Source organism: Schistocerca americana, chromosome 5 (genome assembly GCF_021461395.2).
Source record: "Schistocerca americana isolate TAMUIC-IGC-003095 chromosome 5, iqSchAmer2.1, whole genome shotgun sequence".
Lineage (NCBI taxonomy): Eukaryota > Metazoa > Arthropoda > Insecta > Orthoptera > Acrididae > Schistocerca > Schistocerca americana.
The window spans coordinates 84,975,075-85,119,253 of record NC_060123.1 but is presented as its reverse complement, the minus strand read 5'-3'; the positions used below and the strand labels follow the sequence as shown (position 1 = coordinate 85,119,253).

The 144,179-nt window shown below is 41.2% G+C and overlaps 1 protein-coding gene across 2 annotated transcripts; it reads right to left on the bottom strand.

Annotated features, from left to right (window-relative positions):
* Positions 1-30,841: 30,841 nt before the first annotated feature.
* On the bottom strand, positions 30,842-108,211 carry LOC124615468 (zinc finger protein 532-like). Of its 2 annotated transcripts, XM_047143380.1 has the most exons (5): positions 108,043-108,211; positions 69,202-69,277; positions 68,299-68,379; positions 37,788-37,963; positions 30,842-34,895 (listed from the first exon to the last, which is right to left on the bottom strand). In XM_047143380.1, exons 3-5 carry the CDS (start codon positions 68,305-68,307, stop codon positions 32,138-32,140), a joined length of 2,943 nt encoding a protein of 980 aa, XP_046999336.1. In that variant the 5' UTR covers positions 68,308-68,379; positions 69,202-69,277; positions 108,043-108,211; the 3' UTR covers positions 30,842-32,137. The 2 variants fall into 2 exon arrangements, with proteins under 2 accessions (XP_046999336.1, XP_046999335.1); XM_047143379.1 differs by lacking the exon at positions 69,202-69,277.
* Positions 108,212-144,179: the final 35,968 nt, after the last annotated feature.

Sequence of the window (144,179 nt, the reverse complement as noted above, 5' to 3'; positions counted from 1 at the left end):
ATGGAATAGTAGACAGCAAAATTTCATCCTCGCTATGTATGATGTGAAAAAGACCGTAATGATGAAATCAAGATTTTATTTCACCATGGAACTAACTGGGCATAAAAATAAAAAATTGGAGTTTACTAGTTCGCACAAACTGAGAAGACTGTTGCGGACAGATAACAGAATATTTCTAAACCACACAAGGAGCTGTGTTCTTATGAGAGTTACAGGTGCTGTTCCTCGTCACACCAACGGGGACAAACATTGTTACGAGTCACATCTCTTCCCGGCAAGTGAAGGAGGAGGGAAGGGATGTCACAATTGGTAGTTCCCAACAAATTTCCATTCAATAATAATCATTTTGTCTTGTGTAAGAATCCATCTCTCATACATTTTGTGATAATCAGTCCCACATAACATCTTGTCTATGACTTTACAGTTGACATTCAGCTGTGCACACAACCCGTTCTTTGTAATTTGCTACTCCTGATGGATGAGTTAACAGAGATTTCAGTATGGCAGACCAAGATGGACATTACAAATTGTGTGCTATCTGCCATTAACAACTGTTGTGATACAAGAGTTACATATTTCCGAAATTTTAATAACATGATTCCTTTCTCTAAAATACACTAGTCAGCCAAAATGTTGTGACCACTGCCCACCGCGCCGTTGGATGCCACCTGGTGACGTTGCGAGCGTGTGACGCGGTAACAGAAGTATGTAAATGGAGCAGACACAGATGGGGGACATCCTACTAAAGATACACGCTGCAAATGGGGAAATTCACTGATATAAGCAACTTTGACAAAGGGCAGATTATTATTATTATGCCTGCGAACGAATATCTCGAAAATGGTGAAGCTGGTTGAATGTTCAAGTGTAATGTCTATGGAAAGAGGTAGAAAAAAGTGAAACTCCCACTAGGTGCTAAATGGTTGGATGTCCATGATTCTTCACAGCATATGGGGTTCGGAGATACGTCTGCTCTGGAAAGAAGGAAGATGATGATTTGTGGCATCTCTGCCGAAAGAGCACAATGCTGGTGCACACATAAGTGCTTTGGAGCACACCTTCATCATGCATAGTTGAACATGGAGACTACCCCTACACGTTCTTACATTGACCCAATGACATCATGTTATGATTGCAGTGAGAATAGATCCATCAGGATTCGATTGTCGGTCAATGGAAATGTGTTGGCTATTTGGGAGAATCGAATTTTTGCTACAATAGATTGATGGTCGTCTCCACAAATGCCGTCACTAAGACGAATGGTGGCTTGAAACATGCAGTGCACCATGGACACAGGCTGGTGAAAGCAGTATTATGTTCTTGGAGACATTCTCCTGCAGTTGTGTGGGATATGTGGTAGGAATTGCAGACATGCTGACAGCTGCGAACCACTTGTCTTCCCTGACGGATTTCAACAGTGTAATTGTCTGCATCTCAGTGCCAGAACCATGCTACAGTGGTTTGAGGAGCATTATAGTGACCTCAAGTTGATGTCTTGGTGACCAAATTCTCCTGATGTAAATCCTATGGAAACCATGTAGGTCACTATCAGGCGCTATCACTGCATCCACAAACCAGCCACCCAATATTTACACGAATTTTATTATCTGTGTATAGACATCTAATGTCACATACCTCCACAAACCTACCAACACACTGTCAGATCTCTGATATGCAGAATCAGTAAAGAATTTTGTCAGTGTATATTGCTCAATATGAAAATTTGAATAGTGACAAACAAGTAGTATGATTCATTGGAATAATAAATTTTGAAAATGCCAAGGTACACAGACACCTATTTTTATGTTTCCTTTAATCTCTAATTTTTCTAATGAAAACTAACTTCACAACTGAGATCCATATGGGGTAAAAAAAAAATTTGGAAACACCAAAAACACAATGCATTACCATGCCTAATATAGCGCAGGAAAACATTTGCCATTCCCAACAGCTTCCAGTCATCGTGGAATGGAAATGAAGTCCCATGTTTCTTGGTAGAGTGCAGGGGAACGATGCGGGAGATCCGCTCCACCATACTAGGCAAGGTCCTAACGGAGGTGGTTTGCCGTTGCCTTCCTCTGACCGTAATGGGGATGAATGATGATGATGATGATGATGACACAACAACACCCAGTCATCTCGAGGGAGGTGAAAATCCTTGACCCTGTCGGAAATCGAACCCGGGACCCCATGCTTGGAAAGTGAGAATGCTACTGCAACACCACGAGCTGCGGACTCCAGTCATCATGGAGTAGATAAATACAGATTCTGTATGGTTTCAAAGGGAAAGCATTCTCCTTGCAGGATACTGGTAAGTTCAGCTAATGGTGATGGAGATAGATAGCAATTATGCACCCTTCTCTCCAAAGTAGACCTTGGGCTCAATGACATTGAGATCTGGTGACTGGCACCCAGGAGAGACGTGACAATTCATCCTTGTGTGCACAAAACTAGAATGCAATGATGCGAGCTGTGTGAGCAGGAGCCTTCTCACCTGGGAACACAGCATCATCTCTGGGGAAGAAATAATATGCCATGGAATGGACCTCATCAGCAAAAATAGTCACATAAACCTTGCCCAAATAGTCACTGAACCCCAGCCATGTTTCACTCTTGGTATCAAGCAGTCTGCATTGTAGGTTTCAGGTGGCATATGCCAGACATTACATGTGCATCTACATCATACTCCACAAGCTACCTAATGGTGTGTGGCGGAGGGTACTTTCAGTAACACTATCTGATCCCTCCAACCCTGTTCCACTCACTCACAAATAGTGAATGGGAAGAATGATTGTCAGTCCTGAAAAGTGTTGCCCAACATTTCAATAGTAAATCCCTCTACAATGCACAATGCCCCTCTTGTAATGTGTGCCAGTGGAGTTTGTTTACCATCTCCATAACGCTCTCTCGCCAGCTAAATGATCCCACAATGAATCACACCATTCTTCATTGGATCTTTTCTATCTCCTCTATCCGTCCTACCTGGTAGGGATCCCAAACAGATTAACAATACTCAAGAATCGGGCAAACAAGTGCTCTATAAGCCACTTCTTTCATGGATGAGTTGCATTTCCTTAAAATTCTTCCAACGAATCTGAGTTTGGTATCTGCTTTTACACTATCTATTTTATGTGGTCATTCCACTGAAGGTCACTTTGTATAGTTACACCTAGATATTTTACAGCAGTCATTGTCTCCAGCTGTTTGTCATCAATAGTGTAGCTGCACAGTAGTAAATTTCTTTTCCTATGTAAGTGCAATATCTTACATTTGTTTACGTTCAGGGTCAACTGCCAGAGCCTGCACTATTCATCGATTCTCTCCAGGTCATTCTGCAAATTCTTACTATCATTTGGCATTACTACTTTGGTATAGACAACTGCATCATCTGCGAATAGCCTTAAAGAGCATCTGACACTTTCTATTAGATCATTTATATATATTGTAAACAGCAACGGTCCTATCACACTCCCTGTGGCACTTCGGACATTATCTTTACATCAGTCGATTTTGTTCTGTTAAGAGTGACGTGCTTCAGTTCTATCTGCAAAAAAGTCTTGAATCCAAACGCATGTCTGCTCCAATACTCCATAAGCTCATATTTTTTTCATTTAACAGTACTGAGGGACAGTACCAAATACCCTGCTGAACTCAAGGGACACGGCATCAACCAGAGTGACATTGTCCACTGCGCTGTGGATCTCATGGAGGAACAGAGTGAACTGAGTTTTGCAGGACCTCTGTTTGTGAAATCCATGTTGATTTTTATAGAGGAGAAGTTAATTTTCCAAAAACATGATAATTCATGAACATAAAACATGTTCTACAGTTCTACAACATATTGACGTCAATGATATAGGTGTATAAGTGTGTGGATCTGTCTTACGGCCTTTCTTAAAAACGGGATTGACTTGCACTTTTTTCCAGATATTAGGTACCTTTCATTGCTCAAGTGATCTACGATAAACTACTGCTACAAGGGGAGCAAGTTCTTTCACATAATCTTTATAGAATCTTATAGGTATCTCATCTGGTCCAGACATCTTTCCACTACTAAGCGATTGTAGCTGCTTTTCAGTTCTGAGATTAGTGACCTCAATATATGTCATTTTGATGTTCGTATGACGATTGAAAAAGAGGGACAGTGTTACAATCTTCTGCGGTGAAACACCTTTGGAAGACCGAATTCAGTATTTCAACTTTCTCTCTGTAATTTTCCGTTTCGGTGCTGGTGTGGTTGTTGAGAGAATGAATAGATGATTTTGCCCCACTTACTGGTTTTACATACGACCAAAATCTCTTAGGGCTTTTACGCAGGTCAGTTGACAACCTCTTACTTTCAAAATCGTTGAATGCTTCTCTCATTGCTCTCCTTACACTCATTTTTGCTTCGTTCAGCTTCTGTTTGTCAGCTAGGTTTTTACTTCTCTTGAATCTGAGATGAAGTGCTCTTTGTTTATGTAGTGCTTTTCTGACACTGGTGTCTATTAAGCCACGGTGGATCTTTCCCATCCCTTAAAACCTTGCTCAGAACATACTTGTTTAGGGCATACTGAATGACGCATTTGAATTTTTTTCCATTTGATGGCACTTTGGGCTACAGCATGTATAAGAAGAAGATGCACACCGATTTGTACCTACATGCAGATAGCTGCCACCACCCGGCACAAAAGAATGGCGTGCTCAAAACTCTTGTACACAGAGCTCACGCCATCTCCGACAGGGACAGTCTCCAACAAGAATTGGACCATCTGAAGACCGTGTTTCGGAGGAACGGTTACAGGGAAGGGCAAATTCAGAAGACTCTACATCCCACATCTGCAGCACTGGCGGAAACTGAGGATGAACCTCAGGAGGCGGCGGCCTTGGCTATTATTCCGTTTTGTGGGGCCTTATCCGGAAAAATTGGACGCATTTTACGTAAACACCAAGTGAAAACCATCTTCCATCCTCCAAGTAAAACAAAGAGCCTTCTTGGTAGTGTCAAGGACAACCTTGGTCTACATAAATCAGGGGTTTATCAGATACCTTGCCAATGTGGTAGTGTATACATAGGGCAGACCATTCGTACCATTGAGGACCGATACTGAGAACATTAACGGCACACTAGACTGCAAAAGCCCAGTAAGTCTGCAATCGCTGAGCATTGCCTGTCGGAACTCCACAGCATGGATTATGACCAAACCTAAGTCCTGACACAGACTTCCAAATACTGGGACTGTGTTATCAAAGAAGCCATAGAGATCAGAGTAAGGGAGCCACAACTAAATCATGACAGCGGTTACATCCTTCGCAAGGTGGGAACCCACGATCACCCAGATTAGGAAGAAAAAGGATATTTCCCAGAAGGTACTGACTTCAGGAGAGGTGGGAAGAATAACAAGAATGGTGCCGGCAGAGCCTCCTGAACGAGAAGACCTAGGACGCAGCGCCCAGACAGTGAGAGAACGGACGCTGTACCTGGAACGCGCGAGAGGTGCGGACCACACCGACTCATAGGAAGGGCCTGAGTGAGGAGCGGGAGTGGGACTGTCCTTTATATACGTGGCGCTGGTCCATCGCTAGTCAGTACATCAGCGCACCTGATGATGGCAACGTGGTCGATTGCCAAAATTTTGTGTCCTATGCACACTCATACTAGGCTGTTCACCCAAGATTTATTTCGTCATAAAATACGGCTGGAGAAATTGAAGAATTACAACTCTGGGCACGATGCTACAAATAGACAGCTTAGCCTGCACCCCACATGCATTGCTAGTTGTCTTCACCAAATCTGCCAGTCGACAAAAGGAGCCGAGGATGGCCTCAGAACCCAAGCAGAAGGCATCATTTGTGCCGACATGTGCCACTACCTGCAGCCGGTTACACCCAGTGTTCTCGATTGCTGCTGGCAAGGCCTCCTCCACATCACAGATGAGACCTCCTGGCAAACATACTGAATGGACACTGGAATTCTTCCCCGCCTTGCCTGCTATCTCCCTAGGGGTCTCCAACACCAGCCTAACATTAAGGCTTCCAATGACAAGCATACCTCCCCTCTGTACTTGTCTGGACTGGACAGGAAAATCAACGACTGGATGAACAAGAGAAGCATCCCGTGCTGGCTCAATCATCAACACTGGGTAACACCTCGTACCTGTTGCTAACATGTAGGGAGCCAGCGACCTGGCCTGCTCCCTCTTTCGCCTTCTGTCCAATGACACACAAAACCACCACTATCTGCCACCCACTCTGGACTAAGGACAGACTGGTCAGATGTTGCATGTCAGAAGCTACAGCAATGTCCGGATCATCACGGGATTCCAGTGGCACTAAAGGTGTCACAGGTTTGGCACTGGTGCTCTGATGTCACTGAAACTTTGAGCATTAGCTAGAAGCTTGTTGACAGTAGCCAACGCAGCTTCCAGCTGTTTACGGGCAGCAGGGAACTCTCCTTGTGTCCATTCACAATAGCACAGTCCCTAGCCATATCCTACTGTGTATAAAATAGATATATGGTCTCAGATGGTGCTATTAAGTTTGTATAATTTCAAACTACGGCAGAGGATAATAAAGTAACACTACAAATTTCTGTGCAGGTTTCTCACTGTACTATGAGACTGCAAGGTATTAAACAGAAATTAATTTCTCTACTGAAGTTGATGTATTTACAGATACCTTTCATTAGAAACCATGTGAGCTGTGCGTGGCTCATGTTCCTGCCATCATGTATTTCACACCCTCTTTTTAACGTACTTCCAGCTCATTACGTTAATTTAAATAACTACTGTCACTGAGTTGCTGCTTTGCCTGGCCGTGAGCGGCATTGGCAGCGCATATTGATATATCCCCTCTCGTAGTATCTTTGCTCGACTGCTATTACTTCCCGCTCATTGTCTGTTGTAAGTTAATTGGTCGCAATTCTTGTTGAGAGTTCGGGCCTGCCAGTCAGCTGGAATGTGTCTGCAGCGCAGTCTGGACCTGCCAGATGGGAAGTCGCAATGTGCCACTAGTGCAGTCAGGTTAGAGCAGCAGTGAGGTCTGTGCCAACATGGCACCATTTCCGCCACGCATCACTTGAGCCAGGCCATGGTCTTGGAGGATCATCGGTCAGTTGTCCTACTGGACGACATGTTTTGGCTCGCTAATCGTTCATGAGTGTGTGTGTGTGTGTGTGTGTAGTTGGCATTATGTACACTGACGACTGTTTTAGATGTTGTTGGCATTGTGAAAGGAGTCGGTCGGTTGTTGCGGGCAAGTGAAGTTATCTCCACGCGGTGCAGTCAGCTGGGGCTGCTGACAGCCCCTGTGCAGTGTCGGAGTGTGTGTGGAGCTGTCCGATCGCTATGAGCTTCATGCTTCACCGACCCAGGATGTCAAGGTTGAGTAGTGGATTCAACTACCCAGACCATGTCCATTCATGTTGTGGTGGTTCGTTTCGTTTGTTTGCTGTTGGGGAGGCTTTCCTGTGAGCAACACCGAGTGTTTCTACTGCTGAAATTTAGCCACCATATGGTGCAATTATTTTGGTCGACTACAATTTGGGTGCACCAGTGCAATTTTCTGCCTTGTGGCCTTCAGTGTTCTGGTTACCTGCCCTGGCCACTGACGTAAATTCAGGCAGTGTTCTTTTGGGTGAAGTTAACTATATTATCGTATTTCAAATTCAAGTGTACCAGCGGAATTTTCTGCCTAGTGGCTGTTAGTGTTCCGGTTACCTGCCCTGGCCACTTGCGCAATTTCAGGCAGCGTCCTTTCCTCACCTGTTGTCGCTGTCCCACATGGTGTGTAATTTTGACAGCTAATACATACTCCATTGTGGATTATCACGTCTGTAACCTTTCCGGTTTGAGTTCTCATGTACTGATTGATGGGAAGCAAGTCATCGTGTCAGTCGGTCCGTGGCTGTCCCCTGGTTGGGTTCCGCCAGTTCAAGTATAGTTGGGTTCACCACCTGGCTCGCCTAAGTAAATGAGGGCAGACCGACCTCCCTGGAGGCTTCTGAGTGCCACTGGTGTTTAATTATCTGTTGTCAGCTACTTTAAATTCAAGGCTTATGGTTTTTTTTCTTAAAAATTGGCAAAATTAATTTTAAATTTATCTTTCAAGCTTGAACATTGCGGCCCTCTGCCTTTAAAAGATTATAGTAATATATCTGAAAATTTTCAAACTTAATTGTGGCCTTCAGGCACTGGTATTGCACCTTGCATATGTATGTTCTATCTGCTTAGCCATGTAGCCGTGATATGTTTCTTTATTTATATGATTTGCCTCTGTAATTGCATTTTAATCTTGTTGATTTTTAAGATTTCTTGTTGTTAAACATTCTGGCCTTCTGCCTTTGAAAGTCTATGGTAATATATTACACAAATTTTGAAACTCAATTGTGGCCCTCAGCCATTTATATTGCACTTTGCATATGTTTGCTGGTTTATTTTTAAATTATTTTATTTCTATCTTAATTGGATTTTTATCTTGTTGATTTGTTAAGATTTCTTGTTGGAGACCTTCAGCCATGAAAGAGTTGCATTCGGTAAAGGTCCAGCTATGTGCCGCTTTGGTTGAAAGGTTATTAAATTACAATAAATGACAATTAGATGGAGAAACTGACCTCAACCTTTGGCCCTTTATACAATCTTATTACCTGTTCTGCCCAGTGGGTTTAGTGGGCGTATCACCCTGTTTACCGAAAAGTTACTGCACGAGATAAATATTCAAACTAGAATGCATTAATATAAACTGTATGCTGTCTACTAGCACAAAATTAAAACTTAGTGGTATGACAGTTCCTGGCGACAGGAAAATTTACACTAGGAAGTCAGCCTGCACAAGGATATTCACAAGACATACACAAAAACAAAAGCTACTTTAATGTGGCCACAAGTTGGAAATATTGTGAAACAAGATTGATTGGACCAAATGACTTTCTTCCAATGTTCCATACTCTAGGTTTTATGGTTTCAGCACAACATTTTCCTGTTACCAGCATTTGCATCACTGATAAGCGGCTTTGGAATTCCAGTATGTCCTGCATTTCCCAGCTTATGGGGCTCCTTTCATGCTGTTTTGGTTCTGACAGGACTTGTGAGTGTGACATTCAGTTCTGCAGTGACTTTTTGCAGCAGTTGTCCTCTTAATTTTTCAATCACAATCCTCTTCAATGACAATCTGTCACAACCACTCAACACAAATTTTCGTCTGTGTTGTGACTCAGCAGATGAAGTTATTCTGTTTTCCTTGTACGCATTATATATCTCCACTATGGTGTCTTTTAGATTGGTTCAGGTAGCACCCACTGTATGAGCACCAACACATTGACCACATTTGAACTCCGGTAGCTCCGAAATTATTTATTTAACCTGATCTGATTAGGGTCATAAGGCCCTTTCTTACACTGGACCAGGGTTTTACACGTACAGTACCTTTTCCACATTATAGTTACCTAAGAGATAACAATTTTAATATGACAAATAGTATTAAAATGATTTGAGTGTCTGTAGTGACAATGTGAGTACATAATACTGACTATGAACTAATAAAGTTAATATTGGCAGTAGTTTTATTACTGCAGATGCTACCACTGATAATAATAGCAGTAGCAGCAGCAGCAGAAGCAGCACCAGCAGTAGTAGTAGTAACAATAACAATGATGGTAGTGGCAGATATAAAAAGAATTTGTAGGTGTACAAATAGATGTTTTCTGATACAGCAAGTTCTGGGGAAAATGAAATTTAAGGAGACTGCACCAGCTAACAATAATGGGAAGATCTGGTTGGAAAGAAGGATGTAAAAGGTTAACGACTGCGTGCAGGGCCAATGATAAAGTACAAATAGATGTTTTCTGATACAGCAAGTTCTGGGAAAAATGAAATTTAAGGAGACTGCACCAGCTAACAATAATGGGAAGATCAGGTTGGAAAGAAGGATGTAAAAGGTTAACGACTGTGTGCAGGGCCAATGATAAACATTGTTGCTTTAGTATATATGTCATTAACCGCCTATTGAAGCTGATAAGTGCATTAAGGTCAAGGAGAGGTATGGGGACAGTGTACATTGCCAAGACACTAGAGAAGACTGAGGGTATGGATATCTCTGCACGCAGTGACGATAGCTGTGCATATGGTGGTGAAATATGATCAAAAGAGTTGAACATCATAGGTGTAAGAAAGACAGGCATTCATAACCAGTTCCACATGCCATGACCTTTCCTGAGAAAGGCCTTGTAGGATAATTTGGTTTTTAACATTAATTGGGAGTGTAGGTGTTTGTACTGTTTTTCAGGTTAAGAGGAAACAGCTTTTGATATTTTTGTTGGGCACAGAGAAAAGTTGATGCCTTCTTGCATATTGCAGTTATGTGCTCAGTCTAATTTGGATTTTCATATATTATTAGTCCTATGCTCTTTGCTGCAGGAGAGAAGTTGATATTTGTCCCACTTAGGGTTAAAGATAGTAGGAATTACCAATAATTTGGGCTAATGAGCCTAGAATGATCAACCAGTACTGCTTGGGTTTTGAATGGGTTGCAATCACGACTATAATGGGCGTTCAAAAAGAAACGAGCTGGAGGCATAATAACAGAAACCAGTACCTGTATGTTAGAAGTATTGACCCTGGCTGTTGAGACACTTGTCCCATTGTGACACAAGGTGGTGAATGGCTGCCTCATAAAATTCCCGGGGCTGCGATGTTAACCAGTTCCGCACGTACAGCTGGATGTCATCATCGAAAGTGAATCGTTTGCCCCTCAGAGCATTTTTAAGGGGACCAAAAATGGCATAATCACAGGGAGAGAGGTTCGGGCTGTATGGAGGGCAGCTGAGAACATCCCATTTCAATTTCTGCAGCGGTGCCGTGACTGTGTTGGCCATATGAGGCTTTGCATTGTCGTGTAACAGAATAACCCCACAGGTGAAATTGCCTGGTTGTTTTGATTTGATCACTTGGTGAAGGGTGATCAAGATTCGTGAGTAATGCTGGGCATTCTCTGTTGTCTCATGCTGCAGCGAGTGAATCAGGAGGAGGCCATCTTGGTCAAAGAAGAACATCAGCATAACCTTTCCTGCACTCGTGAGGACGACGACTTCCAGCTGCACATGTAGAACTAGTTAGCATTGCAGCCCTGCAGATTTTATGAGACAGCCATTCACTGCCTTGTGTCACAGTGGGACAAGTGTCTCAACAGCCAGGGTCAATACTTCTAACATACAGGTACGGGTTTCTGTAATCATTTCTTTTTAAACACCCCTTATACACAGAACACTGTCTGGCCATGTGAGACACTTGCTATTTATCAAGGGCATTGCACAGTTGCTGTTAGTGGTCAAATACAACAATATCACCAGCATGCTTTGCTAGCATCTGTATTTATGCTCAAGTGTGCATTTTTTGTGATGTTCCATATTTTTGTCGAACCCCTGAACTTTAGATCAGAAAACCATGTATTGCTAGAAATAAAAACCATACTGTAATTAAAATAATTGTGACCTTTTTATTTCTTATATTGTTAAATGACTCATAAAATCAATTTTGGATGTGAAAACTAGCATTTCATATAAGGAAAATGATGTACTAATTTGATAATGTATACGTAATCAAGTGATATATGCATAAAGTAATGGAAATTATATATTTCTAACAGTAAATTAACTCTGAAAAGTGGCGGCCATTGGAGCCCTGGTGAAGCTATGATAGGCCCAGGAAGCCAGTAGTAGACAACCTATTTCCTTTCACCAGTCAAATGAGCCTTGGATTGAAACCAGTACCAAAAGTGACAAAGCTTCTGAGCAGATCTGCTAGGTATGACAGTCCATATGGTCCCAATGAAAGACGGATTTGGCTGAAGAAATATATAATAATTGGGGCTATTAATGTTGTATCCTGAGAAAATATGCTCCAATCCAAGAAATCACAAAGATAATGACAGAAAGGAACATACCAATAATGAGAATAAGCAAGGTAAAAAAGAGAGAGAATCGTAGTAAGGTGTTGGAAAAGTATATAAGATGTGGTGGTCAAGAACAGACAAAATAAGAAATGGTGTTGCAGCTAAAGAACTGGTTAACAAAGTGCTTTATGTGGAAAAAAGAAGTGACAGAATAATTCAAATGACATTTGAAGTATTTTATTTGTGCTTCCTTCTGTTACCTAATGTTGTTGTTGTTGTGGTCTTCAGTCCTGAGACTGGTTTGATGCAGCTCTCCATGATACTCTATCCTGTGCAAGCTTCTTCATCTCCCAGTACCTACTGCAACCTACATCCTTCTGAATCTGCTTGGTGTATTCATCTCTTTGTCTCCCTCTACGATTTTTACCCTCCACGCTGCCCTCCAATACTAAATTGGTGATCCCTTGATGCCTCAGAACATGTCCTACCAACCGAGCCCTTCTTCTGGTCAAGTTGTGCCACAAACTTCTCTTCTCCCCAATCCTAATCAATACTTCCTCATTAGTTACGTGATCTACCCATCTAATCTTCAGCATTCTTCTGTAGCACCACATTTCGAAAGCTTCTATTCTCTTCTTGTACAAACTATTTATCGTCCATGTTTCACTTCCATACATGGCTACACTCCATACAAATACTTTCAGAAACGACTTCCTGACACTTAAATCTATACTCGATGTTAACAAATTTCTCTTCTTCAGAAACGCTTTCCTTGTCATTGCCAGTCTACCTTTTATATCCTTTTACATCCTCTCTACTTCGACCATCATCAGTTATTTTGCTGCTTACCTAATATGCAGTGTAATATCTTGTTGTCATGCTTAAAATTCTGTACTATTTATTTTGTAAATTTTTGTGAAGACATCTTCTTAGCCAATGGAATCATTTTCCATGCTGCTCGGCTTAGTCATTTCCATTTGTCTCAGTTATGTTCTGTTCTGCTCTTGAGCCACGCTCTCCATACATTATTCTTCTTCTTGACTGCTTCTGCAATTATCTCATTGTACACAAGATGCTGTTTGTTATGAGGGATGGCAGCTGAGCAGTTCCTCTTCCAGACTCTTATGCCAACTAACAGGTCCATACCCCTCAAATTAGCTCCCTCCCCACAACACACATCTGCTTCCTTCTCACAACCCTATTCCAACCATCTGTTTTACATAGTGTTAGCTTGTGGCCTGTTGTGTATATCCTTTGATCACTACTGAAAAGCAGTATCCATTGGCTCACATTACAACTTCTGTATTGTCTCCATACACTTTTAGCAAACATTAATGGATTTCAACTGGGGCAGTTTGTTCAGCAGTGAGTAATTCAATGACACATTTCTGTCTTACATGTACCTCAATATCATATGCAATTTTCAAATGCTCCCCTGCCACTACTATGTTTTATGGAACTAGGAAATCAACGTGACATTTGATTACTCAAAGTCAACACGAAAGATTTGTGGCACTAATTCTGAAATGACCCACATACAACAAATACATGACTCGGGCAAATCATTAACAACATAAAAAGCCAGAAACAGAGTTCAAACAAAGGTAATGGAAATTAATACAAAAATTTTTTGGAAAGAAACTGAAACAAATAGCTGAAATTGGCGTAGCCAGAAGGCATTATAGCTAAGAACACAAGGAAACACATGACTGTAAAAAGACGTACCATTTAATGCATCATGGAATGATATCCACAAGAATAAAATGAAAGTAGTTGATGTGTCTTTTAACACATTTAACAACTGAGGGCACAGAGGCCCATGCTAGCCCACATAAAGATGCTATCCACGTTAGGTGTCATTGGTATGGTGCTACGTATGCGCAAAGGACCTGGTGATGGCAGCCGGTGAGTGGGTTGCTTCTGGTGGCCACCTCAGTTAGTTGCGGGTGTGCTCTCTGAATGTCTGTGTGTACTAAACTTGCCATAGTGTCTAGTGTGAAACCTTGATATCGCTCAGTCAGGTACTGTTTCGAATGACCTCATTGTCAACAGAACATTAAACTCTAATCTTTCTTTTTTCTTTTTATACATGAAGTAGCTGCATCTCAATTTCCCACATTAAAAATAAATGGGATGAATAATACACTGCACATCTAAAGGAAGAATGGGAAGTGTTACAAAAATATAGAACAATGTCAATGACATTAATTGCCTTAATCTTAAGAAAACACAAGCCAGAGTAAAATAATAATAATTATACTGGAACAGAACCATGTTGTTGTTGTTGTGGTCTTCAGTCCTGAGACTGGTTTGATGCAGCTCTCCATGCTACTCTATCCTGTGCAAGCTTTTTCATCTCCCAGTACCTACTGCAACCTACATCCTTCTGAATCTGCTTAGTGTATTCATCTCTTGGTCTCCCCCTACGATTTTTACCCTCCACGCTGCCCTCCAATACTAAATTGGTGATCCCTTGATGCCTCAGAACATGTCCTACCAACCGATCCCTTCTTCTGGTCAAGTTGTGCCACAAACTTCTCTTCTCCCCAATCCTATTCAATACTTCCTCATTAGTTATGTAATCTACCCATCTAATCTTCAGCATTCTTCTGTAGCACCACATTTCGAAAGCTTCTATTCTATTCTTGTCCAAACTATTTATTGTCCATGTTTCACTTCCATACATGGCTACACTCCATACGAATACTTTCAGAAATGACTTCCTGACACTTAAATCAATACTGGATGTTAACAAATTTCTCTTCTTCAGAAACGCTTTCCTCGCCATTACCAGCCTACATTTTATATCCTCTCTACTTCGACCATCATCAGTTATTTTGCTCCCCAAATAGCAAAACTCCTTTACTACTTTAAGTGCCTCATTTCCTAATCTAATTCCCTCAGCATCACCCGACTTAATTAGACTACATTCCATTATCCTTGTTTTGCTTTTGTTGATGTTCATCTTATATCCTCCTTTCAAGACACTGTCCATTCCATTCAACTGCTCTTCCAAGTCCTTTGCCGTCTCTGACAGAATTACAATGTCATCGGCGAACCTCAAAGTTTTTATTTCTTCTCCATGAATTTTAATACCTACTCCGAATTTTTCTTTTGTTTCCTTTACTGCTTGCTCAATATACAGATTGAACAACATCGGGGACAGGCTACAACCCTGTCTTACTCCCTTCCCAACCACTGCTTCCCTTTCATGTCCCTCGAGTCTTATAACTGCCATCTGGTTTCTGTACAAATTGTAAATAGCCTTTCGCTCCCTGTATTTTACCCCTGCCACCTTTAGAATTTGAAAGAGAGTATTCCAGTCAACATTGTCAAAAGCTTTCTCTAAGTCTACAAATGCTAGAAACGTAGGTTTGCCTTTCCTTAATCTTTCTTCTAAGATAAGTCATAAGGTCAGTATTGCCTCACGTGTTCCAGTGTTTCTACGGAATCCAAACTGATCTTCCCCGAGGTTGGCTTCTACTAGAATGAGATTTTCACTCTGCAGCGGAGTGTGCGCTGATATGAAACTTCCTGGCAGATTAAAACTGTGTGCCCGACCGAGACTCGAACTCGGGACCTTTGCCTTTCGCGGGCAAGTGCTCTACCAACTGAGCTACCGAAGCACGACTCACGCCCGGTACTCACAGCTTTACTTCTGCCAGTACCTCGTCTCCTACCTTCCAAACTTTACAGAAGCTGCAGAGTGAAAATCTCATTCTGGAAACATCCCCCAGGCTGTGGCTAAGCCATGTCTCCGCAATATCCTTTCTTTCAGGAGTGCTAGTTCTGCAAGGTTCGCAGGAGAGCTTCTGTAAAGTTTGGAAGGTAGGAGACGAGGTACTGGCAGAAGTAAAGCTGTGAGTACCGGGCGTGAGTCGTGCTTCGGTAGCTCAGTTGGTAGAGCACTTGCCCGCGAAAGGCAAAGGTCCCGAGTTCGAGTCTCGGTCGGGCACACAGTTTTAATCTGCCAGGAAGTTTCATATCAGCGCACACTCCGCTGCAGAGTGAAAATCTCATTCTGGAAACATCCCCCAGGCTGTGGCTAAGCCATGTCTCCGCAATATCCTTTCTTTCAGGAGTGCTAGTTCTGCAAGGTTCGCAGGAGAGCTTCTGTAAAGTTTGGAAGGTAGGAGACGAGGTACTGGCAGAAGTAAAGCTGTGAGTACCGGGCGTGAGTCGTGCTTCGGTAGCTCAGTTGGTAGAGCACTTGCCCGCGAAAGGCAAAGGTCCCGAGTTCGAGTCTCGGTCGGGCACACAGTTTTAATCTGCCAGGAAGTTTCATTTTGGCTTCTACTAGTTTTTCCATTCGTCTGTAAAGAATTCGTGTTAGTATTTTGCAGCTGTGACTTATTAAGCTGATAGTTCGGTAATTTTCACATCTGTCAACACCTGCTTTCTTTGGGATTGGAATTATTATATTCTTCTTGAAGTCTGAGGGTATTTCGCCTGTTTCATACATCTTGCTCACCAGATGGTAGAGTTTTGTCAGGACTGGCTCTCCCACGGCCGTCAGTAGTTCCAATGGAATATTGTCTACTCCGGGGGCCTTGTTTCGACTCAGGTCTTTCAGTGCTCTGTCAAACTCTTCACGCAGTATCGTATCTCCCATTTCATCTTCATCTACATCCTCTTCCATTTCCATAATATTGTCCTCAAGTACATCGCCCTTGTATAGACCCTCTATATACTCCTTCCACCTTTCTGCTTTCCCTTCTTTGCTTAGAACTGGGTTTCCATCTGAGCTCTTGATATTCATACAATTCGTTCTCTTATCTCCAAAGGTCTCTCTAATTTTCCTGTAGGCGGTATCTATCTTACCCCTAGTGAGATAGACCTCTACATCCTTACATTTGTCCTCTAGACATCCCTGCTTAGCCATTTTGCACTTCCTGTCGATATCATTTTTGAGACGTTTGTATTCCTTTTTGCCTGTTTCACTTACTGCATTTTTATATTTTCTCCTTTCATCAATTAAATTCAATATTTCTTCTGTTACCCAAGGATTTCTACTAGCCCTCGTCTTTTTACCTACTTGATCCTCTGCTGCCGTCACTACTTCATCCCTCAGAGCTATCCATTCTTCTTCTACTGTATTTATTTCCCCCATTCCTGTCAATTGCTCCCTTATGCTCTCCCTGAATCTCTGTACAACCTCTGGTTCTTTTAGTTCATCCAGGTCCCATCTCCTTAAATTCCCACCTTTTTGCAGTTTCTTCAGTTTTAATCTACAGGTCATAACCAATAGATTGTGGTCAAAGTCCACATCTGCCCCTGGAAATGTCTTACAATTTAAAACCTGGTTCCTAAATCTCTGTCTTACCATTATATAATCTATCTGATACCTTTTAGTATCTCCAGGGTTCTTCCATGTATACAACCTTCTTTCATGATTCTTAAACCAAGTGTTAGTTATGATTATGTTGTGCTCTGTGCAAAATTCTACCATGCGGCTTCCTCTTTCATTTCTGTCCCCCAATCCATATTCACCTACTATGTTTCCTTCTCTCCCTTTTCCTACACTCGAATTCCAGTCACCCATGACTATTAAATTTTCGTCTCCCTTCACAATCTGAATAATTTCTTTTATTTCATCATACATTTCTTCAATTTCTTCGTCATCTGCAGAGCTAGTTGGCATATAAACTTGTACTACTGTAGTAGGTGTGGGCTTCGTATCTATCTTGGCCACAATAATGCGTTCACTATGCTGTTTGTAGTAGCTTACCCGCATTCCTATTTTCCTATTCATTATTAAACCTACTCCTCCATTACCCCTATTTGATTTTGTGTTTATAACCCTGTAGTCACCTGACCAGAAGTCTTCTTCCTCCTGCCACCGAACTTCACTAATTCCCACTATATCTAACTTCAACCTATCCATTTCCCTTTTTAAATTTTCTAACCTACCTGCCCGATTAAGGGATCTGACATTCCACGCTCCGATCCGTAGAACGCCAGTTTTCTTTCTCCTGATAACGACATCCTCTTGAGTAGTCCCCGCCCGGAGATCCGAATGGGGGACTATTTTACCTCCGGAATATTTTACCCAAGAGGACGCCAAACCATTATAACAGATAAAACAACACCACATAACAAACCTGACATCATACTCACCAATAAAAAGAAGAAATTAACAGAACTAATCGAAATATCCATACCCAATACAACAAATATACAAAAGAAAACAGGAGAAAAAATTGAAAAATACATGTAACTGGCTGAGGAAGTCAAGGACATGTGGCATCAGGATAAAGTTGACATTATACCAATTATACTATCAACTACAGGAGTCATACCACACAATATCCACCAATACATCAATGCAATACAGCTACATCCAAACTTATATATACAACTACAGAAATCTGTAATTATTGATACATGTTCAATTACCCGAAAGTTCCTAAATGCAATATAACATACCGTACAGTTAAAAGGAAGTGACGCTTGATCAAGGTCCGCGTCACTTTCCATTTTTAACCATACTTAACGTCTGAGGAAAAAAATAATAATAATAATAATTGAAGAACAGAAGAAATAATAATATTACTAATAAACTACTGTACCTCTAAATCTACAGTTGTGTGTGGACTGCCATGTCATGCCCATGCGAACCATTCATTGACAACTTCCTGAGGAACAGAAAAGTAATCATTCCACAAAAAGGGACTTCAGTGGAGCACAGGGAAATTAGTGAAGGACTTCCAAAGCAATCAGTCTTGGCTCCTGTTCCATTCAGTCTACATATCACAGACCTCTGGGACTATTTTCACATCAATATCCAAATACTATAATGCACAAATTACATGTGTTTATATGATGAAGATAAATATTTAAAGTTGCCAACTAAAGGTGAATGTAACCATTAGTTGCTTGCATGTATAGTGCATAGATAGTAGACTTGAAATATCTACTAGTACGTCCATTCTGATGAAAATCACTAGACTGTGAATTCCAGCAATGCAACTGACACAATACAACTTCCCAATACCAAAACCAATAATATAGTTAGTTGCGGGTGTGCTGTCTGAATGTCTGCGTGCACTAAACTCGCCATAGTGTCTAGTGCGAAACCTTGATACTGCTTGACTGATTATAAATGAAAATCTAAAATTGAAACACTGTATTACAAATGTTATTAGAAGATTTGAAGAAGCATGTAGTATTATAAGAGTACAACTGGAGTATGGTGGGGTTCTGATCAGTGAACAACCACGACTTTATATACCAGAGCCTAATAAGGACACATTTGGTTATGTTCACTTGTGCTATGGATCAGTGCCAAAGAGCATATTCAAGATGTTTTATACTATGCAGTGTTTAGTTACAGGGGCTATTACATCAGTGCCAATCACCACATTGCTACTTGAAGGACACAAGCCATCTTTAAAACACTGAAGAAATTTGTTGAGAAGATATATTTTGACAAATATATGTCAGTGTAATATATGGGAACTGATGACTGACTGTACATCTGAAAAATACTGAGTAAATAAGTAAATTTTACCAAGATAGCAAAACACAAACAGATAGAAAAACTAAGAAACAGAGTACACAAAGCTTCAACAATACCAACAAAAATGGGTCATATGAAACAATAATTCTGTAAACTGATGTTAGTATGAGCTTAAAATTTCAAGATCAAAACAAATTGCAAAATGATTTAGAAAAGATATCTGAATGGTGCAAAAATTGGCAGTTGACCCTAAATAACAAAAAGTGTGAGGTTATCCACATGAGTGCTAAAAGGAATTAATTAAACTTCGATTACACAATAAATCAGTCAAATCTAAAGGCTGTAAATTCAACTAAATACCTAGGAATTACAATTATGAACAATTTAAATTTGAAGGAACACAGAAAATGTTGTGGGGAAGGCTAACCAAAGAATGTATTTTATTGACAGGACACTCAGAAAATGTAACAGATCTACTAAAGAGACTGCCAACACTATGCTTGTCTGTCTTCTTTTAGAATACTGCTGCACAGTGTTGGATCCTTACCAGACAGGACCGATGGAGTACATACACTACTGGCCATTAAAATTGCTACACCAAGAAGAAATGCAGATGATAAACGGGTATTCATTGGACAAATATATTATACTAGAACTGACATGTGATTACATTTTCACGCAATCTGGGTGCGTAGATCCTGAGAAATCAGTACCCAGAACAACCATAATAACGGCCTTGATAGGCCTGGGCATTGAGTCAAACAGAGCTTGGATGGCGTGTAGAGGTACAGCTGCCCATGCAGCTTCAGCATGATACCACAGTTCATCAAGAGTAGTGACTGGCGTATTGTGACGAGCCAGTTGCTCGGCCACCATTGACCAGACGTTTTCAATTGGTGAGAGATCTGGAGAATTGCTGGCCACGACAGCAGTCGAACATTTTCTGTATCCAGAAAGGCCCGTACAGGACCTGCAACACGTGGTTGTGCATTGTCCTGCTGAAATGTAGGGTTTCGCAGAGAGTGCCGTCAATGCAAACAAGAGGTGACCGAGACGTGTAACCAATGGCACCCCATACCATCATGCTGGGTGATACGCCAGTATGGCGATGACGAATACAGGCTTCCAATGTGTGTTCACCGTGATGTTGCCAAACACGGATGCGACCATCATGATGCTGTAAACAGAACCTGGATTCATCCGAAAAAATGACGTTTTGCCATTCGTGCACCCAGATTAGTCATTGAGTACACCATCACAGGCACTCCTGCCTGTGATGCAACGTCAAGGGTAACCGCAGCCATGGTCTCCAAGCTGATAGTCCATGCTGCTGCAAACGTCGTCGAACTGTTCATGCGGATGGCTGTTATCTTGCAAACGTTCCCATCTGTTGACTCAGGGATCGAGACGTGGCTGCATGATCCGTAACAGCCATGCGGATAAGATGCCTGTCATCTCGACTGCTAGTGATACGAGGCCGTTGGGATCCAGCACGGCATTCTGTATTACCCTCCTGAACCCACCGATTCCATATTCTGCTAACAGTAATTGGATCTCGACCAACGCGAGCAGCAATGTCGCGATATGATAAACCGCAATCGCGATAGTCTACAATCCGACCTTTATCAAAGTCGGAAACGTGATGGTACGCATTTCTCCTCCTTACACGGGGCATCACAACAACGTTTCACCTGGCAACACCGGTTAACTGCTATTTGTGTATGAGAAATCGGTTGGAAACTTTCCTCACGTCAGCAGTTGTAAGTGTCGCCAATTGTGCCAACCTTGTGTGAATGCTCTGGAAAGCTAATCATTTGCATATCACAGCATCTTCTACCTGTCGGTTAAATTTCGCTTCTGTAGCACGTCATCTTCGTGGTGTAGCAATTTTAATGGCCAGTAGTGTAGAAAAAGTTCAAAGAAGAGCAGCACATTTTATATTATCGCAAAATATGGGAGAGAGTGTCACTGAAATGATACAGGATTTGGGCTGGACATCATTAAAAGACAGGCATTTTCCCTTGCGATGGAATCTTCCATGAAATTCTAATCACCAACTTTCTCCTCCGAATGCAAAAATATTTTGTTGATACTGACCTACATAGGGAGAAATTATCACCACGATAAAATAAGGGAAATCAGAACTCGTACAGAAAGTTATAGGTGTTTGTTCTTTGTGTGCTGTACGAGATTGGATTGGTTGGTTTGTGGGATTAAAGGGACCAGACTGCTACGGCCATCGGTCCCTTTTTCCAAAAACTTTAAACACCCACAAAGAATAAAAACGAACAATGGAGTTGACAAGAGATGATACAGGACAAGAAAGACTCAGACAGAGACCAGATAAAAGAAATTAAAATCACACAGATCGTGACAGTGGTTGGCCGACCATAGAGACAAAAAGGAAAAGCCAACCACCTAGAAACACACTAAAAATCCGCAGGCCAAAGGCCAGACTCAACACAAAAAAAATGACAAACACATAGATCAAGTGATAAAAGCCCCATGCCCGAATAAGATGCAAAACTAAGCCTGCCATGGCAGTGTCATCTGTTAAAAGGGCTGGGAGTGTATCAGGAAGCGCAAACGCTGCCTGAGCACAGTTAAAAGGGGACAAGCCAACAAAATGTGGACCACTGTCAAAGCCGACCCACAGCGACATATAGGTGGGTCCTCACGGTGCAGTAAATAGCTGTGCGTCATCTGGATCTGGCCAATGCGGAGCCAACAAAGGACAACTGATTCCCTGCGAGTGGCTCACATGGATCACCGCAACACATTTGTCGTCTCCTGGATAGCACGGAGTTTATTTGGTGTGGTCAGGTTGTGCCATTCAGTGTCCCAAATCGCAAAAACTTTGCGGCGGAAGACTGCTTGCAAATCGGTCTCCAGGAGGCCAAAGAGGAGAGATGGTTTACTGGTGGCCTGTTTGGCCAGGCGGTCAACATGTTCATTGTCTGGTATCCCAACATGGCCTGGGGTCCAAATGAAGGTCATTGAGCGTCCACTCCGGTAGAGGGCATAAAGAGACTCCTGGATTAGCCATAACAAAGGATGCCTAGGGAAGCACTGATCAAGGACTTGTAGGCTGCTGAAGGAGTCACTACAAATGACATAGGACTCACCAGAGCAGGAGCGGATATGTTCAAGAGCGCGATAGATGGCAACAAGCTCGGCAGTGAATACATTGCAGCCAGCTAGCAAGGAGCATTGTTCTGTATGGTCAAAGTGAGCGTAAGCAAAGCCAACAAGACCGTCGACCAGTGAGCCATCAGTGTAGATGATGTCTGAGCCCCCAAACTCGCCAAGAACAGAGAGAAAATTCCGGCGGAGGAACTCAGGTGGGACTGAGCCTTCGGGGCCAAGAAATAGGTCAGCCGAAGCTGCGGCTGAGGTATTGACTATGGAGGGGTACAGAAACGAGTCTGCAGGAAAGGTGGTAGGGGGGAAGCATCAAGGTCATGAAGAAGTGACCGGACACGGACAGCGAAGGGATTCCCAATTCTGGGCCGCCGTTGCGGGAGATGGACCACCGTGTTGGGGAAAAGAAGACGGTAATTTAGGTGACGAGGTGAACTATGGATGTGTGCAGTATAGTTTGTGAACAATAGTTGCTGCCGGAGCCGCAATGGATAAACGCCCACTTCTACAAGGAGACTGTTCACAGGGCTAGATCGAAAGGCTTCCGTAGTGAGGCGAACTCCACAGTGGTGGACAGGGTCTAGTAGATGTAGTACAGAAGGGGTGGCTGAACCATACACCACGCTTCTGTAATCAACACGGGACTGTACAATGGCGTGGTACAGCTGCAGTAGAGTACGACGATCAGCACCCCAGTTGGTGTGGCTCAGGCATTGAAGTAGATTGAGATGTCGCCAGCACTTGTCCTTAAGCTGACGAATATGGGGAAGCCAACTTAAGTGGGCATCGAAGACCAGTTCCAGGAAGCGGTAAGTCTCCACTATGTCTAGTAGTTGGTCATCGGGGTAAAGTGCGGGATGTGGATGGACGGTATGAAGGCAACAGAAGTGCATCACACAAGTTTTGGTGGCCAAAAACTGGAAGCCGTGATTGAGGGCCCGTGACTGCACCTTCCGTATAGCTCCCTGCAGATGGCGTTCAGCTACAGCAGTAGAAGAGGAGCAGAAAGAAATACAAAAATCATCAGCATAGATGAGGGGAGAGACTGACGGTCCTACTGCTAGTGCAAGATCATTGACGGCTATTAGAAAGAGGGGGATGCTCAGGACAGAGCCTTGGGGGACCCCATTCTCCTGTGTATGGGGTGCACTATGGGAAGCACCAACGCGAACTCTGAAAGTGCGGTAGGATAAAAAGTTCTGTCTAAAAACCGGGAATGGGCCACGAAGACCCCACTCACGCAGAGTAACGGGGATGTGGTGTCACCAAGTCGTATTGTAGGCCTTCATGAGATTGAAAAAGACGGCGATGAGGTGGTGTTGCCGGAAAAAGGCTGACCGAATGGCAGACTCCAGGTACACCAAGTTGTCGATGGTGAAGCGTCCTTGGCGAAAACCACTCTGGGACAGAGCCAGAAGGTCCTGAGACTCAAGGAGCCAACTCAACTGCCAGCTCACCATGCATTCAAGTAACTTGCAAGGAACGTTGATGAGGCTAACGTTTTTTTTTATGGTTTTAGGGTGCAAAACTGCTACGGTCATTAGCGCCCAGTCTGTGACTTAGGAAAAGCTAAAAAAAAACGAAACTGGAAACCAGCAGCAATGGGAGCAAAACTCAAGAAAGTGGGGAAATCAAAAACAGAAGGAAAGCCTAAAAAACACACCTTTGGAGAGGGAGGGATGTTTGTCCCCAAAAAGAGCTTCAAATTACTCATCTCACTGGCACTAATGAACTCGAGAACGCGATCGGCTGATCGTGTGTCATCTGCTAAAACAGAAGATATATCAGGCGACAGCTGTAGATGGGCGCGTAATGGAGTAAAATAGGGGCACTCAAGTAAAAGGTGTCTCACTGTCCACAGTTGAGAGCAGTGGGGACAGTGTGGGGGAGGATCGCCGCTTAAAAGATGTCGATGGCTAAAAAGACAGTGCCCTATCCAGAGTCTAGTTAAAATTACCTCCTCCCGACGACAAGGTCGGGAGGAAGAGGTCCAAGCACAGGGAAGAGCTTTCATGTCCCGCAATTTATTATTGGGAAGTGTCGACCAATTTGCGTGCCATAAAAGAGCAACATGACGACATAAAACACTCCGTAGATCGTCGAAGGAAATCATGCGAATAGCTGGCCGAAGAAGAGAGACTGCAGGCTTGGCCGCTATATCGGCCACCACATTTCCACAGATACCACCATGTCCTGGGATCTAGAGGAATGCCACAGAGACGCCCACCAAGTGGAGCAAGTGGAGGCAGCCCTGAATCCGGTGGACCAGAGGGTGGACAGGGTAGAGAGCTTGGAGACAGAGGAGAGAGCTGATAGTGTCTGAGCAGATAACATACTGTATCCGCTGATGGCGACAGATGTATTGGACAGCCTGGAGAACAGCGTAAAGCTCCACAGTATAAACCGAACACTGGTCAGGAAGCCGAAATCGATTTGGGGTGTCGCCAACAATATAGGCACTCCCAACACCAAGCGATGTTTTTGAGCCATCAGTGTAAATAAATGTGGCATCCTTCATTTGTGGGCAGAGAGCAGCAAATGCCCGACGATAAACAAGAGAAGAGGTACCATCCTTGGGAAACTGACAAAGGTCACGGAGTAGGCAGGTCTGCGGCCGGAGCCAAGGCGGTGCTGTACCCCAAGTTTCCAAGAAAGTTTTAGGAAAGTAGAAGGAAAGAGAATGGAGCAGCTGACGGAAGCAGACTCCCGGATGAAACTGTGGCAACGATGGAAGAACTGTCCGTGGCTGAGACTCATTGAACTTACGCTTGTGAGCAGACACAGTAGATGATGAGGAAACCATTGCGGAAGTACCCCCACGATTACCGGCGTCTCCGATGGTGTGCTCCTTCCTTGTGGGGACCCTCTCTGAGGGCACTCCCGCCTTAGGTGATTGTTCACACCTCCCGAGAAATGGACGGAGGGTCCAATCGGCACTTTCGGAAGGTATCAGCTCGGGTAATCACTCCTCCCTGGGCCTGGCCGATACCAGGGGGTACGTATGTGTCCTACCTGTCTACCCGAGGCGGGGAATTACGGGTTACCCCGTCACCAGCTACGCATGGGAATGCGAGGGTCAGCCTTCAGACATGCACAGGGAGGAAGAAAGAGAAAGGGAGGAACAAGGAAAAGGAAAGGAAAGAAGAGAGGTCTCAAACGCCGCAGTGGAGAAAAGGGTAAAGAGTAGACGTCAGGAAAAAAGAAGGGCAAAGGAAGGACTATAACTGCCAACAGAGAAAGCATTGGAGAGAGACCGATTTACAGTTTCAAGCATCCGTCTACGGACGTAGGCACTAAACGTACCCCCAGAGGGGGAGAAAGGGGAGGGAGGAGGCGGAGGTGAGGCGGAGGGGCAAGATGGGGGATGGGGAAGGATGCGGAAAAGGAAGGTATGCAGCCCGGAAAGGAAGGAGGGCCACACTAGCTCGGGGTCCTGTGCTCACTATGTACGTATCCACAAAAGAGTTGTGGGCCCCACGGGGAGTTTGGGGGGGGGGGGGGGGGGGGGGGGAGCTAGGGTGGTAGCTGTCTACCTCCAGTGGGTTTTTGCCAGGTTTCATAACGGGGATTATGATGCTTTCCCGCCATTGCGACGGGAACTCACCCGCAACCCAGATACGGTTGTAAAGGTAGAGGAGGCGTCACTGGCAGTCCACTGAGAGGTGTTTGAGCATCTGACAGTGGATGCGATCGGGCCTGGGAGCTGTATCAGGGCAAGCGGCTAGGGCACTGTGGAATTCCCACTCACTGAATGGAACATTGTACAATTCAGGATGGCGTGTGTGAAATGAAAGGCTCCAACCACTCTTTCAGGGAGCGGAAGGCCAGTGGGTAATTCACAGAAGCAAAACTCTGAGCAAATTGCTCTGCTAAGTGGTTTGCAATTGTGTCGGAGTCAGTACAGACCGCAACATTCAGTGAAAGCGCAGGGACGCTGATGGGGGTCCGAGAGCCATAGAGGTGCCTGATCTTGGCCCAAACTTGTGATGGAGAGGTATGGAGGCCAATGGTGGAGAAATATCTTCCCCAGCACTCCTGCTTGCGATGGCGAATAAGGCGGTGGGCTCGCACATGGAGCCGTTGAAAGGTAATGAGGTGTTCTAATGAGGGATGCCGCTTCTGACGCTGGAGTGCCCGCCTGAAATCTTTAATCCCCTCAGCGATCTCGGGCGACCACCAAGGCACAGTCCTCCGCCAAGGGGACCCAGAAGAACAGGAAATAGCAGAGTCTGCGGCAGTAACGATGCTGGTGGTGATCGAGTGAACCACCGCATCAATGGCATCATTGGAAAGAGGCTCAATAGTGGCAATGGAGGAGAACAAGTCCCAGTCAGCCTTATTCATAGCCTATCTGCAGTGGCGCCCAGAAGAGTGATGCTGTGGCAGTGACAGGAAGATCGGAAAGTGGTCACTACCGCACAAGTCGTTATGCACACTCCATTGGACAGACGGTAAGAGGCTAGGGCTGCAGATCGAAAGGTCGATGGCTGAGTACGTGCCATGCACCACACTGAAACGTGTGAAGGCACCATCATTTAAAAGGGAAAGGTTGAGCTGTGCCAATACGTGCTCAATAGTGCTGCCTCGGCCTGTTGCCACTGATTCACCCCACAGAGGGTTATGGACACTGAAGTCGCCCAGTAACAGAAGAGGTGGCGGCAATTGGGCTATCAGTGCAGCCAGGACATGCCGCGGGACATCACCATCCGGTGAAAGATACAGGCTGCAGACAGTAACAGCCTAAGGTGTCCACACCCAAACAGCGACAGCCTCTAAAGGCGTTTGTAAAGGGACAGACTCGCTGTGAAGGACATAGATGCAGACGCCACCAGATACCCTTTCGTTAAGCTGCCTGGTTCATATAATAACCCCGATAGCAACGAAGGGCGGGGATTCACATTGCTGGAAACCAAGTTTCTTGAAGAGCAATGCAGAGGAGAGGGTGAAGGCTGAGAAGTTGTCGGAACTCAGCAAGATGGTGGAAAAAACCGCTGCAGTTCCACTGGAGGATGACATTGTCCATGGCCGAGAAAGGCGTGAAGAGACTGGGGAGGCAGATTAGGCCACTGGGTCACCTGCTGCCACCGATTGAGTACCCGTGCAAGTGCTATCCATTGTGTCTGAGGGACCGGCGAGATCTAGGTCGTCAGCAGACACCAGAATCTCCACCTCATCTTCAGATGCAGAGCTTGAAGGTTGTGGTGGGGTGGGTGCCACTGCAAGTTCCATGGCCTTAGAGGTCTTCCTCTTGGACCTCTCTCACTGCTCCTTGGGTTTCACTGGCTGGGAGGGCTTCACCGATTCAGTCTCTGGGACGGAGGAGGATCGCGAAGCCCTATGACCAGCTGCTTGTGGGCACTTATGCCACTGTCAGGCGTCATCCTTCCTGCTTCTGGAAACCTGAGAAGGGAGGGACCCAAGGGACCCCTTGCGAGCGAGGGGCGCCGAAGAAGTTGGAAACGGGGACAGACGTCCCCGATGGGTGGGGGCTTGCTGCTCCCGAGGTAGGTGGTGCAGGAGCAACAGGGTGGGTAGTGGCCCCCCATTGGCAAGGGGGCATGTGGAGTTGTATGGCTTGGCAATCCGGCTGGAATTCGCTGAACTGATGGGGCTAGCACGATTGTTGTAGCGGCGGCATATGAAGAAGTCATTCGCACAGGATGTAGTCGGTCATATTTCCTCTTAGCCTCAGTATAGGTCATTCGGTCCACGGTCTTATATTCCATGATTTTTTGCTCTTTCTGTAAGATCCTGCAGTCTGGCGAGCAAGGTGAATGATGCTCTCCGCAGTTGACACAGATGGGAGGCGGGGCACATGGAGTATTGGGATGTGATGGATGTCCGCAATCTCGACATGTGAGGCTGGAAGTACAGAGGGAAGACATATGGCCGAAATTCCAGCACTTAAAGCACCGCATCGGGAGAGGGATATAGGGCTTGACATCACAGCGGTAGACCATCACCTTGACCTCCTTCAGTAATGTATCACCCTCGAAGGCCAAGATGAAGGCACCAGCAGCAATCTGATTATCCTTCGGACCCGGATGAACGCGCCGAATGAAATGAACAACTCGATGCTCTAAATTGGTGCGCAGCTCGTCATCAGACTGCAAAAGAAGGTGCCTATGGAAAATAATACCCTGGACCATATTTAAACTATTATGGGGTGTGATGGTAACGGAAACATCCCCCAACTTGTCACAAGCAAGTAACCTTCGTGACTGGGCAGAGGATGCCATTTTTATCAATACTGACCCAGAGCGCAGTTTGCACAAGCCCTCCACCTCCCCAAACTTGTCCTCTAAATGCTCTACAAAGAAATGAGGCTTTGTTGACATGAAAGACTCCCCATCAGCTCTCGTACAAACTAGGAACCGGGGCGAATAACTGTCACTGCCATCCTGAAACTTACACTCCTTCCTCGGTGTGGCCAGGGAGGGGAACGTTTTGGGATCATATTTCTGAGTGTTAAATTGAGCCCAAGAGTGCTTAGAGACTGTTGGCGGCTGGCCACCTGTGAGAGATGATGTACCATACTTCATTGCGGGTCATCTGCCCTGAAGCCACCCACTCCGACCAAGGGGCCTCCCCACGGGCACCACCCAGCCTCAGCAAGGGCCACCTGGCAGGATGGCCATTGCTGGGAGTCCCGATGCCTCAGGGAGATAGGCATCTACTCCTTGATGCCGTGGGGAGTTAACGGCACAGGCATCAGCAGAGCGGTCCCTGTGTTGTCAGGGGGTTACAACCAACAGGGTACATGGCAGCCCCACCACAACGGGCTGGCTCCCGTGCTGGATATTAGGTGCAAGGAAGTCCATGGTTGCCGTCTCCACAAAAACTAACACTGCACAGTGCATTGTGGAAATCGCACCCAGGAAGGTATCCCCGCCCAAGAGATGGAGAATGAGCGGGACAGCAATGCGACGACGAGAAATCTGGCTAAAGGTCTCAATGCACGATAGACACCACAATGCACCATGTAATGCACCCTTCCTCAATTGGCTCGCTCTTCGGAAGAATTTGGAAATATGGAGGTCAAATCCGACAGGGGACCATCACATATAGGCCGAAACGTTTGAGACTCCTTTTAGTTGCCTCTTACGACAGGCAGGAATATAGCGGGCCTATTCTTACCCCCGAACCTGCGGGGGGAGTACGAGATTGGAGTAATAGAGAATTGTGAAGGTGGTTCGATGAACCCTCTGCCCAGCATTTGCATGTGATTTGCAGAGTACCCATGTAGATGTAGATGAAAACTGTGATCTTAGCAAAACAAATGCAATGGAATTCCTCCGCCAGCACATAGCAGTGTGCATAATATACAGAGATGGATTCAAGTGGTGGGCCCTAAAAAATGAATGACGAGGGTTATACAAGCCGGTCCCAGACTCTACCACAACAATAGCTGTGTTGATTATCGTACTGGGATCCTAACTATTTGTGCAGACAACCACTGAAGGAACAACAGTCACTAATATCTGATAGCATTAGAAACCTCACAACCATTTTACAAATATAATAGCTAACAAAAAGTTGATATCATATTCCAGATGAAGAGGAAACATAAAAAAATTATAATGGCTTGGACAAAAACGGCATTCTAGAATCCATGAAAATGAAAATGTAGATGCTCTTGCTATGGAAGCATCTGCAAAGGGGAATCTTTTAGTATGAGAAAATTCCAGAAACAGAAATAATTTACACATTCAGAAAGGAGTTGTCAAGGAACTGGCAAGACAAATGATTAAGAACATTTATTAACAAAGGCAGCCAATACGCATTAATTTGTCCAATAATTCAAGTAATGCCAGGTTTCATAAGATGAAAGCCTCAAGAAGTTTCACAACAGATACTGCAAGATTGAAGATCAATCATTGCAGTTACAAGAAACACCTAAATAGGGTCAACCTTGGTGTCACATTCCTGGTTGTCCGTGGCAAGGAACAAGATCCAAGCCTTTTTTTCCCCTCAGTGTGTCAGGAATATAGGGAGCATAAATTGATTGAAATTAACCTTAGAGAACTTGTCCAATAGTTTCCAGTTCCAAACCTCATCAGCTTCTAACAATATAGCTGTACATAAACTATTTAAACATGTCACAGAAACAGAACTATAGAACTTGTGCACTGTCTTCAACATTTGCAACAAAGTACCAAAACATTTGTTCCTGTAATTTAAGGTAGGCTTATACCCTATGTTTAATGTCTCTGTGTCAATAGAAAGAACATATGCAATATAAAAGAGAATTTATCAGTTTATAGTGCACTGTTAAGACAGACAATTTAATTTGTTCTATATACTATTCTTCATCTTATCCAGTTTCAAACATTGTAAGTGAAAATTTGTACCTTTAAATTTACCATAACTGTATGTACCTTGATTCCTGAAAGTCCATTTTGATACTGCATAATTTAGAAATGTTGGAATCTAAAGCATACAAAATCAACAGTAAGATGGCTGTGTGGGCAAATTCTAAAATCCAGCTTACATAAAAAAGTGCCTATCTCTCATCTTGGCCTGAGATGAGGGCTACCATTCCCTATCCTCTTCATCCAAAATAATATTCTGTTAATAAATGAAAAGCAACAGTTTGCTTTTGTTCTACAATATTACTTTTATTTTACAAAATAAAAGTAATATTGTAGAACAAAAGCATTTTCATTTATTATAATGTTGTTTTACCAAGAACTGACACAAGATTCTGTTAACATAATATTCTGTTGCCCATCAAGCCCAATCCCCAAGCTGCCCATGCTTGCAAGCAATCATGCACGTCCTTGGAGCATTCCCCTGTGGACAACATAGGCTGAAGTCCTATCCTTGCACCAGCTCTTCTGAGCCCTACAGCGAGGAGCTGTTTCTCCAATATATTTTTAATTTCCACAATCTCCCATCACTAAATATCCACTAGCCTTCTTCCCATTCCCTTACCATCTCTTGTTTTCCTATATTCTCATTTCCCTTACTGAATGAGCTTTCCAGGTCAGAGGAAAGCAAATTATGCCCAGTTAAACTGTATTCCATGAAGTCTGCTGCTTGGCGACTGATTTACCTTATTATTTGTCTACTAAAAGCTCATATTGCCTTGTAATGATGTAGGTGCTTGAAACACTAACGAGAAATTGATACAAGCTTGTAAAATTTAATAGATAATCTGGTATGGGTGATGTATATATATATATATCTATTATATAAAACATTAAATTCTTTTGAACATTGTTCAGACATAAAATCTCTAGTGTAACAAATGATGAAAGTTTTATACAAAAATAATAGTTGTCCAGCAATGAGTTTACTACAGTTACAGAAAACTTATTTTAAAGTGAAATTAAAAGAAAAGAAGGGATATGACAGCTATAAAAGGAACAAACATTTGACACATACTTTTATACTGCAGTGATTGAATTGCACTATTCTACTTGTCACATAAGATAAAGCAAATAAAATTGCAACCTACCCCATGGGAGCATAAGATTTTTACATCATTTTAAGACAGAACTTCACATAGCGAAGAAATTAACAGTCATTTGATGAATCTGAGTAACATGTTATAAAACTTTGCTTTTAGACATATTAGCTAATAGCACACATTGAAATAACATTTATTAATGACATACATTGCTATGAAATGTGAGAAAAACTTTTACACAAACAATGGATGTCCACACATTATGCTGTTATTATTTGTCTAAGTTCTCGTTGTTTCTTGAGAAGAAATGCCATCCCATGCACACGGAAATGCTTATCTAATTCTTCCGATGTTTCAAAACTATCATGGCACACACTACATTTGTTTTCATCAGCTTCGTCATCTGATGATACAGTCACTGGGGAGAATCCATTGTAAGGGTCATAACTATCTTGTTTACAATTAAGATTTTCAGTTACATATTTTTCAACATCTCTTATGCCATGGCAGACTAAAAGGTGCTTCTCAAATGATGGTTGGACAATAAAACACATTCCACATTCCATGCATTGGAAAGAACTAGAATCTGTCTTATGAAGGACAATGTGCGATTCAAATTCACCTTTATCAATGTGGGTAAACTGACATTTGAAACATTCATACTTATTGTCTTCTTTTTTTACAACTGGGAATATAAGCTTTCCTGAACTGAAGGGTGTAACAGGTGCAGGTGGTTTGTCTTTGGATCCTAATTTTGACTTCTTTTTCTTTTTAGGTGGTTCAGGAGTTTCAGATTTTTCTCCAGAGGAAGTGTTTAGTGGAGGCTCAAGACTTTCACTGTCTTCTGGTTCCATTTTGATGATAGTACCTAACTCTTTCCCTTTCTGTGAATGTTCAATATTAATTTTTTTCAGAAGTGGAGTAAGTTTATGGATCTCTATGTTTTTGTGCTCTTTGCTAAAATGATCCTGAATATCACTGGACTGTATATTAATTAGCTTTTTGCAAATGTGGCACTTGAACTGCCCAGGAGGAGCTTTGGAATCAGTACTACTATGAGGGCCATTAAATGCAAAACGAGCACTTTCTTTAGTTTCTTCCAATTTTTCTGTCACTATGCTGCCAAGAGGTTTCAATTGCCTGGTAGTAGGTATCACTGTTGTGGGATGTGTGGCTGTAACTGTACTTGAAACCGGAGTTGCCATCAGTTTTGGAGCAGAAACAACAGCTAAAGTTTTATTAGGGCTATTTGCCTTCTGCAGGTGCACAATTGTTTTAGTTCCTGAAGTAAAAATACTTCCTGAACCTGAGAGAGCATTGTGTTTTTTTAAGCAGTTGTAACATTTGGAAGGAAGCATGGAGTATTGTTCCAATGAAGGAGAATGGAACACAATTTCTCTTTTGCATGAACTACAATTACGAATAACTCTACGGACTTTTAATACACCTCCATCTGTGCTTCTCACAGTTGCTTGTGCAGGCAAAATATTTGCTATTAGAGTATTCTTTTTTAAATCCTGCGTAAGTGTAATGTGTTTTGTTGGAATAAATCTGTTTCCATTTGTCTTCACAGTTACATTGCTGAGCCTGTTGTTGCCGTACTGTCTAATAGGTGGTTTTTCAGCCTGTGAAACCGGTTTCGGTTGTATAGTTTTTGGAGAAGACAGCTTCTTCACCGGGAAGCTCCGGGTTAAAATTTTTATTGGAAGACACTTTGGGATATCAGACCTTTGGCTGCTTGTAGAAGTAGTATTATTCCAGTTATTATCATCAATATTATCAACAGATGTCTCTAGGTTGTTGGTGCTAACAGAATTATCACTGCTGTTCATATTATCAGTGGTACTGCTAACAGAGGTATTTTTACCCCCATCTCTGCATGCATTGTCAGTACTACAGTCAGATGCTATCATACTGTCTCCTTGTGAGTTAGTCCCCTGAGCACGATCTGCACACGCTGGTGATCCACTGCACTGGTGTGCTCCAAATACAGCCTTCTGCTGGAAGAAGTTTTTGCATCCAGTACACTCAAACCCAAACGCCAGGCACTTTTTACTGCGGGTATGTTCCAAAACATGACCAGCAATTTGTTCTTTTGGGGTGAGGCGATCTGGGCATATCTGGCACTGCTGAAATTGGAGAGTCTTTACATCCTTTTTCACATGGGCAATTGCCTTGTGTTGATCAACAGAAATAGTATCAAAGCATGCTATGGGGCACAAGTCACATTTAAACACTGTCTTGATGTGATCAGAAAAGTAGTGCATTTCAAGCAATTCAACAGAATAAAAAAGTGTTGCACATTTTGGGCATCTGAATCGAATACACCGAGACAAATGAAAACATGAATAATTGAGGTGAACCAGGAATGATGCCCAAAGAGAGAAGATACGTCCACACTCAGGGCATGTGTGGGGTCTCAATTTTTGATGATACCTCTTATGAGCACGAAGACTACATATTGATGGTAAAATTAATTTGCATTGCTGACATTCTAACCCAGGGTCAACATAACAGCTTGGCCTCAGTAAGTGATTCCTTAAGTCAATAAGAAGTTTCATGCCACATTCCTTGCACACCTCTGGCATTGTTAGGTTTTTGGAGACTTTAATATTACTCATAGCAGTTGTGTAAAGGGCATCTTCTACAGCTGTTCTTTGCTGAGCCTGTTCCTCTGTATGCACTGCAACTGCTGCATTTGTAGTTATCTCAGATGGAGCACCATTTTTGTTGAGTCCAACTGTTGCAGTAGATGAGGGTTTCACAAAAATGTTTTGGGTATAATCTTTGTTTTCGAATGTCTGTTGGTCTGTCCTAAGCTGGTCTTCAGCAAGAGGCGTCACTGTGACATGGAGTGTGTCAGTCAGATATCCTCCAGAGTCTGAGTGTTGTTGTAGGTGGTTCAGAAAGCTGCATCTATTGTAATCAGTGATAAAACGATTGCAGTTTTGACAATGATATTTTATTTGCAAGCTTCGCCTCTTCATGTGGAAATCCAAGCTGGATTGCAGCAGATACCTAGAAAGAAAAATCAGGCTGTAGCTTACACAACATTCAATTGGCAGCTAATTACAGGTTTATATTTCTCACTGTAAGCTGTTCTTCAGAGGACAGTGTATGGTATAGTGTAGTTACTTCCATGTTCTATGGATAAATCATAATTGCAATCTCTGACTATGATAAGGAATGAGATGGTTTCACAAATGCAGTACCCCCCCCCCCCCCCCTCTCTCTCTCTCTCTCTCTCTCTCTCTCTCTCTCTCTCTCTCTCTCTCTCTCTCTCTCTCTCTCTGTGTGTGTGTGTGTGTGTGTGTGTGTGTGTGTGTGTGTGTGTTTCGATTTTCCAGAAGCTCAGCACCAATAGCAATCTTGCTTATATGCCTGTCAACCACCAAGCCTTAACTACACTGCGAGTGGTTGACCTTTACTTTTTGTATTCTACCCATAGCTTACAGTGTAGTATTAAGTTATCAGTAACTCAAACACGTACACAGGTAAAATGGACAATAGAAAAAGCTACTCGTTCATTCTGTACCTGCTCCTGTACCTGAGGTCATTAACACATGGTTGTGGGGTGGCTCTGAACTTCAAAGTGGTGGAAGACATTTTCACCTTTAATATTTGAATAGCATGAGTAGGTGAGGTGGTGGTGTACAATTCCTGATCAGCAGACTTTGCACTGGTGTCTTGGATTAAATTCTAGACCTCTCTGCAGTGCCTCATGGAGTGAGGGCACGCTACACTGCTCATGGCGATAGAGCTTGACAGCTCCTTTGGTCTGATTTGGTCACATGAGCATCCTACATAAACAAACCAGCTGAGATGGTTTGAGAATTTGCTAAAAATACTTGACCTTTAAGGTTGCTATTTCATGCTCAGTGTATCTAACCCCACATACATCCATCACATTACCTTATAAAGAGTGAACCTGAACTCCACCACCAAAGTTTTGGAGGTGGTTCAGGGACACTTTCTGAGTATTTTGGTGCAAGGAACCTGTGGTCTCTGGTGGCTCATTACACAGTAACTACATTATGTTGAATTTCTTGTTGGCAATTATTTTTCCTTCTATCTGTATGGCAGTGAAATTATCTGCAAATGTAGAAAATATGTACTGTGTGTCTTGTTTGGAAAGAAACTTGTTCCATTCACTCACGATACTTGCTGCTGACAACAGCAATGCCCTCACGATTGCACTCTGTACTGTTTGTGTCTGTCTCAGGTTTGTTTTTCTGAAGCTATTAGTTGCATATGGATAGGTTTAATGACAGACAGTGGCAAAAGTAATGTGATGTGGTTTCATCACTGTGGGAACAGTTCAACATAGTGGCACTGTGCAGCTCTTCCTCTGAATTCAGTGAACCCATACACGAGGTGCATATTGGCCAACTCGTCACGAGTAAAGCTATCCATATTGAACTCTTCATGAGTAAATCTATCCATACTGCAGTTTATCACTGTTAACATACAAATATCACTACCAGAACAACAAAGCCCCAACAGAAACATGTAGTACCAAGTGCGAGATTGAGGGCCAAGAGTGAAGTGGGCCATATTATTGTCAACAACAAGTACCATGAATGAATGGAACCAGTCTATTTCCAAACAAGACACTGCACACACCATTGACATATATGCCATTGTGTAGGTATTTTCAGTCCAATACAACTTCAAAGGTAAATGGAGGTAAGAAATTAAACAAAATGCAATTACTCTGTAATATGCCATGGGAGACAATGGCTCCCTTATACTAAAGTCCTAACAAGGGAACCTCCCCATCGCACCCCCCTCAGATTTAGTTATAAGTTGGCACAGTGGATAGGCCTTGATAAACTGAACACAGATCAATTGAGAAAACAGGAAGAAGTTGTGTGGAACTGTGAAAAAATAAGCAAAATATACAAACTGAGTAGTCCATGGATGACATGTGCAACATCATGGACAACTACACAACAGGAGCGCCGTGTACCCGTGGTAGCATGTGCAGCTGCAGAACGAGAGGTCCTTGGTTCAAGTCTTCCCTATAGTGAAAATTTTACTTTCTTTATTTTTGCATAGTTATTATCTGTCCATTCGTTCATTGACGTCTCTGTTCACTGTAATAAGTTTAGTGTCTGTGTTTTGCGACCGCATCGCAAAACCGTGTGATTAGTAGACGAAAGGACGTGCCTCTCCAATGGGAACCGAAAACATTTGATCGCAAGGTCATAGGTCAACCGATTCCTCCACAGGAAAACACATCTGATATATTCTATACGACACTGGTAACGGCATGTGCGTCACATGACAGGAATATGTTGTCGACCCACCTAACTTGTACACTTGGCGAATGGGTAAAACGATTCTTCTACCTTGCCCGATTTAGGTTTTCTTGTGGATGTGATAATCACTCCCAAAAAAGTGATGAAAACATAAGAGTTTGTCACATAAACTGAAAATAAAAAATTAAACTTTACACTCGATGGAAGATTTGACCAAGGACCTTGGATTCCGCAGCTGCTCATGTTACCACGAGACCACGGCGCTCCTGCGTTCCCAGTGTCCTTGATGTTGCTTATCTTCCCATGAACTACTCAGTTTGTAGATTTTGCTTATTTTTTCACAGTTCCACACAACTTCTTCCTGTTTTCTCAGTTGATCTGTGTTCAGTTTTTCAAGGCCTATCCACTGTGCCAACTTATAACTAAATCTGAGGGGGGTGCGATGGGGAGGTTCCCTTGTAAGAAATATCCCTAGACAAAATCAAGCATTTTGTCAGTGGTGTTGTGGTTCACCCTGTGGAAATCTTCATTTACCAATGAAAATGTTCTAAATGGTGTCACAATAATATATTAAAATAAAGCTTTATACCTTAAAACACATGGTACACATTATAAAAACTATAAATGAATACAGGTAAAAGTAACTTACCTGTCATGACAAATTGGACAGGTATAGAAATTCTGAGGCTTAAAAGGCTCATCATCTTGTAGAACTGGTTTGTAAGGTGGCAAAGCAGCATTTAGAATCTGGTCATCCCAATGTATCCCACTAGAATTACCATTTATATCTGAGTGATTATCTTCCTGATGTGGGCTCTCACTTACCTGAAACAAATTAAACAATTCATAAAAACGTTGAAGGATTTCAGTTTCTTTCCTGAAAGCGAATAAAATTCTTATACAGAGAGAACAAAAGATACCTTTGTGGTGTGTCATTAAAGATTTGTGTCTACGAAAGCCATTCAGAGTCAACTATGAACTTAAGCTTGTCAACTACCTTTCATTTTGGGACTTGTAAGGTACCCTCCAAAGGGCAAGCCATACAAGATCTCACAGATTAAATATTGACAGAGCTAATGAAGAAGAATTATCCTGTTGGCATATTCTTTGTCTTTGCCAAAGCACCTGATTATTTTATCTCTAAATTCTGATCAGAAATCTAAAATGTTATGAAATAAATAAAATCCCACTTGTATGGGGGAAACCTTTTAAGCTTCATAAAGAAGCAAGAGACAGTTTTAGTAAGATTATGCAGACTTAACTGGAGAATCACTGCTTGTGGAGAACTGAATGTTGAAGTTAAACAATGAAAAGTGCATGTTGGAATGTCAACAATTCTATGAAAAGAATAGACTGTTACTTACCATAAAGATGATATGCTGACTTGCAGACAGGCACAATGAAAAAGACTATTAGAGGCAACAGGACAAGGCTATAGAGTGCAGTGTGGGGAGGCTGTAAGGGAGGGAAGGAGGGACGAGGTTAATGGGGAGAGGAAAGAAGAGGGGCAGAGAAGGGGAAAAGACTGGTGAGTGCATAGGCAGAAAGTAGTGCAAAATGAGGGTGAGAGGACGTGATTTAGGAGGAGGTGATAGGACAGAGGGGGTGCAAACAGTTGGATGGAGGGTGTGAGGACAATTTGTTACCAAAGGTTGAGGCTGGGGTTATTTTGGGAGCAAAGAATGTGTTGTAAGGATAACTTCAATCTGCGCAGTTCAGAAAAACTGGTGGTGGAGGGGAGAATTCAAATAGCTTGGGTTGTGCAGCAGTCATTGAAATCAAGTATGTTACTTCCAGCTGCACATTGTGACACGGGTTGTCCACTTTGCTCTTTGCCACGGTTTGGTGATGACCATCCATCCTGGTAGATGGCTGGTTGATAGTTATACCAACATAAAAAGCTCAGCAATGTTTGAAGCAGCACTGGTACATGACAGGGCTGCTTTCATAAGTAGCCCAGTCTCTGATGGGGTAGGAGATGCATGTGACATGACTGGAATACGTAGTGGTGCATGGGTAGATTGGGCAGGTCTTGCACCCGAGTCTTCCACATGGATACAATGCCTGTGGCAAGGACTTGGGATTGGGAGTGGCATAGGAATGGACCAGAATGTCTTCGAGGTTGAGTGGGTGATGGAACATCACTTCAGAAGGGGTGGGAAGTATCTTGGGTAGGATGCCTCTAATTTCAGGGCACGAAGACAGATAATCAAGCACATGCGCCTGACATAAATGTCCACACTATGAGGATGAGCGTGATAAGTGTGTGGAATCTTCATAGGGTGATCTCCCATAAAATTTCTCAACACACCCTCAGTCCTCCCACCACCCTCAACAAGCAGCTACGCAAGAGAGCCCCCTTCATCACCCAATACCACCCCAGACTGGACCAATCGAACCACATCCTTTGTCAGGGCTTTTCAGCTCACAGAATCATGAGGGTATCATTGCAGTGTGTGTGAAGTCTGTTGCATTCAGCCCTAGTCAAGATATATGGCAGAGTTTAGATTTTGAAATAATCTGGCACGTTTTGTGACTTACACACACTCCACAATGACTCCCTCATCGTGGCTTTACCAGCTGACAAGGGCAATGCATATGTTATTCTGAATAAAGCTGAATACGATGCTAAAATTCAGTTGATTCTTGAGGAGGATACCTACCGGACACTGTCACGGGACATGACGTCAAGAATAATGAGGAAGACATTGGAGCTTCTAAAACAGTCATCACTGGAAGATGCCATTATTAAGAATCTCCACCCTCAGGCACTAAGACCACCTATGTTTTATGGGCCACCAAAGATGCACAAAATGGGTTTTCCTCTTCACCCTATTGTGAACACTATTGGGTCACCAGCTTACAGAGTAGCAAAACATCTGGGCAGCCTTCTTAATCAGCACGTGGGTTACTGTATGCATAACATCAAAAGCACCAATTATTTTATACACCAAATTAAACATATGCTTCCTGGGCAATGTGATATAATGGTCAGTTTTGGTGTGGTCTCCCTATTTAAGCATGTTCCTTTCAAAGACTGCACAGATCCCCTCTCCCAGTTATTTGATAGTACAGTTGTGGGATTGTTTAAGCACACATTGCCATCACCATATGTCCGATATGGCAGCCAGTATTTTAACCAGTTGGATGGAGTGGCAATGGGAATTCCATTAGCTCCATCCATAGCCAACCTTTTTATGGAGAAATCTGAATACTTTGCTTTGGACACAGCTCCCAAAAAGTCAAGTTGCTTTTATCATTATGTTAATGACACATTTATCATCTGTCTCCATGGATGTGAAAAACTGGGAGACTTCTTAGAACACCTTAACTGCATTCATGACCTCATTAGTTTTATGATGTAAGTAGAGACAGGTGGTGCATTGCCCTTCCTTGACATCCTCATTCACCAGAAAACCAATGGACACCTCAGTTACAATGTGTACAGGAAACCTACAATACAGATCGGTATCTGCACGCTCTTAGCCATCACCGTCCAGAGCAAAAACATGGCGCTCATCTTAGACGAAGAAAATCTGGCACTAGAACTACGTCACCTTCCAAAAGTCTTCCAGACAAATGGCTACAATCACCACCAGGTATCATGGGCTATTTCTGGCAAGACACACAAAAAAAAAAACACCACTGAAGAAGAGAACAAGAAACTTCCATTTTGCTTTTCTGTGGCACAGTGTTGGGAAAGATTAGCCTCCTCCTGATGAGACACAACATCTCATCAGTATTCAGCTCTTGAGGCCTGCGAAGGATGCTCTAGGGCTCATAATGCCTTGAGTGTACTAAATACCATGTCAGAGTGGCCACTACTACAGTTACCATACAGTACGCACTGTGAAGCAACGCCGGATGGAACACTGGAGATGCTTATGCGTATGCAATCCTGAAAAATCAGCCGTGGCAGCACAAACTTTATAAAATCTACACCCAATTCTACATGATGAAATATTTGCCATTATGAGGATGATGGGATTTTGGGATAGCGTCACAAAAGAATCAGTAGAAATAAAAATATCTGAAAACACCATCAACAAGGATGGCAGTTTGGGGCAAAAACATTATTACACTTGGTGAGGGAGACAGCATCAGTGATGTCACAGCCAGTGGTGCGGCTATATAACAGCGAGGCCGCTGCGACATGGCAGGCATTTATCACTTGACAATTGTTGATGAGAACTCAGCTGAAAGCTTGTGGGATTTTTACCACCTGATGTGGCTGGAAGCCCAAGAAGATTTTGTTAATTCATATTTCCCTGAGACAAGCATTCACACAATGTACAGTTTGTTTCTCCTCGGTATTCTTCCTGGTCAGGATTATCGCAGCCTGCAGAACATATTGCCAATAAAAGTTTATCATACGTACCTAAAAACCTTCCTAGTTACTGGTAAGTTGAAGGCATAGGCATCAGCTTTATTAGTTTATTTTCTCTTCTGTTGGTCTGATCCCTGCTGGCAACACAGAATGACCCAGAAAGTCACTATCATTTGCCATAACTGACATTTTTCTTTGTTCACACCACCACACCTAATTGATAGACCATATTGAAAGCCTGCTGGAGGTGTTAATGATGTTCTCGCATGGTGAAGATGGAAAAATTAGCATGTCTTCAAGGTAAGGAAAACAGAAGGGAAACTTGTGCAGAGAGGAATCAATGAAGCACTATCAAGTCCGTGCTGAGGTTTTGAATCCGAATGCTATGTACAAAATGTTGGACAGCCCAAAGGAGGTAGTTATAGGAATCTTTGAAATGTCGTATGTGACCTTTGGTATCTGTAAGTAAGCCTTTTGACAGCCTATAATTTGAAGACTGAAGCACCTGATAATGGATGACAGAAGTCCTGTATATTCAGCACGGGATACTGGTTGGAACTGGTTCGAGCATTGACGGCTCTGTAATCTTCACATACCTGATATCTACTGTCTTTTTTACTGAACCAAATGAATCAGGGAAACCCACACACTGTTGGAAGGTCATATGATGCCTTTTGTTAACAAATCATCTACTGCAACTTTCACTACATGTAACTTACAAGGGGGACAGTTGCTGTGCCTTATAAAAGATGGGAGGTCCCTCTGTAGTTTCAGTCGTATGCACTGTAACCTCTTAAAGTTGTGGCCTTGGTGGGTAAGGGGTTGAGAAGTGCTAAACGTATGTGCATGGGAGACTGTCACTAAGTACATAGTCACTAACTTATGGGTGAGTCACTGATACAAAAGCAAGGTTTTTGTAGAAGATAGGCAATGTCATCTGTGATGATTCTGAGTGATGCTATTTGCACAGCTTCTCTTAGGGAGGAGTGTGTGTTCTTGTCATATTTAGATTCTACACAGTCCAAATCAAGTAAAAGGAGTGTGTGTTCTTGTCATATTTAGATTCTAGAAAGTCCAAATCAAGTAAAGCCTTGGTGGGCAACTCACCAACATATCTACATTTATTATCATCCTTTTTGGTCCCTTCCTACCCCTTATATATATATGTGAATGACTTTCCACTTAACATTCAACAATCAAAACTGGTACTTTTTGCAGACGATGCTAGTGTTAAAATAAATCCCATTAGAAAGAAGGCAGTAGAAGTAAATGATGTTTTACAAATAATTATTAACTGGTTCTCTGAAAATGGACTCTCTCAAAATTCTGAAAAAAGCCACTACATTCGATTCTGTACAACAAAATGAGTTATACCAAAAACTGATGTAGCACATGAGGGAGAGTCAGTAAGTAGGGTACAATGCTCCAAAGTTTTTGGTGTGCATATTGACGAAAACCTAAACTGGAAGAAACATATTACTGAGCTTCTAAAACAATTAAGTTCAGCTACTTTTACTCTACATGTAATCACTAATCTAGGAAACAAACATATCAATCTCCTGACACATTTTGCATATTTTCAGTCAATAACATCATACAGTATAATTTTCTGGATCAAGAAAAAAAGTATTGATTGCAAAAAATCGAGCAGTGAGAATAATATGTGGTGTTCACCAACAGACATCATGTAGGTACTTCCTCAAGAAGCTAAGCATTTTAACTGCACTGTCACAATACATATTTATGCTAACAAATGTCATCATAAATAATCCATCACAATTTGAGAAGAAACATGATGTACATACCTACAACACTAGATGAAAAACTGATCTTTATTACCCATTGTTGAAGCTGTCCTTGGCTTAGAGAGGAATTCAATAAGCATCAATAAATTTTTTGATATCATTTATCCAACATAAAATGTTTGACAGGTAGCAAAGCAAGTTTTAAATTTAATTTAAAATCATTTCTCCTGAACAACTTCCTCTATTCCATCAAAGAATTTCTACTTAAAACCTCGTAGCAAGTAAAAAAGAAGTTTTTAAGTGAAGCCGTATGAGTAGCGATAAAATGACAATGTGTTTATTAATGTTAGTACCGATCATGTACAAATATAACATCATCTCGACAAAAGAATCATTCAAATGATCTATGGAACAAGTAACTAACTAACTAACTAACTAACTAACTAATGAAATGTAGTGGTGTTCGGGATCATGCCGATTTTGGAACCTGAGTCGACAAGAAAATATTGGTTGGTACTGCTGTGCTGTGGCTCTGTGTCTACACTGCATGCAGCCCACAATACACCCAGACTGCGTGGGCATCTGTCTTCCTTTTACATCACACAAGCCTCCGGCCATGTTCTGCATGGCCACCAGATGGCAACCCAAGCATCATCAGAGGTTGCTTGCCCCACAAACCTTTTCCTTACATGAATCATGTGACTGAAAATAGAACCAGCTGTATCCTGGTGCCTGGGACTGTATTTGGGCCAGCTCATGGGCCCTGAGCAGCCGGTTCACTGTCAGTCAGCTTCCTAGGCCAGGCGCCAAATGCAGTTGCATTTCATCAATCAGGAGCCCACTCTGGAGTCATCGCTACACCAGCATCACAGTTTGCTTCCGTATTCGTGTCCTAGATCTTCCAACATGGCTGCACCTTGAAGAAGATGTGCCCCTGTGCAGTAACAAATCTTTGGATTTGTAATTTATATTTATTCTGTTCTTGTCACCAGCTTCCCCGAACTTAGCTTTGGACTGAGATTTTGATAAATCCCTGAGCCTTATTTTTTTTACCACCATTGGTGGGCACATTAATTACTACTGTCAAGTACGTAGAAGTGGCCACTGTAGTCAAATGCTGGAAGCAAAGTAGTTTCATTCATGTAGATCGATTTTTAGCATAGTTTCATAATATAATGACCTCTAATGCCTAATGAAGTGTTTGGTTTCTTGCACTGAGGGGAGCACTTATGCATGGCAGTTCTGAAGCACATGTGGAACCAGCATAATCATGCAATCTGTGGCCATTGGTAGCACCCTCGGTGCTGAGCAGCACTGGTCAGTTTGCTGTTGTCAGCTGATCGCAGTGCATCTTGGTCGCCGGAAGGTACTGACCTGTGGTGGGAGCATATGGAGTCTAATGCGTTTGATCGTGCTCAGACACTGTCAGCCGAGGTGAAAGCCAAGATAACTGCTGCCATTCCATGTATATCTGGTCATGACACATTGGATGCGGTTGGCCTGCTCAGTAGCTGCCAGCTATGCTGTAGCACTTCACATCTGCCAAGTATATGTTCTGCTGGTGGCCAGTGGATAGCAAGGGCACCCCATCTTGTAACACAAAAACACGATCTACCATCTGTAATTTAGCCTCTTGTGTGAGGCCTTCATTACAAATTAAGGACACTTTAATCCAGTGAGGCAATTTACTTTCCCATGTGCCCACAGCATACTGGCTGGTACTAATGCTGGATACACTAGACTTTGTAGGTAACATCAGAATGTTAGGGTGCCCATCCATTCAACTGCTCAGAGAAAATTGGCAGTCATATTTGTTGCTCAGGTCAGTTTCACAGTCTTGGCCATCTCAAATCTGTTAAAAGTAGATGGTTATAGGACCTCATCATTTATGATAGAAGCATACTCTCCTGTGCGATGTAATAATGTGGAATATTTCACTGTATTCTCAATAACACTGTGAATGAAGAACATTTACTCTATGGTTGCTAACCATGTTTGTGATTGATCTGGTAGGAATTGAGGCAGTTTTGATAACATGTGGTGAACAGCAGAAACATTGCTGGAAAAGTGTCTGAATGACACTAAAGTGAGTTGATCTGGGAGTGTCATCAGGCATAAGCCCATCGACATGGTAAGGAACATGGAAATCTTTTGATGTGGCTTGACCAGCCAAGCCCCACCAAGGAGTAAAAATGGATCTGTCACCTCAAAAACTGGTGCGGTAGCACAGTTCGAACTGGGAGGAGTAAGAATGCAGTGTTGCACCTGCACACTAGGATCTAATGTAGGTCCTGTAACACATACAGGTATCAGTTTCTGTTGTACCTCCATGAGATAAGTCAATCAGATCTGTGGGAGGCACTTTCACTAGCATCTTAACACATGGGTGAATCATTTTGTTCATAGCACTATGCAATCCATGAGAATCAAAACTGACGAAAAGTCCCAATGACCTTTGATGGTCCGCAGTATTCAATATATTGTCGGGAAGGTTGGTAGTGCTGCATGTTTGTCAAGTTTGTAAAAAAATGTATAGCTGTTGGCCACCAACATGGGATCTTCGTAGCAGTTAGTATGCAGAATAACATGTGGATAATGCTGCCATTTTACCACTTTATTCATGTAAATCCATAGAATAATAAATGGACACTTCAGTCACCTGAGTACACAGCAAGACAATAACAACAAAAAAAAACAAAGACAATAATTAGTTTACAGAAATACACTCTTTCACTGTTCTTAATGTTGATTTTGTAATGTCAATTTTAGCAGTCAGTGCCGCCACAGATGTTTATGTACAGGTCATATTGCAGAAGTATGCTGCAGCACATTGGGAACCAGGCACTGACTCCATCTGAATCACGTTAACAACATATCTGACTGTGATCCTGTGCTGGTACTTAACAAAATTTTGCTACATACAAAAGTGCAAGAAATTCCAGTGGCTTTTTTTTTTGATACCAGCACATCAGTTTCAGACATGTACTTTTATGCGGGCACTCCCTCGTCTTAGCAAAACGTAATCAAAGTTGTGGGTATGTGGCCATCATTAGGTTCCACCTTTAGGTTGTGTGCAACTGGCAGTCACCTATAGTCAGTTGTCTCAAATGTTGTCATTTGTGGCTGTGGAATATTCAATGGTTGAGTACATTTTGGCCTTATTGAATATTCTGTCTCTGGAGTTTCATTACATCATGAACTACACTCTATCAGTTCAGCTCACTGGTTCTCTATGGGGTGTAAACTATCTCGCGTCCGTGGAAGAAGTCCACATGTGCACGCTGGGTAATGCTAAATGAGCTAGAATGATAGCTGGCACCAAACTTATCTTCTCTAGAGGATCTCCTGGCCTTGCGCACATGGAAGCAAGCCTGTCAGATAATGGCTCCTGCAGGAGCTGCATGATGTATCCTTCACTTATGTATTTTATAGTGCATTTTATCATATAATTTCATAATGTAGTAAGTGTAAACCATGTGTGTAGCACCATAAGCTAAATAAAATAAATACTGGTTCTCTATGAAGCCACTGATACACTTTGTTAGCAATATATGTGAACCAAACCTGTGATTTTTCTAAGCTCACCTGATACCACTGGCCATTAAGTATGAGGTTAGGATTGCAATAGACAGATTAGAACCTAAATAGGTTTCCTATTTCTACAGTCAGTCAGTGGGCTTTGCCCTTAGTGGTCCCTTACTGGTGGTTAGGATGCCTAGGGGCTTTCTTAAGTTGTGAGGAGTCTTCAAGCAAACCAGTAATGCAGAAGGCTACACTGAATCTTATCCCTTGCTTAGTCTACATGAAATGTCTTCTAAATTTTCAGAGGGCAACTATTTTCTAACATCAATCTTGCAGAAGCGTACTTTCAGTTACATCTTGAGCAAGATTTTAGTTTTTAACACGCTTTTCAGAATGAACCAATATAACAAGTTGCCTTTTGGTGTCACCAGTGACCTCTGTCATATTCAAGAGGTTTTGTGTACTGACTACTGCAGTGATTTTGCATTGTCTGAATTAGCTTGATAATATTCTTGACATTGATGCACAAAGGAAGAACATGTCACAGTCTACGCCATATTTTTGCAGCCCTTGCACAAAAAGGTGTTAAGTGTAATTTTTACAGATACTCCTTCTCTCAACCAGTGGTCAATTATTTAGGCTATATCCTCAACAACAGGGCCTTTGGCCCACCAGTGAATATGTAGACATCATTCAGAACATGCTTCTGCCTAAATCCATAAAGGACCTTCAAGTATTTCTTGAAACATTGAATTAATATGCTTGTTTTATTCCCAGGCAGCCTCCACAGCCCACCCACTAAATCATCTGTGTAAAAAGGGAGTCCACTTTCAATGGTCAGAAGAATCCCACCTGGATTTTTAGAAATTAAAATCAGCTCTTCATTCAGCACAATACCTTATGACTAATCAGCCCCCACTTGCCATAGGTATTGGCAAAAAATGCACCTCCACATGGCACCAGGGCTGTTCTCTACCATAAACTAAACATACATGTCATACACCAGCTCTTATGTAAACACTGTTTGACTGGCCTTTTACATCAGCATGACTACCACCCAGTTATCAGTCAGGATGAATGGGCATAGGCAGAGGGTATATACAGACAACACATAATATACTGTTGCAGAGCATGCACTACAACATGACATTCATGATCTTGGTGCCTGTTTCATCACACGTGCCATCTAGATTCTTCCCCCAGACACCAGTTTTTCAGAACTCTGCAGGTGGGAACTAGCACTACATGTCCTTGGTTCTCGCCACCCACCTCACCTTAATTCCTTCTGTCTCAGCATTTCTTCATAGTAATTGCTCCTTTCTTCACTCCATTTTAGTTTTCTACATCTTCCATTTTCTGACTTGTCTGTTTTTCACTGTCCTGCCTCTCACCTGTGTTGCGTACAATGCACTTAGCTTTACACTCTTATTAACTGATGCACGGTGTTTTAATAGCAATCTCTGTCTTGCAAATTGCCCTGTCTTCCACCTTTACGCTCTCAGGTTTTCAAATCTCATCTGCTGCAGTCCCCAACAATCAGTCTTTCCTTCTCATCCCGTCTGGTAAGTCTCCCCTGACCCGGGGTTTTGGACGACTTTTCTGAACTATACCCCTTTCCCTAAGCCTCTCCAGACCTTTTCTTTCACCCCTCTTTCTTCCCCTTCAACTCTTCTGCCAGAAGAAGGAGCTACTGGCTCCAAAAACTTGTAAAAGTTAAATCCTTTTGTGTGTGCGTTCCCCGCTGGTGATTGGTGAGCAGATTTTGTATCTATCCATTTACATTATATAATCAACACCTGATTATTTTTGTTGTTATAAATTAAACAATGGTACGGAGAGGCAACCAAATTATGTGCAAGTCATTTACCCAGCACAAGAATGTTATTCACAGATCAAAAAGGAAGCATTAGCGATCTTATTGGGTGTACATAAATTTCACACTTTTTGCATGGTCACAAATTTCATCTTATTATTGACCACAAACTGCTATTGTCGCTTTCTGGACTTACGCCAAAATTGCTGGAGTGAACACCACATCGCCTTCATCAATAGGCTCTCTATTTGACAAATTTCCAGTAATCCATTCACTATCATGCTTCACCTCAACATTATCTACTGGCCTTGTACGGATGGCAATTTTGCACAGGTGGGTTGCCAGTGTGCCATTTGGCAGGCACATCAGCCATCCACGCCCCAGTCTATCTCTCTGTGGCCAGTGTAACACAGCAGTGGGAGCAATTTCACATCGGCTGCAGTGTTGTTTGACAACACTGGTGGCCACGGTGGAAACTTTGGAACTGATATTCGCAATAGAGGGTGCACCCTGTACTCTGGTGACTGACAATGGTTCCCAATCCACAGCTTCTAATTACCAAATGTTTTGCATCCTCAATGGAACTAAACATTTTACCACAACCTTCTTCCATACAGTCCCAAATGGGTTGGAAGAACGATTTATTTATACATTCAAAATTTAAATGCTGAAATCATTAGAGCCTCCTAAATTGACTTCTGTGCTTCTCATCTTCCTATCTTCTTAACGGTCCTTGCTCGTCATTGGTCGAAGCTTGGTGGAGCTCCTATGACACTTTTGGATGCTGGGTCCTGTTTCTGCATCCAGAACATGAAGCAGATGCGGCCTTGCCATACTGTGTGGGTCACTGAGTGTGGGCATGCATATTTAGGCAGAATCCAGGATGGATCAAGGGATCCATGAAATATCTTTTCTGAAAATTACTTCAAGCAGATAATTAAAGAACCAACTGATGAAGGTAACATCTTAAACTTCCTAGCAACAAACAGACCTGAACTTATCGAACAAGTTAGTGCAGAGTAAGATATCAGTGAACATAAGGCTGTGATAACAACTATGTCTACGAGCATTAACAAAGAATGTTACAATAGGTAGAAAAATATCTTTGCTTAGCAAGAGTGACAGGGTGCACATTGAAAAGTATGTAAATAGTCGCATCAAATATTCAGTGCTTAGGATGAAAATGTGGAGCACAAATGTAAAAAATTCAACAGTATCATTCAATATGCCTGAAACAAGTATGTTCCAAGCAAAGTTTTAATACGTGGGGAAGATCCACCACGGTTTAATTGCCATGTTAGAAAACTGCTATGTAAACAAAGAGAGCTTCACCAACACAGATTCATGAGAAAACAAAACCTAGCTGACTAACAAAGGCTGAAAGAAGCAAAATGCCATATGGAGAGGAGTGGAACAAGTGTCCAATGACTCTTAAAGTAAATCTTGTCAACTGATCTGACTAAAAAACCTAAGAGGTTTACGTCTTACTTAAAACCAGGAAGCTTTTGAAACTCATCTATTAAGCCAATCTGTGACCATACTAGCACTGAAATGGTAGATAACAGAGATAAAGCCAAAATACTGCAGCAGTTTATCATAATTCACAGGATCAATGATGGGTACCCAGTGAGAGGAAGAAAGTGCAGATCATTCTCATTTTCAAGAAGGGTCGTAGGACAAATGCACATAATTTCAGGCCTATATCATTGATGTCAATTTGTTGCAGAATTATGGAATATGTTTTATGCTGGAGAGTTATGATTTTTTTTTTTGGAAATGAAATCTCCTCTATAAAAATCAACATTGTTTCTGCAAACAGAGATCCTGCAAAACTCAGCTAGCTCTGTTCCTCCATGAGATCCACAGCACTGTAGACAATGGCACTCAGCTTGATGCTGTGTTCCTTGACTTCAGGTAGGCATTTGACACTGTCCCACACTGCCATTTAGTTAAAAAAAAATACAAGTTTACTGAGTATCAGACCAGATTTGTGACTGGATTCAAGCCCTCCTTGCATATACAATGCAACATATCACCCTTAATGGAACAATACTGACAGATGTAAAGGTAACTTCTGGAATACCTCAAAGGAGTGTGATAGAATCGTTATTGTTTGCAATAGATATAAATGAAGGTGTCGGGAGCTCTTAAATACTGTTCACAGATGATGCAGTTGTGTAGCAACGTCAGAAGACAGTATCAATTTGCAGAGTGACCCACAGAGGATTGATGAATGGTGCAGGCTCTGGCAGTTGACCCTGAACATCTATAAATGTAACATACTGCAAATACATAAGAAAATAAATCCACTTCTGTACAACTATATTGTTGATGAGAAATTGCTTGAAATAGTGTCTGCCATGAAATATCTAGGAGTAACCTTAAATATCTAGGAGTGACTTTAAATGGAATGACCGCATAAAGCAAATAGTCAATCTGGGACCTTTAGCAGGTAGAACTCACAAAAGAGGTAGAGAAGATCCAACAATGAGCAGTGAAAATCTCCTCTATAAAAATCAACATCATTTAGTCAGTGCGAGAGCATTACAGAAATGCTCAACAAACTCCAGTGACAGACCCTACAAGTAAGGTGTTGTGCATCACGGAAAGGCTTACTACTGAAATTTCGAGAGAATACTCTCCGGCAAGTGTCGGACAACATATTACTTCCTCCCACATACATCTCGCAAAATGATCATTATGAGAAAATTTGAGACATTACAGCTAATACAGAAGCTTACCAAAATCATGCTTCCCACACACCATTCATGAGTGGAACAGGGATCAGTTAGTGGTACCAAAAGTACCCTCTGTCACATATTACCAGGTGGCTGCACAGTACTGATGAAGATGTAGATGTAGGAACAGCAGGGGCACCACGTGATGCTGGTGGCTACATTATGAGGGTTGCTACGTCAGCACCGCAACCAATACCAGTAGCAGCACCCTAGTCAGCAGCCTCGTATCAGGGATTCCACCATGGGCACAGTCACAACCACATCGCAGTGTACTTCACTTGTGGGTCACAGAGGATGGCCATCTGGTTCCCCCTTCCAGCAGGCTGAAGAGCACACCCATGGACGTTTTTCTGGTTTCGCCGATGGTTGAATTATCAGATCTGCTGAGTTCCTCAGGATGCCTCTGCTTCCAAGAGTGATGAGACTGTTATCTGCACTCCATGGGCTGGTATAACATTTCCATATAGTATGTGTGGTTTCCATCACCGTAAAACGTATTTGGAACTGTGGCTAATATTATAATTTCAATACAGAGGCCCAACAAAATAGTTGTGCTTGGTCTTATATTAATTTCGTTGAGAAACTATTATTGTTTGTCCTGCTGGAATTACATATTCTTGGAGACATACTGAGTCTCAACTTTATCTTTGATAAGGGTAGAAGACCCCCACCCCCATGAACCATACACCTTGCCGTTGGTGGAGAGGCTTGCGTGCCTCAGTGATACAGATAGCCGTACCGTAGGTGCAACCACAACGGAGGGGTATCTGATGAGAGGCGAGACAAACGTGTGGTTCCTGAAGAGGGGCAGCAGCCTTTTCAGTAGTTTCAGGGCAACAGTCTGGATGATTGACTGATCTGGCCTTGTAACACTAACCAAAACGGCCTTGCTGTGCTGGTACTGCGAACGGCTGAAAGCAAGGGGAAACTACAGCCGTAATTTTTCCCGAGGGCATGCAGCTTTACTGTATGGATAAATGCTAGAAACATAGGTTTGTCTTTTCTTAATCTAGCTTCTAAAATAAGTCGTAGGGTCATTATTGCCTCACGTGTTCCCATATTTCTATGGAATCCAAACTGATCTTCCCCAAGGTCAGCTTCTGCCAGTTTTTCCATTCATCTGTAAAGAATTCGCTTTAGTATTTTGCAGCCGTGACTTATTAAACTGATAGTTCGGTAATTTTCACATCTGTCAATGCCTGCTTTATTTGGGATTGGAATTATTATATTCTTCTTGAAGTCTGAGGGTACTTCGCCTGTCTCATACATTTTGCTCACCAGATGGTAGAGTTTTGTCTGGTCTGGCTCTCCCAAGGCTGTCAGTAGTTCTAATGGAATGTTGTCTACTCCTGGGGCCTTGTTTCGACTTCGGTCTTTCAGTGCTCTATCAAACTCTTCACGCAGTATCATATCTCCCATTTCATCTTCATCTACATCCTCTTCCATTTCTATAACATTGCCCAGTACATCTCCATTGTATAGACCCTCTATATACTCCTTCCACCTTTCTGCTTTCCCTTCTTTGCTTAGAACTGGGTTTCCATCTGAGCTCTTGATATTCATACAAGTGGTTCTCTTTTCTCGAAAGGTCTCCTTAATTTTCCTGTAGGCAGTATCTATCTTACCCCTAGTGAGATAAGCCTCTACATCCTTACATTTGTCCTCTAGCCATGCCTGCTTAGCTATTTTGCACTTCCTGTCGATCTCACTTTTGAGACATTTGTATTCCTTCTTGCCTGCTTCATTTACTGCATTTTTATATTTTCTCCTTTCGTCTGATGATGGCATCCTCTTGGGTAAAATATTCCGGAGATAAAATAGTCCCCCATTCGGATCTCCGGGCGGAGACTACTCAGGTACGACGTCATTATCAGGAGAAAGAAAACTGGCGTTCTACAGATCGGAGCGTGGAATGTCAGATCCCTTAATCGGGCAGGTAGGTTAGAAAAATTAAAAAGGGAAATGGATAGGTTAAAGTTGGATATAGTGGGAATTAGTGAAGTACGGTGGCAGGAGAAACACGACTTTTGGTCAGGTGAATACAGGGTTATAAATACAAAATCAAATAGTGGTAATGCAGGAGTAGGTTTAATAATGAATAAAACAATAGGAATGCGGGTAAGCTACTACAAACAGCACAGCGAATGCATTGTTGTGGCCAAGATAGACACGAAGCCCATGCCTACGACAGTAGTACAAGTCTATATGCCAACTAGCTCTGCAGATGATGAAGAAATTGAAGAAATGTATGATAAAATAAAGGAAATTATTCAGATAGTGAAGGGAGACGAAAATTTAATAGTCATGGGTGACTGGAATTCAATAGTAGGAAAAGGGAGAGAAGGAAACGTAGTAGGTGAATATGGATTGGGGATAAGAAATGAAAGAGGAAGCCGCCTGGTGGAATTTTGCACAGAGCATAACTTAATAGCTAACACCTGGTTCAAGAATCATAAAAGAAGGTTGTATACATGGAAGAAGCCTGGAGGTACTGACAGGTTTCAGATAGATTATATAATGGTAAGACAGAGATATAGGAACCAGGTTTTAAATTGTAAGACATTTCCAGGGGCAGATGTGGACTCTGACCACAATCTATTGGTTATGAACTGTAGATTAAAACTGAAGAAACTGCAAAAAGGTGGGAATTTAATGAGATGGGACCTGGATAAACTGACTAACCAGAGGTTGTACAGAGTTTCAGGGAGAGCATAAGGGAACAATTGACAAGAATGGAGGAAAGAAATACAGTAGAAGAAGAATGGGTAGCTTTGAGGGCTGAAGTAGTGAAGGCAGCAGAGGATCAAGTAGGTAAAAAGACGAGGGCTAGTAGAAATCCTTGGGTGACAGAAGAAATATTGAACTTAATTGACGAAAGGAGAAAATATAAAAATGCAGTAAATGAAGCAGGCAAGAAGGAATACAAATGTCTCAAAAGTGAGATCGACAGGAAGTGCAAAATAGCTAAGCAGGCATGGCTAGAGGACAAATGTAAGGATGTAGAGGCTTATCTCACTAGGGGTAAGATAGATACTGCCTACAGGAAAATTAAGGAGACCTTTCGAGAAAAGAGAACCACTTGTATGAATATCAAGAGCTCAGATGGAAACCCAGTTCTAAGCAAAGAAGGGAAAGCAGAAAGGTGGGAGGAGTATATAGAGGGTCTATACAATGGAGATGTACTGGGCAATGTTATAGAAATGGAAGAGGATGTAGATGAAGATGAAATGGGAGATATGATACTGCGTGAAGAGTTTGATAGAGCACTGAAAGACCGAAGTCGAAACAAGGCCCCAGGAGTAGACAACATTCCATTAGAACTACTGACAGCCTTGGGAGAGCCAGACCAGACAAAACTCTACCATCTGGTGAGCAAAATGTATGAGACAGGCTAAGTACCCTCAGACTTCAAGAAGAATATAATAATTCCAATCCCAAAGAAAGCAGGCGTTGACAGATGTGAAAATTACCGAACTATCAGTTTAATAAGTCACGGCTGCAAAATACTAAAGCGAATTCTTTACAGATGAATGGAAAAACTGGCAGAAGCTGACCTTGGGGAAGATCAGTTTGAATTCCGTAGAAATGTGGGAACACGTGAGGCAATAATGACCCTACGACTTATTTTAGAAGCTAGATTAAGAAAAGACAAACCTATGTTTCTAGCATTTGTAGACTTAGAGAAAGCTTTTGACAATGTTGACTGGAATACTCTCTTTCAAATTCTGAAGGCGGCAGGGGTAAAATACAGGGAGCGAAAGGCTATTTACAATTTGTACAGAAACCAGATGGCAGTTATAAGAGTCGAGGGGCATGAAAGGGAAGCAGTGGTTGGGAAAGGAGTGAGACAGGGTTGTAGCCTCTCCCCGATGTTATTCAATCTGTATATTGAGCAAGCAGTAAAGAAAACAAAAGAAAAATTCAGAGTAGGTATTAAAATCCATGGAGAAGAAATAAAAACTTTGAGGTTTGCTGATGACATTGTAATTCTGTCAGAGACAGCAAAGGACTTGGAAGAGCAGCTGAACGGCATGGACAGTGTCTTGAAAGGAAGATATAAGATGAACATCAACAAAAGCAAAATGAGGATAATGGAATGTAGTCAAATTAAGTTGGGTGATGATGTGGGAATTAGATTAGGAAATGAGACACTTACAGTAGTAAAGGAATTTTGCTATTTGGGGAGCAAAATAACTGATGTTGGTCGAAGTAGAGAGGATATAAAATGTAGACTGGCAATGGCAAGGAAAGTGTTTCTGCAGAAGAGAAGTTTGTTAACATCGAGTATAGATTTAAGTGTCAGGAAGTCGTTTCTGAAAGTATTTGTATGGAGTGTAGCCATGTATGGAAGTGAAACATGGATGATAACTAGTTTGGACAAGAAGAGAATAGAAGCTTTCAAAATGTGGTGCTATAGAAGAATGCTGAAGATTAGATGGGTAAATCACATAACTAATGAGGAGGTACTGAATAGGATTGGGGAGACGAGGAGTTTGTGGCACAACTTGACTAGAAGAAGAGATCGGTTGGTAGGACATGTTCTGAGGCATCAAGGGATCACCAATTTAGTATTGGAGGGCAGCGTGGAGGGTAAAAATCGTAGAGGGAGGCCAAGAGATGAATACACTAAGCAGATTCAGAGGGATGTAGGCTGCAGTAGGTACTGAGAGATGAAGAAGCTTGCACAGGATAGAGCAGCGTGGAGAGCTGCATCAAACCAGTCTCAGGACTGAAGACCACAACAACAACAACAACAACAACAGGGTAGAAGATAAACAAATGAATTAAAATTTGTGCCACGCTGGGACTTGAAACCAGGTCTCCTACTTACTAGGCAGATGCGCCATCCCCTAGATCACCAAGGCAGCACAGCTGCCAGACTACACTAGTCCAATGCCCCTCCAACACAAACTTCAACTTCAACTTTAATTCATTTCTTCAGCTTCTTGCTTTATCGAAGATAAAGTGGAGACTCAGCATATCTCCAGAAAATTGTAATTCCATCAGATCAACAATCACCCACAGCTGAGGTATACACAGCATTTCCCCCATTAGTACAAAGCTGAGGTCCTATTCCAGTATCAGAGAGTCCTGGCAATACTGATGGTTTAAAAAGGGAATATCAAGGGGACCGGCCTTGGGACAAATTTTACTTCATTTTTTCAGCTTTTATCCACCATGGACTGCAGGCAGTGGCAAGCAAGGAATTACATGGGCCCTCTACATTCCTAATAAATAGGAGGTATAAAAACACTTAATTAAAAATGAATATTATGAAAAGGATAGATAACTACTTAGCATGTAGAGGAGATGCTGAGTCACCGACCGGCACAATGAAAAGACTGCTATACATTTAAGCTTTTGACTGAAAGGCTGTCTTCTGAATTAGAAAACACAAACACAAGTCTCATACACATGACAACAGTTTCTGGCTACTGAGGCTGGACTGCAGACTGCATCAGTGCTTCATGGAAGCAAAAATTTGTCATGGTTGGTAGAGGTAATGAGGGGTCTTGAGCGGAGAAGGGAGGTGTAATGCTGCTTGTGGGATTGGTTGGTTTAAAGGAGGGGAGGAAGGGACCAAACTACGAGGTCATCGGTCCCTTGGTCCGAGGGAAACAATGCCACAAGGGTGAGAATAAGACAAAGAGACTTATAAGACAAAACAGAATGAAAGGAAAAATCACAACGATGACTGAAGGGCAACAAAGACTTAAATGGACAAAAGGGGACAAGAAAACGACAAAGACACAAGAAACAGGCGGAAGAGGTTAAAACAAGATAGCAGGTTACCATGGCTGGCTGACCTTGAGGAAAAGGAAAAGCCAGCCACTCTGCAACACATTAAAACATCCACCCTCAAAGCACTAGGGTGGAGGACACACAGGGACAAAGGACATGTGCTAAAACTTAGAGCAAATGATAGAACTCACCCTCACAAATAAAACGTAAAACTAAAAGCTGCTGTTGAGGCACCAAAGGTAGGGTGCTGGGAAAATTTAAAGTCTGCCGCAGAGCGGCTAAAGGTGGGCAGACCAGCAAGAGATGGACAACCATCGTTCATGAGCCACACCAACACCAAGGTGGGTCCTTGCAATGGAGGAGATAACCATGCGTCAGCCACGTATGGCCAATGGGGAGCTGACAGAACCACAGAGTCCCTGCAAGAGGTGTGCACGGAGGTCTTCCACACATTTGTAGTTTCCTTAATGGCACGCAGCTTGTTGTGCATACTGAGGTTATGCCATTCCGTCTCCCCAAGCAGCAAAACCTTGCGGCATGATACTGAATGCGGGTCAGTTTCAGAGAAGCCGATCTCCATAAGCGGTTTTCCCATAGCCTCTTTGGCCAGCCTGTTGGCAATTTCGTTGCCTGGGATTCTGACATGACCTGGGGTCCAGACAAATACCACTGAATGACTGGACTGCTCCAGGGCATAGATGGACTCCTGGAAGGTCACTACCAAAGGATGGCAAGGGTAGCACTGGTCGATAGCTTGTAGGCTGCTCAAGGAGTCAGTACACAGGAGAAATGACTCGCCTGGGCATGAGTGGACATGCTCAAGAGCACGAAATATGGCAGCCAGCTCTGCAATGAAAACACTGCAGCCATCTGGTAAGGAGTGCTGTTCTATATGTCCTCCATGAACATAGACAAAGCCAATGTGACCATCAGCCATTGAGCCATCAGTGTAAACCACTTCACAGCCCCGGTACATGTCAAGAATCGAGAGGAAGTGACAGCGGAGAGTAGCAGGGTTACTGCACACCAGTTGAGGTTGCTCAGGCGGCAGGGTTAACTCAGTCCTTAGGGCCATGTGAAAGGTCCAGGCGAAGCTGCAGCCTAGGTGTACACCATGGAGGTGTTCATAAATGTGGTAAAGGCAAGGACTCCAGTTCAGAGAGCATGGATCACACATGAACAGGAATTGTAAGCCCTGACCTGGGCTGCCGATGAGGCAGATGAGCCGCCATGGGCAGGAAAAGGAGACGGTAATTTGGAGAGAGAACTACAAACATGCGCAACGTGACTGGAGAGAAATTGCGCATGCCTAACCCGCAATGAAGGGACTCCGGCCGCCACCAGGACGCTGGTCACCGGACCCATCCTAAAAGCTCCTGCCACTAGGTAAACGCCACAGTGGTGCACTGGGTCGAGTAAATGCAACACTGAGAGTGCCACAGAACCATAAATCACACTCCCATAGTCAAGGCAGGATTGAACAAGGGTTCTGTAGATCTGCCGCAGCGTAGAGCGATCTGCACACCAGTTGAGGTTGCTCAGGCGGCAGAGGGCATTGAGGTGCTGCCAGCACTTTTGCTTAAACTGATGGAGGTGAGGAAGCCAAGTCAATCACGCATTGAAAACCAGTCCTAAGAATCGATATGTCTCCACAACAGGGAGGGGATCGTCATTAAGGTAAAGTTCTGGTTCCAGATGAACAGTACGACACTGACAGAAGTGCATAATACACAACTTTGTAGCTGAAAACTGGAAACCGTGCACTAGAGCCCATGACTGCGCCTTGTGGATGGCTTCCTGTAGGCATCGCTCAACAACACCAGTACTGGTGGAGCAGTACGAAATGTAGAAGTCATCTGCATACAGAGTCGGACTGCCCTACAGCTGCTGCTAGACCATTATTGGCCACTAAAAATAGAGATACATTCAATATGGAGCCCCGTGGGACCCCATTCTCGTGGATATGGGGGGGAACTATGGGAGGCACCAACTTGGACATGGGAAGTATGAAGTGACAGGAAATTGAGGATAAAAACTGGGAGCAGGCCTCGGAGACCCCACTCGTATAATGTAGCAAGGTTATGATGTCACCAGTCATATGCTTTTCGTAAATCAAGAAAGACAGCACCAGGTGTTGGCATCTGGAAAAGGCTGTTTGGATGGCAGACTTACGGGACACAAGATCATTAGTGGTAGACCGAACCCGGCAGAAGCCACACTGACATGGAGCCAGTAGGCCATGTGACTCCAGGACCCAACCCAACCGCCAACAAACCATACATTCCAGCAGCTTACAAAGAACGTTGGTGAGGCTGATAGCTATCCACATTAAGAGGGTTTTTACTGGGTTGTCCTTAGGGGTCTTATTTTTTGGACTTTTCTCACTGCTCCTTGGATTTCTCTGGCTGGGGGGGGGGGGGGGGGGGGCGCTTCACTGATTCAGTCTCCAGGACTGAGTCTGATCGTGAAGCCCTACGACCAGTTGCCTTTGGGAACTTCAGCCACTGGTGGGTGTCATCTTTCCCATTAGCAGAAACCTGGGAAGGGAGTGACCCAAGAGACCCCTTCCTGGCAAGAGGAGCCGAAAAAACCTTACACTTCTCTGGATGAAAAGTGGCGACTTGTGCATTGTTACACTTAAGGCTGTTTGGACCCATTAATGGCATTCTAAGGTATGAAATGAGAGACACAATGCAGAGAGCAGAGAAAAGTGGTATCATTTACCGGAGCTAAATAGTAATACAGAGCTCTCAGAGTAATACAATAATACAGAACCTATACTAGAGCCCTACAAATAGCAGATGCTCTGGGCATCTGTCTCAGGGGAGAAGTTTTACCTCAGAGAATTACCTGGTAACTCCATCCACTGCCTAGAAGCTTGTTAAGTGCCGATGAGTTGATGGGTCAACTAAAGGACGCAAGAAATAGTGTGCCACCATGATTCCTGAAGAGCACAACTTTTTCTATTTAGAGAGAGTTTCCAATCAGATCGCTGGAGTGCTCATGGCTAGCCTCAGTAAGCTCTGACATGTCTGTTTTTCTCACTTGGAGTGCTCCTCTCAAATTTATACTTAACATGCTGCTAGTGTTCTCTACTTCCGTTAGCACCCATACCCCTGGATTCAGACACTGTTGAGCAATCAGTTGCCTCCTTAGCTTTTTCTAATGTTTAGAATTAGCCTTCAGTGTAGTAGTTAATCTGATCGCTAACAAATAGTGTTAATCAGACTCCAGAATTCCATGAGTCTCCTGCTGCAAGCGTCCTGTTGAGTCCCAGAACCAACGCCTCTCGTAGGTTTCCTGTGACAGTATTTGGCGCTGATCCAAGGCATCATCCTGCCTTCACTGGGAATCTGTCTTTCTGCATTTGCTCCTCACTGCTTGGAAATTGCAGACTGACCTCAAACCCCTGTCTTCCCTTATCTTGTGCTGGACATGACACTCAGAGGTCATCTGAGTCATTACAAGGGTCAATACATTATTAATATGAAGATATATCCTTACAACACAATCAATGTCTTATTGATATAAATGTAAGAGCTGTCATATGTTAGCAGGTTTAAGGTGAAGAGAAGAGTAGCTGATTCTCCGTGAGGATGAGGTAAACATCAAAGAAAGTGGCATGGGATATGGAATAGGATCACATGAAATTTAATTGGGAAAATGTACATAAGGATTCCAAAACCTTTAAAAGGGCATCCTCACCGACGGTCAGCTACATGCTTATGTTCACATTAAACCTAATAACAAATGATGATACTTACATTTTGAAAGTTCCCATCCTTTCCACGTCAAGCATTCCTTCCCATATAGCCTTTACATTGAAGCCAAAGGTACTTGTTCAGGCACAGATTCTTTATGCAAAACACCACAATTCTGACTTCAGCTTCACTGGACATAATTACTCCATCATCCCAGTTCAAAAGCAGATTTCCAAGGCCATCACATTCAATCCTGGTACTGCTGATCCCTTTAAAAAACAGCTTAGGAGTATAGTTCTTGTCACTCAATATTATCCTGGTCTTGAATGTAACAATCAGCTACTTCGACAAGGCTAAGACTTCCTAAAATCATACCCAGAGATGAGGTGCATTCTATCTGACATTCTGTCCACCACACTTAGAATAGGTTTTCGGGACCTCTCAAATCTCTGCAATATCCTAGTCAGACACTATTCTCCTTCTGCACCCATTTTCCTACCCTAATGGCTTCTATCCCAGCGACTGACCCTGCTGTAAGAATTGTCCAATGCACCCTCCTACCATCACCTATTCGAGTCCTGTGACTGACAAAACATACCCTATCAAAGGGAGAGCCACCTGTGAAACAACCCATATTATGTACGAGCAGTTATGTAAACACTGTTTGGTCTCTGAAACTGATATGACTACCACCAAGCTACCAGTTAGCATAAAAGGACATAGACAGAGGCTGTATACTGACAACACACAATATTGTGTTGCATTGCATGCTCTACAACATGACAGTCATGATCTCAGTGCCTGTTTCCCCACACATGCCATCTGGATTACTCACCAAGGCAAAAGTTTCTCAGAACTCCACAGGTAACAACTAGCATTACACCATGTCTTTGGTTCTCACTATCCACCTTGTCTTAATTTACATTAATTTCGTCGGCCTCTGTATTTCTTCAGAATTATTATTCCCTTCTTCACTGCCTTTTAGTTTTCTATATCTTTTATTTTCTGACCTGTCTATTTTTTCCCATCCTCCACAGCCACCCCATACAACACACTTAGCTTTCTGCTTTTAACAAATCTTGCATGATATTTTGTCAGTAATCTCTGTCTTGCTTATTACCCTATATTCCATCTGTAAGCTCTCAAGTTTTCAAATCTTGTCTCGTGCAGTCCCCAACAATCAGTCTTCCCTTCTCATCCCGGACAGTAAGTCTCCCATGACTTGGGGTGCTGGGTGACTTTTCTGGACTCTCCCCATTTCCTAAACCTTGCCAGTTCTTTTGCTTCACCCCTCTCTCTTTCTTCTCCTTCGACCTTTCTGGAAGGAGAAGGTGCCATTGGCTTCAAAAGCTTGCACATTTATTTAGCATTTATATATAAGTTTTCTCTCACCACTGCTTGGTGAGTAGCTTGTTTACCCATCCAATTACATTATATTTTCAAGTATTGATTATTTTCAAAGGTTAACTTTGACATGATATTTAGTCAGAATGTTTACTTTCACACTCATGTTGTACACATCACCCACTTCGTACCCACTGTGCATATCTGTCTTTGTCTGTGCTGTAAACGGCTCACTGTACACTTCAGCCACTTGCCCTGCAAGATTGTGATGCAGCACTTGTGCTCATGCTACATTTTGAACTCTGGCATACCTTCTGCAACAGATTAAGCTCTTTCGGATTGATCATTCGCTCTACAAACTCGTCTCCTCTTCTTTTTCCTCTATTCACCCTTCTTCTGAGGAAATCTATGTGCCAGTATCATTTCTGCCATAACATCTGCAACACAACTATCAACAACTTTTTGCCCATTCCCTGTAGTATCTATTAAAATAATATCATCATCTGCAGTCTTTTTGCTGCACTCAGCACTGCATCCCACACTCATTCCCACTACCTGAGACTCCACAATTCCACTTGGTATTAGAGCTGGTACTCCTTACTTACTCTCCTTAATTTCAACTATATCATTACTCTGCACCACATATAACTTCTCAATTATTTGTATTACTACACACTATACAATTATTTTAGTGTTCACACTCAAACGATCGTCCACCTTTTCACAACATTCTACGTTGCTCTTCACAGGATCGACAGATTTCACTACATCAGTGTTAGTTGGCTGTCCTGCAGGAAAAGGTATACTACCAAGAAGTCTGCTCCTTCACCTTTCAGCTTCCTCCTTCTCCCTCCTCACTTTCCCCTCTTTACATCCGACTCATAATCAACATGTTCCTCACATCCCAAGGCCTGTTTTTGATCAACCAGATATCGCTAGGTATCATGCTCTCTCTGCAACTTCTCTCTGTACTCAGAAGTCTTGAGGTAAGCTATTTCCTTCACCTCAGCATCAAGTGCTTCTGCTCTATAAGACCGCTCTGCATTGCTTGCTCAACACTGATCTACTTTGTCTCTTAAAATTCTCAGCACCTCACTGTGCTTGCCCCTAACAGTATTGAAAACTCTGCTCCCTGTGCTACTGAAATACTGAAAATGACACGATTACCTCTTATCAATTTATCAATTACATAAACACAAACGTGGGGGGGGGGGACCTTTAAACATACCACTTTTCCAGCTTCTCACTACCCCACTTACCCCACCATGTATTGATGAAATTGCACTCCTGCAGTAGTTGTGTTGTAACCTTCATCCATGGATGACAGCTGTAGGCACTATTGCTCCCTCCCTACCATTAAACAGTGCCACGGGCTTGAAGATCCTGCTGTGGACATTACTCTGTGGAGCGCAGAAGGCACTCAGTGAAAATTGATCTACTTCAGAAGCACCCAATTCCATTTTTTAAAATGACTTTTCACTTTGACTTTATGAACTGTAAACTACTTGATGCCAAGGTATGATAACTGTGGAGTGCAGACAGTACTTGTTAACGTAAGTGGTGGAGTGATGGACCGATGGGCCCAGTGACACACTGGTGGTCAAGAGAAATGTTTTACTCAACTTCAAATACATGTCACATTGTTAATAATGTGAGGCAGACATGGCCCCACTCTGGCAACCCCGGCCGGCATTGGCTCACAGGCAGTTGGCTTCGACTCCAGTGAAGAGACGCAAGTGTAGGCACCCTGTGATGCTGATGTTGAGCCAAGCAACGGCTGGCTGCCTGTCAGTAGGCCACAGCTTTGACACCAGTGATGCTCTCTTACTTTCGCTGTGATAGCGTTCCGCTTGTTCTGCTGTGGAATAGCCGCACCCTGTGACGCGGGCCCCAATCATGTCCACCGTAGAGGCGGGTCAAGACTGCTGTGCATGGAACATGACCTGCTGCCCTCTGGCAGGAGTTTATCAATGGCATGTCAGTGGCATTGTGACACCAAGTTCCACAAGGAGACTCAGCACACAAGGTGGCTGGCCCAGTTCAATCTCAAACCAATGATTGTAGCTGGTGGTGCCCAGTCATCTCAAGGAACATGTGTCATGGCAGTGCTGCTAGACTCCGAATGAATCTGCCCCAAAATTCACATCTATTTATATGGCTGTGAGGTGAATTTGCTGCACTATTACTGAGCCCCTGTTTAAGTAGTTCACAACATGCATCTTTCCCTGGTATGGTGATATCATACAACCTACTTCGGCTATTATCGATACTTAGTGGAAGTTTTGTCAAGCACGGCTGGTCCGTCTTCCAATCCTTTTTAACGTATGTTATCTCAACCTACATGTGACAACACTGTAGTACTGGCCCACGGTTGCTACTGCAACACTTCGCAGCATCTTCCTTACACATTTCTCTAAAACTGGATAGCGGCACTAAATAATGAATGATTTAACTGATTTGTACAGAAAGCAGTTTTGTGTTGTGTATTTACAATGGAATGATGTTAGGCCATATTTGTTTCAAGCATTGTAGTTTTAAAGCTAATTGCACTTTCAGCAGCCGTGATAGATCCCCTCGATGTGGCTTCGTATACTGTATAATAAATAATTACAATAAAGTCACAATTTGAAGTCTTCTAAACCTGAGTCTACGATAACCTCTAGGAGCCTTGTAGCATATTAGCCTCGCTATTTTCTTTTGTAATTTGAAAGCACCGGATGCGCTCTTACAGGTGCCCACAGATGATGCCATATTACTGTGGATTAATAAACAATTGAGAATGAAAATTTCAGTAGCCGATGGTCACATGCCCATTTTTAGTCTTAGTTGACGATGTGATGTTTTCAATGGTACATGCATGGGTCATCAGCTGCAGAGGCCCATTGTTAGGATCTTCGGTGCACTGTGTGTTCAGACGCACTTGTACTCTGTCCAGCATTAAGATCTGATGTTAGTTCTGCCACAGTTAGCAACTTGTCCTGTTTTACCAGTCTACCTGGCCTTCAATGTCCAACATCTGCAATGAAGGGTGGCCGCCCTACCCCCCGAAGTTTGGACGTGGTTTCACCACATGTTGAAGACACTCACCACAGCACGCCTCAAACACCCGACAAGTCATGCAGTTTCTGAAATGTTTGTGTCGAGCCTCCAGGCCATCACAATCTGCCCTTCCTCAAACTTAGATAGATTGTGCACCTTCCCCATTCTACACACAGACAGCACACTCACTGATACTACATGCACTATGCGTGTGTCTGACTAGCAGTCATTCCTTGCCAGGTGATGCTACTATTGCCTGGATGGGTTTATATCGATAGTAGGTCAGTGGTCATAAGTTCTGGCTGATCAGTTTACGTGTTCTATGTTTGTTCTGTTGACACATTCAACGTAACGTTTATTGTGGGTGTGTTCTATGGAACAAGTAACTCACTAACTTACTAATTAACATACATTTTCTTCATAGCGGATACCACAGCAATGACGTTATTAAAAGAAGGTGGCATTTTCCATTTATTTGTTGACTTAGCATTATACCAAGGAAGAAAAGCAAATAAATATCTCAGAAGAAATTGAAAGTATCAGTCATTTAAAAAGTTAACCTGACACACTGCTTAATGAGTAAACAGATCTTCAGAACAAAAAGTTACTTCATAGCATCAGCCACATTCAGTTAATCACCAATTAGAAACGATCTACACAATAAAAGGAAATTTAAAACTTAAACTTTAATCTCACCTTACCATAAATTTTAATATTTACTATATTTTCCATACAACTTTATTTCCATCTTATTTTTTAACTTTCCTCAACTACATACATATATTAGGTTGGTGCATATGTCCCTAGCATTTTTCCGTATATTTATTAAACGCATCAGACTTTTTAGATTAAAGTTCAGTCTTGATCACGTTATGTCTGTTTTAATGGGTAACCGGTTTCGGTTTTTTCTATAAAACCATCATCAGACCCATTGGCTCCCTTGGGTTGGTAGGTGGAGCTCTCCTTGCTGCTGTGCAGTCAACTGACTGCACAGCAGCAAGGAGAGCTCCACCTACCAACCCAAGGGAGCCAATGGGTCTGATGATGGTTTTATAGAAAAAACCGAAACCGGTTACCCATTAAAACAGACATAACGTGATCAAGACTGAACTTTAATCTAAATATAACAATTGATCACTGTATTCCAAAAATGTTTACCAGCATCAGACTTTAATCATCAATAATATATTCTTCTTCACTATTTACAACTGTTTGTCAATGCTGGTAACTTTTCAATTCCATGATTTTAGAAATCATGTAGTTTTGAGGCGAAGAACTCATACAGCTGTGTTCAGAGTGCATTTTCATCTGGAAAGGAAATCCTAAAAGGATGGTTGATAGAGAGCAGAAAAGGTGAAAATCAGAGGGTGCAAGATCAAGTCAACAAGGTGGGTGTGGAAAAACTTCCCAACCTAACTTGTGTATAATGATTTTTGACAGTCTAGCATAATGCAGGTGGGTGTTATTGTGGAGTAGCATTGCTTTACACAGTCTTCCTGCTCATTGTTCTTGTACTGCATCTGTAAGACATCTCAGTTGTTAACAATAAATATAATAGTAATGGCAAAACCTCAGAGAAGCAATTCACTGTACACCACACCGACGTCGTTCCACCAGATGCATAACATTATCTTTTGTGGATGCACACAGATCTTTGTACAGGGAGTCGGTCCTTTGGAGTGAACCATTCCTTTATTTTCCATATGTTAACATAAAGGCACTATTTCTCATCACCAGTAATGATACAGAATAGGAATGGTCAGCATTGTTCATGAGCCAATTGACGATGAGCAAGCAGAGATGCACATATGGCCACCTGCTGACTTTTGTGATTGTGGCTTAGAGCATGCAGTGTCCATACACCCGATTTTTGAACCTTGCCCATTGCATGCAAATGTGGTGTGCATGCATGGTGGAATGATCACAGTCATCAAATTTGCCAGTTCTCAAGAACACTGATGTGGATCATTGTGGATTAATACATATAAACTATCTTCATCAAACCCAGGTCTTCCTGAACATGGAGAGTAACTAATGTCAAAATGATCCTCTTTAAAATGAGAAAGCCACGTTATGGCTGTGCTCTGTCCATTGGGATTATGCTCATCAAAATATTACAACTGATAAACAAACCCATAACAGCCAGAATACCAACACACAAAACAACAGCACTATGAACTTCTGCACCAACCTAATATATACAGTCATAGTATTTGAAATTATTATTCCACTTTACCCTTCGATAAATAATATCTTCACAAATACCAAGCTGTCAAATCCAAAAGACAGCATTTGTGAACCAAAATGAATAGAGAAACATTGTTTTCTATTGCAGGTGTATGTGTATGTATTCGCAGCATTACATTTCTATTTGTGGAGATAATATAACTTACTCTCTTTTTAACAGGGTACTTGTGAATGACTTAAGGCCGAAATTGTGCAATAGTGTACAAATAAACTGAAATTCCAGATCTGAGTGTGGCATGGCCTCATCTGAGAAAGATATGGAAAGAGACGATAATTTCTAGCAATTTCATGTTGTAGCCAATAATGTCTGTTATGTTACATCAGAGCTGAATTTAATCATTTGAAAATTTAGTTTATGAAAAACAAAGGCACTGCCATCAGAAGCAGTCAACTATGTACAAACTGAGTGCTTGCAATCTATCTTCAGTTTAATAAAAAGATCTGACAATTCAACAGGATCATATCATAGAACCACCATTGTTGATGTGGCAGGCAGTTGTTTGTTAGCAGTTTAGAAACACGTGCCTCACACTCATTGCTCTTTAAAGACCCAATACTGCCTGAAATATTCATTCCCAACTGTTGGTTATGTATCTCAAAACACTTGGTTTAAGGTCCTCTTCCATTTACACATTTTTTGTCCAAAAGTTGGGAACAAACTATAGTGCAGCAGCTTTATAATAGATGCGTTCAGCTGATGTCAGTTTCACTATCCTGTGTTCTTGCAAAATTTGGAATTCCATTTTTTAAAGTTTTGTATACTGAGATAAAAAGTTTTGTATGTTGAGATAACAGCCACATCATAGGCACTAACAACAAAGATATACAATATTCATTCAGAAATAAAATGTACATGTGTTCTCAGTGTATGACATCCTGTATCTTCAGTCTTAGTTGTTCTGTATTCTCACATATCTGTACTGGAGTATGAATGTTACTTACCTCAGACATAATGACACATTCCTCAATCAGATATCTTCAAATGTTATAACAAAAGTTTCTAGAGAAGTAAACTTTGTAAATCTGGAACAAAAAGAAAAGAAAATTAAAAATATAATATAAGCTAAATGATATTAAGCAAAAAACTTGCAAGCTATAAGGGACAGTCAAACTCAGCAGTAATCTCTGCATGTACTGAAGCCAATACTGTGAACGGAATTGAATAAGATAAATAGGTGAAAGATGGCAAATGTCATTTGGCAAAAACTTTAATTAATATAGACAATAGTATCCTGTAATAAGTAGATAATGTAGACAACATGTAAGAAGTGTGGTGTGAGTCACTGATTAATAAAGTCATTCCATCTCTAACCATTTCATCACTGTGATCCTACCTAGACTTTGAGATGGTTTCTTATACTAGGTCCTTCAAAGACATATAGGATTTGTTATGTTTATGGCAAGACTTCTAGCTCACAGATGTAAGTCTCAAAACTGTTCTTGTTAAGTGTGGAACTAACATTTCAGTAACATTTCATCTCTCTCTTTTCTCTCTGTTATTGAGTGAGGTTACTGTTAGGATGAGCGTGTAAGTAAAAGAACCGAATGGAACGAACACACAGACTCAGTCACACATAATGCAGATGGCAGTTTCAAGAATCAGTATTAAATGAGGAAGCGATGAATATACTGCAGCCTCCTACATATCACTCCAATAGGTGTCATGAAGACAAGACTAGAATAATTACAGTAATGCAGTGAGGCATTCTCCCCTCACTACCAATGTGAATGGAATGGCTGAACTCCCTATTACAATGCCATCTGTCATCTTCTGCATAGTGATATGGATGTAGATTGTAAAGCATTGACTTCCATTACAGCACCTTCTTTTGCTCGAGAACTTACTGGAATTTTTTCCATCTCCTCTTTTATATTTTAGTCCAGCTCCTGTTTTCTGCATTTTCCATTACAGCGATTTAGCCTGGGTAATAAAAGTAAGAATATAACACCACAATTTTACATCAAGAAATGACAACAGGTAAATAATGACACTGTAAAAGCCAGGGAATATCACAGCAGGAGAGAATGGTTCAGTAAAAAATGTTCACCAGAAAGATGAAATAAGGCTGAACATGTAACTGCAAAGTTGAAAAGCCAGAAAATTGTAGCAAAATTCAGGGAGACCTACAGAGAACGGACATCTCCTGGAAGACACAAACAGTTGAGCCTCAATGTACATAAGTGTAATGTGTAACAAGAAACAAAGAGGCAGAAAGACTTATTATCATTATTATTTGAATACACTATTGGCCATAAATAAATGGAAATAATAACAACCATAAAATATCTAGGCAACTGTGAAGAGCAGTCTACGATGGAATGACCACATAAAGCAAACTGTAGGAAAAATTTGTGCCAGATTGAGATTTGCTGGGAGAACCATAGGGAACTGTAGTTCAGTTGCAAAAGAAGTGGCTTATAAAAAGACTCATTCAACCATTTCTTGAATGTTGCTCATCTGGTAGGAACTGTTACCAGGTATGATTAATATATATATATATATATATGAGAGAGAGAGAGAGAGAGAGAGAGAGAGAGAGAGAGAGAGAGAGAGAGAGAGAGAGAGGGGGGGGGGGGAGGGGGAGATGGAACATCCAACTCTGTGCATCACTGAGGACATTATGTTAAAATTCTAAGAGTACACTTTACAAGGAGAGCCACACAACATATTACTCCATCTGATTTAATTGGATAGATAAAAAAATTTACTCACCAAGTGGTGGCAAAACCCATACATAAAAGGAGGTTGCAAATAGACAAGCTTTCAGAACCAGTGGCTCCTTCTTCAGCCAGAAGGGTTGAAGGGTTTAAGGGGAAGGAAGATGGATGAAGGAAAAAGACTGGAGAGGTCTAGCAAAATGGATAGATTTTGGGAAAGTCACCCAGAACATTGGTTCAGGGGAGACTTACCTTCTCATCCCATGCAGTAAGTCTCCCATGACCCACGGTACTGGGTGACTTTCCCAAAATCTCCCTCTTTATCTAGACTTCTCCAGCCCTTTTCCTTCCCTCCTCTTCCCTCCCCTTCAACCCTTCTGGCTGAAGAAGCCACTGGCTCCAAAAGCTTGCCTTATTACAACCTCCTTTTATGTGCGTGTTCTGCTGCCGCTTGGTGAGTAGATTTTTTTATCCATCCAATTAAATTATTTTGTCAAAAATTGATTGTTTTTGTTGTTATATTACTTCATCTGACACATGATTTGCAAATGGACCACAATGGGGAAACTCAGAGAAATTAAATTTCATGCAGATGATTATCTACAGTCCTTCTTCATGTGAATCATTCGTGAATGGGAGAGGGAAGAGGAAAATAGTGTACTCTGTGTTGCACACCATCATGTTGCTTGCATAGCATGAATGTAGATATAAGGATCTAATAGCCCATATGTGCATGGCAATTTGCTATCTCAATAGTAAAAGAGAGAGAGAGAGAGAGAGAGAGAGAGAGAGAGAGAGAGAGAGAGAGAGAGCAGAGGAGGAGGGAGAAGGGGGGAGGGGGGGGGGAGAGTCATTAGCATCCATATCCATATCCTCTCTCTCTCTCTCTCTCTCTCTCTCTCTCTTTCTTTCTTTTTTACACACACGTCAAGTTCTGTAGGACCAAATTAAGGAGCAGATCTTCAAGGGCATGGAATATGTCAGTACATGAAATTACACAATAAAAGTAATAACAGATAAAAATAAAATGTTTATGAACACAAAAAAAGTCAATCCACAATACAACAAGAATCAGCTTAAGTTTTTAAGGAACTCCTCAACAGTATATATATATATATATATATAGAGGGAAACATTCCACGCGGGAAAAATATATTTAAAAACAAAGATGATGTGACTTACCATACGAAAGCGCTGGCAGATCGATAGAAACACAAACAAACACACACATACACACAAAATTCAAGCTTTCGCAACCAACTGTTGCTTCATCAGGAAAGAGGGAAGGGGAGGGAAAGACGAGAGGTGGGTTTTAAGGGAGAGGGTAAGGAATCATTCCAATCCCGGGAGCGGAAAGACTTACCTTAGGGGAAAAAAAAGGACAGGTATACACTCGCGCGCACACACACACACACACACACACACACACACACACACACACACACACACACACACACATATACATACCCATCCGCACATACACAGACACAAGCAGACATGCCTTTAAATATGTATGCTTGTGTCTGTATATGTGTGGATGGATATATGTGTGTGTGTGTGTGTGTGCGCGCACGAGTGTATACCTGTCCTTTTTTCCCCCTAAGGTAAGTCTTTCCGCTCCCGGGATTGGAATGGCTCCTTACCCTCTCCCTTAAAACCCACATCCTTTCATCTTTCCCTCTTTCCTGACGAAGCAACCGTTGGTTGCAAAAGCTTGAAATTTTGTGTGTGTGTTTGAGTGTTTTTTATTGCACCTATAGTAGACTAATTTTCATGTCGAACCATCACTCACTTCAGATACTGTTTGAATAGTAAAAATGGCAGCATTAAGTCTTTGAATAAGATCCTGAACATGCGCATTCCACGAGAGTTTACTATCTATCTTAACATCTAGATATTTGAATTGTTCAGCGTCAATGCTCATATGCCCAATCTGTGAAATTAAAATGTCAGGTTTTGTTGAAAATCAGAGGGTGCAAGATCAAGTCAACAAGACGGGTGTGGAAAAACTTCCCAACCTAACTTGTGTATAATGATTTTTGACAGTCTAGCATAATGCAGGTGGGTGTTATTGTGGAGTAGCATTGCTTTACACAGTCTTCCTGCTCATTGTTCTTGTGTGTTAGAAACTGTAAAAACTGAGTCTTACTATGATTTAGCATTAATTTATTTTCTACAAGCCATGAACTTAGATCATGAACTGCACTATTTGAAACCGAACCAATGTTTTACACAACATCCTTTACTACCAAGCTAGTGTCATCAGCAAACAGAAATATTTTAGAGTTACTCGTAATACTAGAGGGCACATCATTTATATAGATAAGGAACAGGAGTGGCCCTGACACTGATCCCTAGGGCGCCTCCCACTTGACTGTACCCCACATCAGCCATTCTCAACATTGTGAATAATAACCTTTTTCTGCCTGTCGCTACTCCCCATATTCCGTAATGGTCCCACTTCTGGAGCAATATTTTGTGATCAACACAATTAAACGTCTTAGTTAAATCAAAAAATATGCCTAGTGTTTGAAACCTTTTGGTTAACCCATCCAGTACCTCACACAGAGAAGAGAATATAGCATTTTCAGTTGTTAAACGACTTCTACAGCCAAACTGTACATTTGACAGCAAATCGTGCGATATAAAATGATCAATGATCCTGACATACACAGCCTTTTCAATAATTTTAGCAAACACTGGTGGCATAGAAATAGGTCTAAAATTATCTACATTATCCCATTATCCCTTTTTATAAAGTGGCTTTACTACTGAGTACTTTAATCGTTCAGGAAACTGACCATTCCTAAAGGAAAAATTACAAATATGGCTAAATACAGGGACAGCATGTGCAGCACAGTACTTTTAATATTCTTCTAGGTACTCCATCATAACCATGAGAGTCCTTAGTCTTCAGTGATTTAATTATTGATTCACTCTGCCCCTTGTCTGTATCGCAGAGGAGTATTTTAGACATCAATCTTGGAAAGGCCTTTGCCAAGAAAGTTATATGATTAGCTGTAGCAACTAAATTTTTATTTAATTCACCAGCAATGCCCAGAAAATGATTGTTAAATACTGTAAATATATCTGATTTATCAGTAACAGAAATATTTTTACTATGAACTGACTTTATATCATCTACCTTGTGCAGCTGACCAGACACTTCCTTCACAAATGACCATATGGTTTTAATTTTATCCTCTGAATTAGCTATTCTATTTGCATACCACATACTCTTGGCCTTCCTAATAACATTTTTAAGCACCTTACAGTACTGTTTGTAATGGGCTACTGTAGCTTGATTGTGACTGCTTCTAACATTTTGATATAATTCCCGCTTTGTTCTACGTGATATCCTTATCCCACTTGTCAGCCACCCTGGCTCCCTGCTACTGCTAGTACCCAGTTTAGAATGTTCTAATGGAAAGCAACTCTCAAAGAGCAGAGAAATGTGTTAAGGAAAGCATTATATTTATCATCTATGTTATCAGCGCTATAAACGTCCTACCACTCTTGTTCCTTGACAAGGTTTAAAAAACACTCTATTGCTGCTGGATTAACTTTCCTACATAGTTTGTAATTATATATGACATTTGTTTGAGTACAAAACCTTTTAGTATTAAAATTTGTGCATTACGATCTGAGGGCCATTCACCCTTTTACTAACAGAATGCCAATCTAGTAATGAAGAATCAATAAAAATATTGCCTATGCCTGTGCTACTGTTCCCCTGCACCCTAAATGGAAAAAACACAATCTGCATCAGACATGAATTTATGAGGTCCACCAACATCCTTTTCCTTGCACCATCGTATGCAAAATTTATATTGAAGTCACCACATATAACTAATTTCTGGTACTTCCTACAAAGTGAATCAAGAACCCCATCTAGCTTGAGCAGAAATGCTGTGATGTCAAAGTTAGGGGACCTTTAAACAACAACAACAACTAGAAGTTTAATCATTCCATGTAGGCTTTCACGGCCGGCGTCTTTATGCGTAAACTCTTCCGGGCTAAGTTGCCGTGGTCGATCTGTAGAACTTCTTCTCCCTGACGTTTCGTTCTCAACTACGGAGAACATCTTCCGAGGTGAGTCGACGACTGGCTGCTAGGAGCTGGGGCCGCCGCTTATATAGAGATCGTAGGGGGCGCCACCACACGTCACATGGCGTCGATGTGCAGCTATCTCTGGCTATCGTCTGTTCTCTCGATTGCAGGCAATCGATTGTCACGTGATTGATGCAACGTCGACTGCCATATCTTATCCAATTTTAATCCTTCTTCTTTACGATTAAAATTGTATTGATGTTTGTGGATTTCAATTGCCTCTCTATACATACATGTATAATAGTGCGACGTCCTCGCTAGCACGCTTGTTTCACCAAATTTTATGTTGTGATCTCCATCCTTAAAAACATGTTCCGCTACTGCCGATTTGTCGATATGTCCCAAGCGACAGTTTCTTTTGTGCTCCGTCAACCGTGTATTGATGCTTCTTTTTGTAGTTCCTATGTAAACCCTGCCGCAACTACACGGAATTTTATATACCCCTGGGGTGGCTAGGGGGTGACGAGCATCTTTTGTTGATCTTAGGCATTCACTAATTTTCTTAGTAGGTCTAAAAATGGTCTCTACCTGAAACTCGGCTAGTACTTTTCCAATGCGATCCGTGATATTATGGATGAACGGAAGAAATACTTTTCCAGCTGATGGTTGTTGCTGTCTCCTATTTTTAGGCATTTTTCTATTTGGGTGAAGTGCTCGACTAATCTCGTTTTTTGTATAACCATTTTTCGCAAAGGCCATTCGTAAATGATTTAGTTCTTCTTGTAAGTAGCCTGGTTCACAAATATTATTGGCCCTATCCACTAGTGTTTTTATGACCTCCCTCTTTTGCCTAGGGTGGTGGTTTGAGTTCTTATGGAGGTAGTGATCGGTATGTGTACCTTTCCTGTAGACCTTATGGCCTAAGGTCCCATCCACCCATTTGATAACTGATACATCCAAGAAGTTAAGTTGTCCATTCTTCTCCTTCTCCATAGCAAATTTAATCTTTGGGTTGATGCTATTTAAGTGTACCAGAAAATCATTCAAGTCTTCTTCCTCATGATTCCATATTACAAAGGTATCATCCACATACCGATACCACTTCGAGGGGCTTTTTTTGGCCGACTGCAATGCTTGATGTTCAAAATATTCCATGAATAAATTCGCAATTGCGGGACATAGGGGGCTTCCCATGGCTACCCCATCGATCTGTTCATAAAATTCACCATTGTACTGAAAATAGGTTGAGGATAGACAGTGTTGGAACAAGGCTACTATATCAGTATGGAACATATTGGCTATATGGGAGAGAGCTTCATCAACTGGAACCATCGTGAACAAAGACACTATATCAAAACTGACAAGTATGTCATCAGGACCGACAGTAATTTCCCTCAATTTCTCAATGAAGTGTAGAGAGTTTTTAATATGACTCTCAGTTTTGCCTATGTGAGGTTGTAACAAAGAGGCAAGGTGTCTGGCTAGTTCTTGGGTAGGAGCTCCAATTGCGCTGACTATTGGTCTCAAAGGAACATCAGGTTTATGTATCTTTGGTAATCCATATAATCTCAAGAAGATCAGTGATCTCCTGGAACCCAGCACATACAAGAAGTTGAAAAAGGATCCCACAACGAATGTGCTGAATGCCACCAAGCGTCTGATAAAACAGTCTTCAATTCCTACAGAAGTTAAAAAGTATCTTTGTGAAACGGAGGTTTACCTCTCAATTGACTTCAATCTAAAAAAGGTGTAGCTCTAACACCAACTGTATATGCCATCAACAAAAAGAAACTTCAGAGATATGCAACAAGCCAAAGTATGTGACTTAAATGATGACAAACTACTGAATAGTAATCAACAAGGTTTTTGAACAGGTAGAAGTACAGAAACAGCAATAATAGATTACACGTAAGAAATAACTAGAAACCTAAATAACAGCAATAGTGTCATAGGAGTTAATTTAGACCTTTCTAAAGCTTTCGATACTGTTAGTCATGAAATTCTTTTACATAAGTTGGAAGCAATGGGGATGAAAGGGATAGAAAACATGTGGTTTCAGACATATTTGCAAAACAGATCACAGGATGTAGAATTCACTTCAGCTCATTCTGACCATTAAATCAGATTAGTATCTGATGCAAAGAAAGTTGAAATAAGTGCAGGAAAAGGTGGTTGTTGGACCCCCTTCTGTTCCTTATTTATATAAATGACATGCAAGCCTCAGAAACTGCTGCTAAGATCTTATTGTTTGCAGATGACACTGCTGATAGAATAAGGAATGTTAAGGAATCTCTGTATACAACAATTGAGCAAGTCCTTAAATTCTTGCACAGTTTAATGACAACGGACTGACCCTTAATGAGAACAAAAGAAATTAAATTCCATTAGGACAAAATGAACCAAAACCAAGATCCCCAGCTGGTAGTGGACAGAAATGAGTTAGAAACGGTACAATGCACAAAACTTTTAGAATGTATGTTGATCAAAACTTAACCTGGGAAGACCATGTAACAAAACTATCCCCATACTCTGTTCTGTAAATTTCACTCTGAGTATCATGTCCTAAGTTTACTCCACAGAAGGTGCTCCACTGGCTTATTTTCGTTACTTCCAGCCCATTGTAGCTTATGGAATGGTATCTTGGGGTAAAACTAAAAGTCCAGTTAATGAATTTTTTTACATTACAGAAAAGGGCTATCCCAGTGTGGTTACATGGCTCTATAAGTGCTCACTCAAGCACCCATTTAAAAAGCTGTGTGCGCTTACAGCATACATATAGAAATCTGTGTTGATGGCAAGGGCTAATCTTGGAAGCTGAAAACTAATAGCGAATACCATAGCTATAAGACTCACAACTGTGGATCTCTCCATGCAGAATGAGCTAAGACAGCTTGTACACAAAGACGTGTGGACTACTTTGGTGTCATTTTTATAAGGCACTGTCAACATATATAAAGAGGTTAGAAAAGGAAACAGCTTTTGGAGAGGTTTTAAAATAATTTCTTGTTAAGAAGTGTTTCTACTGTGTAAATGAATATGTTAGCTTACAATCAAACAATAGAAAATCCAGGATTGATTGCAACAATACCAGAGAAGGAAAGTTGCTACTCACCATATAGCGGAGATGCTGGGTCGCGATAGGCACAACTAAAATTGTGTGAATCTTTTTGTTGTGCCTATCGCGACTCAGCATCTCCGCTATATGGTGAGTAGCAACTTTCCTTCTCTGATATGTAAGATTACAGTAATACTAGGCTCTCATTTATTGTTGAGAACTTTTTGAACTGTTAACAAATGTACCAACTATGTCATGCGTGTCTTTGCACAAGAGTACATCTGCTACAGGTTTCCTGTTTTCTCTGTTACAGAAGCAGTGCACTACACTTCCTAAGAAAAGGATCTTCTGCAAGATCAGCGGTGATAGATACAGCATTGGCAGATATTTGTGTGTTTATACTTTTCAGCAATATTATACAATGTGTTATTTGGTTTATATCCCCCCCCCCCCCCCCCCCCGAAGAGCAATGTAACAGAAGTTTCATGTTCTAGTTATATCACTGATTATATTTCTTGTGCATGTTATAATCTCCTTTTCTTTCCAAATCAAATACCAGATGTGGTGGCTAGACCAATGTTAATGCATTTGACTCTCATTTGGCACGAGTGGGGTTTATAATCTCTCTGGCCATCCTGACCAGGGTTATCTACATCTATACCCTGCAAACCAAGGCAAAGTGTTATGTCCCATTGTACCAGTTATTAGGGTTTCTTCCTGTTCCATTCACGTTTGGAGCACAGGAAGAATGATTGTTTGAAGCCTCTGTGCGTGCAATAATTATTCTCCTTGTGATCCCCACGTGAGCAATACATAGGGGATATCAGTACATTCCTAAAGTCACCCTTTAAAGCTGGTTCTCGAAACTTTGTTAATAGACTTTCTCGGAAGAGTTTATCTCTGTCTTCACGAGCCATTCAGTTTAGTTCCTTCAGTATTTCTGTGACACTCTCCCACTGATTAAACAAACCTGTGCCCATGCTGCTTTTCTCTGCTATGTTCAATATCTCCCATTAGTACTATTTGGTATGGGTCCCACATACGTGAGTAATATTCTAGGATGGGTCAAACGAGTGATTTGTAAGCAATCTCTTTTGTAGAATGATTGCATTTTCCCAATATTCTACCAACTCTGTCTATGTGATCATCCCATTTCATATTCCCACATAGTGTTACACCCAGGTATTTGTATGAGACAGCCGATTACAACAGTGACTCATTAGTCATGGGATACTATGGTTCTTCATTTTGTGAAGTGCACAATCTTACATCTCTGAACATTTAAAGCAAGTTGCCAATCTTTTGCACCACTTTGAAATCTTATCAAGATGTGACTGAATATTTATGCACCTTCTTTCATATATTACTTCATTACAGATAACTAAATCATCTGCAAAAAGCCTGATTTTACTGTTGATATTGTCTGCAAGGTCATTAATATACAGCATGAACAGCAAGGGTCCCAACATACTTCCCTGGGGTACATCCGAAGTTATTTCTACATATGAGGAAGACTCGCTACCCAAGATAACAGCCAAAAAGTCTTCAATCCAGTCACAAATTTCATTCAATACCCCATACGATTGAGCTTTAGACAATAAGTTTAGATGTGCTACTGAGTCAAATGCTTTTCGGTAATCGATAAATTCTGCATCTATGTGATTGCCTTGATCCACCGTCATGTGGGAGAAATGCAAATGATGGTTCAAATGACTCTAAGCACTATGGGACTTAACATCTGAGGTCATCAGTACCCTAGACTTAGAACTACTTAAACCTAAGTAACAGAAGGACATCACACACATCCATGCCCGAGGCAGGATTTGAACCTGCGACCGTCGCAGCAGTGTGGTTCCAGACTGAAGTGCCTAGAACCGCTCGGCCACAGCAGCTGGCAAGAAATGCAAGTTAGGTTTCACATGATCGACGTTCTCGGAACCCATGCTGGTTGGCATTGAGGAGGTCATTCTGTTCAAGACATCTCATTCGTCTGAGCTCAGAATATGTACAAAGATCCTACAACAAATCAATGTCAAGGATATTGGACAGTAGTTTTGTGGATCACTTCTACTATCCTTCTTGTAGACGAATGTGACCTGTGCCTTTTTCCAAGAACTGGGCACGATTTTATGTTCAATGGCTCTACATTAGATTGTAGTTAGAAAAGGGGTTAACTCAGCCGCAAATTCAGTATCGAATCTGACAGGAATTCCATTGGGCCCTGGAGCTTTGTTCAGTTTTAATGATTTCAGCTGTTTCTCAACACCACTGACACTAATATCTATTTCATTCATCTTTCAGTGGCAAACTGGGTTAAATTGGGGAAATTCTCCTGGGATTTCCTTTGTGAAGGAACATTTGAAAATGGAGTTAAGCATTTCACAGCTTTTGTTTTACTACCTTCAATTTCAGTTCCTGTCCCATTTACTAGGGACTGGACACAAATTTTGGTGCCACTAACAGCCTTTACACATGACCAGAATTTCTTTGAGTTCCTAGAAAGATCATTTGACTCTATTCTGCTATGGTAGTCAATGAAGGCATCACACATTGCTCTCTTGACAGCCAAACTCATTTCACTCAGCATCTCTCTTATATATGACCCTACACTTTATTTTAAATCTATTATGAAGTACTCTCTGTTTCTTTAGAAGTTTCTTTACATTATATTCCATTATGGACTGTTCTGCTGGGTACTTATCCATCCAGTGCGTGGTCAATTATTCTTTTAAACTTGAGTCCTAGTTTATCTAAATGCTCCTGCCCTGTGTTGAAAGTTTCAGGTTCCTCATTGAGATACAGCACTGCTGATTTTTTTATCTAAATTATTGAACATATATATCTTTCTGCTTGTTTTAGTTGTCCTTTGGCAATCACTGTTGCCACAACCACAACATGGTCACTGATACCAATTTCAATGTGCTCATCCTCGAAGAGGTCAGGTCTGTTTGCTGCATTAGAGCCAATATGTTTCGATCTAGAGAGGGATTCCTAAGTATCTGTTCTAGGTAGTTTTCAGGAAAGGCATTTAGTACTGATTCACAAGATGTCTTATCATGCCCTCAAGTAACAAAACTGTAATTTTACTTACTTACAAGTGAACTGAGGTCTTCTCTAAAGTATTCGGTTACATCAGGAAATGAGTCTGGTGGGCGATAGAAGGATCCAGTTATCATTTTATGCCCAGCCCTGATACTGCGTTGTGCTCAGACGACCTCACATGCAGCTTCAGTTTCTATCTCTGTGGATTTGAGTTTGACAAATACACTACTTCCATTTCTCATTTGCATATCCTTTTGAAGTACACTAAAATTCTCCCCAAAAATATCTTTCTTTCGATCTTACACTGATACTTCTGGGTTTCCTACAGCTATCGTTAAGTGGATTGGATGAAGAGTTGTCAAACATAAAAAGCCCTTGCATGCACCTCATACAAAGTCAGTTACCTCAGTAGCAGCCTCTGATGTGTAGTGTGCACCTGACCCATTTAGGGGGGACCCTACAGTTCACAACCCTATGGCCCAAGTCCAGGAAGTTGCAGCCTACCTTGTCACAGAACCTCCAGAGTCTCTGATTCAGTCCAGGGGAACCAAAGGGCCATAATTAGTTCTGGGGACAATGCTACAAATTGCGAGCTTCATTGAACTCCCCGAGCAAGGTTGGTCTTCTCAACCTTCTCTACCAGTTGCTGGTATGATCCAAGTATGACCTGGAGCACAACAGGCATAATCTGTCCCAACGTGTGCCACAATCTGCAGTTGGTTGCAACCTGTTCCCTCAACGTCTTCTGGAATATAGTCTCTTCAACATGTTGAATGAGGCCTCCAGGCATACACACTGAGTACACCTGGTGTCCATTTCGATTCCCTGCTGCCATTTCCCTAAGGGGTACCATCATTTGCCATACATTTAAAATGCTGACAATTAATAGACACTATCCTTTTGCGTTTGCCTCCTCTTGACACTGGACAAAACAGGTTTCCCCCAAACAGCCCACTGGCTAAGTTTCAGTGTGTGTGTGTGTGTGTGTGTGTGTGTGTGTGTGTGTGTGTGTGTGTGTGTGTGTGTGTGTGTGTGTGAGAGAGAGAGAGAGAGAGAGAGAGAGAGAGAGAGAGAGAGAGAGAGAGAGAGAGACAAACTTGTTGGTTAGAGATATCAGTACAACACCTTGAGTACTCCCTGGTCCCTGTCCACCCCGTACAGGATGCCTAGATCTACCATTGACACACCACTCACAGTAAAATGGACAAGTAATGACAGATCCTGTACTTTCTGGAGAGGAAACAGGATCCACAGGAGAGGATAGGTCTTGGGGCACCTCTGGTACTGGTGTCACAGGTACAAGTCTCTCAGGAGTTCTTCCAACACACCGATTCGTAACAGCTGCCAATTGTTTGACAGCAGCCAGGTGATTTCCAGCTGCTTATAAATGTTAACCAATTCATCCTGTGTTCAAGGACAGCATTCACAGTGAGGCTGCATTTTGGCTGGTGCCACGTATAACAAGGCAGTGGAAAAAAAAAAACTTTACATTAAGCTCACTCAGTGCTTTTTTTCTAAAAATAAAGTTTGAGGGTACCCCGACATTGGATATAATGAAGCGAAAATTACTTATAAATGAAGCATAGGACATCACCCATCTGCTTTTAGCCATGACGTCATCAACATGTCACTACAAAAGAAATAAAAGAAGGTATCAGACTCTTCAGTTGACTTTACTATAGCAGGAGAACAAGTAAAATAGTTTTTTAGTTTTCTGCTCATCTCTCACCTCCAACTTAACTTAAAAGTTGCAACGAAAGACAGGACACACTGTAAAACTTCGCACAACCGACAAGAACGGAACAGCAAACACAAACGAATAAAGAACAACAAAACAAAGATGGCAATGAATTGCGAAGGATCATGGTAGTGGGACCGTAGAGACACCTATCGGTAGCTCGGCGTTTGAGCGTACGCTTATCCGTTTAGCACTACCATCACCCACTATTAGCGGGCGAGGGCACTACATGCTTGTCGAACTGGCTGCCAGCGATTCAGTAGTCGAGAACGGTTGCCGCAGCTTCGAAATGCTTCAAGTTCAAACAGTCAATGACATCGCTTTTCCCACCAAAAGCTGCACTGGTATCGTTCCTATTGCAATTACCAACACGAAAAAATGAAATAAATTTACGTCAGGTCTTCGGCACTCTTCCAAGTTCTCAACATCATAAAAAAACTACTTTGTCGATGAAAAAGTTTACGGGTACGCATCCCCCGGCATTCCCCGAGAAAAACAGCACTGAGCCCATTGACTATCTTTTAATCTATTGAGCTAAAATGTTGCTAATTCCCTACGAGAATTAAGGCAAACACACAAAATGTGATTTCTATTAAGGCAACAAAAAAACTTGTGTTAAAGATTACTAGTTTCCTAAAATGTTTTGAGGTTAATTATAGTTATTTGCAAACTCGAATAAAGGGTTATTTACAATGATGCAGATAATATACGGGGCTACTCCTCTTTAAGCGAAAACAAGATGTAACACAATATATTAGTTAGAATATCTGCTACAGTAATTAAATGACAAACGCCTATTAACTAAAAATTGCTCGTGGTTTACGCAAATGACAATGGTAGCTTCGAAAAATCTCAAAAACGCACGTTTATTTGCATTGATACAAAATGAAATTCAGGGGTGATGGATTCTTGGCAGCACTGTGAACCACAAACGCAGACCTGCTACGAAATAAATCACGTACGCAAAACACTCGTACCAGTAACTTACGAAAATATAGTTTTGTTAAGTGTCCGAAAATTTTCAAAAATAACCTATTTTCCACGTAATTATGCAATGAAACGAGAGAATGCGAGGTTAGTCTTAGTGTTCTCAAAAATTTTAGAAGAGCACAATTAAGTTTAAGCCTATAATTGACGAGAACAGTACGCGATTATTGCGGCATTCGCGAGTGTTTGAAATTTCAGAATATACCACAATACAAACGGGTACTAATACAATCAATGAAAGGTTATGCAGAAGCGACACGTTCAGCAAAATAAGCGAATCTAGAATTTCAGATCGGTACACAGTTCTTGTACACGAACTTTCACACAATGCAAAATTTCGAAGTCGGGTTTCATAAATAAATCAACGTACGTATTGCACACACTTTTTCACTTGGCTGATTCTGTGTACACTTCTACATTGGCGTACCGAAGAAGATCACTGCAGCGCCAGTTTATCTCGGTGAAAATCGTTAAAATGTGCAGCACCAAGAAAGCACGTCTTCTACCTGTAGCAGCTTATAATACAAGACAACATAGTTTTCAATGGTTAGTGGATTGCTGGGATGGTTCCATTTATAAGCCCATGGATGACTTCCTGTTCTATGCTCGCCTAATTCTACCATACTCTATATAAGTTTTATATATGTATATATTATTTCTATAATCTGATATGTTTAACGCTATTATGCTGAACAACAATTCAGACTCACACCAATGACAATACGTTACTGCCTCCTCACTTACACATGGCTGCTGTGTATTTGCTATTTCTATCTTAACATCTACTTGAATACCACATCCTATTTAGAGTAACTTACTATGTGTCCATATCAAAGAAGATAATCAATTCTTTACAATGTAAATCTATAGATAAAAAGGTCTACTCGCAAAGCAGTGGCAGGCGAAAACACATGTGAAAGTTAAAGAGATGTGCAAACCTCTGAAGCCAGTGGTTCCTTCTCCTAACAGAAGGGTTGAAGGAGAAGGAAGAGGGATAAAGGTAAAGGACTAGCAAGGTTTAGGAAATGCAGAGAGTTCAGAAAAGTCACCCAGAACCCTAGATCATGGAAGACTTACCACATGAGATGGGAATGAAAGATTGATTGTTGGGAACTGCGCCAAACAAGATTTGAAAACCTGAGAGAAGTGGAAAAATGATTACTAAGCAAGACAGAGATTTCTGAAAAAACTTCATTCAAAAGTTAATAATAGGTTAGAGTTAATGAGCTTTTGGAGCCAACAGCAATAGGAGAAAACACATGTGCAAGCTATCGGAGCCAGTGGCTCCTTCTTCTGGCAGAAGGATTGAAAGGAAACGAAGAGGGATGAAGGAAAAGTACTATCAAGGCTTAGAAACGGGGAGAGTTATGGAAAACTCGTCCAGAACCCTGGGTCTGGGAGACATACTGGATGGGTGAGAAGGAAAGATTGCAATGGACAAGATGTAAAAACCTGAGAGCTTAACGGTGATGATATAGTAATAAGCACGGCAGAGATAACTGACAAAACATCAACGCAATAGCTAGTAAGATTGGAAAGCTAAGTATATTATTTCATGGTAGACAGGTGGAGATGGAGGAAAAATGGGCCACTCAGAAAATGAAACACACAGAAAACTAAAAGGGAATAATGAAAGGAATAGTTACTGAGAAAAATGATGAGAGTGAAGAAATTAATGTAACTTAGGGCCAGGAGGAAGGCGAGAACCAATGACATGATGTAGCACCAGTAAGGGCAACTCTTACAGCACGTATGGTCACAGGGGGAGGAGCCACAGGGTAGGGAAATGGATGTGGAAGGAGCACCAGGTCTCACCAGGATATTGCGGGGATTGGGGATGGGGGCAACGAAAAGTTGTTCTATGTGTGATAGGTCAAATGTCAGACAGATAGGACCTCATTGTCTCTAACCTCTTATTAACTATTACACATTGTTTTTGTCCAGAAATGTCTGTCTTGTTTACTACCCTATCTTCCACCTCTAAGCTCTTAGGTTTTCAAAGTTTGTCTGGTGCACTTTCCAACATTCAGTCTTTCATTCTCATCTCTTACGATAAGTCTTCCCTGACCTGTTGTTCTGGGCAACTTTTCCCAACTCTCCACATTTCCTAAACCTCGCCATTCCTTTTCCTTCATCTCTCTTCCTTCCTCTTCAGCCCTTCCACTAGAAGGAGCCACTGGCTTGAACATTTCCTTAACTTTTATAAAAGTTTTTTCCTGCTGCCACTTGGTCAGTAGACTTTTTATCAATCCAATTATATTACTATGTGTCATGTAATTTTAGAATGAACACTGCTACTTGCCACACTTGCTACTTGGCTACATCCAGCCAACAAAACTTTTCAATTCTTGAATCTAAATATGCAGATAATGTTTAGAAAGAGCGGCTGATGACTTATGTTTTTCTTTTTCTTTTGAATAGTAGGTATTCCTAATTTCTTGCTTTTCATTAAACAGAGGCTTTCTCATGTTATAACACAGAACAAGAAATTTGCAGCCAGACAGTTATATCCAAGTCCTGGATTAGTACTATTGCCAGCATCCAGTCTCATTCTATTTCGTGTCCAAAATAATGTTTCCACAAGAAACTAAATTCAGTGCTAAATGTCTACCAAAAATTGGCAAATTATTCTTCTCAAGTCCAGGTCTAGCTGAAGAAGTACCTTCTCTCCTAATAGAAGACATTATTTGTGCTGGTTTGGATTTGCTTCATTATAATTATGAGGATCTTAATTCTTTTTAAGCCAATAGTCTTTCAAAGAAGCATTTTGAATGTATTTCCTTTTTTTCCACCTGTTTCATGGAAAAGTGTTTCACCTAGTAGCAACTGGAGGTAGTCAGTTTTTCCAATCAAAATTCTACACTTTTTTATGTTATGGATATCCCTGAAAGTGGTGTTTAAGATCTTTAAATCTTTCTCAACTAATCACAGCCACTTACATGTCATTGACTTCCCTCTGTAAAATAGCAGTGATAGCATGAGTTTTGGTAACTATAACCTAAGAGTAGTCAGTCGGTGTACTCGTCCAGTCTCAAATGCTCCTTCAGGTGATTGAAGAGGATAGAGTATAGCTATGCTTCTTTTCTAACAGCTCATTTGATTTCAATTTTCTTTGACAGGACTCTGTCAAATTTTAAATTGGAGATGGTGTATGTGTTTGGGTGGCTTCTAGAAGTATATGAAAATTCTTACATATGGTGAAGTGCCAAAGTTCCTGCTGGTATACGTACATTTGCGTTTCAGAACCTGTTCTACACATGACCTTGTCTTTGTAAATCCAGTGGGGTGGTATTCTCCTATACCAACAGCACAGTTGTGTTCTTACTGTATTGAGTAATATCTTGGAGAGGATTCTGAAAGGTACATATAGAAAGACCCCTTAGTAGCTGCTAAAGATCAGTTTTTCCCTTTGCCACATACTGGGTGAATGAGAGTTGAGGTACAATGATTTGAAAGTGTTTCTGCTGTGGACTGAGTCCTCAACTGCTTGTTTCTACAAACTTGCAATGATTCTATTTTCACATGCAGCTTTATTTGTTTCTGAAGTTGAAGGTGACCTGGCCAATTCTCTCATTGGTAGATGTGTGAGAGTCCAGGTCAGTAACATTTACAATGTAATTGTTATTTACCATCAAGTTCCTAAGTACATATGGGACTTTTGTGTTCTCTGCAACAGCAATTGCAGCACAGCTCAGAAGACGATAATCTGAGATTTCGGTTTTGTACACATTTCTTATGTTGCCCCTCTGGAAGATATCCTCTGTTTCATCAATGATGTGCTTGTTATGGTGTCTCTTGGCATTTTTGATAGTCCTAGCAGTATATTTCTTTATTATTAGGAATAATGTGTGATATACGGTGAGCTTAGATGGTTCTATGTAAAACATACCTGTTTTCTTTCTTCTCTTGCTTTATGACACAATGACATATGCTACAATTATTTATTTCTTCTTATTGAAGCAATATTTTATGTCAGTTCTTCTATTGGTACTGTCTGTGTATCCGATCAGTCATTTTTCTCCTTGCTATTTCCTGGCATGCTAGTAAAGCTATTGTCTTTCAGTTGTGTTTTGCTGTATTTTAGAACTGTGAACTGACTGTCTTTATTACCTCTTCACTTTGTGAGAGGAATAAAATTAGTGTTGATCAGAGACAAGCAGTGGTCTGAACTGATGTTGGCACTTCCTATACTTTGATACACTTCTTGGTATTCTTTCTACTGATGGTGACATGGTTGAACTAGAACTACCTTAGCAGGAATTTGGTCCCTAGAGAAGTACTCTCAGTAATACTGATTTGAGGAACATGCTGTAATTTTGGTAAAGGTACATCAGTCACTCCCTATACTGACAGGTCCTCAAGGATACAATATGGTCTTACAATATTACTGAATATTTGCTACATAGCAATCTGAACTTGAAACAGTACCGTGAAAATAATCGCATTATGTTCTATGTTGTGAAATCTTACCGATTCTTTCTTTCAGTCCTTCCTAAAGCATTCTACATATTTCTTGTTTGTTTCACTGGTAGACACTTGAAAGTTTATGGTTTGAACACTGACTGATCTTTCACAGTGCACAGTGGAACTTGGGGATACATGGTTTCAGCCAAGGGTGACCGCTGGCAATGACACGCAGTCACAAGGTTTTCCTGTCACGAGGACAGACCCAACTAAACTGCCTACACAGTCATTAATATTCAAATCATGTGAAAGTGCTACAGGGAAGTTTCTTTGGGTGAGCAAAGGTACAAGGAAGCATAGCACTGCAAGAAACAGACAGTTTGTAATTAGCATTGAAATAAGGAAATAAGTGGAACTACTGACCAACATCTCGTGTGTGGTAGTGCCATATGTGTTTTTTGTGTGAGCATCGTTTTAGGGATGTATTTACTGGCAAAATGTAAGGGAGACTTTTGTTGCAAAGATGACGTTCCTGATGATTACCAAAACAGCGGGGGTGGTTTTTTTATATGAAAAACCCTGACAAATAAGAGAAATGCTGTGCATGAGAAATAAGGTCGAACAGATTTATTTGCTGTTAGATGATGTGTAAAGAAGAAAGAATTTTTTCAACATTATTTGTTTTTGTTCTTTCTGGTTGTTAAGTGACAATACAATGGAGTAGTGTCTATGTCTGAAAAATGACGGAAGTACAGTGAGCTAATATTAGAAAATGCTGTTTAAATTATTATGCAACCAATGAACAATGTGGTTCACACTACATAAGAGTAGAGAGACGCAAATAATATTGTACTCTATGTGTCAACCCATGAAATGTATGAAGATCTTTTTTCAGAAATGTAAACAGTTCGCAATCTGGAGACCACATTTCTTAAAGGGGAGAGAGCATAGCACCACAGCTTTGCCTGGTGTGATAAATGTTTCCTGTATGGATTCAGCAGAATGATATCATTAGTTGAAAAGCTCACATCAGCTTGATAACTAAATACTAGGTGTTCAGTATACAAGAACCATATGCAGTACACTGACAATGCAGAAGCAGCTAGCTAATTAGCTAGCATCTCTGACAGCCAAGGCTGTCCTTACAGCACCAACACAGCTTCTGGAGGAGCTGAACAGACACGAAAACCAGGGCAAATGAAGTCATAGTTTCCAAATCATTATGCCTGGCCATTCCACCCCGTAGTGACTTCTGCACTGGGAGTGCTGTCATTTTAGAGACACTAGCCAACGTAATTCTGACCCTCAGTCTCAGTGCCCTCAGTAGTGTTGATTGTGCACAGTATGTCCAGTTACCTAGTCAATGCCAGTTGCTAGTTTTGACAGGAAGGCTGCTTACACACCAAGAAGAAACAGCCGACTGTCAGTGTCCGACATTGCTATCAGTAGCTCTGCCTAAACTTTAAAGTCCGAATGGAGTCTACTAGGTGCCTACAGATCATTGGCTCACCCACTGGGTGACTAACATCCACTGCTGGACACCCTCCTAATGACACATGGGTTTGAGTCTGGGCCATCCATTTGACCAGCCACAACTACCCAAGTGGGCACAGCGTCACTGTTGCTGTCGCTGTCAACCACTGCATGTGGTCACAGATTTTTGCTGTCCAGCATGTAGGGAGGGCACATGCCGTTATTGTCAGCTGTGCAGGAGGCACCTGTTTAACCCTGCTTGCCCTATAGGTCAGCTGCCATGGCTGCCTTCTGTGACCCGTCACCAGTTCATGCCTCTGCTTAGTGTCAGCGTTCTGTTACTGTGCTGACTGTAACACCTGCCACCAGCACACAAATGCTGCCTTCTTGCGGACGACTACTAACAGCATGCCTCAGTGATCATGCCTCAGTGATCGTGCCTGATTATGTCACAGAGGCTACAGCCTACCCCTCCAGCTTCAATTCTGTCACTGTAACTATCATGAATAAATGACTTTCTTAATCAGCAATGTTTCCCTGACAGGTCACTGTCCAACACCAGCTACAACCACTCCTGCAGACACGGCCTGCCAGGTCTATTGCTTTACATCCTAATGTACCAGCAGCCCAAATCACCAGCCACCTTAGGGATCATGTCTTTGCCACCATACTTTGTTGGGAGTTTTGAAGCTTATGATTGATGTTATCCCATTTAGGAGTGAGAAGGAGCATTGTTTATTATATTATTAACTAATAATCTGAGTTTTCATACTTTTATATCTGATAAGTTTCTAAAACTGGCAGGAAATTTTGTCAAATGGCATCATTACATGTAAGTAAGATCCTTGTAGCAGTTGTAAATGAGGTCTACATCTGCATCTATATCTATATTCTGCAAACCACTGTGAGGTGCATGGCAGAGGGTATGTCCCTCTGAACCAGTTATTAGGGTTTCTTCCTATTCCATTCACGTATAGAGTGCAGGAAGAACGATTGTTTGAATGCCTGAGCAGTAACTATTCTAATCTTATCTTCATGATACCTGTGTAAGTGTTATGTAAGGAGTTGTAGTATATTCAGAGAGTAATAATTTAAAGCCAGTTCTTGAAACTTTGAAAACAGACTTTCTTGGGACAGTTTACATCTGTCTTCAATAGTCTTCCAGTTCCGTTCCTTCAATGTTTTTGTGACCGTTCGTGCCGCCCTTCTCTGTATACATTCAATATCACCCCCCCTCCCCAATCAGTCCTATCTGGTATGGGTTCTACACAGTTGAGAAATATTCTAAGCTGGGTCACACGAGTAATGTGTAAGCAATCTCCTTTGTAGGCTGATTGAACTTCCCCAGTAGTCTACCAATAAAATGAAGTCTACTAACTCCTTTATCGAGGACTGAGCCTATGTGATCATTCCATTTCAGATCGCTACAAAGCACTACACCCAGGTATTTGTGTGTGTTGGCCGATTCCATCAGTGACTCAGTGTATAGTTTTCAGTTTTGTGAAGTACACGATAACTGCATCATCTGCAAAAACCCTGATGTTACTATTAATATTGTCTGCAAGGTCATTAATATAAAACACAAAGAGCAAGGATTTTAACACACTTCCCAGAGGTACACCCAAAGTTACTTCAACATCTGACGATGACTCTCCATCTAAGATAAAGTGCTGTGTCCTCCCAACCAAAACGTCCTCAGTCCAGTCACAAATTTCACTTGATACCCCATACGATCATTGGAACTCAATGTGTCAGACAGGCAACTCTTGACTCTTATCAGAAGAGAAATGTGGAAGAAAATGAGAAAAAAGAAGAAGATGAAGACGAAGAAGAAGAAGAAGAAGAAGAGAGAAAATAGGGAAACCCATGCTCTTAGTAAACATTTACATCTGAAGGGTTGAACAACGGGACAAATGAAATCTGATTTGGTTGGGCTCAGCATGCGTTGGGGGTCTCCCTCCCATGGCCGTCCCTCCTTCGATCTGTTATAGTCTATGTGTTAAACATGGGAGCAGAACCCACTGCAAGGTCAGAATGGGTCCTACAGAGAGTGGATTCTTATTCAACTGTCTTTTTGTCATAAGTTAGTATTAAAGGTAAGGAATCCTTATGACCTTGCCCTCATCAGAGTGCTGTATCAGTGGGCAAAGGAAAAAAAAGGGACTAACTGCATCTAAAAGTAATCAAAAACAGGGTGAAAGAGGGATAATCTGGGTGTCTGGTGGAGGAGGTACAGTTGAGGGGCCTCTGGCCCAAGGATGTGGTGGAGATACACCACACCCCAACTACTGCCCCAAAAGCAACGTAAATCATTCAATCAGAGAGTAAAAATCACTTTCTCAGAGAAAATGAAGAACCAGTTCAACTGTCCATATCTCATCTGTCAACATTAGAGGCAAATAATCTAAAAATCCATGCTTGACTTGGATACTCTGAAGGAGGGGGCATTCTCCCAGGACATGAGTTACTGTCTATAAGGCTCCACAATCACAATGTGGGTCATTACATAAGATAATACTACAGAAAACCTGGTATGACTGATATGGAGGTGAGAAGGAAGGTAGATTCCTTCCAGAAGGAAATAGAGGCTGGATCTGCACTGGCAAATCCATGCTTGGTATCATCAAAGTGAATGTTAGGTGAATAATCACGTCTACAACCAGACAGTTGGATAGTTCATTTCCTGTGGTATTTACACAACTTAGGACCCAGATAAAGGCAACTGAGCAAGTAGTAAGACTAAGGTCAGAGAGAAGATCACAAATAGCAGATATCACAAGGTGACAAAAGTAACTCTGATCAATAGCCTGGAGACAGCTCATTCAGCCGCTACAAATTAAAACACAGCTAAGGGAAGTCTATTCAATAATAAATGGAGCTCTTTTAGAGGCTGTCAGCTTCACCATAAGAAAACTACATGTTCATGGGAGCTAAGACTGTTCCTGATCAATAGGATGTCCAAAAAGGTTTCCCACCCTATTCATGGTTTTAAAGCCATCAGTGTAGATGATGGTAGCACCCTGATACTCCTTAAGAGGTGATGATGATGATGATGGTGGTGTTAGGTGAGAGGTATTCAACATCATGGTCATCAGTGCCCTGATGGAAAATCAGCATGTCAATCTCATAGGTAGGGATTAAGGCTGTCCCCACATGCTGAACAGTTTATAATGCATTAAAGTCTGCCTCCCTTCCCTGCCAATTTAGGCCTGACCGTTCACAAAATGTCACCACTCTTGTAACACTGGACCAGTAGCAGTGAGGATGGTGGGCAGATCTCCATCGAGACTGAGGACTATCCTGATATCAGTATACAAGACACACACTGCCAAAATACGGTGAACTGAAAGTGATGCACGTCAAACCTCACGGAGTGGTGAATTCTCCTGCTGGAATATGGAGCTTTGTGTTAAAGGGCTATGTCCAATGCGCAGCCTGGTAAGCAGAACCACCTCCCAGTGGTGAGGCTGACATGAAATCTGCAATGCCTGTGGGGTCAATTTGAGTTTGTTTTCTGTTGCCTTCAACCATTCAGTCTCCCACTGACACATGATGCATCTGTCAGAGAAATGAGATGACGGTGTGCAAGGGGATGGGGCACTGATAACATCACCATCCCGACATGCTGCTTTGCCTGCTTCCACAGCCATGTCATTTCCCTGTAACCTGATGTGGCCAGGTACCCAGCAAAAGATCACCTTCCTGCCATGGTGTTGGAGCTGCCATAAGGAGTCATGGATATGCTGAACCAACTGGTCCACTGGATACATTTTATGAAGTACTTATAATGCACTGACACTCAACCCTACAGATACCAGACACTCAGATCGGTACCAAACTTTGTATGTGGATAGAGTATCAACCAGAACTCTGATTTAGTTTGTACTTTGTGTTGTCATCCAGCAGAACGGGTGTAAATGTTAATTAAAAGTAACGCCAGAACTATGGAGCACAGGAAAAGCACAACTGTGAGTAACATACGTATAGCTTCTGTGGGGAAGTTGGTAGAGCATTAGATCATTGTACCAAGGGTTCTGGATCCATATCCCAATGATGACAACTATTTTTACTATATTATGAATGAAATTGTTATATGGGACTATAACTACTTTCACACGTTATGCAATTTTTTCTTTGTTCTACTGTTCCGATTCTTTATGTTTATTCTGTGAAACTACAAATGCACTAGCTGCTTCATCACGAATGGCGTCTGTTCTGTTGTATGTATCTGACAGAACACTACACCTATCTATACAAATGCACTCTATAGGCTTGCTACTTTCAACTGACAAAGCGACAGCAGACTGCCAAAATACCATTGCTACAAACTCCAAAAAGTATTTTTACATGTCAGGAAAATGTTCTCCCCTACAACATTTTCATGCGTAAACAGTTAAAACAAGTTGTCACCAGTGGGATTTGACATGACTGAAGTTCCAACATGATGACTTAACGCTCTATCAACTCACCCATGTGATCCACAAAAATGAAAAACAATCATTCACAGATATGCCTTTCCACTGCTCTGTAGTTCTGATGTTATTTTTAATTAGTATTTATCCATGTTCTACTAGATGACAGCACATAGTACGAGTGCAGAGTGTCTCAAAATTCATATCAACTGGGAACCCCATCTGTATGAAAGTAGAATCTGACAAGTCAGATGATTAGGAAATTGTTGCTTGGCATTGTGAGCAAGAGTTGATACCACTGGAAATGAAGAGGAAGATCCTCGCTTCGATAAGGAAACTGTCTATGGGACAAGTCCAGAAAGTGGCAGTGGCCAGTCTTACTTGATGATGATGATCTTGGAAAAATAATTTCAAAGCCAAAGGGGTGTTGCTGATTTATAAACCTGACAACCACTGTTCAGTCAGGACAAGATTATGGTCTATTAAATACAGAATAGAGTAGCAGTATCCGCCAAGAAGTGTGGGCAAGGAAGCAGACAGCATTGAGCTTATTAATGCAGCTAGTATTAAGCTGATGAATATGGGGCAGTCATATCAGCTTTTTATCAAAGAGGAGTCCCAAGAATCGGGACTACACAGCATCCAAATGCCTGAGTACCCAAGGAAATTTCTGGGTCAGGATTAAATATGATACAACGATAGAAATAGATAACTCCATTTTCACAGAAGAAAACTGGAAGCCATTAGACAGGGGCCAAGAAGAGGCCATTCCAAAAGCTCCTTGGAACTGGTATTCAGGCAAGACTACAGGTTGGGAGCTAAACCAAATGCGACAGTTGTCAAGATACAGTGCTGGGGTAATCAATGGTCCAACAGAACTCACTAGCTCACTGATTGTGATAAAGGTGAGTGGAGTCCCTAGGGACACAGTTTGCTTAGACTTATGGGGAGCTGAGCGATGTACCATTTCTGAACTGAAACAACTGGAGAGATAAAAACAGTTGAAGAGAACATGGGAGGGAGCCTTAAAAGCACCGGTAAAGCGTGATGGGGGCACACGGTGTTGGGTGGTTATAACTGAAGAGCAGAAACTCCTGGAGGTCCAATGTGGGCTGTAATTATTGTATGGCGGTGAAACTTGGTAGATATGCTAACGCATTCATGTGGAACTGATTTATGTTGGAAAAAGAATTAGTCTCAATTTTGGAATTCAGGTGAAAATCTGGTGCTCTTGATCAAATAGTTTTACAAATGCACCATCTTGTTGATGCTTCCAGTATTCATACTGAATAACTGTATAAGCAATGGTTAACAATAAAATCAACATTATGCCTTTCTCACTGCTTCACCTTTCCTGCCCATGTCCTGTTCCTAATCCATTACATATGAAAACATTTCTATATGTCTTTCTTGCATTCACAACACCAGATTTGCACCCGGTGGCCAAAATTATAACTAATATTTTTTCAGCGTATATCAGTTACGCATTATCATATTTACTAAGTTTCACTGCCATATGATAATTATAGCCCATACTGGACCTCTGTGAGTAGCTGCATTTTAGTTATAACCACCTGGTACATCTTATGTAGACTTCAATGAGATTTTAGTGTTTAGAAAAAGCTTGTCAGACTACTGTCTCTGACCTAACCAGATGGTCAGTTGTGGATTGTTCCTCCAGAAAACCATACTGATATGGGGATAGAAGGCCCTGTGATTCAAGAACCCAGCATAATAGTTGGGCTACCATCCTTCCAAGCAGTTTGTAGAGCATGTTGATGAGGCTAATCAGTCAGTAGCAGTTGGTGGACATTTTACTGGTTAAAGGATTGGGATGATAACACTACCCCTCCAATACAAAGAGGAAACACCCTTTGATCAAATGCAGTTGTAGACCCTGAGTAGACTGAGTCTGTGAATCTCATTCAGATGCTAGATCATCTGATTATGAACTGAATGAATCCCTGAGCCCATAATGTGTGATGTGTCAAAAGCCTGAAGCAGTTGCATTTAGTAAAATGTTCATTATTTAATTCAGGGTTATGACAGAGGAGGGGAAGTGGGGGGAGGATATTGGGATATCTTCATCTTGTCTATTATGTGTTGAAAATGTAGTTGGACAAAAAGAGGACACCAACACTGTCACAAATGGCCTGGGAGGTATCAGCAAGAAAGGAGATGATGGACAAAACTTGGAACAACTGTTGATCTTTGGTGGCCCATAAAACTACAGAATTCATTCAGACCTGGGTTAAAGATGTTCATGCTGCCAAACAGAAGACATAGTGCTCCCAGAATTCCTTCTTTTAATTAGGTAGTGAGCCCTTGTGAGGAACCTCATGAAACTGATGAGGGCGGACTGTGAAGGATCTTGCTTGAGACACTGCAATGCCTTCAATAGCATGAATAGCTGCTGAAATATCTTTGTCAATCACGATATCAGCCATTAGAGGAGGGGACCTATGAAAAGGTGGATAACAGTTCCAGGAGTGCAGGTGCTTGCGTCAGAGAGATCTCTGACAATCTGGTCGATACACTCTGATGGAGAGGGCATGAAGGTGATGGCAGAGGCATACAGCTGCCAGTTCACTCTTCAGAGAGCCCAACATAGCAAATGGTCCAACAGGCAGTGACAAGGATGTGACAGGATCACCAGAAAGTGATCATTGCCATGAAGATCGTCATACAGTGACCACTGTGGTGAAGCTTTGAGACTGAGGGATAAAGTCGTAAATTCAATAGCTGAAAATGTGTCACTGGTGGCACTGAATTGCGCAGAGGTACCTTCGTTATGGAGACGCAGATCGAGATCAGAAAGAAGTTGATCTATCCAAAGGAACCTGCCCCCCCCCCCTCCCCCGCCCCCATATGAGGTGGTGTTCACTGAAATCCTCAAGTAGGAGAAAGAGAGCAGAGAATTGTCAGGTAAAAGTGTTCATCTCAATGTAGTAAGTGAATTAATGTTGGTGACTGCTGATGTTCACACTCACTCTGCCACTAGTTCCAGTGTTAAGTGAAGGGGAATCCTCGCACTGGTAATACCTTCGTGAACCACCATCCAGATACTCCTTTAGGATCAGTATGGTTCCAACAGATAGCATGGTGATCTCAAAAGGCTGGAGAATAGTCATCAGCTAATGCAACACAGACTGCAAAACATAAGGTCATCAATTGTTATATTTCTGGCAGGTGACCGTAATATTCATTACAGCTCATTGTTATCATATTAAAGGAGTCCTGGTTGGGCATTGACGGGCCGGCAGGACAGGTCACACCCTGGCACCATTGTCTATCATTTGTGGGGATGGAACAACATCTGCAAATATAAGTTCTGAGTTTGATGGTGAAGGAGGATTTGGCGCTTCCAGGTTCACCAGAGCAGTCTTCACCCAAGATTTCTTCTGTATCTCCTTAACCAGTTTAGAGGGTCAGTACTCGTGTGAGAGTTTATCCACTGTGGTGGCAGGGATTGAAGAGAAGCAGGCAGCCATGGAACCGGCAGTTCATGCGTCCTTCAGCCATTGGCTGGTGATAGGTAGGTGGTCTGTGATTTCCAGAAAGAAGGTTCCCAAAAGGAAGCCTTGTTACTGGATAATGCTAATGGAGGAGGATGTTTCTCTCACCAGGTGTGGTGAGCTCAGGTCCCTGAAGATGGGTGTTACTGGAACAACCAGAGGGGAGGATCTATCTCCCCATCTCATATAACTTTCGCTACTGTAACTGATGTAAGAAATATTTTGGTTGCTTTATGTCAATAGTCTCTCTTTCTTCTCATTGAAAAATACAAATATAAAATGATTTGCGAGGTTGATGAATAATGTAGTCCACATTAACATATTTTAAGACTCACTGTTTTTATTTTATCAAAACTGTTACAAAAACATAAGCATGCCTCTCTTTGCATCCATTCAAGTCCATAGTTACCAGAACAAACAAATTAGGTCTGCTTTTCTTCATTTAACAATTGACACTGAGATGGTGGCAAAAATAGAACTGCTCAAGTGAGCACATAATTGCTAACAAAGGATACCTTACAGGAGAAACAAAGACAAACATGTTACATAAAACCACAAAACTAAATGGAACAAGCTGTGTTGCAACTACAGGATAGAAGTAATTACACTTTCCTTCAGTTTCAAAATCTGAGAGGTGATTGCAGACCTTAAGCTCCTGCATTTCACATTCCTCAATTAAGGCAGCACACACATTAGGGATCAGGGAGGGTGATCTTCTCTGAAACTTACACAGAATAGTGGTTGCTCACATGACAAATTTCCAAGTGATGGCCAACAAGTCTCCACAAAATGAAGAGTTTGTACGGTGGAAAGACATATACCTGAAGTGTTGGTACTTGAAGCACTGCATTGGGACTGGGATATATGGCTAAACATCACAACTGTAGAGACGATTTTAAGTTTTTTCAAGAGTTGGATTGGATACGCTGTTTTAATTACGACATAACTACTTTGTAGTTTACTGAGGGAAGCTATTTCTCCTATTAGATTTTTTTTATATTCTACAAACAACATAGACTTATTATTACGTAGGTTGGAACTTAAATAGTGGCAACACTGTTGTGGAGACACTATGCGATGGAATCTACTATTGTCGCTGATAGCACACGTTATTGACATACCTACCTTACCTCCAGCAAACGGACTTGCCCGCCCCATGTCACCGACGTGGGCACAGTCGAGGGAAACACAATCACTCATGAGTGAGTGGCCTAACTTAACGGTGTCACTATGTTTTTGAAACAGGAATAACAGAGCTGGCACAAGATTGAATGTGCCATAGGTCGTACAGCATGACAGTGTCATCAAGGTCTTCAAGAGATGTGCGGGCATCAGCATTGCCATACAGAACAGTGGCACATTGGATAAAAGCCTTCAACGAAGGTTGGCAAACTGTGGCAGACGTGCATCGAGCAGGTCGCCCTAGCATCTCTGAAGAAGAAGTGCAAGCTGTTTCCGCATTAGTGGACAGTGATTGACACCATACAATTCGTGAGCTTATCTACGATACTGGATTAGTGCATACGACTGTGCTTCGAATCCTGAAGGAACCACTGGGCATGCAAAAAATTGCATCATCATGGGTTCCGCATGACTTGACGGAAATGCAGAAATGGATGCATTATGACACTGCTCAGACGCACTTGGAGTGTTATGAGCACGAAGGAGAGGCTTTCTTACACCATATCGCAACACTGGATGAGAGATGGGCCACATTGTACGAGCCAAAACTGAAACGCCAATCCAATGAATGGCGTTATTATGGGACGCTGCGAAAGTCGAAAGTGCACAGAGCCCCAGTATGGTGAAAGTTATGGTGATTCTCGTGTACAACTGTGATGGTGTTATCCTAATGCATTATGTTCCTCCATGGCAGACCGTCAATGCACAGTATTACTGTTCATTTTTGGAGCGTCACCTGTGACCAGCTTTGTGAAAGAAGCGGCAACACTTTCTGCGCAAGCCACACATCATTTTGCATGACAATGCATGGGCGCATACAGCACAAGCTGTGGCTACTCTGTTTGGTCGATGGGACTGGGAAGTGCTGTACCATCCACCATACTCCCTGGACTTAAGTCCTTGTGACTTTGATTTGATTCTGAAGATGAAGGAACCAATTCATAGCATTCGCTTCAGAAGTGTTCCAGAGATTCGACAGGCAGTAGACCGCTCCATTCCCACCATCAACAGAACAGGCTGTGATAACGGTATACTACGGCTTCCACATGGCTGGCAACAGGTTCTGCACAATGCTGGTGACTACTATGAAGAACAGTAACAGGTGCAAACATGTTACTCTTCTGTATCAGTTGTGAATAAACAGTTTTCACTATTTAAGTTCCAACCCTCATATATAGAAAAGATCCTCCACGAGTTCAGTGTAAAGGTGGAAATGGAGGGGGATAGTATGTTTGCAAAGTGGTCTCTTAATTGTTGAAGAAATTACAACTTATCTTGAGTTAGTAACTGTAGTGAGCTGGCCTCGACAAATTCCTAGGGAAGATGCAGTGGTTCTCTGTAGACTATTTCTGCAGCTGAAGAGTCCAAATCTTGTTTATCCATCATTTTTAAGCCCAAGAGAATGATCGGAATGGTGGAAGGCCAGAATGTACCATGACATTTGAGCACTCCCTCCATGGAACAGTGCTATCTCTTGACCATGCTATTATTAGCAGGGTGGTAGATAGTAGTTTTATGATGTACACACATGCAAAATGTAGCCAGCTGGGTGAACAACTCCAATTCAAACTGCCTGCCTTAATCAGTAGTTATGTGGAGTGACCAGCCAAACCTAGCTAGCCAAGATGACGTAAAGCCAGAGGCAATGGTGTCTGTGATAATGTTGTCCACAGATGTTGCCTCCAACCAGCACATAAATTGGTCAGTCATTGTAAGGAGATATTGCTGGTTGTTCAGTGGAGAAAGCAGTCCCACAACACCAAGTTCCAGTACTCATTGGTGTGTGCACATGATGGGGCACTTTGCAAGTCTGGTATTGAAGGCATGTCCACGTCCACCCTGGCATGTCCATGTCCACCCTTGGCAATCCCTCTCCACATATGGCCAAATGAAGCATTAAGCATTGTAACATGAGGTGAAACGTGGGAAGGGCTCCAGGGTGACTTAGGTTGTGGACACTGTCGAAGGCTTGTCGTCGGAAAGCTGACAGAAGAAAAGGATGAGGTCCTCCTCAGGAGATGTTAGAATATAGTCTGGCATCTTCTCTTTGAATGACGACGAGTTGCAGCTGCAATTCTGATGTGGTATCGTTGGTGAATGTTTGAAACTCTCAGCCATCCTGTTGTGCATGTGCTTTAAGTCCACACTAAATTGCCTTATAAATTCTAGATGATTGAACTGGTGGGGGAATGTTTGATGCTATTCCTTTTGAATGTGTAGATCATTGGTTTGTGATCTGCATATATCATGAATGTCCTTGCTTTATTTGTGGATGTAAATATTTAACTACTTCACACACAGCAAGGAATTCACGTTGTATGCACTCCACTTATGCTGATACAGTGACAATTTGTGGGAGAAATATGCGAGTGGTTGTCACGAATTTTGTGACCTTTGTTACTTAAATACTTCTTGTAGATGCCGATGATGTTGCTCTCTGGTGACAGAAAACAAAGGTATGTCATCCAAGTATGCGACACATACGGCAGTCCTCATAGAATGGAGTCAATAAACTTCTGTCCGGTTTGTGCAGCGTTCTGTAACCCAAATATCAGTGATTATCACTGTCTTCAGAATGTCCTCTTCTGCCACAGGTATGTGTGTATGTGCCTTGGTGTAGCCTAAAACAATGAATATCGTTGCAACATGGAGATCATAATTATAGACATACAACAAAGCCATGGGATACCAATTACGCATGGTTGTTGTGTTGATTGCTCAACAGTCACTGCATGGGCGCCAGGTCTCTCCTTTCTTCAGAAAAAGATGCAGTGCAGATGACCACAGGCTACTTGCTGGCCAGATTATGCCTTCTTTAAAGATCACACTGAATTCTGCTTTAACAATGGCCAAACAATCAGGTGAGAATCTCTTTGGTCTACAAGATGCTGATGGACCATCTGTGTGCTGCAGTCAGCCTGGTAATACTGTCAACCGGTTTGGCATTGGCTATATCTGGTAAAAGATGGTAATGTGCCAGGAGATCAGCTCCACAGTGTCAGCAACAGTAAGGTCCTACATAAATGGACGCAACAGTCCCACATTCAACTTTATCCACTGCATTCAATATGTATAGACAGATGAGTTGTTCACCAAAGGTAAACAGAACACAGTCAGCAGTCTACAGTGGTGGACTAAACTTCCTGGCAGGGTGCTCTAGCCTGAGCCAGTGTCTATTAAATATTCCTGACCAGATCTCCTGTCAATAAAACACAGGCATCATGACTTTGTTGAGCAGTCAGTTGCATCTACCACCAGCTGCCGCTGGCATTTGGGTGCAAACACAGTGCTGTACATTTACGCATATGTTTGCGGAACCTACAGTTGTTCCAGCATGTAAAGTGACATGTGTTTGAAAAAGCAACATTTGTTGATGATCAGCTACTGGATCTCTGGTGATTACATCCTGTACCATTCCAAGCACTACCCTAGGACAATAGCATGCTGATCAGTGTGCATGGCATATCTACTTCCATTACCAGTGAGTCAAATTCCGTGCATGTGACGATTGGTGCCCCTGTCACACTGACACATGGCACTGTCACTGCATTACTGCATAACTGTATCAAATTTCCTCTGGAGATGATGCAGATATTGCAACAGCTTATGATCACTGATGTCTTCTTGTGTTAGTACCTGTCTGAACCAGTTTTGAACAGCACAGCCACTCTCCAGATTAATTCTGATTTTCATATCAATTTTCGTGTGGCAGTGCAGTGATCATTTCTTGTACCTCTGCAGCTTAGTGATGGGCGAGTTGGCTAACAACATGGGTGAATTTTGTCAAGTCAGTCATAATCCCTGGATAGCTAAAACTGGGTTCAACTTGAGCAAACCATAAAATTGGGTTGTTTGGCCAGATGGATGTAAATTGACTGCTAGTCTAGACACTGTTGGCATGCCTGAATCTTACCTGATATTTAAATACTGTAGTAGTCACTCAACCTTCTTCTTTATGTCAGGGTCACCATTTGCCAAGACTACAGGATTTGAGCTAAATGATCTTTGCTTGGCATGAAGAAAATAGAGTCTGGAGGTTTCGCGGAACAAAACAGTGTCTGACAAATAGATTGGACAAGCACTTACTCTCTAAGTTGAACACAAATCCAAACATTTAACTTTCAGGTGAAACGTTCTGAACATGCCTATAACTCAGGAAGAGGCAAAAAGAAAAATGGTCATTAACACTGTATAATTGAGAGACTAATTCTGAATGGAACATATAAACATGGAACATACAAATCGTATAAAAATTCACATGTGAAAAATAAACAATACAAAAGAACATCAAAAACAGCACCCCTGGTAGTTGGAGTGGAAGCTGTTTGACTGCTGCAGCTCATCTGTTAACACAGACCACATGCATGACACTGCACCACTGATCACAATGACATTGCCTATTGGAGCGAACTTCGTAGCAGACACTACAATGCAATTATGATTGTAATGAAACCGAAATGTTTTGTGGGGAGGACATGTAACCATGTGAATACACAATAGATGGGCAATACAAGATTTTGTGTCAAAAGGAAAATCAAATTGAGTAAACAATATAATTATAAGAAGACATATATAGTTTTGTGCTTTTATGTATGTGTGTCAGCAGTACTTAGAATTTCTGCTCCTGAAGGTATGTAATGGTCGGCCTTTCTGTCTCTGAGCTTTAAGTAAGTTCTTTGCTGGTATAAGAAAAGACAGCCTATGATGTAATGGAAGTTGAGTAAATGATAATAGAAAACAACCAGGGGCTGTATTCAAGTGTACAGTTGAAACTTACAATGCATAGGAAAGTCAAGAGAAAGGTGGCGACCGGGGTGGCCGAAAAAGCAGTTCCAAGTTCTAGGGGACTAATGACCTAAAAAGTTAAGTCCCATAGTGCTCAGAGCCATTTGAACCATTTATCTTTAGGTGGAGTGGATGACAAATAGCTAATGATAATAAAACAAATTCTCCTACTACCACAAACAAGTTTATTCCTCATGGATGATATCCTAGCTGTGTCAAAAATGTTTTACAATTGAAAATTTCAATGATTATCCCCATCCCCTTCATCTTATTAAGGGCCTAGGATAATCGAATTGAGTTAAGTCTGATTAGTGAATGTCGAAAAGCTTAATATTGTTTGGTGAGAAGTTTATGATTTACAGTAATTATGTTGTAACTGTGCAAATGGAAAAGCTCATGGGTTGAGAGAATTATGTATTTTGGAAGTTTGCAGTAGAAGCCTATCTACAGCTGGACAACTTTTGGGATGTCACACATGGAACCTTAAAGCCCACAGAACAAAGATTGTAAAACAAAATTCAAATTAATTCTTCTAGTTCATCTTGTAAGTTACATTCATACAGAAAAGGCAAAGGAAATCACCACACATTTAGATGAATGTAAATACTGGTATGTTGATGTATAGGTAAACAAAATCATTTCCATTTTGAATAGTCTGAGAAATTATGGATTCTACATTACTGAAGAACAGATTGGTACCTTGTTACCAGCAGGACTGCCTTATAAGTAGTGAACTTAGAGGGTTCAGGGATACCAATTACAGGCAACACTGTAACAGTCTAGGTATTACAAGCGGTTAAGAATGTACAAAAACATTCTATCCAGGACAGAGAAATGGCTTTGTATTTTAAAATACGAAAAGAAGAAACACGTTTAATGTTATAAATGCCAAAGAATGGAAATTTTGTAACGTACTGCACAGAAAAAAAAGAGTTCACAAGAAAAAAGTCATGTTCAAAAAGGTCAGGAAATGATGGCAAGCAATCACCGAAAAGAAGGTAAGGTACTTACTGTGTGTTATTCTTATAATAAAACTGAAAGTAAGAGTACATACTGGTTCCTGGATTCTGGTGCATCTATGCAAATTACCACAGATCAACTCAATTTTATATGATGTTTCTGCTAAAACACAGATTGATAGTTCCACAGTGGATGGTATGATGTTTCTTTTAAAACACACATTGATTTTTTTGCATGGAGAGCTGCATCAAACGAGTCTCAGGACTGAAGACCACAACAACAACAACATTGATTTTTTAACATGGATGGTGTGATGTTTCTCCTAAAACACACAACACACACTGGTGTTTCAACAGTAGATGGTTCTCAATTACAAGTGAACTGCTATGAAATACAAACTTTAGTTTCTATGTCAAAGGAGATGACAAGGTATTACAGAAAATGATGTAGGCCTACATTATTTGAAGAATGTGGCCACAAATTTGCTTTTAATGAGTGAAATGGTGAATAAGAGCAGTGAGGTGTTTTTTTTTTTTTTTTTTAATGGTGCAGAAATAACTGATCAGAGAAGCAGTGTGATAGCCACAGCAAATTAAGAAAGGGGTATTTATAAATTAGATGTTCTTAAAGTTGGAAATGGTTACTCAGTATATTCTGACGTTTATTTCCTTATAACCTAGCACAAACTGAGTAAAGTATTTGCCAGTTTTCGCACTGTTGTTGAAAGACAGACTGGTAGAAAGATAAAAGTTCTCAGATAAGACAATGGTACAAAATATGTCAACAGTTTAGCCAACAACTGAGTGAAGTTGGAATCAGACATCAAGTTACAATTTGCTATAGTTCTGCTTGAAACAGAATAGCAGAAAGGACTAACACAGCAATTGTAGAGAAAGCAAAGAGCATGTTAAAGGATGCAGGATTACAAAAATGTTACTGGGTAGAAACAGTATCACTTGCAGTGTATCTATATAATAGATTGCTTACTAAAATTGCTCCAAATAAGACTCCATATGAAGTTTTGACTGGAAAAGAACCCAATCTAGATCGTCTATGAATGTCTGCTTGGAAGGCCATGATACAAGTTCCCAAAAGCATTAGGAGAAAACAGGACTCTAAACCTGATTTTGTTGTTGTTGGATACTATGCAAATTACAAATGTTACAGACTCATAAATTCTAAAAACAAAAGGGCAATAGCTAGAAAAGATTTGATATTTTTAGAATCTGGTGAAAATGGAAAAATTTTGAAAAAGTATGTGTAGATATCCTGAGGAAGATGTCCAAGAACATGCAAAGGCTGCAGTAAACTTAGAAATTAAAGCACCTGAAGGAGTTCAGGAACAATCAGATATGTTTATTGAAGATGTACTGGGTAATGAGATATAGGAAACTCCAGCAGCAGAGGTTGTAAATTTATGGAGTACAACAAAACCTAAAGTTGTATCCAGTTTATAAGATAGCTGCTCAAAAAATCAACAGTGAACCTCTTACTGTTGAAGAAGCCTTGGCCAGCCTAAATGCAATTGGAAGAAAGCTATAGAAAAGGAATTACAGTCTTTCTCCAAGACTGATACTTACGAGTGGGTTGATGCACCACAAGGAAATAAACCATTACGAGTGAGATCAGTCTTTAGCATTAAAAACCCTGAAGACGCAACATCAAATTTTAAAGTTTGTTTGGTAGTTAAAGGCTGTTCTGAAATAGAGGGCACAGAGTATAAAGAAACATTCTCATTTGTTGTGAAATATGTTTCCTTAAGACATCTCCTGTCCCTTGCTATAAAAGAAGATTTATTAAACCACCACATCGATGTGAAGACCAAATATCTCAATGGAAAACTGAAGCAAGAAATTTTTGTGATTCCACCAGAGGAGCCAAGAAAACTCCTCAATAAAAGAATAAAATCTGGCATCCCATAACGAGCATGTATGGTCTTAAATAAAGCGGTTACCTTTGGAAACAGCGCTTCCATAAAGCGTTAACAAGGATGAACATGAGCCATTTTGCAGCTGACCTTGGTATATATCACAAAAGAAACTATAATTTTGGCCATATGGGTTGATGATATTTTTATTTTGACAAGAAGTGAATGTTCAATGAATAGTTTCAAGAAAGAACTTCAATCTGAATTTCATATGCATGGAAAAGTGAAACAATAGCTTGGTATGAGGATCATAAGAAGTGACGATGAAGGAGAATTGTCTACTGATCAATCAATGTACACAAAGAGAATGCTAGAAAAATTTGGTATGAATAATTGCAAGCCAGTTTCCACACCTTTGGAACAGAGTGTGAAGTTGTTAGTGATAGAAAATGATGAAATATGTTAAAAGGAAGTGCCTTATATGGAGGTAGTGGGAAGTCTTTTATATTTAGCTCTAGCTTCCAAGCCAGATACTGCCTGTGTTATAATACTGCGAGCAAATTTTTCAAAGACCTTAGAATTAAACATTTGGTTGCAGTTAAAAGAATATTCAGAAATTTAAAAAGGATCTGTTGATTATAAATTAAGGTACTGTAAGACTGGAATTTTATAGTGAAGCAGACTGAGGAAGTGAACTGTATAACAAACATTCTGTTACAGGTAGCTGTTTCAAGTTGGAGATCCTGGTCTTGCAAGAAACAAATTACACTAGCTTTAGAGTAGTGTTTAGACTGAATATATGGTGTTGTCTTTCACCATACAAGAGGTGTTATGGTTAAGAACTCTTATAAGGGGTGTGTGTGTGTGTGTGTGTGTGTGTGTGTGTGTGTGTGTGTGTGTGTGTGTGTGTGTGTGAGGGGGGGGGGGGAGGGGGAGAGGGGGAAGAGGGGAGGAGACACCAACAATGCCATCACATACACAACTGTATGTTTATGAGACTTTTTCTACTTACCGAATTTTACATTCAGCAGCATGAGTTTAAATACTGACTGGATTGGCAACTATCTTACTTCACTCATAAAGAGATAAATGCTTTATAATGATCAACAGAGTTTTTGGTGTTTATTTTGTCTCATGGCTTTCAAAAATTTAATGTCTAGTCCATTTCCTGAACCGAGTAATAGTCATCCAGCAGTGTGGAAAAAAAGTACTTCATTATACAGGTTGTTATCTAACAAAATTGTAAGAATAGCCTGTTTATTTGTGATGTAGAATGTGTAAGACATTAATAAACACAGGTTTTTAATTCCTGTACTGATATTAACAGATACTACTTCATACTTTATGAACTTACTGTAAAACATTTACCAGCTGAATTGTATGGTGTACTGAAGCATATAAAATTCTTTTCGATTTCTGTAACTGAAATGGATATACAATTTGATGCAGATTCCAAATAACTCATTCTCCCCTTCTACTTGTGGCAAAAAGAAACAAACACACACACACACACACACACACACACAAAATTAAATGTACAAGAGCAGAGAAGTATTTGTGGTAAACATATTTTATTTATTTCTCCCACCTTTGATTTCCTGCTAGATTATAGGTCTGTTTTCCTGAAGTTTTCATTTTCATTTATCGTGAAGAATTTACTTATACTTTGCAAACTGGCAACAGGCTGTGGCAGTTGTTCCCCCACACATCCTTGCACTAGGCCCAAGCTGTTATATTATCAAAACTGTTCAGATACTCAACAGATCTGTTCCACCATCATTACAGACAGTGTTTCAGTGGGCAAATTTTATTAACTAGTGTGATTTCCAAGAATTCTTTGAAAATAAAAGAAATGAAGAATTGTGTTCAAATTATTTGCTTTTACTCAGAAGCGAAACGTCCAAGTATTTATTTCCCCCAACTGCCCAAAGGACATCAATAGCTAGTGACAGTTCAGATATACTGTTTCTAGGTTTATTATACACAAGCTTCCCTTAACAACAGTGTTGTGTAGGGAACACAAGTGTTAACTGCAGTGATTTCCACAATGGAGACATGTTATCATACATATGCTGGTATTAAAAAAACATTTATAATGTATTGAAAGTGAAAATTAATGTAAAATGTTGAATACTATACTTCTGATATCCGTATTTAGTTTTATGGTAGGGATGTTGCAAGCACTGGATTGTTGGTTGTGTTAGAATGGCAAAATTGATACATGGGCAAAAATTATACTCCTAGTGTCTTAAAACAGTGGGAAAAACGAAGTTGATTGTGGAATATTTGAAGCAGAATGCAGATAATGAGTTGTTATGTCTAGTTTCTTTGTAGCTTAAATACTGCTCTAGTGTGCTTCAAAATGTCCTGTAGCATTATTGTGAAAATACCAAGTAGTCTCACAATGCACAAAACACACAGGACAATAACAGCAATTTTCAAGCATCAAAACTATGAACAAGTAATGGAAAACGTTTTAAAATGACATTAACATTGGTAAATATCTTAACAAACCGTGGTAATGCAAAAATACCAAAGATATCAAACGAACTTCTTACCAGATCGCAGTGTCGAGTATCAGACACAGGTAATTAGATCGTCTCACAGTGTAAAATAAGTTGCTATTTACTGTTTTCAGAGTCTTGTGTGTACGATATTATTTACTTTTAAATCCTACAGAAATAAATTTCACGTACGTCCCACAATGCTTTTCGTCTTTCCGAACGGAACGACATTAACGACATCTAGCGTGTACCACAAAACTTTTGATCGTTGCTTCGCTATCTTGTGTGGAACATCACATGTAGCATGCTAAAAACTTTTAAAACAGTACGATATGAGTTACTGAAACGTAGGTGGGTCTTCTAGTATAAAAAATATGCAATTATACTTTTAAAAATCACAGCGTAAACAACGATCGTTTTGAAAACGGCGAGGCTGTAAAACCCAATGTATTACTACATACTACGTGATACTGATGATGACGATTAGGATACGGTCACATAAAACGAGAGAACACAGCAATATATTAACCAATGCAGATATGTTAACGAGTGTTAGCTTCTCACTGTTTTTTTACACGTTTTTGCGGAAAGAGTTCAAAAGACGTCCATTTTCTCTCAAGAGTCCAGTGACAAAGACCTTCCAACATTTTCTTTTGCTCTAGGCCTCGTAAATATTGAGCTAACTTGAACAGAAGAACGCTACAGTGTTGTTTGGGACAAGAAATGTACTTATGGTTCTACTTAGCATGTGAAAGAGACTTCCACCCTGTTATAAATTTTTAAAGAAGGAGAAATGCTCCATAAAACGGAAAACTGAGTGTTCGGATCCCTTTTTTTAGTAATAGAAATCTCCTCACACAGTCTTCAAAATGTTGTATTTTATCTCTGACATATATATTCTTTTAATGTCTCTGACGCTAGGTTATAGAACCTATGACATTTGCTTCATGTATATCTTTGAACATGCGTTGTTTGTTTTAAATTATAGGTAGTATAGAATAAAATTGGGAAGTGGTAGCTTAAGAAGTATACTATGTTACCTAGAGAAAAGTTATATATCATGTAGATATTCCACTTTTATTTGCCAAGTATTTCGACAAGGTAACAGATAATTTGCGCTCTCATCAGCTAGTTATAGAAAGAAGTCAAAATACATTCATTGCCTGTAGCATCAAAGACATCCTGTTAAGAAATAAGAGACGTACATGACGTTACTTCATCTTTCATTGTTGGAAAAAATAGAGTTGCGTTGATAGTGCTGTTCTGCACAGTCTAGATGTGTATTCTGTGCTATGCTTCTCCCGGAACCGTCGCATTCTTATCAGCGAAGACGCGTATAACACTGATACCAATGTTTAGTAAATGAAAAATGACTTTTGCCATCCAAATTGAATCACTTGTTTGATGCATCTTACCTGCTGTTATATTTCAGCACATAAATAGTCAAGTGCCTGGTCACAGCTTTATTTTTTTTTTTTAAATTACTCTGATGAATATAAACATTTCTGGTGGAGTGAAGTGCAAGTTGGTAGGAGTAAACATGGAATGCTGTTTTTGCAATTATGTTTCAGAAAAAGTGAATTGTACAGGATGATTAAATGATATACCGTACATAAAAACTTTGTTCCATTTATCAATGCACGAGTAGTAGTTCACGAAATTCTCATTTCCGCAGCTCGTACCATAATTTAATCTGGCTCTTTAGTTAATTGTAGAATATATTTCCATGGAAGGCTATTTATTTGTGTAATAATGCTATGTACTGATAAGAGGGCTCGTATTTATTAGGCTAATAATACATAATTAACTATCATATTTCTAATCAGTAATTGTTGGATCAAATATAAATAAATAAATATTGATCTCATGATTTCGGAAGCCATTTCGAGATGAAGTCGTTTGCGATATTAGCAGTATTGCCCAATGCCCAGATTCATCTAAATGTGTGAACTATTGATGCGTTGCGTTTACAACTAACTATAAGTGAAAAAAACATAGTTTCAGATGAGAATTATGTGATGGGTCCTAATAAAAAAATTGAGTTTTTCCTTGCTACTAATGCCCAGGCAGTTACTCCGCAGTTCAATGCCCCACTGAAGATAGATATTCTGATTTGCCAATTTTTGAGAGGCCGAAGAATGTCACTTGGGATGACTCTTCCAGTGATTTGAGTGTTGTGTATCTGATATCCATAAGTAATTGCTGGCGTTCTGGGGAAAAAAAAAATCCTAAATTCTTTCTCAGTCCGCCTAGATTAGGGTAAGTTTACAGAATGCGCTAATTATTTGTGGGATATTAAATATTGTCAGGAAAATAATGTACCAGATAGTTAGTTGTCTTATGGTTGGCTAATTTTTTTGTTAGTATGCTTAGTGTTTATCTTCCATGGTACCATAAACTTCTTAAAAACGAGTGTAGTTGATGTTTCTGATGTATCTATTTAGTTAGCAGTCTATCCTTATATTTCCATGGTAGCAACACTGGAGAAGTCACATTGTGCAAACAGAATTATACATATTAATATGTGCAGATTGTTTACATTTGACAGAACTGTTCTGCTGTTATATTACACTCTGGAGCTGTGTTCACACAGTATCCATTTACATGAAGCGTACAGTAAATTTCTGCTGTAGGCTATTCCTTGACAAATATTTGTTGCATTTGATGATCTGTTAATGAATTTTAAAAGTACCGTCAGAAAATAACTGCTGCTTGTAATAAAATTCACTGTCAACAGATTGCTGCTTTACCTTTGTGTGTATTCAGCTCAAAGTGAATAAAATGAAGTTAGCAGAAAAGCTGTGACCTTGAAGAAGACACAACTACTTTAGTTATCTCGTTGCTTGTTTACGGTACATTGAGTTATCGAATATTACCAGATAATAGTAGTTGTGTAGATGCTATAAGACTCATGCTACCTAGAGGACATTTTGATACAAGGATTTAGATAATTAAGTAAATACTGGTAAGTCAATATGCTGTGACACTATGTTTAACTGTTTGTCGTAAACCAGATGACTGTTAGGATTGTCTGAAACCTTGGGTAGTATACTAGCATTAGTGAAGATAAGCCTTGGAATAGGCCTTAAAAGTCCTTTGGGGGGGGGGGGGGGGCTGCAGTACAAACAAGAGTTGAACAGAGTTTAATTTAGATAAATGTTCCGTAAGCCATGGTTGTAATAATCATTATAATGTGCAAATTTATATAATCAGTTGAACAGAAGTTACACAAGTTTATTAACTTTTTTTTTTTTTTTTTTTTTTTTTTTTTTTTTTTTTTTTTTTTTTTTTCCCATGCTGACTGTTTGTGGGTTTGTATTTGATCATTAATTTCTATTCAAGAATTCTTCTATAGAATAGGAGTTCTCAGTTTGAAGCAATTCTGCATTTGTAAGCACTTATTTTTACACTATCTGCCAGATGCTTTATTCCCACGGACAGACTGTCAAAGAGCATTGTAGGTGCACTTGTCACTCCTTTCTGTGCAAAATGTATATTCATTTGAGGGTAATTTTCTTAGTACCTTGTTTTATTCTGTTACACTCAAATAAATGGCCATTAAGTTTCATACTTGATTGCATATACCATGAACCTGTGTTTAATACTCCCTACTGTTTGAACAAAAGCCTGCGAGATGACCATTTGCGAACCCACCACTTTTTCAGATATTCCCCCCCCCCCCCCCCCCACCCCCCCTCTGTAAATGAGGAGTTACTCCAAAATTTTACTGTGTTGGACACCAATGTCTAAAAAAACATGTATTGTTCAATTTGTATGACCCAGATTTGGCCATTATTCTACTAGCATAAGTAGCTCACCCTAACATAGCAGTTTGTGTAGGTCAGTGTCGGGCTACAGATCCAAAGATCTGGGGTGACATCCCCAGTCGGTCCTAGCACTTTTTCTGTCACTCATCACATTTTTCAACTTTATGAGTGATTTGTTATGGGAAAAATGCCCATCTTATACCAGTTTTGGAATTTGCATAAATCTGTAGGTTCCTGTAAACTACCTGGGCACACCAGTACAAAAAAGTGATGGTAGGCAAGGGCATGCGTCAGTAGGACCAATGTTAGTAAAGCATAGTGATATTCACCAACCTTCGGTTTGAAGAATAGCATTACTTACTAAAACATGCCATATTCTTCAGTACCATTTTTCACCAATTTGCGTATATGTGAATGTATACCTCTCCACTTAGTTGATTAATTCTTGTGGTATCCTACATTAATTGAAGGGGATGTATTCTTGACAGAACAAAGCTAGATAGTTGTATTTTTATTTTGTGTACAAAGAGTACAGGGGGCCTGTTTAGGAAAATTAGTTACATGGGGAACTAAACTAGGTATTTTCTGATTCATACTTTGCATAAAATAGTAAATTTCTTAATCATGAGGTGCCTTTAGTAAGTCCAGAAGACCACAAATCTTTTTCAAATTTCCTCTTAGTAGAGCAGCCCTTTTGAAACATAAACTGTAATTTGGTAAGTATCCCAATATTGTCCAAGTGTGTGACAACTTGTGAGGGGATTATCTTCTCTACAATGTGGAATGTGATCAGTAGAGTTACTCTTTACATAAAGGAGCTAAGGTTTAGTGTGGATTGGTAATTTATTGTGTGTTATGTATGTAATTAAGAATGTAAGATGTTATAGTGCTACAACTTTTTAGTGTCTTATTGGATAGATCTTTAACCCTTATGTAACTGTTATGATCAGGACTCTTGATGTGGAGCTGGTCAGTAGATACATTTAATAAGGAAGTACCTTAGAGTCTCTGGGTACTTCTGCAGGAGACCACACCACGAGCAACTCAGAGCCGGGCTGGGGTATACGTGGGAAGTCAGTCATTTGATAGTATAGCTAGTTAGCAGATAAAGTCTCTCTCTCTCTCTCCCCCTCCCCCCCTCTCCCTCCCCTCCCTCCCTATCCCTCCCTCTCCCTCCCCCCCTCCTCTCCCTCCTTCCCTGCCTCTTAGTTATTTAATAAGGTTAATATAACACACGTTCGCCATTTTATGACTCCAGATTAAATGTGAAAATAGATTCATTATCTTTAAAGTAACCAAAGTGAAGTATAAGCCTCACCCTACATGTGCGATTTGAGGAATCAAATGCCACCTTAAGATCACAAGGCTGTATCTGTGAAATTCCCTCAATCATTATTTATCTAAAGCAGCTTGTACCCCAGAACTGCAATGGTGCAAGTTTTACAATATAGACCCAAAATTGCCAATCTTGTTGATTGAAAAAAGGTGTTGGTCCACAGTAAACTTCATTGTAGTCAAAAATTTACAGGCTTCCTCTAAAGCCTCCATTGATCATTAATCAGCCTCTCTGATTTCCTTAACACTTTCAAAACTAAATGCAGCTTAGACTGTGTGGAATTCATTTAACACAGAATAGACATGTTTGGCAGAATAGTTTATGGGCTAGAAGTCACTGTCCATTGCATGTAGTATTTTTGCAAGTGACCGCATTACTGTCACCAGGTATGGTGATGAAGTTCTGGTGTGAGAGAGCATGGCTTTATCTCTATGCCCACTTCCACCCAACTTCTTAATTCTGGGAGGTCCTTTGTTTCTTTGTGTGAGGTTCGCACTCAAGTGGTGTGTATATAAACAGCATATGTGTCTGGTGCTTTGCCTGAAGCAGAACTCTACCAGATAAACCCAATAAGAAGTAGTGGTAATGAGCACCAATTCAAACAAGACATCATGGTCTTCTCAAGATTGATAATGACAGGATACCATTATGCCAAATCATAAACAACATAAGAGCCCCTACATACTATCATTCTAAGTACTTCGAGAACACCCTTAGCCTCTACTTTGGTAAAAGTAATCATCATCATCAAACTCCTGTTGACCTTATGCATCAGTTCGGCAAAATCAGATTGTTTCTGACAGTCTTGTTAGCTCAGTGAGTGTTACATGATGTTCATATAACTTGCTTTGACTGTTACTTTGCTGACAATATGTTGCTATTTACTTTTTTTTTACAGTAGTCAGAGTATCAAGTCTCAAAAAATATTCTGTTTTAGCATTTATCCTATGAAGACAATAAAAGGGTTTTCTTCCATTGAAGGACTGTGGCCAGGAGTGTAGTAGTAGTAGTAGTAGTAGTAGTAGTGGGGTGGGTGTATTGGTGGAATAGAAGGATAGAAGGTTGTGTAGTGTTGGAATGGAAGCAAGGAAATGGATTGGTGGGTAAAGGACAGGAACTAACCAGGGTAGATGTCAAGAGGGTTAGGGGAATGTGGGATTGATTGCAGGGAGAGTTCCCACCTGCACAATTCAGAAAAGCTGCTGCTGAGAAATGCTGAGACAGAAGACGTAAATTAAGGCCAAGTGGGTGGTGAGAACCAAGGACATGTACTGCTAGTTCCCACCTGTTTAGTTTTGAGAAACTGATGTCTGGGGGAAGAATTGAGATGGCGCATGTGGTGAAACAGACACCAAGGTCACAACTATCATATTGTAGTGCATGCTCAGGATACTGTGTGTTGCCAGTATACACTCTCTGCCTGTGCCCATTTACACTAACTGATAATTTGGTAGAAGTCATGCTGATGTAAAAGGCTGAACAGTGTTTACATAACAGCTGGTATATGACGTGTCATTTCACAGGTGGCTCTCCCTCTGGGATTGTATATGTTTTGCCAGTTACAGAGCGGCATAGGTGGTGGTAGGAGGATGTGTAGGGCAAATCTTGCAGCAAGGATGGTGACAGGGGGTAGGAGCCATAGGGTAGGGAGATGGGTGCAGAAGGAACATAGGGCCTGCAAGAATAATGCGGAGATTAAGATGGCGGCGGAGAGCTATTCTAGGTTTGGCAGACAAAATCTCAGACAGAATGGATCTTATTTCAGGGTGTGATTTTTGGAAGTCGTGGGCTTGTAGAGGTAGCTGATTAATACATTACAGACCAGTAGTGTGCTCCGAAGCTGTTTTTTGTAGGGATCAGCAGTACCAGGGTTTGATGTGATGGACCAGGAAATCCTAATGTGGACAGAAGTGTGTGGCTGGCCTTCAGTGAGGATGAGATCAGCATCAAGGAAAAAGGTACAGGTTTCTGAAGGGGACCATGTGAAATTTAATTGGGAGAAGGTATTTGGAGATTCCAGGAATTTTAACAGGTCAGTCTTACCATGAGTCCATATGGTAAAAATGTCATCAGTGTATCTAAATAATATGAGATGGGATTCATCATGGTAAGAGAGCACAGTTTGGAGTGTTAGCTGCACAGTCTCAGGAGCCTTGCCATGGTTCGCTTGGCTTCTGCCGTCGGAGGTTAAAGTCTGCCCTTGTGTGTGTGTGTGTGTGTGTGTGTGTGTGTGTGTGTGTGTGTGTGTGTGTGTGTGTGTGTTGTGCTTATCGTAAGTTAGTTTAAGGTAGATTAAATAGTGTGTAAGCCTAGGGACCGTTGACCTCACCACTTTAGTACCGTAGGAAATTACCGAAAATTTCAAATTTTTTTGGAGTGTTAGAAATTGTGGGAAATTTGAAATGAGATTCACCATGGCGAGAGAGGACAGTTTGGAGTGGTAGAAATCTATTCTAAAACATGCTTTTGCACTATCAAAACCAAGGTCCCACATTCTGTTTGCCAGCCGGAGTGGCAGAGTGGTTCTAGGTGCTTCAGTCTGGAACCGCGCAACCGCTATGGTTGCAGGTTCGAATCCTGCCTCAGGCATGGATGTGTGCCATGTCCTTTGGTTAGTTAGATTTAAGTAGTTCTGAGTTCTAGGGGACTGATGACCTCAGATGTTAAGTCCCATAGTGCTCAGAGCCTTTTGAACCACATTCTGTTTCTTGAAGCCTCTTCGACCCTTGGAGTTACTCCAAAAGGCCTAATATTGAAAGTTCCTGTTTCTGGATGTTATCCTCTCTACACCAGGCTCTTATACAGTTTGAAATACAGCAATCTCTTGCCCTTACACAAGTAATCTGTGACCTCTATGCCTCATCAGCCAATTTCCACTCCACCAGACTTCTCTCCTTCTACAAAATCCTGCAATTATATGCCCCTCATGTTTCCTTGGATGATTTCCTCTGCTGAGCGAACTTCAAACTGCAACAACAAGCCAGACATCACCTCAAAAAGCTATCCCACCTTCTGCTTAAACTACCTCAACAGTGGCGTTTCCCTTCCTGTCACTCTGCAGCTCCCTAAACAGCCATACCTTCAATCACCACTCCTCTCCTACAAACCAAGCTTGCCCAACCTCCGCCACGTGGTTAGAGGTGCCGTATCACTAATTGTGTGGCCCCTCCTGCTGGAGGTTAGAGTCCACCCTCGGGCATGGGTATGTGTGGTGTTCTTAGCGTAAGTTAGATTACGTTAGTTTTAGTAGTGTGTAAGTCTAGGGACCGATGACCTCAGCAGTTTGGTCCCTTAGGAATTCACACTTTTTTTTTTTTTTTTTTTTGCCCAACCTCCTTAACATTCCACAGCCTTCACCATTGCCTTCCAGACCAAGAATAACTCATAATCACAAGAACCAGCCACAGCAGTACAGTGTCCTCAACTTTTCGTCTAAAGCACTCTTCTCTCTTGACTTATCTATATTGTCCAAGGGTCCCACTTTCAGCCCTAAATTTGAATTTGATCATGCTGCTTTGATGAAGGAATTCTTTCCTTCACACGTAATGTCAACTGGAACTTTCACTTTGCAACTCAGTCACAAAACCTTTCCAAGAGCAAACCTGATATTGAAAGCCGCCTTGAACAGTCCTGACCATGATCCCAACCTGATCCACCACCACTACCTCAAAACTATTTCTTACAAGCGTTCCAAGAAATCCTCACATCCAGCATTGCTTCAACAACCCTTCCTCAGGTCCCTACAACATGACTCTAACCTGTCGTCTGCAGAACTCCTGGCTCGTACGCTCTCTAAATGCTGATGACTCCATGATTATGGTTCCAGTCGACAGAGGATCTACCACTGTGGTACTTGACCGAAAGGAGTATGTTAGTGAAGATGTATGCCAGCTGTCTGACAACTCTGCATACAGCGTCTGCCATCAAGACCCCATCCCTGTGAGTCAAACTGACCTTCTGTCGCCCCTAAAAGCCTCTGGCCCTTCACATGGACTAATACCTCAGTCCACAGAACATCTCACTCCACCTGAACCATGCACCCCCACCTTTTACCTTATTCCTGAGATCAACAAACCCAATAATTCTGGCTGTCCTATAGTTGTTGGTTTCAAAACACCCACCAAACATATATCTGCCTTTGTTGATCAGCACCTGCAACCCGTAGTACAAAGACTTCCCTCCTATATTAAAGACACCAACCATTTCCTAGTTCATTTGAAATCTGTGCCAGTCCCACTCCCACCACACTCCTCTCTTGTTGTCATTGATGCCATCAGTCTCTATACCAGCATCCCACACATACATAGTCTGTCTGCTGCTGAACATTTCCTCAGTCAGCACCCACCCAATTCCAAACCTATGACATCCTTACTACTCACCTTAATCAACAGTATACTTACTAACAACTATGTCACCTCTGAAGGGCACACATACAAACAGATCCGGGTTACGACAGTGGGAACTAGGATGGGCCAAACTTTTCGTGGATTGCTTGGAAGGGGCATTCCTGGGATCAATATATCTTCAACACCTGGTTTGATTTAAATACATTGATGACATTTTTACCATATTGACTCATGGTGAGGCTGATCTGTTAAAATTCCTGGAACTTCGGAATACCTTCTCCCAATTAAATTTCACATGGTCCTCTTCTGAATCCCGTGCCACTTTCCTTGATGTTGATCTCATCCTCACCAAGGCCAGCTTCACACTTTTGTCCACATTAAACATAATAACAAACAACAGTACTTACATTGTGACAGTTGCCATCCTTACCCTGTCAAACTTTCCCTACCATACAACCTTGGCATTTAAGGCAAACATATTTGTTTGGATGCAGACATTTTACAGCAATATACCACCATTGTCACCTCACCCCTCATTAGACGTAATTACCCACCAGCCTAGTTAAAAAGCAGATTTCCAGGGCCATCCAATCCTGTTACTGCTGATCCCTCCAATAAAACAGCTTCAGAGCACACCACTGGTCACTCATAGTGATTTTGGTGTGGACTGTATTAATCAGCTATTTCAACAAGTCCATGACTTCCTAAAATCGTGCTGTGAAATATCTGTTCTGTCTGAGATTTTGCCTGAATCGCCTAGAATAGCTTTTCACCTCCGTCCTAATCTCCACAATGTTCTTGCAGGCCCAATGCTTCTTCTGCACCCATCTCCGTACCCTATGGCTCCTACCCCTCTGACCGCCCACGCTGCAAGACTTGCTCTGTATGCATCCTCCTACCACATGTCCGCAGCTCGTGGTCTAGTGGCTAGCATTGCTCCCTCTGGATCACGGAGTCCCTGTTTCGATTCCAGGCTGGGTTGGAGATTTTCTCTGCCCAGGGACTGGATGTTTGTGTTGTCCTCACCATTTCATCATCATTTGTGAAAGTAGCTGGACTGGACTGTGTAAAGAGTGGGACTTTGTACGGACGCTGATGACTGCACAGTTGAGTGCCCTCCAAACCAATCATCATCATCGTCATCCAACCACCACCTATGCCAGCTCTGAAATTGGCAGAATGTATACTATCTCAAAGGGAGAGCCACCTGTGAAATGGCACGTCATATACCAGCTGTTATGTAAACACTGTTCAGCCATTTACATTTGCATGACTACTATCAAATTATCAGTTAGTATGAATGGGCATAGGCAGAGCGTGTTTCCTGCAACATGCAGTATCCTGTTGCAGAGCATGCACTACAACATGCCAGTCGTGAACTCGGTGCCTGTTTCACCACACACGCCATCTCGATTCTTCCCTCAGACACCAGTCTCTCAGAACTCCACAGGTGGGAACCAGCATTGAAACATGCCCTTGGTTCTTGCCACCCACCTGGTCTTAATTTACGTTAATTTCTTCCATTCGGCATTTATTCACAGTATTTACTCCTTTCTTCACTCTGTTCTTTTTACATCTGTGTTTTTTTTTGCTGCCCTCTCCCACCTCCCCACCTCTGTTACATACAATGCACTTTGCTTTTTGCTCCTATTAACTCGTGCACAATGTTTAAGCGGTAATCTCTGTCTTGCATATTACCCTGTCTTCCACCTGTAAGCTCTCAGGTTTTCAAATTTTCTCCGGTGCAGTGCCAACAGCCAGTCTTGCCTTCTCATCCCATCTGGTAAGTCTCCCCTGACCCTGTAGTTCTAGGTGACTTTTCCGAAATCTACCCCTTTTCATAGACCTCTCCAGCCCTTTCGCTTTGCCCCTCTTCCTTACCTTTCAACTCTTCTGCCTGAAGGAGGAGCTACTGGCTTCCGAAAAGTTGCCTAATTAAAATTTTCTTTTATGTATGTGTTCTGCTGCTGCTTGGTGAGTAGATTTTCGTATGTATCCAATAATACATTATTGTATGACGCATATCAAGTAAACAGATGAGCTAGTGCACACTATGTATTCAGAATAAAGGTGTCAACAATTGTTAAATGTAGGGAGCAGCAGCAAGCACGTAATATTTCCTCCTCAAAGTATGTGATGCATTTTCATGTATTTGCTCAATATTAGAGTCATGTATATGATAGTGAGGAGAATATTTTGCCGTCTGTACATATCCAATAATGTATGATGTAGTAACGTTGAATATGTATTCTGACAAACTGCTCTGCTTTAAGGACTATGGTTTATATCTCAGTGTTATGCTCACTTTATGCAGCCTCATAATCTTTTTAGTTCTGTCAATTTCTTATATTTGCTGTTATTTTGTGATGCCATTTTACAATATGGTGTATTTTTATTGAACTGACCAAAATGTTTTTATAGGTATTCTACAATTTTATAATGGAATTTATACCATGATGCCGTTCTAGGCGCTTCAGTCCGGAACCACGCGGCTGCTAGGTCGCAGGTTCGAATCCTGCCTCGGGCATGGATGGGTGTGATGTCCTTAGGTTGGTTAGGTTTAAGTAGTTCTAAGTGTAGGGGACTGATGACTTCAGATGTTAAGTCCCATAGTGCTTACAGCCATTTGAACCATTTTTATACCATGACAGCAGTATACACATTACATTGTGTTCCCAGTTGTGGCTCCCACACATCTTTCTGCAAGTATTATGTATTAGCTGCCCCTTCCTACATTTAACCATTGTCGGTACCTTTTTTAATTCTGAATAAGTAGTGTGTATTATCTCATCTGCTTACTTGATATGCGTCATACAATAATGTATACCTGTTCCCGTCTTAATTCTGCTATTGGTTGCAATATATCCTTCATCAAAGAATGTAATGTGTTATCAGGTATTCGCTCTATATTAGAGGCATGTATATGATTGTGAGAAAATTATTTTGGAAACCCTACATATCCAGTAGTGTTTGATGTAGTGAATGTCGAGGAACAAACTGATCTTCCTTAAAGAGTGTGATATTAACTTTTACACATTTTACATTTCAGTGTTATTTTTAGTTTTGTGTGGCCGCATAACCCTTCCTGTTTTGAGGCTTCTTTTTCTTGTATTAGACCGATCCCATGGTTTTTTAATGTATTTTATATTATGATCCTATGATACGCTGTAAGTCATTAAGTACTAAGTTCCTTTCAGATTGTGGTGATGCAATAGCTCCATACTTAACAATCATATACAAGTGTTTGCTCTACGAAAGATCCGTTTACAAAGACTGGAAAGTTGCACAGGTTACACCAGTATTCAAGAAAGGTAGTAGGAGTAATCCACTAAATTACAGGCCCATATCATTAATGTTGATATGCAGCAGGATTTTGGAACATACATTGTCGTGAAACATTATGAATTATCTTGAAGAAAACGGTCTATTGACACACATTCAACACAGATTTAGGAAACATCGTTCTTGTGAAATACAACTAGCTCTTTACTCACATGAAGTGTTGAGTGCTATTGACAAGGGATTTCAAATTGATTCTGGATTTCTGGAAGGCTTTTGACACAGCAGCACACAAGCGGCTTGTAGTGAAATTACGTGCTTGTGGAATATCATCTCAGTTATGCGACTGTATTCGTGATTTCCTGTCAGAGAGGTCACAGTTCATAGTAATTGATGGAAAGTCTTAGAGTAAGATAGAAGTGACTTCTGGTGTTCCCCAAGGTAGTGTTATAGGCCCTTTGCTGTTTCTTATCTACGTAAATGATTTGGGAGTCAATCTAAGCAGCTGTCTTAGGTTGTTGGCAGACGATGCTGTTATTTATTGACTAGTAAAGTCATCAGAAGATCAAAACAAATTGCAAAATGATTTAGAAAAGATATCTCTATGGTGTGGAAATTGGTAATTGACTCTAAATAACAAAGAGTGTGAGGTCATCCAAATCAGTGCTAAAAGGAATCTGTTAAACTTCGGTTATGTGATAAATTAATCAAATCTAAAGGCCGTAAATTCATTTAAATGCCTAGGAATTACAATTGTGAACAACTGAAATGGGAAGGAACACACAGAAAATGTGAGGAAGGCTAGCCAGAGACTGCATTTTATTAGCAGAACAAATAGGAAGTGTGACAGATCTACTAAGGAGACTGCCTGCACTACGCTTGTCCCTCCTCTTTTAGAATATTGCTGCGTGGTGTGGGATCCTTACCAGATAGGATTAATGGAGTACATCGAAAAAGTTGAAAGGAGGGCAGCATGTTTTGTATTATTGCAAAATAGGGGAGAGCATGTCACTGAAATGAGACAGGATTTGGGATGGACATCATTAAAACAAAGGTGTTTTTTGCTGCTGAGCAATCTTATCATGAAATTCCTATCACCAACTTTCTCTCCAAATGAGAAAATATTTGGTTGACACTGACCTACATAAGGAGGAATGATCATCATGATAAAATAAGGGAAATAAGAGCTTGTATGGAAAGATACAGGTGTTCGTTCTTTCCATGTCCTACCCGCTGTACTGGTTCCATGCTACTTACGGGGACACTGCCTGCAATTGCTGCACGCCCTGCGCCTACCCAAAAGAGACTGGTGGGCAGGTTTAGGTGCCATGTCCCACCATGTGCCTTCACGGTGCATATCTTCTGACGCTGCACCACATGCTTCAGCAACGCGACGCTTCTGTGCCACAGATATCTTGACCGTCATCTGCTTTCTCATCGACACTATCACCGATGTTAGCGTCATCCCGGTCAAGCACGCTGTCGACGCGCCATCCCCCACTACCCCCGCCTTGATCGCCGCCAACCGTTCTCCCACTGCAGTCCACGGCTCTATCAAGATGTCTCCTCTCACCCGTTCAAATCTTCCCTTGGACCTTCCACAATGCCGACGTGGGTGAACCTGTGATGGGTTGGTTTTTCTACACCATTTTCACCAGACTTGCAGGCCACTGCAGTTTGCCATGCATCCAGCTCTACAGTTCCGTGTACACCTGAGTTCAGCACCAATTCGCTCTCCACCCCTTTGGCTGCATTTTCCAAGTATGGTTCCCTGGTTGAACGAATAACCACATGGCTCTCTGATCTGTCATACATGCGCTTCCAGATCGACAATCGTCACACCCAGAACGATGACTTAGGTGCCCGCATTGCCTCTGCCTCCGACGAATTGTTATATGCACGGCGCACCATATTTCGCCTATCTACAGCCCTGCAGCGAGGCGGCCCAGCACATGCCTGTACAGTCTTCTCAGAAACCTGCTCCAATGTTGAGCATTCCACAGGCTGCTGTTTTTTCGCATCACTGTGGATGACTCTCCAAGACACACCTGCATTTGCCTTACCAAATTCTTCGTCACTCCTGTATCACGCTTTCTGTCGCTGACTACAGCCGACGCCCCGACTATCGCCCTGGTTCATCAAGGTCATTGAACCGACATTACTTGTGGATCCCTTCTTGACCCTCATGCTGACTCCCCCATGCGATTATCGGCCATCAGTAATGGCACTTGCCATAAGATCCGCACCATCTACGGTCCACATGTTCATTATAAGGCCAGGTGTCTTAGCGCTTCCAAACTTCTGGACGCCAAGGAGATCATTCAGGATCTGTTGGCTTTGGGTGTGCTCTGTTCCTCTGATAGCAACTGGTCTTTCCATATTCAACTTGTTCCCAAAAAGGACGGCACCTTACGCATGTGTGGGGACTACAGGTCCCTTAATGCCAACACTGTTATCAATAACTACCTCATGCCACGTATTCAAGATTTCATGTAGATGCATCATGGTTCTATCTTTTTCTCGATATTAGATTGTTCCAAAGCGTATCACCACATTCCTATGCATCCACCGGATATTCTGAAGATGGCCATCATCAGAACCTTTGGCCTATTTGAATACTATTACATACCCTATGGATTAAAAAATGCTGCACAGATGTGGCAGCAGTTCATTGATTCCATTTTGCTCCCTCTGCCTTTTGCTTACACTTAGTTAGATGATATCCTTATCTTTTCTTCCTCGGCTGAGGAGCATAAAGTTCACCTCGCTTCAGTACGCTCAGCCCTCGCTGCCAGCAGCGTGGTGATCAACAATGTTAAATCTCAACTATGTTCCACGGCCGTTACCTTTCTCGACCATTCCGTCTTGGCCGACGGCCTCCCGACGATGAGCTCTCGTGTCGAAATTTTACTTAAACTTCCTCTTCCTGAGGATTGTGCTCAGCTCTGTCGTTCTGTGGGTATGACAAACTTTTACCGCCGCCATATTGCTCTAGCTGCCTCAGTCCAAATGGCCCTCAACGACACACACTCTGGCAAGAACACCACTGGAAAACGGAAGTTGGAGTGGACCCAACCAATGCTCGATGCTTTTGGTAACCTTAAAACTGCCTTAGCCAAAGCTGTCACACTCGCCCACCGTGACTCTGAGGCCCATGTCTCGATCACGACTGATGCCAGTGATTTAGCTGTGGGTGCCGTTTTACAGCGGCACACTGCCAATTCCACCCATCCCATCCAATTCTTATTCAAGAAACTAACTAAGAGCCAGTGCAAGTGGGTGGCATTTGATCGTGAGCTGCTCGCAGTGCAAGAGGCAATTAAACATTTTTGTAGTGACCTTGTGAGAGGTGACCCTTCAGGATCTATACCGATCACAAGCCACTTGTGGACCCTGTTTGTAATCCAGCTAAAGACCTTCTGTCCAGGTGTTTCCGCCATATGGACTACATCTGTCAGCACTGTATCCATGGCGCAGAGAACATTGTGGTAGACTACCTGTCCCGCATCTGTGTGCTAACCGCACTGCTGAATCTGGAGGAGCTCGCAGACTACAAGCTGACGACAACAATACACAGCCACTAATATCAGACAGTGGCTCAGTGCTCTCTGTACAGCCCAATATACTACCTGGTTTGGCAATCCCTGTTCTTTGTGACGCCTGTACAGGCCCACTTTGCCCCCCGGTCCCCGCCACTCTTTGCCATAGGGTCTTTACCACCTTGCATGGCTTAGCTCACCCTGGGACATGAACCACGATGTGGCTGGTTACAGAGCGCTTTGTCTGGCCTGGTGTCAAGCACAACTGTCGCGCTTGGAGCCGTGCGTGCATTCCGGGCCAGTGTAGCAAGGTCAGTAGGCATGCCCAACCTCCGCTGGGCGAGTTTGACATCCATAAGGGGCATTTCTGGCACACCCATGAGGATGTCATAGGTCCCCTTCCTCTGTCCGAGGGCTACAGATATATCTCATTGGTCATCAATGACCCACTGGGACGAGGCAGTCCCCCCTTACTGACATCACCGCTGAGACCGTCGCCCATTCCTTCGCCTTGGCATGGGTTGCTCGCTTCGGCTGTCTCCTATCTCTCATCATAACCCAAGGACGCCAATTTGAGTCCTTACTCTTCGCACAACTCTGTGGTGTCGCCAAGTTTTGTATCACAGCTTACCATCCACAGGCGAATGGCTTCGTTGAGTGGTGGCACCGCACACTCAAGGCCGCCCTGATGTGCCTATGGTCAGAGGCCCTCCCGTGGATCCTGCTGGGTATTCGCTCAGATTATAAAGAAGATCTTAATGCCTCACTCTCAAAGGTTCTGTATGGCGAGCCACTCCTTCTCCCCTGCAAGTTCGAGGATTCACCTCCCATCACATCCGAGGATTTCCTCGCCCTGCTCGAGCATGTCCGCACGCGTGTCACACACCTCCACACCGCCGCCGTCCCGCCCCCAAACCACCCCGTCTGTGTTTGTCCACAAGCTACATGTGACTTTGTTATGCTGTGGGACGACATTGTGCGGGCGGCCCTTCAGCCGCCCTATTCGGGCCCTCACCGTGTGATATGTCGCGGTACCAACACTTTTGTCATCCACCTCCACAGACGGCCCCAGACACTCTCAGTTAATGTCCCTCAATGACGACCTTCCTCCTGATGCAGCCGCCCTGCCTTCGGACAAATCGTGTTCGCTTGTCATCATCTCCCATGTGCAGCTGTTGGAACCACGGGGCTGCAGCACCGCTGACGCTGCTGCCCCCACTTCCTGCGCCGGCTGCCATCTACACCCGCCGCCTGGGTACCAAGATTACGACTTCATCTTGTGAGCCTTCCCTCTGCTGCGCTCCGCAATACCTTGGGGGGCGGGGGGGGGGGGGGGGGTTGTCTCTGTGGTGTCTCTTGCGCAGAGTGCCCTATCTTTTTTACCTTTTTTCTTTGGACTAGTCTGTCTTACGAACTTTCAGCTCGTGATATGTGTAACAGCAATAATTGTCATATGTACAAGTGATCAATAAATGTATATTTCATATCAAAGTGAGTTATCTCTCGACTAATCTTCCATGATAACCACAGTTTCATCGAATTTTCGGTGCTAGGGAAAGTGCCAATTAGACAGTGCTTACTGCCTTAACATATGGAAATATGAAAATGTCTTAAAAAACTGGCATATCTTGAGAAAACTGAAAAATTACATTAAATTTTGCGGCACACTCGAGCTGGCCTTAAGGATACCGGGTACTTATAAATGGTGGAAAAATCGAAATTTTTTATGACTGTATTAAATTCTATAGCCTTTCCTGATTACGTTGATATATACATTATAGGGTTTCAAATGAAAAATGACCTATATATACCAAATTTTAAAGTTACGGTCATGTATGCCGCTATGCCCCCTTTATTTCTGTCACAGAAACCAGTATTATTTCGAAAATAACTGTGAACCTTCTGTTTCCAGCGATTATATGTGTGATACACTACATATGTTAGTAACAGTGCAGGCTTCTAGTGTCTGTAAATGATCATCTTTGCTAGTTTTTACTTTTGTTTCTCTGAAGCAGTTTGCTCACATGTAACTGAATGTTTGCTGCCCAGTTGCTACATATAGTTGTGGAAGTACATATCCTTTAGTGTGCAATAAATACGAACTATATCACACATCAAGAAACTCAATAAAAGGAAATTCCGTGGTAATTGGTTCACAAACAAAGCAAACTGCACTGTTGAAAGTAACCTATGTATCAGTTCTTCAGGGAAGAAACTCCCACATGGCACGCCTCCTGGTGATTCAAATTTTTGTGTTAACAATGACTCTGTTTGTAGTGGATTTGTTGTTGTTGAGTTGGGCATCTTATCTTCTTAGATAAAGGAAGTGGCGAAGTGTAAACAATGTGATTGTATAGGCTCTCTGGAAATAACTGAAAAACAAAGTAGCAGGAAGGGTTTAGCATCAAAATTAGTTGTTCTGTGTAGATCCGGCAATAAATCTACCCCAAAAATAACTTCGAACATTGTGCATAATTCACATGATGTGAATTTGAATTTAATGTATGCAATGCATGCAATAGGAAAAGGAAAAAATGCTGCTCAAACGTTTTGTGGTTTGATGGACCTCCCTCCTCCTCCCAGTAGGTTCAGCAAGTACATAAAAATACTTTTAGGTGCCTTGACGGTTGTGTGAAAAGAGCAGTAGAAGAAACTGTAAATATTTGTGGAACCAGGGTCATTGCTGTTGCACTTGATGGGACATGGCAACCTTCAAGGACATTGTTCTTTTCATTGTCCCTTGTTGTAAGTTCTACTTCTCTGGAGAATGCAAAAGTTGTTGATGTTGAGTGCTTATCTAAGTACTGCCACACCTCCCATGGTAACACTGAAGGACATATTGAACATCAGTGTTCTAAGAACTATGATGGTTACAGTGGAGGTATGGAGTGTCATGGAGCTCTAAAAATATTTCAGAGGTCTGTGCTGGTTTATAATGTTAGATATACGACGTACTTAGGCGTTGGGAACTCTAAAGCTTTCAATAAAATTAATAAGTTCAATGTTGATGGGGATACCTTGGTAACAAAACTGGAGTGTTGTGGACATGTGCAAAAGAGGATGGGTGCTAGATTGAGGAAGCTACAAAGAGAAATGAAAGGAAAGTTGCTATCTGATGGAAAATCTCTGTCTGGCCGAGGCAGATTGAGAGAAACTGAAACAGGCCTCCTTCAGAGTTATTATGGACTGGCCATTAGACGAACTTCACCTCTGACTGGTGTTACAGCAATGAGAAAAGCTGTATGGGCCACCTACTTTCATAAGTTGTCCACAGATGACCACCCTGTTCATGGACTTTGTCCTAAAGGAGGAGGTTCTTGGTGTGGTTACCAAAAAGCAAAAGGAAGTGGTCAAAAACACCATCATAAGCATTCTCTTTTCGAGCCTGTTATGGAAGAAATAAAACCAATTTTTAGAGACCTGAGTGACCCTGCTTTGCTTAGTAAATGTCTTCATGGGGGCACTCAGAATACTAATGAAAGTTTCAACCATTGCATATGGGAAAGATTACCCAAGAGTGTTTTGACGGACTAGATACATTAAAAGTTGGTGTACTGGATGCAGTGATATGTTTCATTGATGGAGTGATAGGAAGGTTGGCACTCCTGAGAAATTTGGGCATAAAATGTGGTTCTAATATGGAAGATGAATTGCTTGCGTGTGACAGACAACGGGTGCATGAAGCTGAAAGATTCGCTCTTCAAGTTACCAAAGAAGCAAGAACTGCTAAAAGGAATGCCAAGAGGAAGCTTGAATATGAAGAAATGCTGCAGGATGAAGATTATGCTTCAGGAAAGTTCTGGGGCACAGTTTAATTGCACTCGTATCTTCATTTGCAATTTCCTGCAAGTTGTATTTTTCAGAATTCAGGTACAAATAATTCCTAAAGTTTATAAAGCATTGGTCTATTTTTTATGTAACTTGCAATAGTCTATACTTATATGTAGTAGACCTAAGCTTTATTTCAGAATCAGCTAAATTATAGAAAAAATAACATTTTATTAGGAAAAAATTATAAAAATTAAAAATGTAAGATGTGATATTTTTTTATCATTGTAATATGCATAACAGGTGAAATTAAAAGGTCTAGTACCTCAGCCATAATGTCATGCATATCTGGTAAAAATTTGGTCTCCTTCAAATGTATAAAATTGGATTAAATAGTACCTCAATTTGAGGAAGAATTTTGGAAAAAAATTGCATCACTTTCTTTGTAATTATTTTTAATAACCCTAAGCAGGTTCAAAAATATTCAAAATACTTCTAATTTGTTTACAAATTGTGCTGCATTACCTGATATCAACAAGAAATCTTTAAAACATATACATTATAAACAGTGCCTGAAAGAAATAAGTATTGATTTTTACATAATATTGAGTCGGAAAAGTACCCTGTGTCCTTAAGGGGCCATGACCAAACAGAAAATTCCAAGAACCCTGGAACTTTTTGAAGACTAGTTGATCTGATAGCAGAATTTGACAGTGTCTTGAAACAGCACATCAAAAAATCGAAAAACCAGGTTTCCTTAGGCCTCTCTAAAACAATTTAAAATGAACTACTGGAATCAATCTACAAGATATGCCTAAATCTGATCAGGAATGAATTGTCGAAGACAAATTTCCTTGCTATCGAAGCTGACGAAACTATTTACTGTAAAAAATTCTGTCACAACTGATCATGATAATTCGCTGTGAGCTGTAGGGGAAAATTGAGATTTATTTCCTTTGTACGATCAAAAATTCACACTGCAGTAGATGAAACTGCAGCTGTTTTCAGTGAGCTAGAAAAAATGAACGTAGATGGAAGACCTGAGAAACTGATAGCTCAGTTTACGATTGTACTCCTGCTACGAGTGGCCACAAAAGTGGAGTTCAAATCAGGATTAAAGAAATGTATAAAAATGCTCACTTCATTCACTGTCACATACATCAGTGAAATTTGATTGTTGAACATTGTGTGACAGGCAGTAAGTAAGTGGGGATCTTCAAAGAAATTTGTGCCTTTTCTCCCAGTCTCCTAAATGCACAGCCATTCTTAACGAGATAGTGAAGAAACGTATTCCTACGTATCCTCAATCCATCGGATGGAATTTCAAATCACGGAACGTAACAACTACATGCAAAGGAAATTGTTGAGTGCATGGAAAAAGTCAATGATGATGATGATGATGATGACGATGATTACAAGAAAATAAAAAAATGTTATGGGGTTCAAGGGTTTCCTGCAATATGAAGATTTCCTCTTCTGGCTACGTCTTTTTAAATAAGGTTATGCCACCTTGTGACATGTGATAGTCTCTTCAACCAACTCCAGCAAAGGAATATTGAAGCAGTGAAAACTGTTGAATTTGTTTCTCAGTTTGCAGCTTCTGTCCAGCATGTTAGGGTCTCACTAGACCTGACAATCACTGGGAACAGGAAGAGCCAACTGAAAAAGGTCGTCGTTTCACTGAATTGAGAATGGTGTGTGCACGAGACGTCGTAACAGCATGACTCAGATCTGTGATCGATTCAGTTTTAATGATCATCTGTCAATTGTACAACTCGTTTAACCATCAGTGTTTTCCAAACATAAAATTGTTTTCCCAGAAAAAGAACCGAATGTAGCTGTAAAATTGTAAAAATTGCAGTGTTTAGACTTGATGACATAAACTGAATGCTCTATTCAACCAAAATTATTTTATAAAATCGTCAGATGCTTTGACTTAGTTGAACTTTCTTTATGAAAAAGATTTGGCGGCAAAAGTGTTTCCTGAAAGTGTTAAACTTCTACAAATAATAGTAACCTTTTCAATAACAACAAAGGTGGCAAAACGCTGCTTCTCTGCATTAAAACAAGTGAAAACATTTATGCACAATACTGTGCCTGAGAACAGACTTTGTGCACTTGCAATGTGTTATCTTGAAAAAGAATAACTGAATCAGTCAAATTTCAATGAAATGGTCATAGAGCATTTTGCAAGGCAGAAGAGGAGAGGAGCCGATTTCCTCTACAAACAAATGAATTAAGGTAAGCGAAAGTTCATTAATAGAAGATAAGAAGCAATTCCTTTGGTGTAAATATCAAATTAGCTTCTGAAGGTTAGTGACATGTTCTAACACTGGCGTTACACCTTTGAAAATTCATCTTCATTCATAGTACGGCTTCGTGTCCTAAATGTCAAACTAGCAGACACTTTAGCACACGGAACCATACTAAAAACTACATGTTTGGGAGAGATCTTTCATGTGCTAGATCACTTAAAATGCATAAACTCGTATTACACAAATATAAATAGTATGACAAATACGGTATGTAAATTAACAGGCCCTTGGTTATGTCAGCTAGTCACAGCACAAGACTTGCAATGTCACAGAAACATCACTGTTTCGCCACGCGAGCTCGAACTCCGCGGTCTGAGCACGTCAAGCATCCAAAATTTAGAAATAAAAACACCAGAGACATTAAGTGTGCAGGAAGTTAACATGTACCGCATGGACTATCTCGCCTAAACGTCGTTCAATACGATTTGTTGTGGTAAACTGTCGGGAAATGCGACGGCAGGGGATACATAAGCTACCTATAGGTTTTATCTTGGAGTTAGCTTTCAATGTTATTTTGTAGTTCACTGTGAAAGGGAAAGAAGATATGGTATGCAAACATTTGGCTAGTTTGCCCTCCCACCAAATCGTGGTTGTAGTGACACACAGTTCTGTAACGTAGTCCAAGGTCTAGTCTAGTTCTGATGGATTAATGTTGCAGCCTTCTCCAGTATGGAAACCAAGAACCGCGCCTGCACAGGTTTATTTAGCAATGAAGCATGCTCCTCTGTGAAGACCCCCATACTCCACTTTAATAGGCACAAAATTAATGAACCAGATGCATTAGTGGAGCTGTACAATATTTACTGGTGATTTTGTTTCTATCGGTTGGCACAGTCCCCTGGTAGCAAGTAATAATTTTTTGTTTTATCCCATGGGGTGTACAGACTTTTAACATCACCCATTGTCCTTTTCTATAATCTGACAACTTCCCCACATGTTTTCATACCTCTTCCTGATGGTAAAGAGTGTGTACACATTTTCATACTTATTTTCGTGTCTAGGTGAAAATATGAACTGACTGCCCCTTCTTCCCAATTTAGGTCTGATTATGTCTATTAGTGAAGACATCTTCCTTTCACGTACTACCTCATAAGGAGGTAGCCCTGTATAAGTGTGAACATTGCTGCTGCTACAAATGACAAGTAATTATCCCAGTTACTATGGTGGGAGTTGACTTCGTAACTCTCTGTGAATCGTTTGACGTACACATTCTGTTCTACCATTTGCTTGCAGGTGTAGAGGGATAGTTCTTATGGTGCATTTGTATCTAGCACTTTTTGTGGAAATGTATTTCAAGTATCAAACTATAAGGGGGTAGTTTGTGTTGTTGCCCTGGATGATGATTACACGAATATTTTGTTAGGATTTGTAAGCAGTGGGTCCTTGAGGTACAGCAATAAGCGAACGCGAGAAGTAAGTTTAAATAATTTTATTAACAAATGCGGATTATAAAATGCATGCCAGATGTTGTCATCATAACTGTGTCTGACATCCTAACACTAGCTAATTACAGTTGTATCGAAAGGCTCCATGGTGAGCTAAGAAAAGAGACACATTCACACTCGCAGCCATACTAGTTAATACTGCTCGCTACAGATGGCGGCCAGTCGCGTACTTGCTGTTGCAGTGTGGGTGGACACATGTCTACTGACCAAGCAAATTGTCAGCATTCCAGACAGGTCGGCTGGCGAGCAGGTGTTAACGTACTGTATGGCTGTGCGCAATCCGTAGACCGTTACATCACTCTCCCCAGGGAAAAAGAGCCGCCATAGGTGGCTCAAAACGACCTCCTGGGCATTATGAACCTATTTCGTCATTTGTGGCATCAGAAGGCATTGCAACATGTATTTCATTTGCAGACACAGTAACGTTCGGTACGGAGAAGCGTGCCTTCAAGATGACAAATTTCATACATGACAAATGCTGTTGACAAGAGACAAATTAATAAAAGCAATAAAAACACAATACTGACAATCAAGTATGCATTAACATTACTGGATGAATCGAAGGACTTAATTCTATTTGCTGCTTCAATGAAATTTAACTCATTGTTTGAAGAGGTTACATTTTCATGGATGTCCTTGATTATTGCCTTCAGAAAAATGTGATAAGGAATGCTTTCCGTATGTTAATATGTGTGAATCATTGTAATAAACAGATAACATTCTAGTTAATGGCAAATGTCCAGTTGCATGAAATGTAGTTGGCAACACACTAGGCATATCAAATAGTTCACATGATAAATCACAATGTGTGGCATTCAAGATTAATCTACTATTGTCCAATTTTAGTGTAAAGGGTTGCTCAGGTGTATCACAGGTTTTACATGTAAATGTGACATCAAGGGTGGTGATAAATGAGAAAATTATACCTTCAGAACATTGTTTAAGAAATGGATGATAAAGATGTGTTAAAATTCTAGGGCAATCATCTCTTGGGGGATGATTAATAAACAATGCTTTCTCACAACTGTACACACTACTGTCTAAGAATACTGCCGATTCAAGGCAAGTTAACTTATGACTACGTTTACACATATGCTAATTATTTTCATTTAGGGACACAAAATATCTTCGACCCTTGCTGATCAGTAGATAATCATTCAGTACATACTTTACATGAATACCTGCTTGTTCTAAATTCTAGAGAACATATAATAAATGAGTTTCTTGTGGTAACCTGTGGAATAAAAGGTTTAGTATCACTTGTGCACTTTCTCAGTAGCTTCAATACTAAATTTTCACACCTCATTCACACAAGCACATGGCTGAAATAAACACACACATTGCACTCTCACTCACTACACATGTTTACACAGATTGTAGGGGTGTCTGGAACAGGATCGCTCAGAACGTGGCGATGCCTCAGCCACGAAGTCTGGACTCTGACCTTGCGATTATCACTTCCTGGGTTTGAGAACAGCAGGTCTGCCTCTCGGTCGGTCCTCATTGTCTTGCAATATTACAGGAAATCTACCCAGAAATAGCTTTACATGTTGGAGCTTAAGTGACTGGTGACAACACCTTCAAGATTGGATATGGTCCTTTCCAAAACTTCTTAAACTTTTTGACTTGACTCTTTTTTAATGCCATGTTGCTCAGATGCACAAGATCTCCAACTCGATAATGTGACACTGCTGCTTGGCGGTCGTGTTGTCTTGCTTGCTGAAGAAAGGATTGATGATTTCGCTGTTTCACTCCCCTCCATGCTTCCTTTAGCTTACATGCTAGATCCCTTACGTGTTCATTGCTGATTCCGGCAGTCGGTCGTGCAAAGTCAAAGGGTGAATGCATTCTTCTTCTGTAGATGATCGCATATGGACTTAGGCCAGTTAAGCTGTGCATTTTGGCATTGTAACAACTTACCAAGTACAGTAAACAGACATCCCAGTTGTCTTGTTTGCTGCTCACATAATGGCTAACCATTTTAATAATTGTTCTGTGGACTCGCTTGACTCCTCCATTTCCTTCAGGGTGTGCTGGTGTAGTCCTTAACTGAGTTATTTGCATGAGCTAACAAGTCTGTTTAAGTAATTCACTCATAAAATTCGTTCCTTGATCACTAATTATATTTACTGGTGATCCAAACTTAAGAATCCATTCTTTTACTAAAACTTTAGCTATAGTCTCAGCGCTGTAATTCATGAGAAGATATCTAGGGAAATGATATGTGTTTGTTTCCATCTTTAGTATTAGGCAGCGGTCCTACGACATCCAGTCCTACTCATTCAAATGGTTCACTTGTTTCTGGCAGCTCTTGCAGTGGTGCTCTACTTTTTCCTACATTATTCCGTCTGTTACAGGACTCACATTGTGAAATAAACTCGAAAACATCAGCTTTGCTGCTTGGCCACCAAAACATTTGGTCTGTAGAAACTTGACAATCCCAAGAATGATTGTAGTTCTTTCAAATTGTGTGGAGGAAAATTCCTTACATCCTCAATTAATTTTGGTCAGGTCGAACACCTTCACTGGTTATAACATGATCAAGATAGTTAACTTTACTTTGTGCAAAATGACATTTATCTATTGATAAAGACAGGTTTGCGCTTCTTATACGCTCAGAAACGGCTTGTAGCCTCTCAGTGTGCTGCTTCATGTTTTCACCAAAAATTATTGCATCATCAAGGTAAACAAGTGCTTGTGTTGGGATGAGCCCTTGTAAAACTGAATCCATCAGGCGCTGAAATGTAGCTGGAGCATTACGAATTCCAAACGGCATATGAAGATACTTGTATACTCCTGTTGCTGTTACAAATGAAGTTTTTGCTTGATCATCTGGATGCACTGTTAACTGGTGATAACCACTTGTTAAATCACATGCTGAAAAAATTCGACATCTGCCCAAGTAAGCCAAGATTTCCACTAAATTTTGTAAGGGGTAAATGTCGGGTGTGGTCACAGCTTTCAAAGATCAGTAATCAACACAAAAACGGAACTGTTATTCTCCAGAAATTGATTTCTTCTTTACAATTACAACAGGCGAACACCATGGTGGGTCTGAAGGATCTCTTCGTTTTTTTAATTCCTTTAACGATGTCTTCTACCAACTCTCTTTGACTAAATGGTATTCGGTAAGGTTTCTGGGTGATTAGGGCTGCATTCCCTGTATGAATACGATGCTGAACTAAATAAGTGACAGGTAAATTTGCATGTTCTCGGAATAAGTGTGCATACTCCAAGAAAACAGGCACTAAAACCTTCTGTTCATCAGCTATCAGATGTTCTATCTTCTCCCACCAAATCTTGCTCTTCAGTTCATTATTAACTTCGTCTCCTCGTTGTAATTTTGTGGCACTCTTACAAAAATCTGTGTTTATAACTGCAGCATTTGTTACCTCATCTGTAATCTGTATTACGTCACTTCTAAAACACTCGACACTTCAGCAACTGTCATTCCTCGTGGCAAAACAGCATCCTCGTTGCTCATATTCATTATTGTAACCGGAACTTTTGTGACATTCTGTCTCACCATTGTAGCGACACCTACACTCCTAGCAACATAACAATGCGTTGTATCCAGTAACTCACTTTTCTCGGATCGCTCAATTAATAACAAAGTTCCTTCCTTGCACCGGGGTGACTTAACTTCGACGTAGATTGTCTTTCCTGCTCCCTTTAGAATTTGCTGAGGCTTATCAATTTAAACATCAACTCAGACGGTTTGAACTGGTGCGTCGTTTGGGCGGTCCATTCCCACGACGTCAGTATTGCTGCTCCTTTGAGTACGATATGAAGAACGATTTCCTATATTGCAGTTACTACGGCCTAGTCTGATCCTTCTTTCTCCGACAAATATATCTGCCTCATTAGCAGACAAGAAATCAAATCCAAGTACACTTTATAACGCATTTCGTTATTTGAAACTACTTGCACCCTTGCTGTGTTTATCTTTATTTTCACCTTCGTCTTGGCCTTGGCCAAGAATTAATTTTATGCCAACTTCTCCATAGTTACATAGCTTTCCTCCATTTAACCCTTGCACTTTTAATAGCGGCGGTTTATGTTTAACCCATTTATCTATGCAACACCGCATATTGAGGTCTGTACTCCTGTGTCAATAAGTAGTTTGATGTTTCTCCCATGATATACAGCACCTATCACAAAGTCATTTTTGGTCTGATTTTTGTTGGAACTAACAGGCATCCCTGTCTCTGGCAAGGGGCGGATGGAGTGGTGGCCCGTACGTCCCCATACTCATTTAAAGATCTGGCAGATTATCTGTTGTTCGCATTACCTTTCTTCTTGTTGTGACAATCTCTCGAAACATGACCCTACATTCCACAATGATAGCAGATTCGATTCTCTTACAATCCTTACACTTGTGACCCAGTTTATTGCATCTGTAGCATTGTACTGTTGTGTTGAAAACTCTGTGTTCTTGTTTCAGCATGCCATTCGGTCGTCTTAGTGCTTCAATGAAACCAACAGCTGATTCTTCTGCTTCCTGAAACGTTTTACATCGTGCCAATCTAACAGCTTTGCGTACTTCCTCTCCGTGCAACCCATGAATGAATTTGTCCAAGGCTCTCTGGTCAGCTTCGAACTACTGAATGTGATTTTCATTGTCATCTTCTACTAACTCGTACGTTTGAGCGTTGATTTTTCGAATTCTGTCAGCAAGCTGCTCGATAGATTCGTCTTGTCACATTCGCAAACTGTGAAGCTGCTCTCTGTAAAATATGATCACGTTTTTACGTTTAAATCTCTGAACAACAATAGTTCTAAACTCATTGTAATCTTCTGTTTTCACACAAGTAGGCTCTGAGCTAATGAAATCTTGTGCTACTCGCTGAAGTCTTAATTTGGCAACCACTAGCTTATCTGAATCTGTCCATTACGTAAAAACACTTTCACATCATCTTGGAGTTTCCCGCTAAACACTGGTACTGATGGCAATAATGGAAAAATTCTGTATTGTAGTTGTACCTGTACTGCATGAACTATCATTTGACAAGTCTCTCGGAATGTTACGGTCGCTTCTTTCTGCTTTTAACTGTCGAATCTCTTCTTTCAGTTCGTTAATAAGTCTGTAGATTGACAACGTTATTCCGACTGGATTGCGACATTTCGTCTAATTTAACACCAATGAGTCACTCAAATGTAAAATAAAAATCGATCACTGTCTTTCATTGTTGTTGTTGTGGTCTTCAGTCCTGAGACTGGTTTGATGCAGCTCTCCATGCTACTCTATCCTGTGCAAGCTTCTTCATCTCCCAGTATTTATTTATTTTATTTATCCATCTTTAAGCATTTACATGCAATCAATATTGTCATGAGTAATGTACATTTTATACATTAAGAAATATAACTATTGTGAGGTATCACACTAAGCTAAAGTATACATTTTAAAAGAACATACATAAGAAAGGAATACATTTGACACATAAAGATATCCCACATAACTAAAGTGTGCATTTTAAAGAATGTGCATAATAAAAGAATACATTTCATACATAAGGATTTCTCCACATGTTTAACAGTTAAATGTGGAACTACAGAGACAAAAAAAGCTTAGGAAGAGGTACAAACAGAATTCCAAGTTGTTTCGTAAGTCAGGTCTATTTTTGAAGAGTTTTCAAATTCTTAAACACTGTAAAAAGCTTTGTCTTTCAGCCATTTTTTAGTCTTACTTTTAAATATATTAAGAGAGACACAACGTGCCTGCACAGGTAATGTGTTGAAAAGCCTTATTCCCATGTATTCATAACTGTCTTGTGTTTTCTTGAGTTGAGTTGTTGGTATGTCTATCTTAAATGTTTGACGAGTGTTATGATTGTGAACGGACTGCCTAAGGTTGTAACTGTTAAAGTTTTCTTTTATATACAAAAGGCAGCTGTATATAAAAAGAGAAGGGACTCATTATGTGTAATTCTTTGAAGTATGACCTACATGATACGTTATTTTTGGTAATCCCAGAGATGCTCCTGATGGCTTTCTTCTGCCAAATAAAACTTTTCCTGGACCATGGAGAATTACCCCATAGAAGAGTACCATAGCTAATATGGCAATGAAAGAATGCATATAGGAATTAATCAGCAGGCTTTCAGAAACATAGGTGCGTAATTTTTTCAGTAGATAGATAACTCACGAAAGCTTTAGAGACATGTTGTCTATGTGACTCTGCCAGGTTAATTTCGTATCTAAGTATATGCCAAGAAGTTTGGTAGAAGTGTACTCAATATCAGCATTGGATAAGCTGAAGGATATATTTACAGTCTTTTCACAGTTAATAGCTAACTCATTGGCTTCAAAGCACATATTGGATAATCTGAGAAAATCTTTACTTTGCTCCTTCAGTTTATTTATATCCTTCCCTGAATTGATGAAAGTTGTCTCATCTGCATAAATCACATATTTGCATGGCATATTGCGGGGCAGGTCATTTATAAATATTATAAACAGTAATGCCCCAAGCACTGATCCTTGGGGTTCAGTAACTGTGAGTTTTGACCGTTGTAACTTACAGTTTGCTTTCTGTTACTGAGATATGATTTAATGAGGGAGAGTTCCAGATCTCTAATGCTATAACACCATTGTTTTTCCAGCAGTATTGTGTGGTTTACAGAATCAAATGCTTTGCTGGCTTCAGCAGATAATTTGGATTCAAATGAAGATTGCACAATAGGAACAACATTTTCAACAGCATTAATTGTTGAAAACTGGGCCCTAAAACCATATCGAGACTTACATTGTTTTTTGACAAATGCATGTTAATTTGCTTTTGTATACAATATTTGAATATTTTTGAAAAAATAGGTATCAGAGAAATTGGACGATAATTATTAGTGCAGGATTTATCACCCTTTTTGTGTAATGGAATTACTACTGTCTTCTTTAGACATTCTGGAAAAATACCACTGTCAAATATCCAGTTTATGGGTGTGCAGAGAGGGAATGATATCAAGTCGATTATTTTTTTAATCACAAAATTTGAGAGGCCATAAATACCTACTGCAACCTACATCCTTCTGAATCTGTTTAGTGTATTGATCTCTTAGTCGCCCTCTACGATTTTTACCCTCCACGCTGTCCTCCAATACTAAATTGGTGATCCCTTGATGCCTCAGAACATGTCCTACCAACCGATCCCTTCTTCTAGTCAAGTTGTGCCACAAACTCCTCTTATCCCCAGTTCTATTCAATACCTCCTCATTAGTTATTCGATCTACCCATCTAATCTTCAGCATTCTTCTGTAGCACCACATTTCGAAAGCTTCTATTCTCTTCTTGTCCAAACTGTTTATCGTCCATGTTTCACTTTCATACATGGCTACACTCCATACAAATACTTTCAGAAACAACTTCCTGACACTTAAATCTATACTCAATGTTAACAAATTTCTCTTGTTCAGAAACACTTTCCTTGCCATTGACAGTCTACATTTTATATCCTCTCTACTTCGACCAACATCAGTTATTTTGCTCCTCAAATAGCAAAACTCATTAACTACTTTAAGCTTCTCATTTCCTAATGTAATTCCCACAGTATCACCCAATTTAATTCGACTACATTCTATTATCCTTGTTTTGCTTCTGTTGATGTTCATCTTCTATCTTCCTTTCAAGAGACTGTCCATTCCATTCAGCTGCTCATCCAGGTCCTTCGCTGTCTCTGACAGAATTACAATGTCATTGGCGAACCTCAAAGTTTTTATTTCTTCTCCATGGATTTTAATACCTACTCTGAATTTTTCTTTTGTTTCCTTTACTGCTTGCTTAATATACAGATTGAATAACATCGGGGATAGGCTACAACCCTGTCTCACTCCTTTCCCAACCACTGCTTCCCTATCATGTCCCTCTACTGTTATAACTGCCATCTGATTTCTGTACAAATTGTAAATAGCCTTTCGCTCCCTATATTTTACCCCTGCCACCTTCAGAATTTGAAAGAGAGTATTCCAGTCAACACTGTCAAGAGCTTTCTCTAAGTCAACAAATCCTAGAACTGCCTTTCGTATTCTAGCCAAACTGGAGTAGACCAACCTGAATTCCAGCGTTAGATGTCCCCGCGTAGTCGGAAGATGTTCATGCTGCTGCTGCTCACGTTGTACTGCACCTCGTCAGGATTGTAGATTTTCCATAATTATCCCCATGCTGACATCACTTCTATAATGGGGTGTAGTTTTGTTTTTTTGCCCCGAATGATGATTACACGAATATTTTGTCAGGACTTGTAAGCAGTGGGTCCTTGAGGTACAGCAGTACACGAATGTGAGAAGTAAGTTTAAACAGTTTTATTAACAAAGGCGGATTATAAAACACACACGCTAGGTGCACCCATCATCATGGTGTCTGACATCCTAACACCAGCTAATTACGGTCGTATCGAAAGGCTTCATGGTGAGCTAAGAAAAGAGACATATTCGCACCCGAGGCCACGCTAGACTAGAAATCTACTCTGTAGGAATCAGCATGGGTTTCGAAAAAGACGGTCGTGTGAAACCCAGCTCGCACTATTCGTCCACGAGACTCAGAGAGCCATAGACATGGGTTCCCAGGTGGATGCCGTGTTTCTTGACTTCCGCAAGGCGTTCGATACAGTTCCCCACAGTCGTTTAATGAACAAAGTAAGAGCATATGGACTATCAGACCAATTGTGTGATTGGATTGAACAGTTCCTAGGTAACAGAATGCAGTGTGTCATTCTCAATGGAGAGAAGTTTTCCGAAGTAAGAGCGATTTCAGGTGCGCCACAGGGCAGTGTCACAGGACCGTTGCTATTCACAATATGCATAAATGACCTTGTGGATGACATCGGAAGTTCACTGGGGCTTTTTGCAGATGATGCTGTGGTGTATCGAGATGTTGTAACAATGGAAAGTTGTACTGAAATGCAGGAAGATCTGCAGCGAATTGACGCATGGTGCAGGGAATGGCAATCGAATCTCAATGTAGGCAAGTGTAATGTGCTGCGAATACATGGAAAGATAGTTCCCTTATCATTTAGCTACAAAATAGCAGGTCAGCAACTGGAAGCAGTTAATTCCATAAATTATGTTGGAGTACGCATTAGGAGTGATTTAAAATGGAATGATCATATAAAGTTGATCGTCGGTAAAGCAGATGCCAGACTGAGATTCATTGGAAGAATTCTAAGGAAGTGCAATCCAAAAACAAAGGAAGTAGGTTACAGTACACTTGTTTGCCAACTGCTTGAATACTACTCAACAGTGTGGGATCCGTACCAGATAGGGTTGATAGAGGAGATAGAGAAGATCCAACGGGGAGCAACGCGCTTCGTTACAGGATCATTTAGTAATTGCGAAGGCTTTACAGAGATGACAGATAAACTCCAGTGGAAGACTCTGCAGGAGAGACGCTCAGTAGCACGGTACGGGCTTTTGTTAAAGCTTCGAGAACATACCTTCACCGAAGAGTCAAGCAGTATATTGCTCCCTCCTACGTATATCTTGCGAAGAGACCATGAGGATAAAATCAGAGAGATTAGAGCCCACACAGAAGTATACCAACAATCCTTCTTTCCACGAACAATACGAGACTGGAATAGAAGGGAGAACCGATAGAGGTACTCAGGGTACCCTCCGCCACACACCGTCAGGTGGCTTGCTGAGTATGGATGTAGATGTAGTTAATGCTGCCCGCTGCAGATGGCGGCCAGTCGTGTACTCGCCGTTGCAGTGCTGCTGGACGCGTGTCTATTCACCAAGCAAATTGTCAACATTCCAGACAGGTCGGCTGGCGAACTCGTTTTAACGTACTGTATGGCTGTGCGCAAATCGTAGATCCTTACAAAACAGAAAATCACTTTCTGTACATACTGACAGAAATGACTAGAAATCTGTGACTTGTGTATATGTTGGACAGTTCCGAAAATGCTATAATTTGCAGCGAATGTACAGGGCAGATAGGCATGTTTACATCTGACAGTTATTGCATGATACATACAAATGTGTCCTGCATCATACACCTGTTTCATTCTGCTTGCTTTGTTGATAGCATCAAAATGCAAAATAGCAGACTGCATAATTATTCTAAGGATGTCAAAAAAGAAGGAAAAAAAAATTCTGTGTTGGTTCAAGAGAGATTGGAGATGTGAAAATTTTGATGCCAGCAGCCAATCAATGTCTGAGCTCCATTTTGAAGATCCAGTAAAATTTTTGAATTTTTAAAGAATAAAGCCAGCTGAGATCAAGACTTGCTTGTAAAATTGGTCCACTTATACCAGAGTAAGAGACCAAACCCAGAAAAGCTATTAGCGTAACAGAGAAACTTGCTGTAACTTCACAATTTTTAGCATCAGGTAAGTAGGTATTAGATTGATGCATAAGTTCATAGCATTTTTGTTTTGTATGGTGGTACTCCAGTTGATATGAGTTTATTTATTGGTTTTCATTTTTTATTTGTAGTTAATTGTTGCTGTTTGAGTTTACATATTGTCATTTTGAGATAGTGACTGGAACTGTGGATGTTAGAAAGCAGAGTGCCAAGTGGAGAAATTGGAACATTTCCAACATATTCATCTGTTTGAGTTTATTAAATGGGTGATAGCGGCGGAGCCAGCCAGAAACATTAGCACTGTGTATCGGAATACTGTCATCGGATAGAGCGTGGCAAGAAAAAGGTTTTTTTTGTTTTATGGAGGATCGTTTTGACAATAGTTACTCTCCGTGTTCAGAAAGATCTTCAGGATTTGATGAAGATGATTTAAATGCAGTAATCTACAACGACCTATCAGTGTACTCGAGAAGTGGCAGATGTGATGAATGTGATCATTCCACCATCATGCGAATTTGCAAGCAATGGGGATGGTTCAAAAATTGGGTGTATGGGTACCGCACATACTAAGCCAAAATCACAAAAATCTGCAGGTGGCCATAAGCACATCTCTGCTTGTTCATCAGTTGGCTCATGAACAACACTGGCCATTCCTGTCCTGTGTCGTTACTGGTGACAGAGAAATGTTATCTTACTGCTAACTTAAGGAAAAGAAAGGAACTCCCTGTACAAAGACCTGCGTGCATCCACAAAAATAATGTTTTGCACCTGCGGGGAACAGTGACGGTGCAGTGTACTACAAATTGCTTCCAATAGGCTGTTTCCATCACTGCTGACATTCATTGTCAACAATTGAGACTTCTTCAAGACGCAGTCCAAGAAAACCGGCCAGGAAGACTGTGTGAAGTGATGCTACTCCACAATAGCACCTTCCCACATCCTGCTAGACTGACAAAAAATACTATTCATGAGTTGAGAATACATTATTGATGACTGTTATGTATCTGATGTATTTATTAAACTTATGGAAAATGCTACAAACTTTGGCACCAACATAATACTGGCACTACTTGATGAAATGGTATTTTATTTCATGAAATTTGTAATAGAAGTATATTGTTTGAATCTGAACATTATTTGTTTATAAGCAATTCTTACACAAGTCTAAGTTATTTAGTCACAATAGCAAAATGTACATTAAGCCTCATTGTTCGTAAAGTATGAAGAGCAATTATATTAGCATTAAAAGAAGATTACATTAAGGTAACTGTTGTTGAATACGTGAGAAGGTACTTTCAGTTTCAGTCAGTGTGTAAGGGGCTGAGGTTTTTGATGGTTGTAGATGTATGTATCATTCAGAATAATTTGATGTTTCAAAAAATTCACTATCCAAAGCAACCAAATTCAAATTACTGTAATCATGAGGAGGAGGATTTCATAACATCTCATCTTTTTTTTTTACATAAATATTTGGAAAGGGACTTCTCATTTTGTATGCAACGTATTTGCTGAAAAATCATATTAATCTTCTTCTTCATTTAGTGTGCATATAACTTTTTGCATGTGTGAATCATTTATTGAAACAGTTTTCCTCTTTATCTTGGGATTAATTTTATGTTTTTGTAATATGGAGGTTAAGTCAGGATATTCACTTCCTCAGTCTATTCCTATGTACCTTAATTGTCAATCATGATCTTCATTTGTGGTCTTTTCTACTGCAGCGTCCTATTCAAAATGTAATAAAGCAAATAAATTAATGTAGGTGTAACTTGAAACACATGCCATTATTTTTGTTCATTTTTGTACAGGCACCATCTACATCAAAGGACTGGCAAAATGTTGTCAAGAAATTCAAGTTGAAGTGGAACTTTTCCCGAATGTTTAGGTGCCATTGATGGCAAACATGTTCTTATCCAAGTTCTGCAGAATAGTGCAAGTTAATATTTTAACTGTGGGGGGCAGCATAGCGTTGCCTTAATGCAAATTGTTAATGCCACTTACAAATTACTCATTGTCACAGTTGGCAGCAATGGATGAGTGTAAGATGGGGAAGTTTTTGGAGCCAGTGGAGTTGCAGTTTTCATTGAAGTGGCAGCAACA

Excerpts from the sequence above, each read along its gene's own strand:
- LOC124615468 (XM_047143380.1), bottom strand. Across the intron at positions 34,896-37,787 it reads TGTCCAATTTGTCATGACAG|GTATCTGCTGCAATCCAGCT; the intron begins GTAAGTTACTTT and ends TTTTCTTTCTAG.